The 144,179-nt window shown below is 37.5% G+C and overlaps 4 protein-coding genes, 1 non-coding gene and 1 pseudogene across 7 annotated transcripts; 2 read left to right on the plus strand and 4 right to left on the minus strand.

Moving 5' to 3' along the window:
- Positions 1-17,677: 17,677 nt before the first annotated feature.
- LOC132177347 (uncharacterized) lies at positions 17,678-49,412 on the minus strand. Its single transcript, XM_059589617.2, has 7 exons — positions 49,044-49,412; positions 48,288-48,334; positions 47,435-47,594; positions 47,120-47,282; positions 18,753-18,882; positions 18,035-18,211; positions 17,678-17,937 (listed from the first exon to the last, which is right to left on the minus strand). The coding sequence occupies exons 1-7, from the start codon at positions 49,255-49,257 to the stop codon at positions 17,779-17,781; spliced, it is 1,050 nt and encodes a 349-aa protein (XP_059445600.1). The 5' UTR covers positions 49,258-49,412; the 3' UTR covers positions 17,678-17,778.
- Positions 49,413-66,584: 17,172 nt separating this feature from the next.
- Positions 66,585-77,548, plus strand: LOC132178612 (large ribosomal subunit protein eL34-like). 2 transcript variants are annotated; one of them, XR_009439843.2, is made up of 5 exons: positions 66,857-67,059; positions 71,316-71,353; positions 71,567-71,638; positions 71,759-72,274; positions 72,705-72,975. XR_009439843.2 is itself a non-coding variant. In XM_088515413.1 (4 exons), exons 1-4 carry the CDS (start codon positions 66,711-66,713, stop codon positions 76,916-76,918), a joined length of 354 nt encoding a protein of 117 aa, XP_088371539.1. In that variant the 5' UTR covers positions 66,585-66,710; the 3' UTR covers positions 76,919-77,548. The 2 variants fall into 2 exon arrangements, 1 of the variants encoding a protein (XP_088371539.1); XM_088515413.1 differs by lacking the exons at positions 66,857-67,059; positions 71,316-71,353; positions 71,567-71,638 and adding exons at positions 66,585-66,850; positions 76,854-77,548 and having other exon boundaries at positions 72,189-72,274; positions 72,705-72,767.
- A 7,563-nt stretch (positions 77,549-85,111) lies between these two features.
- LOC132180158 (small nucleolar RNA R71) lies at positions 85,112-85,219 on the plus strand. The gene has a single exon (XR_009440051.1). It is a non-coding gene; the product is annotated as a small nucleolar RNA R71 (small nucleolar RNA).
- A 26,557-nt stretch (positions 85,220-111,776) lies between these two features.
- LOC132178610 (protein NRT1/ PTR FAMILY 8.3-like) lies at positions 111,777-115,633 on the minus strand (annotated as a pseudogene). The gene is made up of 5 exons (XR_015911873.1): positions 115,492-115,633; positions 114,478-114,583; positions 114,150-114,367; positions 113,086-113,642; positions 111,777-112,734 (listed from the first exon to the last, which is right to left on the minus strand). The product of XR_015911873.1 is annotated as a protein NRT1/ PTR FAMILY 8.3-like (transcript).
- Positions 115,634-118,324: 2,691 nt separating this feature from the next.
- Positions 118,325-121,683, minus strand: LOC132177595 (protein NRT1/ PTR FAMILY 8.3). Its single transcript, XM_059589976.2, has 5 exons — positions 121,299-121,683; positions 120,420-120,534; positions 120,139-120,356; positions 119,459-120,015; positions 118,325-119,391 (listed from the first exon to the last, which is right to left on the minus strand). The coding sequence occupies exons 1-5, from the start codon at positions 121,359-121,361 to the stop codon at positions 118,569-118,571; spliced, it is 1,776 nt and encodes a 591-aa protein (XP_059445959.2). The 5' UTR covers positions 121,362-121,683; the 3' UTR covers positions 118,325-118,568.
- A 246-nt stretch (positions 121,684-121,929) lies between these two features.
- On the minus strand, positions 121,930-129,162 carry LOC132178611 (protein NRT1/ PTR FAMILY 8.3). Its single transcript, XM_059591073.2, has 5 exons — positions 128,934-129,162; positions 125,998-126,103; positions 125,692-125,909; positions 124,048-124,604; positions 121,930-122,934 (listed from the first exon to the last, which is right to left on the minus strand). The coding sequence occupies exons 1-5, from the start codon at positions 128,982-128,984 to the stop codon at positions 122,112-122,114; spliced, it is 1,755 nt and encodes a 584-aa protein (XP_059447056.2). The 5' UTR covers positions 128,985-129,162; the 3' UTR covers positions 121,930-122,111.
- Between the last annotated feature and the right edge of the window lie 15,017 nt (positions 129,163-144,179).

Below are 144,179 nucleotides of genomic sequence, written 5' to 3' on the forward strand. Positions count from 1 at the left end.
ACAAAGGGTAGGGCTTCGATATCCACCACTAATTATGTTAAACTAGCATATCAATATGCCATTGCTTTGATCAAGTTATGCATATTTAATGTTTGCCAACCTAAGGGTTAAACTCTAACTCCTTAAGCTATTGATTTCCCTAAGCAACGAGTTAGGCATGGGTGTATACTCTAACTCTTTTCTTTCCTAAAAGATTTAGCATGGTATATACTAAGTTGTTCTTTAGAAAAGCATATGTTCTATGGAAATCGACAAACACACAGGGCCTAGGGCATGGGTGTATACTCCCGGTTCCCCATGTTGATTAACCCAAGAATTGCGTGTGGATTTTTTTGTTACTTAAGTTAAACCCAGGATTCGGCCATCCAAATTGATCTAACTAACAAGTCCATACCACATGCACATGTTGATCAGGCATACACATATGAGGAATTCATGCAAGTAGGTATTATTCAAGTTAAATAGCACAACATGATCATCACAAAGCGCCAATGTTGAAATATTAATTTAACATAACTAGGGCTTCAATCTAGCCCTACTAAATAAATTAGCTACACATAGAGTTGATGTCAAACATCTTCATAAAAGAAAAGAAAAGAAAAGAAAGAATAAACCCGAGACTTGAACTTGAGAGCTCCTATTCTTCTCCCTTCTCCAAGCCTACCTATTCTAAAGGCTTAGGAGTCTATTTATAGGCTTTAGAAGTCCTTGGAAAAGTAGTAAACCCTAGGGTTTTCGCAGGGTTTCAGTCCTATTACAATTTGGAGTTTGAAAAACCCTAATATGGAAATAGGGACATTGTAGCTGCCACTTGGAATGCCTCCTGCGCACGGGTGCGCTCGATCGCAGCCCGTGTGCGCTTGATCGCTTGTCTGCGATCGATCCTTCTTTTGTCTGCGCTCGATCGCTCCTGGCCTGGCTCGTGCAGCGTCTTCTCTGGTATTGTGCTCGATCGCAGGTACCCTGCGATTGATCGCAGTACCAGGGAGCTCCAATTTTCCCATATTCTCTTTTTGGGCCTAAATCACCCAGTTTTTACTTCACTTTCTTCCGAAAGCCTGTAAAAACATCAAAAACACAAAAAGGAATTAAAATGGCCTAGTTAATTACAACCAAAGGATTAAAACATGGAAGATAAGGGCTGAAAATATGAATATTTTAGCGCTTATCCCGAGAATAACTCGGCGAAATATAGCCAAGGTACTTTCCCGAGGTCAATGTTTGCGAAATATAGCCGTACCGGGTGCTTTCCAAACTCAGCCCAACATAGAATTTAAAGCCTCCATGTTGGATAATTCTAAGGTTGAACCCCTCGGCGAAATATAGCCAAGGTGCTTTCCTGAGAATAACTTGGTCAAATATAGCTACGGTACTTTCTCGAGGTTAACGTTCGAAAAATATAGCTGTAAAAGCGCTTTTCGAACTTTACCTATTAAGAACATAAAGCCTCTAAAATAGGATTGTTCGAAGGTTAAACTAACTCGAGAAATATAGCCAAGAACTTAAAGCCTATGAAAAAGGATTGTTCAAAGGCTCTTTCCCGAGTCCGAGCACTCTACCAAGCATTCTGACAAGCACTGTGCCATACATTCGTCTAAGCTATCATAAGATTTAAACTCTTAAGTTTTATTTTTAGGATTGCAAAAGGAAAAAGGGAACAAGCAAGACAATAATGTTGAGCAAAGGACCTTTTCCTCTTAAAGACTATTTAAAGATTTTTTTACGAGTCTTTTGTCTCGAAAGGTCTAACCTCACAAGCTTAAATGGCTTCCCGAGTTAACATCGTGTCCGATAATCAACGATTCCATATCCTAACAATCAAAATCGAGGGTTGCTCTTAATATCAAACTTAAGTTATTTCTAAAATTGCAAGTAAAGGAGAAGTGGAAATGAGCAAGGCAATTAGCCAAGCAAAAAATCTCTCTCATTGGTAACAAAACGAAATAAATAGACAGTTTACAAACAACTTTCATTGATATTTTGTATAAATTACATTTACAAGTCTTTTTCCTCAGGTGAATCAAAACCGTCAGCCTCGGGAGTGCCAGCACTACTCAACGAATCCTGTGACTTCGAAGCATCAATGCTATCCAAGTGTGCTTTGCCTTTAGGGTCGGTACAAGGATTATGCTCGTGTATTGTTCAACCTGGGGTATCTGGCATTAGATCCTGACTAAGGCTTTCTATTTCTTCAATGGCTGCAACAGAAGGAAGGATGTCTTCAGCATTAACAGTCTTGAGGTCAATCGAGCAAGAAGGGTGCAAGGCCCAGGCTCGAAAAGTTTCAAAGCCCACGACGATGCCTCAGGCCCAGCCAATGTCACCGGTCTAGGAAGGATACGACAGCTGCTTGAAATAATCCTAGGCCTTATCCTTAGCTTCGTGTAGTTGAGCTCTCATCGCATTGAGCTTTCCTTTGTTGAAGTCAAGCCTTGACTCGGCAACCTCTAGCTTCGTATTTGAAACTTCAACCTTGGACCTTTGAGCCGTGGCTTCCTGTTTAGCTTCTCAAAGTTCCTCAGACAGCTCGGCGTATCGGTCATCGTCTTAAGAGCGCTTCTCCTCCAATTGCCGTAGATCCTCCTTGACAATTGAATGGTCCACTTGAAATGAATGCAACTCAGTCATCACCTCCTCGATCTGAGATTGCCTTTGGAATTAGCCTTGGTAGCCTTAGCGACCGAGGTTTGTAAAAAGGGTTGCTGCTGATCCACTACGAGTAGTTCAGCATCCTGATCATTTAGAAAGTCTATGAGTCTCGCTGCTTCAGCCTCGGGCTTCGCCAGCTTCTTCATCAACTACTCAGTCTTTGTGGCTGAGGCTTGCATGGATTTTTTGAAGTCACAATAGAGGAGGATTGACTTCAGGATGCCCTCAAGAAGTAAATAAATATTCAAATCTAAGGAAATATGCACTGACACAGAGCTGATAGAAGATCATCCGGTCCGACATATATTGGGCCGAGTGGTTGCGATCACCAGCTATCTGCTTGTGAGAAATGAAATCCACAAGGGCACTGAAAGGATTTCCCAGCAGCTCACCCCCGAGGGTGGATAGAGCCAACCAACCTGTTCATAGTTGAGGGCTTCACCAAGTCATCACTTGTAGAAGCATTGTTGGTAGGATCTTCGACTTGTTGAGAGTCCTCTGACATCTTTGACCGTTGAGTCTTTGTCGAAACAGGAGAAGCGTCGAGCATCTTTGCTTGATAAAGAGCCTCTGCCAAAGCAGTTACACCCCCATGTTCCATGACATCGTTGTCATTGCCGGCAGCATGAGCAGATGAAGGCTGAGACTTTGCTGGTTCATCATTAGCTTGCTTACGATCACCCTCTATAATCACGACTTGTCTCTCAACGTTGGTAGGCTTCGCTTCCGACGAGCCTCCTTGTAGCTGTTCAATCTCATCCAGAATATGTTGGATGTTCGAGCCCAAAGCAGATGATGAGACTTCTATTGGGATAGCCGAGATTGGCGCATCGACAAGCGGTTGCGCCGCCAATGGCTTTATTGCTAGAGGCATCGAAGGCTTGTCTCCGAGAAGAGCCTCGGGATCCGCCGCTATGCGGATTGCTGGTTTTGAAGCAAAAGCCTTTCGGGAGGCACCCATTATGTTGGCATAAGCGTTTTCAACTCCCGAGATAGCCTCGAGTCTGTCCGACTTTCTTCTCTTCAATGATGGAATTTGAGGATTTTTGAGCTCATCTTCTATCCTCAGGAAGGCCCAATCCTTGACATATCCAGTCCTTGTCACCATCCTCGTGCCTTTATTCACAACAGGCCTCCTTAGAGCCTGGTGTTGTGCAAATTTTAATATACTCGCAAGTGTGAGGTCGATCCCACAGAGAATTGTATTTTTGAAAGAGCAATTTAAATCTAAACTAATTAAATCCTAACCTAGTTCCAAAAGGGTTTTGAATTTTGATTTTCGAAATTTAAACTACAAAACATAAACTAATTAAAATAAACTAAGAGATAAAGGTACTAAGGTTTGGGAATTCATACTCACCAAATCGTAACAACATACTTCATGTTCATCAATATTAATCCGAAGTTCTCACAAATTAAATCTTATTTATGTTTTAGTATGCTTCAAAAGATTAATCAAAACCATCTCATGTATCTATTCATTATATAAATCACAAAAGGAATCCAAATTTAATCGAAACACCAGATGTATCTGAAGAACAAATCACAAGGGATATCCAATTTTTAAGCAAATAAAATTAAGCAATCAATTATGTGAAGTTATCTTAAATCATCATGTGTATCCTTGAATCATAACAATATATCCAAGAATTATTCCACACATTGAAAAGAAGTAAAACAATTGAAATTAAGCTCAATAAAATCGGAATAATAAAAACTTACATAAAAGTAACGTTGTTCTTCATCTCTAGGATTGTGTATATCTTTTCTTGAATGGAAAGAGGTCTATTTATAGGCTTAGGGAAGTCCTAGAAGCCCTAGTAAACCTAGATAATTCGGAGGTCTGTATCCTAGTCAAAATAAAAGTCTGAAATCATAATAGGATTTGTCCAGATTTGTGTCCTTTTATTGCGGGGCAATTTTGGCATGGTAAACGTCTGAATTAGGAAAATCTTATTTCACAAAAAATTGTAGTATTTGGAGTTAGCTTTTTAATGGCTCTGAAATCATCTCAATCCGATAGTTGAGGAAACTGTTATGGTCAAAATGCTGAGACATATTCGGAATCTGAATTTGAATCCAATCAAATTTTGACTCCAATTAGGGAAATTTCGATTTAATCCTTTCCTCGATTGGGTTAAACTTAACCATATCGTCTAGGTCTTCTCAAAGTGTGCTTTCTTCCAAACTTTGCATCTTTTCCCTTTAAGGATGCAGTTTCTCTTCAACAACCTACAAAATACTAAAAACACAAAACTAAAACAAAACATTAGATAACGACGTAGCTCAAGGATTAACTAATGTAAATTAGGGGGCCAAAATATACCATATTTGGCACTCATCACCTGGGCGACCGATTTCCTAAAAGCCTCGGCAGCGAGGTGTGCCCTTCGACACCTTAGATTAGAAAGGCCTTCAGCTATCCTCTCTCGGGTGCCCTAGGTATCTTATTATGTTGGCTATCGTTACCTAGGGCCCGAAGAACATAGCTCTCTCGTTTTTTCGAGCATAGGCTAGGATTGTGTTTATCCGATCCACTTCTCCCTCAGACAATTGGGGAGCATACTTCAGAACATCTGCTGATGGAATGCTTGTTTCCTGAGGTATTCTCAGGCCTTCAACAACCTCCGAGGGAGCAAACTCCCAACCTCCTTATGCGAAGAAAAACAGATTCTTCCACTATCTGTTGTTGGAGTAAGTCTTCTCCAGCTGAATGAACCACAGCCTTTGCTAAGCCAGGAAGGTAAAGAGAGCGTCAGAGTTAGGGTTCTTGGTGAGTTTGTACATCCACAAGAACTCTCGGACAGTGAGGTGTTGTTCAAATATCTACCTAAATTAATTGGCAAATAATTGTACGTTTTACCCGCAAGTGCACAAGGTCAACATAGTAGTACATGATGCAAGTACAGGATATTTCCTACGAGGATTGCTAAATTTTGCTTAAAATAAATTCCTTAAGTAAAACAAAACAAAGATTGATTTTGATTTGATAATAATAAAAAGGTAGGGCTTTGAGATCCACTACTAATTATATTTAGATAATATAACAATATGCGAGTGCTTTGATCATGTTATGCATATCTAATGTTTGTCAACTTAAGGGCATGGGTGTATACTCCTTAAGCTATGGATTTCCCTAAGCAACAAGTTAGGCAAGGGTGTATACTCTAGCTCTTTTCTTTCTTAAAGGATTTAGCATGGGTGTATACTAAGTTGTTCTTTAAGAAAGCATGATTCTGTGGAAATCGACAAATACATGAGGCCTAGGGCATGGGTGTATACTCCCGGCTCCCCATGTTGATTAACCCAAGAACCCGGTGTGGATTTCTGTTTACTTTTATTAAACCCAAAACTCGGTCATCCAAATTGATTTAACTAACTAGTCCATACCACATGCATATGTTGATTAGGCAAACACATATGAGGAATTCATGAAAGCAGGAATTAATCAAGTTCAATATCACAACATGATCATCACAAAGGCGCCAATATTGAATATTAACTAAACATAACTAGGGCTTCAATCTAGCCCTACTAAGTAAATTAGTTACACATGAGTTTGATGTTAAACATCTTCATAAAATAAAAAGAAAGGAAAAGAATAAACTTGAAACTTGAACTTGAAGAGCTTCAATTCTTCCTGAAAATTGTGTCTATTCTAGAGGTTTAAAGGTCTATTTATAAGCCTTATGATACTTTAGAAACCCCAAAAAGCGTAGGGTTTGAGCCCTAGTTCGCACAAAGCTACAAAACCCTAAAAATCACACTTTCCATATTAAGGCCGGCGGCTGACTTGCTCATCACACACGGGTGCGCTCGATCAAATCTTGTGTGCGATCGATTCCAGGACTGTGATCGATCCTCTTGTACTGGGCGTTCGATCGCAGGTGCCTTGCGCTCGTTTTCTTTGCCTGTAGTGCGCTCGATCACAGCTCCCTTCCGATTGTTGGGCCAAATACTACATAAATTAATACATAATATTTAGTACGTTTGAACTCGCAAGTGTACAAGATCAAACAATAGTATAGTGTAGCGAGTACGAGGTCGATTCTACGGAGATTGTTGATTTTATTTCGAATTAATTAAAAATATCAACTTGTCACTGAATTGATATTGTGAAAAAGGAAATAAAAAGATAAATGAAAAAGGTAAAGGCAGGGCTTTGATATCGACCGCAAATCATACTTAAATAATATAACAATATGCCAATGGTTTGATCATGTTATGTCTATCTAATGTTTGTCAACCTAAGGGCATGGGTGTATACTCCTTAAGCTATAGATTTCCCTAAGCAACGAGTTATGCATGAGTGTATACTCTAACTCTTTTCTTTCCTAAAGGATTTAGCATGGGTGTATACGAAGTTGTTCTTTAGGAAAGCATATATTCTGTGGAAATCAACAAACATATGAGGCCTAGGGCATGGGTGTATACTCCCGGTTCCCCATGTTGATTAAGCCAAGAACTCGGTATGGATTACTTTTGTTACTTATGTTAAACCCAGGACTCGGTCATCCAAATTGATTTAACTAACTAGTCCATACAACATGCACATGTTAATTAGGCACACACATATGAGGAATTCATGAAAACAGGTATTAATCAATTTAGATAGCACAACAAGATCAACACAAAGGCGCCAATATTGAATATCAACTAAACATAACTAGGGCCTTCAATCTAGCCCTACTAAATAATTTAGTTACACATGAAGTTGATATGAAACATCTTCATAAAAGAAAAGAAAAGAAAAGAATAAACCCGAAACTTGAACTTGAAAAGCTCCAATTCTTCTCCTCCAAAGCACACTATTCTAAAGGCTTAAGGGTCTATTTATAAGCCTTTAGGAATACTCTAGAACCCCTAAAAATCATAGGGTTTTAGCCCTAGTTCGCACAAAGCTATAAAACCCTAAAGATGCTCTTTCTATAACAGGGCTGGCGGCTATCTTGGCCACCACGCACAGATGCGCTCGATCGCAGCTCGTGTGCGATCGATCGCAGGTCTGTGATTGATCCTCCTCGAGCATACGCTTGATCGTGGATGCCTTGCATGTTGCCATCCTCGCCTGTAGTGCGGTCGATTGCAGCTCCCCTGCGATCGATCGCTCTACCAGAGCCTTCCAAAATCCAAAATAGCTCATTTTCGGGTCTAAAACTTCTGAAATTTCTTCTTTTTCTTCCAATGACGTACAAAATCAAAGAAAACACAATAAAGAGCTAAAATGACCTAATTAATTAAAACTAAAGGATTAAAACATGTAAGTTAAGGGCTAAAAATATGAATATTTTAGCACTTAACACACACCCAAACTTACATATTGTTAGTCCCTTAGGAATAGAAAACTAAAAACAAAAAATGCAAAACAAATTACAAAAAGATAAATCCATCTTTCGTGGGATGTACGATTGCATTTAGCATATGTAACAAGCCTTTTACCTCTAGGAATTTCCTAGAGGACGAGTGAAGTCTCGTGAGGGTTTTCCATAAATGTTACCCACAAACATCATGCACAGTTCATGTTATCCCCAAAACTTAAGTATCACTTGAAGATCTTGATTTTCATTCATAAGCAAGCTTAAAAAGATGAACCCCATCTTCACAATGAACTGGAACCTCAAAGTGCAATTACGTATAAAGGACATGCTAAAACATCACAAGTTTGAAAATTGTGTACAGTGAATTAGCACAAAATTATGAAGCTTCCAAATCTTTCCAATATGTAATGTCTCCATATCTCAAAATTCACTAGAATCCCTACTAGAATGAACAACCATGGCATATATACATATATATATATAACCTGACCAATATATATATATATTGGTCAGGTTGTGCAATGTTTGGTTTCCTTAAGCTTTCTAATTGATCCATGTAGCGAGTGTTGAGTCAATGACTCCCAAACCAGATGGTTTTAGGGCATTAGGTGTAGAGACACCCCTAAAGACCTACTAACTAGAGTAAAAAAGGCTACAAAACCAAACTAACCTAGACATTAATCAAACCAAAAATTTTCACCTTCTGACGTGAACATTCAATGCTTTGAGGCAAGAGGTCCAGTTACTTAGTGAACAGCTTATCAATGATCATTTATTATTATTATTATTATTATTATTATATATATTTTCATCATATATATGCCAAAGTGTCCATCTAATAAGTCATCCAATTTCATCCAAGATACTGAAACACATATATCAGACCTCATGTCATACCTCACAATTTATGTGCTAATGTGCTTATGTGCTTAGATCAGACATGTGAATTTTCAGCTGTCCTAAACAAGTAACCAAACTAACAGATTCACTCATCAGATCATGTGTTCAAAATTTTAAGCTCATTGATGAAATCAAGCTACAATTCTTTTAGATCAACTTAAAATCTTAAGGCAAACATGAACAAGCATAGAATTTTTATTTTTTTATTTTTTTATTTTTTTTTTCAAATAGACAAACAAACACACAAAACAAATGACATGAAATTGGGACAAAGTGTGTGAACAACATGTGTGCCCATACCTCCAAACTTAAATGACACATTGTCCCTAATGTGTCTAAATAAAGGAAAGAGTGTACCCGGGAGGTGGCCGACATAGTCTTGGAATGCATGGCTCATGGAACACCCCCAAACTTGAAGTGAAGCATACTTGTCCCAGTAAAATAAGAAAACAGAAAAACAAGTAAAAAGGAACAAAACTAAAAACACTTAAACAAAACAAAATAAAAGGATAAATTATAGGGTGCCTTCCATGAGCATTAAGTTTTACGTCTTCAGCCAGACGGTGGTCCCATCTTAGTGCTGTCTAGAAGTAGATGCTCAAGATGGTGGTGGTAAACGGCTAAGTATGGACTGCATCAATTCTTCCAAGGCAGCTAATCGTTGATCCATCAGTGCTTTATCTTCCCGAGCCTCCCTTCTTTGATCAGCGAGCTCTCTCCGAAGTCCCGCCATCTCTTCATTAAGGGAGCGGTACTGTGCGGCGCAAAAAATGATCGGGGCCTCCTTCTCCTCTGCTGTTGCTGGCTCAGCTGCCGGTTCATCTTCGGCCATTGGCTCGGCCTCACTCTCTTCTTCTCTAGCTGCTGGTGCTGGGGGTGCCCGGGGCATATGGGAGCATCTCTTGTTCCATTGGCGAATGCCAACTATGGGAGTAGTAGTGACTGGCTCATCAGCTGTGGTGCCCTTTTTCCAAAGAATGTATGTGATTAAGTATGGGAAAGGCAACCCCCATGAGTGAGTGGACTCCGCTCCTCCAATATGCACTCGATTCCAAAATTTGTGAATTTGGTTCCAAATGATGTCGGGAATGGAGTACCAGGCATCTTTGTGGAAGACGTAGAGGGTTTGGAGAAATTGATCACGCCTCTGAGTCTTGTGTCCCAATGGGAAGGCATTGCGATGCAATATTGAGTCCACAAACGAAAGCCGTTGAGGTAGCTTGGATCGGCTGCCAGCATTATGATGGGCATTGGATATTGCCCTTGGCACATGTCCTCAATGATTTCCGCCACGTAGAAGCGGGGCAGTTGCTCGGCAAGCTGTGTGTTAAGTGCTAAAATATTCATATTTTAAGCACTTAACTTACATGTGTTAATCCTTTCGTTTGGTTAATTTATGCCATTTTACTTCCTTTTTGTATTTTCTTTGTTTTATTGGTTTTTGGAAGAAAAGAAAGCGTTTCCGGAAAGGATTAAATCGGAATTTCTCAAATTGGAGTCAAAATCGGATCGAATTCAAAATTGGATTAAGCATACCTATTGGTATTTTGACCATAACTTTCAACTCAAATATGTGATTGAGCTGATTAAAGTGGCATTAGAAAGCTAACTCAAAATTATACAAATCATTGTGAAATAACATTTTCTTAATTCGGAGCGTCGTATTGCGAAAATCACCCTGCGTGTGATGATCATGTTGTGATATTTAACTTGAATAATTCATGAATTTCTCATATGTATGTGACTGGCCATTATATGCATGTGGTACGGACTAGTTAGTTAATCAATTTGGATGACCGAGTCATGGGTTTAACATAAGTAACAAAAGTAATCTACACCGGGTTCTTGGGTTAGTCAACATGGAGAACCGGGAGTATACACCCATGCCTTATGCCTCATGTGTTTGTCGATTTCCATAGAATATATGCTTTCCTAAAGAACAACTTAGTATACACCCATGCTAAATCATTTATGAAAGAAAAGAGTTAGAGTACACACTCATGCCTAACTCGTTGCTTAGGAAATTCAATAGCTTAAGGAGTATACACCCATGCCTTTAGGTTGACAAACATTAGATATACATAATATGATCAAAACCACCTCCACATCAACAATATTAAGAAGAACCACCTCCTCCAAAAAGGCATTGTTAAGTGCCAAAATATTCATATTTTTAGCCATTAACTTACATGTTTTAATCCCTTAGTTTTAGTTAATTCATGCCATTTTACTTCATTTTTGTATTTTCTTTGTTTTATTGGTTTTTGGAAGAAAAGAAAGCGTTTCTGGAAAAATTCCAAGCTTAAAGGGCAAATTGGGAAGAGCTAGAAGATATGGTTAAGCTTAGCCAATCATGGTTAAGTTTAATCAAATAAAGGAAATGATTAATTCGGAATTTCTCAAATTGAAGTCAAATCGGATTGGAGGAAAAATTGGATTCTGCATACCTCTCGGTAGTTTGACCATAACTTTCAGCTCAAATCTCCGATTGAGGTGATTCAAGTGGTATTAGAAAGCTAACTTAAAATACTGCAAATTATTGTGAAATATCATTTTCCCAATTCGGAGCGGCGCAAGGCCAAAATCGCCCCGCAATACAGGACCACAATTTTGTGCGAATCCTATTCCGATTTCGACTTAGGTTTTTTTTATCCTAATTGGACTTGGACTTAAATCTCCAAAATTATCTGGATTACTAGGGCTTCTAGGACTCTCCTAAGCCCTATAAATAGACCTCTAAGCCTCAGAATTCAATAGACAATTTTGGAGACATCCTTGGAAGAGGCACAACTTGGGGAGAGGAATTGGAGGCTACTTCTAGGAGCGGTTTTCGATTCTTTCTTTACCTTTTCTTTTGTCTTTTATTTTAATAATGTGTAACTAACTCTTTAGGAGGGCTAGATTGAAGCCCTAATTATGCTTATTTAATATTGCAATATTGGCGCCGTTGTTATGATCATGTTGTGATATTTAAATTGATTAATTTCTGTTTTCATGAATTCCTCATATGTATGTGACTGGCCATTATATGCATGTGGTATGGACTAGTTAGTTTAACATAAGTAACAAAAGTAATCCACTCCGGATTCTTGGGTTAATCAACATGGGGAACCGGGAGTATACACCCATGCCCTAGGCCTCATGTGTTTGTCGATTTTCACAGAATATATGCTTTCCTAAAGAACAACTAAGTATACGCCCATGTTAAATCCTTTAGGAAAGAAAAGATTTAGAGTATATACCCATGCCTAACTCGTTGCTTAGGGAACTCTATAGCTTAAGGATTATACACCCATTCCCTTAGGTTGACAAACATTAGATAGATATAACATGATCAGAGCATTGACATATTGTTATATTATATCAGTATGATTAGTGGTGGATATCAAAGCCCTACCTTTAGATTTTCGTTTATCTTTATTATCTTTTTATTTCTTTTTCACAATATCAAGTCTGTGACAAGTTGATATTTTTAATTAATTCTAAATAAAATCACAATCTCTGTGAGTTCGACCTCGTACTTGCTGCACTATACTATTGTTTTGATCTTGAGCACTTGCGAGTTAAAACGTATTAAATATTATCTATTAATTTAGGTAGTATTTAAGCACAACAAGTTTTTGGCGCCGTTGCCGGGGATTGTTTGATTTTGTTTGGTATTTTTTCCTGTAGTTTATTTTTGTTTTAATTTTATGTTTTTTTTCGTAGCTACTGTTCTGCCTATGGAGGTGCGATTGATCGCCCAACCAGGGCAATCCAGCGCACCTCACAGTGCGATCGATTGCACATCCAGAGAACAGCACAGTATTGCGATAATTATAGATCTAATTTGTTTTCTTTTATTTCATGCAGGGTCAATTGAGTCTGCATCTTCGTAAGTTTTATTTTTAAGTTTGTTTTTATTTTTCCTTTTTAGCTTTAATTTTTTGGTATTTTATTTTTACTTTCACACATGTGGGGCGGCACTCCGACACCCTGTAGGCCATGTTCATGTTGCCACGACCCTTATCACAGTGTTAGAGAATGTCGTACATTGAGACAAATTTCTTACCAATACATGAACGCAGGATTCTCTAGACCGAGGAACGGCTGCTATTTTGATTCCTGTAACCCAACATGGAGCCAACCGTCCAATCTATCATGGCAAGCTCAAGCTCCCAGAATTCATGCTCGACAATCTCCTAGACCGCAACATCACTCATATCAGCAATTCTATGATCATGCATATTCCTCTCAATCAGCTCCACAACAAGCAGTCCAACCAGCTCAAAAGCCAGAGAAGGATGACTTGAAGGATCTTGTACGACAATTGGTGACTTCACAACAGCAATTTGTGATTGCGCAAGAACAAATCAATACAAGGCGTGATCAAGCCATTCAAAGACTGGAAGTACAAATGGAATAATTTTCCAAGGAGCTGAGTACATTCCACATCAATAGGCCTTACCAATACCAAGAAGAAGAATGTCAAAGGTCGTTGATGGAACACCCCAATGAACAATACGTGGAAGAAGAGTGCACCTATTATCATGAGCAAGCTGTCACATTGAGGAGTGAAGAGGTGACTGAAAATCAAATGGAAGAGGGGAAAGATGAGCAAACCGAAATTCCACAGGAGCCACATCAGGGAAAAGAAGAGAGTACTGAGATTTCTTCAACATCAGCTCTTATTCCTGAAACACTAAGAGGCCAGGAGAGAAGTTTGTTAGAGCTACCACTTGAGCAAATTGAGGACATCAAGATAGGGAAGCTCCCTGAGTTTTCTTCTTACTTTATTCCAGTTCATGATTCCCCACTGGATGAGCAACTGTTTGAGAAAACTCAGAGTGGTCCTCCCTGATCTATAGACACTAGGAAGCACCATGCAGCAAAAAAGATTCATTCCCTTTGGTGCAAGAGAAGAAAAGATTGATGCTTCAAGTTTAAAGCGCCACAGTCTGGCTGAAGACGTTAAACTTAGCGCTCATGGGAGGCACCCCATAGCATATCCTTTTTATTTTGTTGTTTGTTTAAGTTTATTTTGTTTTATTTATATTTTGTTCGTGTTTTGTTTTACTTTGGTGTTTTAGTGTTTCAAGTCTTTTGTCATTCTGTTACTGCGATCGATCACAACCTGCGTGCGATCGAGCGTAGGTCTCCACTTGTGGTTTCATTGCATTCTGTTATTGCGATCGAGCGCACCCTGAGTACGATCGAGCGCTGTAACCGACTTTTGGCTGTTGTACATTCTGTGAGTGGGATTGAACGCACCTTGTGTGCGCTTGAGCGCACATCACCCACACATGCACAGCCTTGCGCAAGTGCGATCGAGCGCACCATGCGTGCGATCGAGCGCACTTATGCCACATCCCATAGTTATCTTTTTATTTTGTTTTCTTTAGTGTGTTTTAAGTTAATATTTTTATTTATCTTTAGTTTTGTTCCTTTTTACTTTGTTGTGTGTTTTCTTATTTTGCAGGGACAAGTGTACTTCAATTCAAGTTTTCGGGTGTGCTATGAGCCATGCTTTCCAAGACTATGTCGTCCATCTCCCGGATACATTCTTTCCTTTACTTAGACACATTGGGGACAATGTGTCATCTAAGTTTGGGGGTATGGGCACACATGTTCACACACACTTTGTCCCAATTTCATGTTACTTGTTTTGTGTGTTTGTTTGTTTATTTGAAAGAAAAAATAAAAACTAAAAAAAAATAAAAAATAAAAACGTTTTTTTGCATGTTCATGTTTGCCCTAATTTTAAGTAAATCTAAAAGAATTGTGGCTTGAATTCATTAGTGAGCTTAGCATTTTGAACACATGATCTAATGAGAGAATCTGTTAGTTTGGTTACTTGTATAGGACAGTTGAAAAATCACATGTTTGATCTAAGCACTCAAGCACATTAGCACATAATTTGTGAGGTATGACAAGAGATTTGATATGTGTGTTTCTGCATCTTGGATGAAATTGGATGACTTATTAGATGACACTATGGCATATATTGTAATGAAAAAAGAAAAAAAAAAAAAGAGAAAGTATGAAATAAATGATCATTGATGGCTTTTCACTGAGTAACTGGACCTTTTGCCTCAAAGCATTGAGTGTTCACGTCAAAAGGTGAAAAATATTGATTTGATCAATATCATGGATAGTTGGTTTTGTAGCCTTTTTGACTCGAGTTAGTAGGTCCTTAGGGGTATCTCTACACCTAATGCCCTAAAACCACCTGGTTTGGGAGTCATTGACTTAACACTCGCTACAAGGGTCAATTAGAAAGCTTAAGGGAACCAACATTGCACAACCTGACCAACAAAAAAAAAAAGAGAGAGAGAGAGAGAGAGAGAAAAAGAAATATGCCATTGTGTCATTCTAATAGGAATTTTAGTGAATTCTGAGATAAGGAGGCATTGTATATTGGAAAAATTTAGAAGCCTCATAATTTTGTACTAATTCACTGTACACAAATTTCAAACTTGTAATGTTTTAGCATGTCCTTTGTAAGTAATTGCACTTTGAGATTCTAATTCATTGTGAAGATGGAGTTCATCTTTTTAAACTTGCTAATGAATGAAAATCATGATCTTGAACTGATACTTTAATTTTTGGAATAACATGAACTCTTGCATGATGTTAATGGATAACATTTCTGGAAAACCCTCACGAGACTTCACTCGTCCACTAGGGAATTCCTAGGGGTTTAAAAGGCTTGTTGCATACGCTAAATGCAATCGTACATCCTACGAAAGATGGATTTATCATTTAAGTTTTCAGTTTTCCATTTAATTTTTAGCTTTGTATTGCTAAGGGGCTAGTAATATGTAAGTTTGGGGGTGTGTTAAGTGCCAAAATATTCATATTTTTAGCCCTTAACTTACATGTTTTAATCCCTTGGTTTTAGTTAATTCATGCCATTTTACTTCCTTTTTGTATTTTCTTTGTTTTATAGGTTTTTGGAAGAAAAGAAAGTGTTTCTGGAAAAATTCCAAGCTTAAAGGTCAAGTTGGGAAGACCTAGAAGATATGGTTAAGCTTAGCCAATCATGGTTAAGTTTAATCAAATAAAGGAAAGGATTAATTCGGAATTTCTCAAATTGAAGTCAAATCGGATCGGAGGAAAAATTGGATTCTGCATTTCTCTCGGTATTTTGACCATAACTGTCAGCTCAGATATCCGATTAAAGTAATTCAAGTGGCATTGGAAAGATAACTCAAAATGATAAAAATCGTTGTGAAATAAAATTTTTCCAATTCTGAACAACGCAAGGCAAAAATTGCCCCGTAATACAAGACCGCAATTCTTCATAAAAGAGGAATTATTGAAGATCTCCCAACACCCACAAAAGAGGAACAACAAGAGGAGCTATCGGAAGAAGAAGAAAATGATCCCACTGTGAGCACCACAAAAAAAAAGTGCCGGCCAGCATCTCATCGGCGCCGGTGGACCCAGCCGCCCCTCTCCGGCCTCTTTTCTACCAAACTCAGCCTCAAAATCGGCTTCTAATGCCTCAAAACTCGTTTCTAATGCCTCCAAACTCGTTTTTTTGATTCAAAATTAAAATCTAGAGCGAAAACCTTTAGGAATTTTTTCATCTTAAAGCCGGAAAAAATACTCACGGCGCCGGAGCTAGACGGGTGGTTTTCAGCAAAGACCCACGGGGATCTCTCGCCGTCGACGTCGTGGGTCTCGACCCACGGCAGACCCTTGCCGGGGGTCGATGGGTCTAGCCGGGTGGTTTTCAGCACAAACCCACGTGGTGTCTTGCTTTCTGCCTCTTTACTTCAATTTTTCTTTGTTTTGAGTTCAAAATCCAATGCATTAAGTTGTAGCTTATTTGTGTGTATTTTTTGTGCTTTAGGTGATGTGTCTTTGTTCTTTTGGTTACTGCAAAAGACCTCTTTTGCAGATGGACCGCATAGGAGGTTTATCTGTTTGGTATTGTTTTCGAGGTCTAAAATGATAATTAAATGAAAAATAAAGTGGTAGGTAGTTTAACTGATTCTTTGGCTCTGGAAAAAGAAAAGGTAAAATAAAAGTATACCTTTTTTTTTTTTTCCTTTTTTTTTTTTCTTTTTTTTAAGTGTAAGATTGACATTCATAAACATTAGAAAATTTTGACAAAATACAGGTGGAATGATCTATTTGGTAAATTTTTCAACCACAGGAATCTACCTGATAAAATTAAAAACACGTGGGATGAACTGCTTATCCTGGGCATGAGGATAAACTACTTAGCCCGTCAGGGGTGAAAGCTCCTGGATTACCTGGTAACTGGTTCTGGCGAGTGAGGTCAGTTACCCGTAGGAGTTTGATTAACGGTGAGGATTGTTATACAGTATGCGTTTGCGACGTGCAATTACTCTGAGTAAAATTCTCCTATGTTATCAAAAAAAAAAAAAAAATTAAAAACTCGTGGGAGCCTTCCGATAAAGAGTGGAAGCTAAAGGTATGAATTTGATATTCTCCCATCAAATAAATGCAAGGACACTTTAAAAACTAGTTTGAAAAAAAATTCATTCAACTTACACTGATAAATTTTAAGTGTCTTGGATTCCTCAAAAATTAATGTTTGGATTCCTAAATTAGTAGAAAGGTAATAAATAACTGCTACGAATGTCAAAAAAAAAAAGAAATGTTCATTTCACCCTTGTTTTGGCAAAATGACATAATCAAACTAGTACAATCTTCAGGGCGATTAATTTTTTTTTTTCTTTTTTTTAAAAAAAAAAAAAAAAGAAGAAAAAGCAACAAAAATTAACTCTGAAAGACTCAAAATGCTTTTCTTTCTTTCTTTTTTTTTTTTCTTTTCATCTTCTCAACAAACAAACTGATTAAATAATATCAAACTTATTGATTCCATAATTTTGAGACTAGTTTTAATTTTGACCCTACGTAGTAAAAAAGAAAAGTATTCTAAGCCACACAATCCTTCCTAATGCCTTCCATCCCTGGCTTTGGTATCAGTAAGCAGAGCCCTGACACACAGGCGTGGCTTGGTATTAACAAGATTTTGCGGAAGAACCGAGACAGAAACCACTAACGATCCATTGGGTACTCCGGAAAGTGGCAGCAACTCAACAAGAACGGAAAACTGTGTATATTTAGTGATAAAGATGTTATAAGCCTAAATATCTCAGGATAAAGTGAAATGTTTGTGAACAAGTGAGAAATGATAATAGCTGGTTTACCTCCGGAGATTTGAGGTCTACAACTGAATCTGATGCAGCATTTTTTACTGCAGCAGCCACAACGGCAAAGCATTTGTTGCGGTCCAACAAGGCAAATGCATTAGAGCCATTTGGTTTATCTTTCAAAATCTTCATCTGTGTCTCCTCAATTCCTCTTCTGTTATAACCAACTGCAAACTACAAGGTTCAAATTTAAATTCATGTGAAGAAAGTATTGGCTGCTCATACTTTTATAAAAACCATGGCGTAATAGAACATCTAAACAAATTCCAGGAGCGGATTTCATCTGGCATTATGTATCTCAGCATTTCCAAACACATCTAGCAAAATGGCATCAGCCAGGTAAATATAACATGTTGTGATCACTGAATATCCTGGAAAAAGTGAATATAACCCAAAAAAACATAAATGAATCTAAAAGGTAAAACTGACCACAAACTGCAACTTGCTTTCTCGATACTACTTTATCCTATCTATAATAAAAAACCCTTTTACTTTCTTCCACCCCAGTACAACGTCTAGAAAGATGGAAATAGTCTGAAAGATGACCCAAAAAAGAGTCCAGACCTTAGAATAAGCTAATAATTGCGAAGGATGGCTACTGCCTACTAGTTTCTTTGAATTAAGCTGATAAATAGCCATGTTTCACATTGACTTCTCATGATAATTTGCTGTATAATGAATATGGCAATTGCACTGATAATAGGTTAAACTTTACCTTTGCAGGACGCACAGTTTCGCGCTGTTTATCATTCATGAACTGCAGAACAAGCTTTGACACAACTGTTTGCAGTTCCTTCTCATTCAAACTACAGGTTGCTTGTATAGGAAAAATGCGATGACACCAACTGCCCCAAAGAAATACATTTTTAGCATTATCAAAGGCAACAGGTAAGATCACGACCAACACAAAAATAAAAATCAGAAAATAAGAATTTAATCATATACTAGTTGATCGCTCTAGCAAAAATCTAATCTGGGGCATCAATATAATGAGTACCTAGAAGTACATGAAAATTAAAACGACATTCCTCGTCTTTCTATCAATAGAACTGGATTTTTCAGGCACATATTTGAGGTGAGGTGAGGTGATCCAAAAATGCATCAATGCATTTTTTAAATTAGATTATGAGCAGTTGAGTTATGGGTGCAATATGTACATAAAAGGACTATGTTGGGCATGCCTACTGCACTTTGGTGCTTCCCTGAGCTGAGGCATACACTTGGATGGAAACTACTTGCAATAATAATAAAATTCCATGGAGTTGGTTCGAGTGGGTAAGTCACTTAGCCTTGGTGCCTCATGAAAAATCAAGTGGGTAAGTCACTTAGCCTAAGGTTCGACCCCTCTTGAGTGCAAACAATTCTTTGGGGCCACGCTTACAAGCAAAAGCCCGAACTTTACTTGGCCCACGTGGACGGGGCACTTTCAACAGTGTCTTGGGAATCTAGCCACTCATGGTATCCTGGTTATCAAAATAAATAATAATAACTAAAGCAAAAGGTAGTTCTAAGTTCAGTAAAATAAGACCAATTGTGGTCAACATGAGTGAGATAATGCTTAATAAATGAAAAATGCCAAGTTGACCAGCGATTGAGTGAGAAGCCACTAGTGACAAATACTTCTAAGCAATTAGAAGATGAGTTTTTCACCATTTATCTTTGAATTTTACGGGCTATTTTGCAATTTTTTTTATTCTTTGAATTTTCGTAACTTCTAGGCCTATAATATTTCCGAATTCACTATGACACACACTTCAATGACTTAAATCCTCACTTCTGAGCATTCTTGCATCAATAGGGAATTAAAAAAAGGTTTCCTCTCCCTTGACACTTAACGCATTTCCTCATTAGAGTTTCTTTTGATAGGTAGTCAAAGAAGTTTTATAAAAAGTGTAAGTGCCCCCAAGAATACAGGAAGTATACGAAAGGACACAAAAAGTAGGAAAAACATAAATCAACAAGAGAAAGCACCCGGGAAAACCCAACAATACCAGAAACCCCAAACATCCATACACCAAAAAAAAAAAAAAAACTAAGTCCACAAAAGGAATCCAACAAACCCACCGATAACCCTCAAAACCTAGAACCCTTAGGGAATACACAACATTACACGATGTGAGCCTTGCCTTTCCCGCGTAGGGAGGAGGAAATAGCATCGCCATAGTTAATGGAACTCTTTAAGTTTAACAGTTCCCTCTTTGGTGCTCTAAGGAGGTAGGAGGATCGTATGGAGTGGGAGTGTGGAAATGTATTCAAATGGGGTGGGAGGGCTTCGCGCATCATGTGCGGTATGATATGGGAGATGGTTCTAAAGTATTATTTTGGCATGGTGTGTGGTGTGGGGGAATGGCCTCTGAAATTTGTATTTCCAGAATTGTTTAATATTGCCTGCAACAAGAATGCATGGGTGGAGTATCTGGAGACCCTGAATGATCTTCTTCAGTGGAATGTCATGTTTATTCGACTTGTGCATGATTGGGAACTTGATGTAGTCTCGAGCTTTTTTGAAGTGTGATATTCCCAAAAAATTAGATATGGAGGTGATGATAAAATTTGTTGGAGTCCGTCCAAAAGGAATACTTTTGAAGTGAAATCTTATTATCATACTCTCTCTACTCCGGCACCGGTGTTTGGTCCTTGGAAGATTATTTGGAAGGTGAAAGCTCCTCTGAGAGTGGCTTTTTTTGTGTGGACAATGGCTCTAAGGAAAATACTCACTTCGGATAATTTATAGAAGAGGAATATTATGGTGATGGAGTGATGCTACATGTGTAAACAATGTGGTGAATCAACCGACCATTTGCTCCTGCATTGTGAAGGTGGACATGAGTTATGGAATATGCTCTTCCATCTTTTTGGTGTTAATTGGGTTATGCCGTGAAAGGTGAGTGATTGCTTGGGGAGTTGGAGGGGACAGTTAGGTAATCGGCTTGTGTTGCACATATGGAGGCTGATCCCATTGTGTGTGATGTGGTGTCAAGGAATGCACACAGCTATGAGGATCATGAGAGTGGCGTGTTCGAGTTGAAAAAGTTGGCACTCAATACTCTATGTTCATGGAGCATGACTTGGTCTCACTCGCATGTGTCTACATTTTTTGATTTTTTAGAGCTTAGTAATTCTTTTTCTAGTCAATAGGGGTTACTTTATATACTTTTTGTGTACTTGAGTTGCGTCCCTCTACGCGTTTAATAATACATATTACTTATCAAAAAAAAAAAAGTTTAACAGTTCCCTCTTACCCTTAGACTTAGGGCAAGCTACTTCAACAACCCAATGATAATCCTGCTCAAAGGCCTCCAAAAGCGCCAAGGAAGTATTCTCGTCCTCTTCACTATCTGTCAACCAATCCAAAGACATGTCACACTTCCTCATTGGAGTTACAATGCCCCACCTTAACTTCTACCATGAAAAACTGAGTTTAAAATGCTATCAGATATAATGGTCAAATAAAACAGGTAACAAAAAAATTTATAAAATGGACAAAAACATTAGTGAAGAAATTCACTAGAGAACAAATTTTGAATTGCAAACCAAATCTAACTCAATAGGATGGATATATTTCTTTCTTTCTAAGCATGTTTAGGGCTAGCATCAATCTATGTACCAAAATTGTCAATTGACAATTTTAATGTCAGAAGGCAACCCAGACATGCTCTAAATATGACAATCGGTCACTCCCATTTTACACTACTTGTAAGAGCACATATATAGAACCCTCCATTTTAAAAAACCTATTAAATAAAAATTGTCAATATAACTTTACTCTTCTATGTAAAGCATGAATGTTCACCATGAGTGACCTAAAACCAGTATAAAATATTCTTAGTTAAATTGCAAGGATGTTCCACCCTTGTATTCATCAGAAGATGAGGATGAGACAATGAGGTATCTTTAGAAAACATATCAGATTGTTCATCTACCAAGGCTGTCTTATCATGGGTTGCTTAAATCTGTGTTGCCCTAAAAAATTGCTTAATGCTTTTTTTTTTTCCCTTGGACAAATTGCTTAATGCCTAACTTTGCATGAGCATTCTCCCATTTTGAGCCTTTGTTAGCCCCTTTACTTGGGTAACTTGGGTTACCTTAAACACTCGCAAAAGCCCACTCAAAATTATTGACACTTGTAAATGAGAAAGCAACTAAAAATGCCCACACGTTGCTCAATCTTTTTCACCACTCTCCTCTCTCACATCAACAAAACCCCTCTGGAAGCCCTTCTCAATCCCAAATAACACCAATCCACATGTTGACAACCCAATATACTGCGCACCACAGCCCTAGAAACAAACTCCAATTTAGTTTCTTGAAAACAAACAATATCCACCTTCCAAATCCTAAGAAGACTCCATATCCTCAGCCTTTTATCCCCTCTCATTCAGCCCTCTCACATTCTAGGACAGAATCTTAGGCTCCATTAATAACTAGTAGAACCCCTCCACTTGGCTTTACCTCGGCTCGAGTGGCCTCCCTTAAGGTCATAATTGATGGAACAAGCTAATCTCTTTAGTTCACAGCACCCTCTGTTAGCTAGCTTAGAAAGGGAACTAGGAGAACTGGCCGGACCATTTTGGTGTCAACTTGCTTCAATGGTAGCGAACAAAGCCATTAACCTATCCTCAAATCTCTTACAAAACAGCCCCACAATGTGACAAAAGCTTTTCACTTTCTAAACCACCCAATTTGAAGAAACAAATTCAGGCAACACCGGTCCTTCAATTACAGCATGGGAATGGATAGTCAAAGGCTCACTATCCCTAGCCTCTTCGCCTGGGTGAAAAACCAATTTCATAGAAAAATGATCCTCTTCACCACAACAGGAAAACATACTTGTTCCAGCGCGAAATCCTTCCAAGGAGGTTGCCCACACCAAATGAAGATCTGTCTTGCCAGTGCAAGGAGGAGCTCTCTCGATGCATCCACTTTCAGGGGCCATTCACCCACAGCCTTAGCCCCAGAAACCAAAAACGAGAACCTCGTATGATGTCATTGCCGGGAACAACCAACTAATAGAAATAATGTCAGGATGTGCCAATGAGGGTGGGGGAGCAACATCAATATCTTTGAGGTAAGGTCTTTTTTTCGCATGCTTTCTTCTTCGGGGATAGATGTGTTAGCTTCCTATTTCCCGTGGAGGAGTATACGGAAACTAAAAGTTTCATTGAGAGTCAGTTTCTGTGTGGACGGTGACTCTTGGAAAGATTTTGACTTTGGATAATTTATGTAAAAGAAGTATCATTGTGGTAGAATAGTGTTGTATGCATAAGCAGAGTGGCGAGTCTGTTAACCATCTTCTCCTTCATTGTGAACTGGCACGAGCTTTATGGAGTGTGTTATTTTCTCTTTTTGATGTCACATGGGTCATGTCTAGAGGGGTGGCAGATTTGTTAGCTTGTTGGCGCGGTCAGCGAGGTAACAGTTCAGCAAAGGAGGTGTGGCAAATCGCACTACTGTCTAATGTGGAGTATTTGGCAAGAGCGGAATGTAAAATGTTTTGAAGATCAAGAAAGGTCGATGGAAGAGCTCAAAAAGCCGTTAATTCAAACCTTGTTCCATTGGGCTGACGCTTTCAAAGTACCTCAGTTTTCCACCATGTCTCAATTTTTGTCTTTATGTTCCTCTCTTTGCCTTTAGTGACGCTTTTCTTTATATACATCTTATGTACTAGGGCTGTGCCCCTCTACGCTTATATATATATATATATAACACAATAGTGTAAGCTAACAAAATTTACAAACCATAAAACTAACAACTAGTTATACTATTCACCATTGGCCCCTTCTATGTGGTTTGTCCAATACCCCATCTCGGCAATTAACTAGAATTTTTTTTTTCTTTTTGTTATCCATGATGGGGTTGAACAAGAGGATATACATTTTGCTCTGGAGTTTCTTGGTTGAAGTCTCCACTAGGATACAACACAGTTTGTCCAACATTGCATATATCTTCCCATCTGCCAGCCAAGACTGATCCATGTTTCCTATAGATGAAATCCCTTGGTTTGGAATAATGATAATGGAAAAAAACATATTGAATGATTGACATGAAAGAAATTTCCAGTAAGAATATTGCAGGATCTGTATTTTCGATTATTGTACCAAAACTGACCTAGGACATATGTGCAAACCTGCCGACATATGCTTATATATTGGACCAAGGTTTACAAACTTGCGTTTTTAGGCTTTAAGAGAGTAGATAAGGAGTTTATGGCTTTATTTTGACTATTTTTCAATAAAGGATCTTGTCAGGAAAGGCTAAAACACTAACAAATAGATTCAAGATTTTAGGGCTGCTTTTTGATGAGTTATTTAGTGCCTATAAAAGCTAGGGACTACAATTTTATTTATTTATTTTTTTGATAAATAATGTATACTAACAAAATGCGCAGAAGGGTGCAACTCATGTACACAAGAAGTATACAAGAAAACCCTTACTAAGTAAAGAAAGAAGCACAACACTAAAAATTCAGAAAAAGTAGAAACAGGCAAAATATGCCATGTCACTCTCCATGAAAATAAAGTGTAACACCAACTTCTTCAACTCGAGCAAGCGATTCTCACAAGCATCAAAACTTCGTGCATTCTGCTCTTGCCAAAGACACTACATCACACACAATGGAATCATCCTCCATATGTGCAAAGCAAGACCATGACCCAATTGTCCCCCCAACTTCCCAAATAGTCACTCACCCTACACGGCATAACCCAATCAACACCAAAAAGCTGAAGAAATGCGCTCCATATCTCAGTTGCAACCTTACAATGTAGGAATAATTGGTCGATTGACTCTCCACAATGCTTACATATGCAACACCACCCCATCACCATAATATTCCTTTTCCGTAAATTGTCCAATCTTAAGATTTTTCCTAGAGCCGTCGTCCATACAAAGAAAGCCACTCTTGGAGGGGCCTTAACTCCAAGAGTGGACAGTACCCGGTAGAAAGACTTCACTTCAAATGTTTTCCTTTTTGATGGAACCCAACAAATTTTATCCTCACCTCCGTATCTAATGTTTTAGGAATACAACAATTCAAAAAATCGCGAGACCACATCCACTTCCCAATAATGCGCAGGGCAAATAAACAAAACATTTCAATGAATGATACCATTCGGAATATCTATATTCTCCTCCACCCACGCATCCTTTTTTTTACGTTAAGTATATAAGAGAACGCCTAATTAGGAGAAGAAAAAAGAACAACAAATTTAGAATATCTAATCACTAACGGAGCTAACCAAGCCGCTGTCCAAGTCAAAAGAGTAAAGAAGTAGGACATTAGCTCCTCCAAGGATCTCTTAGAGTCCTCAAAGCATCTTGCATTTCTTTCTCTCCATAAGCACCACATGAGGCAAAGAGGAACCCTCTTCCACACAATAGCACTCCGAGAACGACCACCAACAAGCGAACAAATCCGCCACACTACTAGGCATGACCTAAGACTGCCCAAAACAACTCAAGATAGTATGCCATAAAGTACCAGCTATCTCACAGTGAAGAAGTAGATGATCAACAATCTCCCAATCCGCCTTGTATAAGCAACATCTACTGATCACAATAAGATGCCTCTTTCTAAGATTGTCAAAGGTAAGAATCTTCCCTAATCAACAATCTCCCAATCCGCCTTGTATAAGCAACATCTACTGATCACAATAAGATGCCTCTTTCTAAGATTGTCAAAGGTAAGAATCTTCCCTAACATTGTCATCCACCCACGCATCCTTATCACAGACAATATTGTATAACTCTAGACATAGGATCTTCAATGGTAATTCCCCAAACCACACATCATGCTAAAATAACACTTCAAAGCCATTTCCTACCTCATAACGCACATGACACGCAAAACCATCCCACCCCCTCATAATACATTTCCACACTCCCACTCCATATGGTCCCCCTACCTCATGGAACACCAGTCACCCCTTTGACTATCATATTTAACTTCCACTTTCTCCACAAAGCATCACGTTCGGTAGCATACCTTCACAACCATTTACCCAACAAAGCACGATTAAACTGAGTCAAATTTCTCACCCATAACCCCCCCTGCATTCATTGGAGTGCATACCTTTGACCACTTCACCAGATGAAACTTAAACTCATCACCAATACCTCCCCACAATAAATCTCTTTGGAATTTTTCTCGTCAATTAGCCACTCCCACTGGAATAGGGAAGAGTGATAGAAATTATGTGGGTAAATTTTGGAGTTCTTTTAATCAATGTTAACCTGCCACCCTTTGATAAATACAATTTCTTCCAACCCGCTACTTAATTCTCCATTTTCTCAATAATGTTACTCCAGATATTGGAAGCCTTATAATGAGCACCCAATGGAAGACCCAAGTATGCAATCAGCAACGAAGCCACCCCACACCCAAGAACTCTAGACAGCCCTTCCACATCCCCTACTGGAACAATATCAAACTTTGACATATTTATTTTTAACCCCGATACCGCTTCATAACAAAGCAACAAGCATCTCAAATTGCAAAATTGTTCTACACTAGGTTCACAGAAAATTAACGTGTCATATGCAAATAACAAATGTGATACTATCATTTTCTCTTGATTTTGCGAACCCACTGAAAACCCAAACATAAGCCCTCTCTCCACCGTAGCAATCATCATCCTACTGAAAGCCTCCATCAATACCACATATAATAAAGGAGATAAAGGATCCCCTTGTCGCACTCCCCAATAGCTACTAAAGAACCCCGTAGGCGATCCATTCATAAGAATAGAGAAACAAACTATGGATATGCAATGATTTATCCAACCTCACCATCTTTCCCCAAAGCCACATCTCTCAAGCATATAAATAAGTAACTCCCAATTTGGGTTTGAGAAATCAAGAGGCAATGGTAGTATCACATTTGTTATTTGCAGATGATACAGTAATCTTCTGTGAGCCTAATGTAAAACAATTTTGTAATTTAAGATGTTTGTTGCTTTGTTTTGAAGTGGTTTCGGGGTTGAAGATAAATTTGTCAAAATCTGATGTTGTTCCAGTAGGAGAGGTAGATGATGTGGAAGGGCTGGTTAGAATTCTTGGTTGTGGGGTGACTTCATTGCCAATTAAGTATTTGGGTCTTCCTTTGGGTGCACATTATAAGGCGTCCAACATCTAGTGTAACATTATTGAGAAAATGGAGAATAAATTGGCGGGTTGGAAGAAGTTGTATCTATCAAAGGGAGGCAGGTTAACATTGATCAAAAGCACTCCCTCAAATTTACCCACCTATTTTCTCTCGCTTCCCTATTCCAGTGGAAGTGGCAAATCGAATAGAAAAAATTCAGAGAGATTTCCTATGGGGAGGAATTGGTGATGAATTTAAGTTTCATTTGGTGAATTGGTCGAAGGTTTATACGCCGATGAAGTTAGGGGGTTAGGGGTGCAAAATTTGATTCAATTTAATCGTGCATTGTTGGGTAAGTGGTTGTGGAGGTATGCGACAAAACAAGATGTTTTGTGGAGGAAATTAGTGAAAGTTAAATATGATAGTCAAATGGATGATTGGTGTTCTAAGGAGGTAGGGGGAACTTATGGAGTGGAGAGTGTGGAAATGCATTAGAAGGTCTGCATCATGTGCGGTATGATATAGCAGATGGTTCTAAAGTGTTATTTTGGCATGATGTGTGGTGTGGGGAACGTTCATTAAAGATTTTATTCCCCGAATTGTATAATATTGCATGTAACAAGGATGCATGGGTGGAGGAGAATATGGAGATCCTGAATGATTTTATTCGTTAGAATGTTCTGTTTATTCGCGCTTTGCACGATTGAGAAATTGATGTTGTCTCGCACTTTTTTGAATTGTTGCATTCCAAAAAAATTAGATATGAAGGTAAGGATAAAATTTGTTGGGTTCCTTCAAAAAGGAATATTTTTGAAGTGAAGTCTTACTATTAGATTCTCTCTTCTCCTGCACTGGCGTTTGGTCCTTGGAAGAGTATTTGGAAGGTGAAGGCTCCCCCGAGAGTGGCTTTTTTGTGTGGACAGCGGCTTTTGGAAAAATCCTAACTTTGGATAATCTACTGAAGAGGAATATTATGGTGATGGAGTGGTGTTACATGTGTAAACAATGTGGAGAGTAGTCCATTGACCATTTATTCCTGCATTGTGAGGTTGCAACTGAGCTATGGAACGTGTTTCTTCAACTCTTTGGTGTTGATTGGGTTCTGCTGCTAAAGGGGAGTGATTCCTTGGGGAGTTGGAGGGGACAGTTGGGCAATTGGCTTGCTTTGCACATATGGAGAATGATTACATTGTGTGTGATGTGGTGTCTATGGCGAGAACGGAATGCACAAAGCTTTGAGAATCATGAGAGCAGCGTGCTTGAGTTGAAGAAGTTGGCGTTAAATACTCTGTTTTGTTTTCATGGAAAGTAACTTGGTCTCATTTGATAGCCAAATTTGAGCTAGGGAACTGGGTCTTATTTGCAAGTTGGATTTGGAGAAGGCTTATGATCATGTTAACTGGGACTTTTTATTATACATGTTGGAGAGATGTGGGTTCGGGGAAAGGTGGAGAGGTTGGATTCATCATTGTGTCTCTACTGTCCGATTTTCCGTGCTCATTAATGGAACACCGGCAGATTTTTTTGGTAGTTCTCGGGGAGTGAGACAAGGGGATCATTTGTCCCCTCTTTTATTTGTGTTGGTAATGGAGGCATTTAGTAGGATGATGAAGGCAATGGCGAAGAGAGAGCTTATGGCTGGTTTCTCGGTGGGTTCGTGGCTTGATGAGGTAATGGAAATGTCACACTTACTATTTGTTGATGATACTATTATCTTTTGCGAGCCAAAGGTGGAACAACTTCGGAACTTGAGCTGTATGTTGTGTTTTGAAGCGGTTTCGGGGCTGAAAATAAATTTATCAAAGTCTGTGATTGCTCCTATAAGTGAGGTGGAAGATGTAGAAGGATTGGCAAGTATACTTGGGTGTGAAGTGGATTTGATGCCGTTTATATATTTGAGGCTGCCTTTGGGGGCTCATAATAAGGACCCCTCTATATGGAATAAGGTCATAGAGAAGATGGAGGTGAAGTTAGCAGGGTGGAAGCGTATGTATTTATCCAAGGGGGGGAGACGAACGTTGATCAAGAGTACGCTATCTAGCATACCCACATACTACTTGTCGCTGTTTCAAATTCCAGTGACTGTGGCGAAGCGGATCGAAAAAATACAAAGAGATTTTCTGTGGGGAGGTGATGGTGACGAGTTCAAGTTCCACTGGTAAATTGGTCCAAAATCTGCATGCCTATGGAGGCGGGGGGATTTGGGGTAAAGAATTTGATACAATTTAATTGAGCTTTATTGGGTAAATGGTTGTGGAGATTTGCACATGAAAGAGATTCGTCGTGGAGGAAATTAGTGGAGATTAAATATGAGGTGATGAGGGGCGATTGGTGTTCCAAGGAGGTAGGACGGTCGTATGGGGCGGGACTGTGGAAAAGTATCCGAAGGGGGTGGGATGAGTTTAAGCAACATGTGCGTTTCGAGGTAGGAAACGAGCTCGAGTTTTGTTTTGGCAGGATGTGTAGCGTGGGGAGGTATCACTGCAGAATTTGTTTCCCGCCTTGTTCAATATTGCATGTGGAAAGGAGGCATGGGTAGAGGAGGATATGGAGTTGGTAAATGGTGCTATTTATTGGAATGTAAGGTTTATTCGGCCTGTTCATGATTGGGAACTGGAGGAGGTCTTGAGATTTTTCGAAATGCTGTATTCCCAACAGGTAAGGCATGGTGGGGTAGATAAAATTAGTTGGATTCCCTTGAAGAGGAAAATCATTGAGGTGAAGTCTTTCTACAAGGTGAAGATCAATTCAACCCCGGTGGATGCCCGTGGAAGCTTATTTGGAAGAGTAAAGCTCCTCCGCGAGTGGCTTTTTTCGTATGGACGGCGGTTATGGAAAAAATTTTAACATTGGACAACCTACGAAAGAAGAACATCATTGTGACGGAATAGTGCTGTATGTGCAAGAAGAGTGGCGAATCTATTGATCACCTTTTAGTGCATTGTGAAGCTGTTGTAGAGGTATGGAATATGATTCTCCAGCTATTTGGTATAGCGTGGGTGATGCTAGGGAGTTTGAAGGAATGCTTGGAAAGTTGGAGAGGGCAAAGGGGAAAGCGGACGGTCATGCACCTTTGGAGGATTGCCCCTTTGTGTGTAATGAGGTCCTTATGGAGAGAAAGGAATGCGCGGAGCTTCGAGGATCGTGAAATGGAAACTATAGAATTGAAGAAAAGGGTGCTCCAAACACTTTTCTCATGGAGGGTTTTGGGGTATTCTTCGCAAGCTTCAACACTTACGGAATTTATAGATCTCTGTGCGTCCTTTTCAGTTTAAAGCTTGTGTAGTGGGCTCTTTTGTATACTTCCTGTATACATGGGTTGCGCCCCTTGCGCTTTTATTACATTGACTTTTACTTATCAAAAAAAACACTTGGTCTCATTCGTATGTGTATACATTTTCCGAATTCTTAGAGTTATGTACTTCCTTTTCTATTTAGTAGGGGTTCTTTTGTATACATCCTATGTACTTAGGTTGCGCCCCTCGCGCTTTCGATAATCTATATTACTTATAAAAAAAAATAATGATCATATGCCTTCTGCAAATCCAGTTTACAAATGATACCTGGATCCCCAGAACGAATCCTACTATCTAGACATTCATTTGCCATTAAAACATAATCTAGGATTTGTCGACCCTTTATGAAAGCATTCTGAGAATGTGATACAATCTTTCCCAACACTGTTTTCAACCGATTAGCCAGAACCTGCAAAATAATTTTGTACAACCCACCTACTAAACTGATAGGACGAAAGTCCTTAATCTCCATTGCCCCTGCTCTCTTTGGAATAAGCAAAACAAACGTAGCATTAAAACTCTTCTCAAATTTTCCACAAATATGAAACTCCTTAAACACCATCATAATGTCATCCTTTAACACCACCCAACACTTTTGGAAGAAAGCCATAGAAAATCCATCAGGTCGGGTACCTTGTCTCCCTTTAAATTCCTCACCACCGCCCACACTTCATATTTATATTCCTCAAACTCTCTTTCCATCCACAATCACTCCCCTTCATCAATAGAATTGAATGATTGCTCATCTATCTTTGGTCGCCATTGATGCTCTTCACAATACAATTTCTTATAGAACCCTTTAAATTCCTCACCACCGCCCACACTTCATATTTATATTCCTCAAACTCTCTTTCCATCCACAATCACTCCCCTTCATCAATAGAATTGAATGATTGCTCATCTATCTTTGGTCGCCATTGATGCTCTTCACAATACAATTTCTTATAGAAGTTCACAATGTGATCCTGTATAACTGCCGGCTCATCAGTCATGTTCCCATCCACCACTAAGGATACAATCAAATTATTACGCCTGGGTGAGTTTGCCAAATGATGGAAGAACTTTGTATTGTTGTCACCCTCTTTCAACCACAAAGCCCTTGATTTCTGCCTCCAACTCACTTCTTCAAGGTAAAAGGCTCCTATCCAAGTTTCTAGAGTACTCCCCTCTGCAATTAGATCCATCTCCCCAATACCCTCCTCCATCTCCTTCCACTTCCTAACATGCCCAAATACCTCCCCATTCCATTTTTTTCAGATCTACTTTTAGTGCCTTGAACTTTTGAGCTAACACATAACTCGACTTACACTCAGAGCATCTCCACCAATGCTTGTAAACTAGTTTTTTAGTTAAATTTAGCTATTTTCACTTTTTCTTGCTATAGCAGTGCTTGCAAAATAGAACTTTTCCCTGCTAGTGCTACAATAAACTTTCATATTTGAAAGCTCACTGTAGGCTATAGCACCTGTTAGTAATATAATATGATTTCCAACTCTTCCATTTTCTTATTCTGAAAGTTCTCTGGTTCATCTCCACGAAACACATTCTAGCACCCAAAATTTTTTTCTTACTTCTCTTTCTCTCCCACTTTCTCTTCTTCTCTCTTATCACCGAAAACACATTCTCAGCACCAAAATTTTTTTTTCCTCAAAACCTGTCTCTAAAACATAACGGGTTAACAAAGATGATGGGTTTTAGGAAATTTTGGTTCAAAGGGTTGATCAAGATGATGGGTTTTACGAAATTTTGGTTCAAAAGGTTGAAATCAGATTTCATGGGTTTTACTAGATTTGGGTTTTGAAGCTTTGCTGAATTTTGTTTAATTTTCTGTAGAAATTTGAGAATTTTTTTAGTTAAATTGGCTTGACTGTGAGTGTGTGTGTATATAGATATTGTGGTGAATTGAGGTTTCATGTTGATGTTTTAGGTTTGACGTTGGTTTAATCTGCTTCTGGGTTTGACATTGGTTTTGAATGCTTTTTGTCTAAGTGAATGAGTTAAAACTTCAATGAGTTTTTTTTTTTTTTTTTTTGATTTCATGTTTTTTTTTTTTATGTCTGAATGAATTAATGAGTTATCTTTCAAAGATAAATATATGAATGCTTCTTTTGTTTCATAGAATTCTTATCTTGCGGTGCCTATCTTTCTTATTTTTGAATGATCTTTCTTACGTTTGTTTTCCCTTTGACTGAGTGCTGCTGGCAAAAAAAAATAATAAAAAAAAAACTGAGAAAAAATATTTAAAAGAAAGTAAAGTGTAAAATAGAAGATCTGTTGGAGTGTGTAGTGAAAAAGCAGTAGCTAAAGTAGTGAGTTGTACTTTTTCACTAGCTAAACTAACAACCATTGCTGGAGAAGCTCTCATAGTTATAAGATCCCCACTTCTTAACCGGCTCCACAAAACCCTATGCATGCAACGACATATTTTCAAATCTAAAAGGCCTACTACCCCGCCTCTCCACTCCACAATCCAACAACAGCGAAAAGTGGTCAAATAGTAATCGAGGAAGCCGTCTTTAAGATACATCAGGAAAATATTCCTCCCACTCTATAGAGAGCAAAAATCTATCAATTCTGGACCATGTACGGCGATTAGACAAAGTGAAACTCCCCCCTACCATCGGAATATCCATAAGATCCTACTCAAAAATAAATTCAGAAAATTCTGCCATTGCTTGTGTATGCCTAGAGTCACCTACTCTTTCACATGGGTACCGAACTACATTAAAATCCCACCCCCCCCCCCCCCAAAACAAATAGACCACAGCATCTCCCACAAGGTTATTAAACTAGCCAGCTCATTCCATAGACCTCTTCTTTCCACATCATCATTTGGCCCGCAAACACCCGCCAAGGCCCATTCAAAACTTTCTGTAACACTTTTAAAGCACAAGCTACCACAAATCTCCCAACACACTCCTCCATCTTCTCAACCACTTGCATGTCTCACATTAACAATATACCTCCTTATGCCCACCCCCCCCCCCCCCCCCCCCCAAATGCAGCCAATCAACATGAAAACACCCCCACACACTATGAACCACCTCCCTACTGCTAACCTCCATTTTTGTCTCTTGCGAGCATACAATATCATCCTTTTTTTTCTCTTAACAACCCCCTAATCTTCATTCTTTTCTCGAGCTCATTCATACCTCGCACATTCCATGAAATTATTTTCGGTTTCATAAATAAATTATCTAGGGACAATATAGAAATAAAAGGGTTTAAATTGGGTAAGAGCAAGAGCATGATTTATTGTTCTAAGGACTTGAGAAATATGATTTCAAGGGTTTGTTCTTTTATAACTGTTTTTTTTTTTTTTTTTTTTTTTTTTTTGATAAGTAAAGATGCATTATCAAAGCGCAGAGGGGCGCAACCCTAGTACACAGGGAGTATACAAGAGAGCGACTAAGAGGGAGAAAAAGAAGAAGAAAACATAAAAAAGAAATCAGGGAAACTAATCACTAAGGGCGCTAGCCAACCAACAGTCCAAGTGAATAGGGTGTACAAAAAAAAGTGTGTAAGATCCTCAATATTCCTAGACGAGTCCTCAAAACACCTAGCATTTCTCTCAATCCAGATGCACCACCACATAAGACAAAGAGGAACCATCTTCCACACAACAGCACTGCGAGCTTTGCCACCCGCCCACCAAGAATCATACAACCCCCTAACACTGCCAGGCATCACCCAACACAAACCAAACCGAGAGAAAACAGCATTCCACAAGATACGCGCAACCCCACAATGAAGAAAGAGATGGTCAACTGACTCCCCATCCGATTCACACATGCAACAACGATTTATCACAACAATACCTCTCTTCCGAACATTATCCAAGGTTAAAGTCTTCCCAAGCACAGCCGTTCAAGCAAAAAAAGCCACTTTCGAAGGGGCCTTGGTGCGCCATAAACTCTTCCAAGGGAAAGGAGAGGGATCTTTAGAAGCAAGGATCCTGTAAAAAGATCTAACCTCAAAATTACCTTTGCGAGAAGAGATCCACCACATCCGATCATCCCCTACCCCACACATCAAGTGCAAATACAAGAGTGTAAAAAGAGGCCAAGATCTCCACTTCCCAATCATGAACCCTACGGATGAAGGAAACATTCCACTGCACAGAGCCATTTGTACACTCCCTATTATCCGCAATAGGCGCTTCCTTGTTGGTGGCAATATTGAAAAGACCAAGAAAAGCATCCTTGAGAGACATGTCACCACACTAGATATCCTCACAAAACCTGATATTGGACCCAAATCCAGGGACCAATCTAATGTGACAATGAAACGACCTCCACCCCCTACTAATATACTTCCTTAATCCCACCCCATGCGAACCCCTGGGAACCCTAGAACGCCAACCACCCCATACCACACCATACTTTGCCACCAAAATCTTTCTCCACCATGCCTCTTTCTCATGAGCAAATCTCCACAACCATTTCCCCAACAAAGCTTTATTCATCATGCGCATATTCCGGATCCCTAAACCTCCCTCAGAAATCGGAGAGCATACCTTATTCCAACTAACCAGATGAAACTTAAACTCATCATTGATCCCACCCCATAAGAAATCACGTTGAATCTTCTTCATACGCTTCGCCACGGAAGCCGGAACAGGTAAAAGAGACAAGAAATAAGTGGGAAGATTGGATAAGGTGCTCTTGATGAGAGTAATCCTCTCCCCCCTTAGACAAATACAAGCGTTTCCAAGGAGCCAACCTTCTAGCATGCTTCTCCAACAAGTCCTCCCAACTGGCCTTGACCTTAAACGGGGCCCCCAAAGGGAGACCCAAGTACTTCAAAGGCATAGAAGTAGAACCGCAGCCAAGAATACCAGCCAGAGTGCCAGTATTATTCATACTACCAACAAGGACCAACACAGATTTAGCCAGATTCACCTTTAACCCAGAAACGGCTTCAAAGCAAACAAGTAAAGCACCAATGTTTCTAACTTGATTAGGATCTGCCCCACAAAAAACCAAAGTGTCATCAGCAAATAGAAGGTGAGAGACAATAACCCGATTCGACTCTCTTCTTCCCACAGAAAAACCAGAAATGAGACCGCTGTGTATCGAGGCATTGATCATCCTACTAAACGCCTCCATGACTAGAACAAACAAGAAAGGAGAAAGAGGGTCTCCTTGCCTCACTCCCCTTGAACTACCAAAGAATCCGAAAGAAGATCCGTTGATCAAAACCGAAGCTCTTTTTTTTTTTTATAACTGTTAGAAGAATGTATTAGGGTTTAAGGGTATTTTAGTCTTTGTCATAATTATTTTAGCTTATAAAATAATATGTTTGAGGTTGGCTACGTAACACAATATATACAAGCCTCCTCTTCTTCTCTAATTTTTTCCATGCAACCCTATTGACATGGTATCAGAGCCTAGGGTTTATACCATTGCTTGATAGTGATATTTATCTCCGTTCATTTTTTTTTTTTTCCTTTTATCTTTCCTTTCTCTCTCGCCCCATTCCTCCTACTACTGATCGAAGGAGTTTTTGGGCTTTCATGCCCATGGAAGGAGATGGCACCGAGTTCACCGTCGTCAATGGAGTGATCTCGCCATCATCTCCATGGTAGGATCTGGATTCGTGATTGTTGGCAAACTTGGTTTAACCAGCGGAATTGCACTCGTGACTGCTGGGGTTTTAAGTACACGTCATCATCGTTGGTGGTTGGTTGGTGTAGTAGGTCAGTTTGGTCTGTGGCGACTGATATGCTTTGTGGTGGCCGGAGACGGGGTTTGTGATCCATGGCAAATCTATTCGTCAAAGTCGGAGCAGTCTGGGTGTCGCCGGCAACCTTCCAATGACTTTGTGGAGAAGACGATGGGTGTTTGGTTACTGGTGTACGCTGTTCTCTATTCGAGATAAGGATATCCCAACTTGAAATCGGGATAAGGCTATTTGTGGTTTGGGTTAGACCGGTTCTTCCCAGGTCAGTACAATTCACCACGTTTCAGTCCATTTTGCAGCCAGTTCAGGCCATTTTCCATCCGGTTCAGCCCTGTTCCGGTCATTCCACTTCCAGTTTAGGCCATTTTGCAGCCGGTTCAGGCCATTTTGGAGTCGGTTCAGCCCTATTCTGACCATTTCACTTCCTGTTCAGCCCAGTTCAGGCTCTTTTGCAACCGGTTCAGGTTAGTTTTTTGACTTTCAGTTCTGCCTTGGTTTGAGTTTTATAGGGCTGGTGTTGCTTCAATTTGAGGCTGTTTTATGATTTTTTGCCTGTCTACGTTGTATTTCGTTCTTTGGTGGGATCTTGTAGTTTGTTTTTGGTATTGATCAGCACTATCGCCACATTATGGCTCCTAACCAGATTTAATTACTTCTGCTTCAATGGGTCCTACTCCTATGACACGTGAAACTAAATGGAAAAAATTATAGTTATTGGTCACGATCTGTGGAAGTATACTTGAGAGGGAAAGGTCTATATTCTCATTTGCAATCAGGGAAACTCCCGGCAAATCCAGAAAATAGCTCCACGAGCCTTTCGGACCAGGCCGACAAACAAATTATATCTCTTATGTTGAATAGTATTGAGCCTCACATTGGATCCTCGTGTCTCTATCTTCCTACTACTAAAGCAATTTGGGATCATCTTGAGCATATGTATTATGGTACTGGGAAGCATCACTTGGATTTATGAGATGCGTAAACAATACTTTGCTTGAGCAAGGTACCCAAACTATCGATGAGTACTACAATCAGGTTATGGCCATTTGTCAGGCAAGAGACATGTATCAACTGCTCTCTACTGACTTGAAGAAAATGGAAAAGCAACGTCAAGATGTGGATGTGGTTTGGTTCCTTCTCAGCTTGAAACCTGAGTATGAGTCTGTTCGTGTGCAGATTTTGGGTGGTTCCGACCTCCCATTGCTCTCTGAGGTTTTCTCTCGGCTTAGCATGCAACTATTACTGATCATGATTCTCTGTTGAGCATAGAACGTCATGGTGATCATGCTGCTTTTATTGCTGTCCGTGGTAGTTATGGCAGTTCCCGTGGGGGACATGGCGGTCGTGGTGGTCGTGGTTTTCGTGGTGGACGCAATTATTGGGGTGGTGGTCACATTAGAGGTCGTGGGCCTTGCAAATGCACTCATTGTGGTCGTACTAATCATTCTGTGGATTTTTGTTGCGATTGACATGACACACCATCTGGGTTTGCCAATCAAGTTACTTCTCACAATGATTCTCCAGCCCCATCTAGACCACTTGTTAGCTAGAGCTCACATTTCGAGAATGATCTGATCTCCATTCCGAAAGATGAGTATGGTAAGTTCTTAGCCCATAAGCGGGTTTCTACCTCTTCCACTGCTACTCTTGCTCAGTCAAGTACTAAATCTCACTGTCTTTTATCCTCCACTAGCGACCCGTGGGTTTTCGATTCTGGCGCCAATGACCATATGACTGGTTCGTCTACTTCCCTCTCTAATTATCATCATGTTGCTACCCCTAAAAGTGTCATCCTAGCTAATGGTTCCCTCTCCAAAGTGGTCGGCTTAGGCACTACCCATCTGAGTCCTGATATTGAGTTGTTGTCTGTTCTACATGTTCCTGGTTTTCCTTTTAATTTGTTATCTATTAGTAAAATTACAAAAGCCCTTAATTGTTTCGTAAGTTTTTACCCTTCTTTGTGTATTTGTCAGGATCTCAAGATGAGAAGGATGATTGGTATGGGGCATGAAGTCGATGGATTATATTATCTGGATCTAGCACCTACACCTCCCTCTCGTGCTTTGCAGTAGTCAGCCTCCACTCTTCAGTGGCATTGTCGCCTTGGTCATCCTTCCCTCTCTACATTGAAGCATCAAGTCCCGAGTCTTCGTCATCAATTGTCTGTGTCTTGCGAAGCTTGTCAGCTTAGTGAGCCTCATCGTGCCTCATTTCCATCACGAGTTGTTCCTAGAGTTTCTAGTCCTTTTGAGTTGGTTCATTCTAATGTATGGGGTCCCATTACTACAGTGTCCAATAAATTCCCCTATTTTGTTACTTTTGTGGATATTTTTCCCGTATAACATGATTATTTTTAATGAAAAATCATTCCGAGTTATTTTCTATTTTCCAAATGTTTTGCATTATGATTAGGACTCAATTTGCTCAGAAAATTCATATCTTGCGTTCAGATAATGCTAAAGAATATACGTCTCATTCTTTTGCCTCTTATTTGTCTGATAAAGGCATTATCCATCAAACCTCATGTGCTCACTCCACAACAAAATGGTGTGGCTGAATGCAAAAATCGTCATTTATTGGATGTCGCACATTGTCTCTTGTCTCATATGCATGTTCCCAAACATTTATGGACTAAGGTTGTTCTCACTGCTTGTTATTTAGTGCCCTCCTTGGTCTTAGAAGGGGCCTCTCCTCATTCTCTTTTATATCCTTCTTCATCCCCGTTCTCCTTGCCACTGAAGGTTTTTGGGTGTGTTTGCTATATTCATAATTTGGGCCCTGGTTTTGATAAGCTTGACCCTCGTGCTACTAAATGTGTCTTTCTTGGGTATTCCACAACCCAGAAGGGCTACCGCTGCTATAGTCAGGCCCTTCGATGCTACTTCACGTGCGCTGATGTTACCTTTGATGAGTCTCACCCCTATTTTCCTGCTATTACTTCTTTGAGCGACTCTTCCCTTGCACCTGATGCCGCGTCTCTTCCACTGCCTATCCCCCTTCCCTTGCTTCCCCACTCACATGCTCCACTCCAGGTTTATCAGCATCAACCTCGACCATCTGCTCATGCTCCACCACCATCATCCTTATCGTCTACAGATCCGGTGCTCGCACCTCCATCCGACCACTTGCCTATTGCAATATGGAAAGGTAAACGTTGTTGCACTACCCAACATCCTATCAGTCAATTTGTATCCACTAGTTCTTTATCTCCTTCATTGTCTTGTTTTGTTTCCCATCTCTCTAGTATTTCCATTCCAAAGACAGTGCAGGCTGCATTATCTAACTCTAGTCGGAGACAAGCTATGGAATTGAAAATGAAGGTCTTGCATCATAATGGAACGTGGGAGCTGGTTCCCTTACCACCTAATAAGAAGACTGTAGGTTGCAAATGGGTCTACACAGTTAAATTTCATCCTGATGGGTCGGCTAAACGGTTGAAAGCTCGGCTGGTTGCTAAGGGTTATACACAGACATATGGTATTGATTACGATGACACTTTTTCTCCAGTACCTAAAATTTCTTCTGTTCGTGTTCTTATTTCCTTGGCTACTAATCTTGATTGGCCATTGTTTCAATTGGATGTCAAAAATGTCTTCTTACATGGCGACTTGTGTGAGGAAGTTTATATGGAGCAACCACCTGGGTTTCTGGCTTAGGGGGAGTCTCAGGGCTGTGTTTGCAAATTAAGAAAGGCATTGTATGGTCTCAAGCAATCACCGCAAGCTTGGTTTGGAAAGTTCTCTGAAGCGGTATTGAAGTTTGGTCTTCAGAGATGTCAGACGGATCATTCAATATTTCACTTGTGGTATATGTAGATGATATCGTTATTACTGGAGATGATTCACAAGGCATTGCCCGATTAAAGCAATTTCTACAAGAACAATTTCATAAAAAGGATTTGGGCAAACTTCGATATTTTCTAGGTATTGAAGTTGCTAGATCTCGAACAGGTATCAACTTATCTCAGAGAAAGTATGCACTTGATTTATTAGAAGAAATAGGTCTTTTGGGCTCTCGACCTGTTGATGTTCCAATGGATCCAAATAAGAAATTACTGAAGGATGAAGGTGAATTATTTGAAGATCCTGGCAGGTACCGTCGTCTAGTTGGGAAGTTGAACTATCTTACTATCACCAGGACGGATATTTCATATGCAGTTAGTGTTGTCAGTCAGTTCTTAGAGGCTCCTCAGGTTTCACATTGGGAAGCTGTTACTCGCATTATTCAGTATTTGAAGAGACAACCTGGTCTAAGGATATTGTATAGATCGAATGGACATCTTAAGGTCGAAGGTTTTACTCATGCAGATTGGGCAGGTTCTCCTTCAAATAGACGGTCTATTACAGGATATTGCACATTCTTTGGCGGTAATCTTGTAACTTGGACGAGTAAGAAATAGACAGTGGTGGCAAGATCTAGTGCTGAAGCAGAGTACAGGGCAATGGTTCATACAGCTACTGAATTGACATGGTTACAACACTTTCTTCAGGAGATTGGTTTCTCAGCTCCTACTCATATCTCGTTATCTTCTGATAACCAGGTTGCTATACATATTGCATCTAACCCAGTGTTTCATGAGAGGACTAAACATATTGAGGTCGATTGTCATTATGTCCAAGACAAAATACTCAATGGAGATATATCTACAACATTCGTGAAGTCTGGAGACCAGTTAGCTGATATGTTTACAAAATCTGTGTAGATTAGGATGGAGCGACGGTTTTCGGTGGGAGCTAAAACCTTCTTCTCGACGAAGGCTTCGAAGCTTCATTTGGAGGAAAGAAGGAAGGGTTTTGTAGGGCTTATTCTGGTGGGTCAGCGAAGTGCTTCCTGGTTGGCAGCTACAGTAGAAGAGGCATCTCAGTCTCAGGTGAAAGAAGATTTCATCAAAAAATTTAGCGAGGAAGGGAAGTCTTTGTCGGTGAGCGGGGGTAGTAACAAAGCTGGGACATTCCTGGAGGTGGTTGCCTATTTGGAGGACGAACGGAAAGGTATCCTCTAGATCCTAGAGGCCCGTTCTGGGCAGGGATGGCGGAGGTTCGTGGTTGAGCTGCGTTCGTTGCTGGCTGTGCAGGTGAGTTCTCCAGGGTGTTCGAATTCTATGAGTTCCTCTCCGGGGATAAAAGATGGACGGTCTTTCGCCGAAGCGTTGCGCTCTTCTTCCTGCGAGGTGGCGGACATTGTTGGGGCTCAGCTTCTTTCGTTGCAAGAGATTGACTTGTTCCCGGTGGCGAGCTGTTTCAAGATGGGGAACGCTGGAGTGGAAATGCGATTCGCGATGGATTGTTACGAAATGGAGAAAGCTCATCCCTTGATTGAGCAAAGCTTCTCGTCTCCGGTGGCGGAGGCAGCTAAGCGTAGAAGGAACAAGTCGATGAGGCGATTAGGGTTTTTTTGCGATAAGTTGGACCGGATCCTTCACGGGCTGGGTGAGAAGCCCAAAGGTAAGCGGATTAGGGTTGGTTTTTTGGGTTATGATGGGCATAATTCCGGGTCGGCTGTGGTTCAAATTCCCGTTTGCGGCCCCATTTTGGATCCCGATTCGCTGGAATTGTCGGAGCTTCTTGACGATGCCGATAAGTTCAGCGATGGGTTTTTGTTGCACTCGGATAAGCCTTCGCAGGAGTGTCCTAGGTTTGCTGAGAATGTTCAAATTGGGGATTTTGGACGGAAAACTTCCCCGGCAACTCCTGTGGCAATTTATGTTTCTCCGGCGAGGCTTTGGCGCAGTTTGAGGGATGACACTACTGCTCCTACGATGGTGGCTACTGTTTCTTCGGTGGCTTCTGTTTCGCCTGTGAATCAATTCTCTTTTCCTCCGGCGATTCCTGCGGTTGTTTCTACTTTTCCGGCGAGGCTTCAGTGCAGGATCAGGGATGAGGCTTCTGTTCCTCCGGTGGTGGCTACTGTTCCTCCGGTGATGGTATTGTTCCTCTGGTTTTCTCTTTTCCTCCTGCACCTGCCAAAGTTTTGATAGATAAACAGTCTACTTTTGGGTATACACGGAGAGCGAAGGATAAGGAAGCTAAACAGCTACATAAGAAAAAGATGCTGCTGGGGGTGAAGTGCGTGACGAAGTTTGCGATGAAATCTTGTGATGGGAATGAGGAAAGTCTTTTGATCGCCATCGATGAGGAGGGAGCTCAAAGTCTTAAGGTCATGGGAAAAAGGGAGCTCAAGAATTTGAAATGCTCCGATAACTTTGAGGCTAGGGGCGGTGGCTCTAGTAGGGTTAGGGATGTGGGGTGATTATGTGAGTCGTTGGGTTCTGTGGGTTAGCCTTTGTGTAGGGTGTTTCTTGTGTAGGGTGTTTTGATTTCGGGGGTTTTTGGGTGGATCATTTTGGGTTCCATGTGGGTGCTCTTTGGGAGCTTAGGGTTTTTATTGGGTGTTTAGACGCACTCTTTTTATACTCCCTATATAATCGTGTTGCGCCCTTTTGGGTTTTTGATATATACAAATTTACCTATCAAAAAAAAAAAAAGAGTTTATTTGTTCCAAGCTGGGTCTACATGATATATATGCTCCAGCTTGAGAGGGAGTGTTAGAAGAATGTATTAGGGTTTGAGGGTATTTTAGTCTTTGTCATTTCGGCTTATATAATAATATGTTTGAGGTTGGCTACGTAACACAATATATACGAGCCTCCTCTTCTTCTCTAACTTTTTCCATGCAAACCTATTAACAATAACAAAAGGCAAAGCAAATGCAACAAAAGAATAGAGATAAAGGGAAAACGAGGAGGGGGGCAGCATATCTAAAGACTTGACTCTGCCTTACTAAAAGAATAAAGACTTTTTTTTGATAAGTAATGTTTATATATCAAAAGCGCAGAGGGGCGCAACCCTAGTACACAGGGGGTATACAAGGGAAACGACTAGCCAGAAGAAGAGAAAAGAACAAGGAAATCAAGATAGCTAATAACTATAGGAGCGAGCCAAGCAGCTGTCCAAGTGTAAAGCGTATGGAAAAAGAAGGCCGTGAGTTCCTCCAATGATCTCACAGAATCCTCAAAGCATCTCTCGTTCCTTTCTAACCAAAGGCACCACATAATGCATAGAGTGACCATTTTCCAAACAACAACACTCCTAGAGCGACCTCGCTCCCACCAACAAGCAAACAAGCCCGCCACCTTGCTAGGCATGACCCAAGACAACCCAAAACGATTGAAGATGGCCTGCCATAAAGAACGAGCAATCTCACAGTGAAGGAAAAGATGATCAATAGTCTCCCCATCAATTTTGCACAAGCAACATCTATTGATCACGATAATATTCTTTTTTCTGAGATTATCAATTGTGAGGACCTTCCCTAACACCGCCGTCCAAGTAAAGAAAGCCACTCTCGAAGGTGCCTTGGTGCGCCATATGCTCTTCCAAGGAAAATGACTCGCTTCTTTGCTTACCAGGATATTGTAGAATGATCTAACATCGAACTTCCCTTTTCTCGAAGGGATCCACCAAATTTTGTCCACCCTCCCCTATTCCACTTGTGAGAATCTAACGTAGTATAGAACAAGGCAAACACTTCCAATTCCCAATCATGGATCGATCGAAGGAAGCTAACATGCCATTGACGAGTTCCACCCATAAACTCCAAATTATCGGCAATGGATGCATCTTTTGCATTAGCTATGTTATATAGGCCTGGATAAGCTTCCTTAAGAATCATTTCCCCGCACCAAACATCATCCCAAAATCTGATTTGAATCCGTCTCCTGGGTCGAATTTAATATATTTAGAAAACACTCGCCACCCTCTCCTAATATGCCTCCAAAGACCCACCCCATGAGGCCTGGGATTGTCAACAAAATGCCATCCACCCCATGCAGAACCAAACTTGGCATCCACCACAATTCTTCACCAAGCCTCTCTCTTGTGCGCGTAACGCCATAGCCACTTCCCTAATAAGGCTTGATTGAAAACTCTCAACTTCCTGATCCCTAAGCCACCTTTATAGATAGGAGAGCATACCTTGTCCCAACTAACCAAGTGATACTTGAATTCTTCATTTAAACCATCCCAAAGAAAATCACGTTGGAGCTTCTCTATTCGCTTGGCCACAGAATCAAGTAAAGGGGAAGAGGGATAATAAATAAGTAGGAAGATTAGAAAGTGTGCTCTTGATCAAAGTGACCCTTCCTCCCTTGGATAGATACAACATTTTCCAACTAGCCAACCTACACTCAACCTTTTCCAAAGTATCATCCCAAATGTTTTTGGCCTTGAAACAAGCGCCCAAAGGGAGTTCCAAATACTTCAAAGGTAGAGAAGCTAAACCACAGCCCAAAATCCCAGCCAATTCTCCCACATTTTCCACATCACCTACCGGGATCAAAGCTGATTTAGCCATATTCACCTTCAGACCAAAAACGGCTTCAAAGCAAATAAGTAGTGCTTTAATGGAGCGGATTTGATCAAGATTCGCCCCACAGAAAACCAGTGCATCGTCTACAAATAAAAGATGAGAAATGGTGATCCTCTCAGACAGATTATCTCCCACTGAGAAACCCGAGATAAAACCATTATCGATGGCAGCACCAATCATCCTACTAAACGCCTCCATAATAATGACAAACAAGAATGGAGACAAGGGATCCCCCTGCCTCACCCCTCGAGAACTTCTGAAAAAGCCGGACAGAGTGCCATTGATCAACACCGAGAAACGAGCAGTTGAAATACAATGCTCAATCCAAGAACACCATTTTTCGCCGAAGCCACATCTCCTAAGAAGATATAATAGAAATTCCTAGTTTATGTGATCATAAGCCTTCTCCATATCCAGTTTACAAAGCAGCCCCGTTTCCTCTGAATTGATCCAGCTATCCAAACATTCACTTGCAATAAGTACCGAATCCATAATTTGCCTACCCTTCACGAAAGCATTTTGAGGCTTTGATATCACCCTTGCCACAACCCTCTTCATCCTATTAGCAAGAAATTTGGCAACAATCTTGTAAGTTCCGCTTATGAGGCTAATAGGACGAAATTCCTTAAATTTGGTAGCCCCAGGCACCTTTGGAATAAGGGAAATGAAAGTAGCATTAAGACTTTTTTCAAACTTACCACGAGCATAAAAGTCTGAAAATACCGCCATGATATCTTCCTTTATCACCTCCCAACAATCTTGGAAAAAAGCCATGGAGAAACCATCCGGACCTGGGGCCTTATCTCTATCCATGCCTTTAACCGCCTCCAAAACCTCCCTTTCCTCGAAAGGAAATTCTAGTTGATTGGCCTCGTCCGCCTCCAACACATCAAACGCGAGATTGTCCACCCTAGGCCTCCAATTGCAACATTCAGAGAGCAAAGACTCGTAGAATTGCACCGCATGGTCCTTGATGATGTCTCGTAGAATAAAAGACTAACTTAATAAAATAAAAATAAAAATAAAAAATCTGATTCTACTAAAAAGCTCTAAAACAACTATAATTAAGAAAATACCTAAAAAATGCTAAAAACAAGTATGCATCAACTTAAATTAAAATCTGTTTTAGCCATACAAGATTACTTCAATTGGATATTGCATGTTGGAGGCCCATACATAAAATACCATGATTTTCCAAAGATACATCGTGTTCACTCAATTGTAAACTTATCATTGCCCCATAACCACATGCCTTTCTTTTTAGCAAAAGCAAGGCTGAAATGTTGCCTACGGTGACAATATCTGATGTAGATCGAACTGTTGGTTTGTCTCCGGTTGGATTTGGTTTTGGACCCTTTTTGGTCCTAGTAGTGAGGGATCAAGGAGGCAATTTTTGGTACAAGGAGGATGGAGATTTTCCTTACCCTTTGGGTGATTTTCCCCCTGCCATTCTCTTGCATTGGGCTCTAATGGGGGATTTGGGTGAGGGGATCAAAGACTCTGAAGTGGTTCCCCCTTCGAAGATAAAGGGTAGAAGGGAGCTTTTGAATTTAGAATGCTCCATCAACTATGATTCTAAAGGAGCATCCTCTAGACGTGGGAAAGGTAAGGCTTATGCTTTCTAGCGATGAGTGCTTTGTGTGGGCTTTGTGTGGGATTCGGGCTTCTGGTGTTTTGAGGGTTTTGGGTTTGATGGCTTTTCAAGTTGTGAGGGTTTGTGGGTATTTCTTGCTATTATGTTTGGGTTTTTCTTTTGATTGTTTCAGTTAGGAGCTTCCTATGTATATTGCTTGTGCACTTAGGGGCATCTTACGCTTTTTTTATAAAAAATTTCATTACTTATCTAAAAAAAAAAAAACTAGAAAAGCACAACCAACCAAATAAAGTTGATTATGCATTTCTGTAACATATGTAACATTTCCTACCAGGATACATGCCATTGTCATCCAATAGGAATAAATTCACTTTTTTTTTCCCAAATGTTTGATCATTAATTGAAAACTTTGAATAACGATCTCTGGCATCCGTGCATGCAGAAAATACAATTTTTATCCAGTTAGCTGTTATTCTCCTTCTAATTACAGGAGGAGGAAGAAAAGGAAATTTATTCGGGCTAACGTATTGGAGTACAATTGAACCTCTTGTCCCAGATTGATTGACTGTAAAGTGAATTTTGAGCAAGGGGAGTCACAAGTACGGTGTTTTGTGAGAGCTATTCTTATATAATGGGTCATTGATTAAGCTGTCCACAAACTTTGCTTAAATTCTTTGAATCAAATGTTTATGTAGTCTTCAATTATCTTTTTTTATTATTATTATTCTAACTTGCATGAGATCCCATCAGTTTTCTATCATCCGTTTTTCTTAATGTAACCATTTAAAAAAGATATAGGAAAAAGAAGTAACTCGTGATGTAGATGTGTACAAGTCTTCTTTTGTTGTAAATAAAGAATAATAAGAAAAATTCAAAAAATAAATAAGCAATGTATTTTCCAGAAACTTTTAGCAATTTCTCTGACAGATATCCATTTATAGGAAAGCTTTTTAGATTGTGCTACTAAACAGGAAAAGATAAAGATATATAACAAATACTAATAGCAACTATTAAATGTTTCCAACCCGAACACATGAGAATGGGGCAAATGAGCAACTTACAGTGGTGATTTTGAAATCCCAGATTCCAGAGACTCCATGATATTCGACACAATACCAACAGTGTCAGCTGGAGTGTCTCTAGGGAAGGTAAATAGAAGCAAACCACTCCTTGTCAGCTTAACCAGTGAAAGAACAGGATCTCTGTTAAGATTTGTATCCACTCCTGCAGGAGACAAACAAATACCTTTTGAATGTTTACCTGTCATCATAAAGTACAAGACACCTGTATCTTGATACATATACATCCCAACACTTACCAAGGAACTAAGTGAAACCACAAAAGAAATAATAAAGTCATATTAGTTAGAGACTTACTACTAGTTTTCCCAAGGTTATTGAAAGCCTTCTCGTTTTGAACACAATTGATACTTTCACTATCTAGGTCCTCCGTGCATATTTTCCTTCTCTTGGTAATGGTATTATCATCCGAGTTCTCCACAATTTCAGAGCTCCCACTATTAAAGGACGATACATACTGCCAAAAATTCAAAATAACCCAAAAGTCAGCATCAACATGAAAGAAAATAGACCAAATTGTGGCAAAATTCCATAACTCAAAAATTTAACTCATATGCCACTTCAAACGTACATGCAGGCTTGCGCGGACACACACGCACAAGTAAATGTGTGCACATGCAGACACACTAGTAAAATTAAAAAGGAAAAGATAAGAACACGGCTGCAATAGCAGCTCTTTTTTTTTCGTTTAATTTTTTAACTGAAAGGAGGGAGAAGGGGAGGTGGGGGAGGAGATGAAAGCAAGAATTGGCTATAGAGTAGGTGGCACCCCTCCCCAAACTCAGAAACTTCTCTCAATCCAATAATCAAAAAATAACCATGGTCCTCCCTAGTGATGAAACATCACTATGCCACAAGCAATTGTAGTAATGAAATCCATTAAACCTAGCTCTATTAAAAGACACATACTTTCAGCTAACAAATGTAAATACATGATCACAACAAAGACAATTTTTCTCATGGCAGACATTTTTTAAGAAATTTTTGTATCCAAACAAGAGAATTAGCAATAAAAATGGTAGATTTACATTATAATGGAAATGGTTGCTTTGCATGCAATATATAGTTGAATGCACCTGCATGCACACACCGGGAGAGAGAGAGAGATGAAATGATAAAAAGTAAAACAGGTAAAGTGTCAAAAGGAAACCTTTTCAAGGATTGACATTGCTTCTTTAGTGGCACTTTTCTCCCTCTCTGACAACAAAAGAAAAAAAAAAAAAAAATTGAACCCCATTTCCTACTCAGAAACACATGTATACACTTCAGAGAAGATTAAACTTTTCATATTTTATAAAGATCTGTTTCAATTAGATCCGCACTCTCAAATATTAAGAGCGGAACTATTGCAATCTCAATTTCAAATCATTCTTCAAAGTTTGCATCCCCATATCAGCATCCATACAAGAAAAAAATACACATAATTTCATGGCTTGCTAGTATCTCAAAAAAGCATAGCATACATTCACCTGCCTCATCAGCTATGTCATCCAAAGCAGGCAGCTATGTGAAGCATACACCAAGTCGTGGTGAGTTGATATATGAAAACAACAAGCAGGCAGCTATGTGAAGCATACACCAAGTCGTGGTGAGTTGATATATGAAAACAACAAAACAGGAAAAGAAACTTGTTTTCCATTACTTGTAGTTCAACACTCTAAAGCCTCTAGGCGTTCAAGGCTTTTTCCATACCATTGAAACCTTCAACACATTATAAATAACAAGGATTTATATCTTTTCCACTGCATATACCCTAACCATACGTATCTATTTCATGAAATTACACTAAATGCTAAAACAATGAAAGCTGGGATATGATCTGGATTGAGAATCTTAAATTTCAAGACGAGAGAGAGAGAGAGAGAGAGAGAGAGAGAGAGAGTAAAAAAGATGCAAAGAAAGTAACTGATGGTGCAGGTGATGAGGAAGCCGGAATGGGAGTGGCGGAGAAGCGAAGAGGGAGCGTTGTAGTCGAAGCGGGGGATGCTGATCACGCCTGCGTGCTGCTCCCACGGTGTCATGCTCTTCTTCTCATTCTTCTCACCATCGTCAATATCGGTCTCCGCTTCTTTCACAGCCCGCTCATCTCCTAAATCTTTTGCCGCTTCTTGCTCCGCCATTGGAGGCACTCACCGGACCTTGACCTAAACCCCTAACAAGCGAACCCCTTCGGCCTTCTTCTTCTTCTTTGCCTTTCCCCTCTAAATACCCTAAATGGACCCTCTCAAATATGCTTCCCAAGTGAAATGCTGAGGATCCATTTCCTTTGTTATGGCTCTCCACCCCAAATCAATGCTTCTTTTTATTTTATATATATATATATATATATATATAATTTTTTTTTTATTTTTGTGTCCGCACAAGAGGGGAGAAAAATTCGAACTAGTGATATCTACTTTATAAAACATGGTTCCTATAGAGAAAGACAAACTAAAATAAAGGCATTTCGGTCTTTCGCTTTTGTTTTTCTTGATTTTTTTCTATCCAGAACTAAATGCGAGACGATTAGTTTAGGGCAAGGAATATTACTAAATTTTTTACTAAGACTATTAAATTTTTTTTTTTTTTTGAATTGGTTCTCATTAAAAGCAAAGAAATCAAGCCTCATCAATACAAGCTCTTCCCCGTAAAACGGGAAGTCCTCCCTCCATTCGTGACCCTCCCCATACATAAACACGATTTTTGCTAAATGGTGTGCAGCTCCACTAGCTAATCTACTAACATATTGAACTACCCAGCCCTGGTGCTTCTCGATTTCATTTTTTGCATCATCCACAATTTGCCAATAGGTTGTCCAACAATTCCCTTCTTTGTTCAGTGCTTTGACTATTTCCAGCGCATCCCCCTCAAAAACAACATTTTGAAGTTCCATACGCCGAGCTAAGTTCACTGCTGTCCATGCACTTACAGCCTCTGCCGTAGTAGGATTATTGATGGAGTCCTTAGTAGCGCACAACATAGCCAGAACCTTTCCTGTATGGTCACGCACAATTACTCCAGCACCCATCTGATTGTGGTGTTCATATATTGAGGCGTCCCAATTGATCTTGACGTGTCCCATTGGTGGTGGCACCCAATTGACTGTGAGGTTGGAAGGATAAGCCACTTCCGTGTTGATGCTTCTCTGCGTAGCCTTATTAAACGCCGCAATCTGCTCATTGGCATGGCGAATCACAACCGATGGACCGACCAGATCACCCCCATGCACTAATGAATTCCTTCTAAACCAGAGTTGTCGCGCCACAGTGGCCACAAGCTGCAACTGGTCCTCGTTCAATCTATCCAGCAGTGTTTCCATAATATAGATGAAATCAATTTCATCACTCGTACATTTATGAATCCTGGGATCACACTCCATCCACACATCTTTGGCTGACAAACAACTCCATAGGATATGACCTGTGGTTTCGACTTCCCAACCACAAATCGGACATAAAGGATCAGGGGAAATATGCCGCTTGAACAACAGCTCCTTAGTGGGCAGGATATTGTTACAAGCTTGCCAAAGGAAAGTTTTAACCACTCGAGCACCTTTGATCTTCCATATTCTTTTCCATATTCCAGCTAGTTGCAGAGAATTTGAGCAGTTGCCCTCCTGACTAAGGCTGTTCTCCTTTCCCAAGTGGTATGCACTCCGTACAGTGTATTCCCCATGCTTTGTGGCCGCCCAGACAAGCTGATCTTTTCGACTTCGAGGACATACAGCTATACCACAAATCTGCCTTGCTTCCTCTTCGCCAAAAACATCACGTACCAATATCGTGTTCCACCAATTTGTTTCCTTGTCAAGCAGCTCGGACACTTTTGCTTCCATCGACAGAATTCTCACAAGGGATTGCATGAGATGTGACCCTGGATTTGGAATCCATTGGTCTTTCCAAATCCTATGGATGTACCATCCCTTACTCGCCATACCAGCCCTTCTTTGAGAAGAGGTTTTGCATTCTAAATGCTACGCCAAACATACGACAGCTTTTGGCCTAAATTGGAGTTCAAAAATGATCCATTCGGGTAATATTTTTCCCATAAAATTGTTGCCACCAATGTGTCCAATCTTTGTAGCAATCTCCATCATTGTTTCACAAGGAGAGCAAGATTAAACATTTCAAGGTCCCGATATCCCAATCCCCCTCTCTCCTTGGCCCTCCCCATTTTACTTTAACTCATCCAAGCAATTCGAGCATCGTTGCCCTTATGCCCCACCAGAACTTGGCCATCATGGAGCTAATCTCTTTACAAAGGGTTTTGGGCAGCTGAAACACACTCATTGTATAAGTTAGAATCGCTTGTACCACCGCCTTCAGAAGAACTTCCTTACTTGCTTGCGAAAGGAATTTTTCTTTCCAGCCATTCATTCGATCCCAAATTCTACCTTTTAACGACAAGAAAGAACTCACTTTTGCCCTCCCAATAAGTGCAGGTTGGCCTAGATATTTTTCATACCTTGTGGTAGAAGTAACCCCCGCTGCCGACAAGATGAGCTCCTTTGCTTCTCTCTTCGTGTTTTTGCTAAAGAAGATGGACATCTTCTCCCGGTAAAGTTTTTGTCCGGAAGCTTTCTCATAAATTTTCAATGCCTCTTGAATTTTGGCCCACTCCAGGATACTAGCTCTGCAAAACAACAAACTGTCATCCGCAAAGAACAAATGATTAATTTTTGTACCTCCCCTGGCAATAGGCAAGCCTGTTATTCTCCCTTCTTGTTCCACTCTTCGCAACAATATACTGAGCCCTTCCGCACATAAGATGAAAAAATAAGGAGACACTAAGACTATTAAAATTATTAATAAAGAAAAATACTATAATTACCAATGAAATCATCTTACTAAAAATTTTAGCACCCGTACTATTTCTTGTTTGGTTGCCTCTTAATATGATGCCTCATATGAATCTAGTATTAAATTGGATTAAATCTTGTTATATAAATTGACTATACTATTTGATTTAATTTCTTTATTTTTCATTTATAACCAAATAAAACATGTTCATTTCCCCCCCTTTTTTTTGTGAAATAAATTAATTCCTCACTTTAATATCCAGATTTTATGTTCATTTCTATTTTTTTGGTAATAAGCTTTTGTATAAAATTTTTACAAATGGTCTTAAAAGCCACATCACAATTGCGAGGACACCAAGAGAACACTAGAAGAATACTTACCATCTCCCTATAATCAAACCTAAAAAGTAGCATTAAGAAAATAGCCATAACAAAATTATCACATAGTCCAACTTTCCTTATATAAACATAACAATATTCTCCTCAAATTATCACCCAATTCACAATGTCCATATTTTATCAAAAAGTTGTCAATGTCCCCTAAATGACAAAAATACCCTAAATAAAATAAAATAAAAATTATAAAGAAAAACTAAACTTAAAGAAAAGTCTAGGGGTGGTAAGAACAACCAGGTTCATTCCAAAAAAAAAAAAAAAAAAAAACAACAACAACCAAGCAAACCACCATAGCTTCCACCACTAATTCAACCAACTGGAAAATCTAAAAAGTTTTTTCTTTTATGTTCGTAGGATTAACTAAAAACCATTCATCCAAACAAATAATTAAAAAGTCATCAAAAAAAGGATTGCCTACAAACTGTGGTTCCTACATAATTCCTTGCCGAGCAAGGCTCCAATCTAGTCCTCTTCAACCCAGGGATCGTAACCCTAAGCATATCCCTACTCGCGCGCGTGCGCACACACACAAACCATTACTATTCAACACTGAATATCATGAGTGCAACGTAAAATCCCCCACAGCCAATCACAATTTGGCACGCTAATTTGTTTTTTTTTTTTTTTTTGGTTAAATACTCTTTTACCTTTAAGGTTTAAACATTTTATCTTTTTTTCCTTAGGGTTTCATTTTTATCACATGAGGTACATGTGGTCTTCAAAAAGACGAAGATGGTACCTCTATTAAAATTACATCTAAAACTTAACAGAACGTCATGTCAGAACCAATCAAAAATCGCCATGTGCCATATAATTAATTTAAAAAAAAATTAAAAAGATTAAAAAATCATACTTTTCAAAAATAAAAAAATAAAAAATAAAAAATAAAAAGTGGGGGTGGCTAAGGCCAGTTGTGGAGTGGCTGGCCACCCCCTTTGGCCGGTTTGGGGGTGGCTCCCCACCCCCACAATCGGATGGAGGTGGCCGGGCCACCCCCAAGGAGCCCAAGGGGTGCTTTTGACCACCCTCAGTGGGTTTGGAGGTGGTTTCGGCCACCCCCTTTGGCCATGGGGGTGGCTCAGCCACCCCCATCTGGCCAATTTGGGGGTGGCGAGCCACTCCCAAACCGACCAAATGGAGCTGGCCAGCCATCGATGGCCATAGGGGTGGTTGTAATTTTTTTCTTTTTTTTTTGAAAAAATATAATTTTAAAAAAAAATTAATTGTCACGTGACGATTTTTGATTGGTGCTGACGTGACATTCCGTTAATTTTTGAATGAAATTTTAATGAATATACCATCCCAATCTTTATGAAAGTCACAGGTACCTCCTGTGATAAAAATGAAACCCTAAGGAAAAAAAAAAAAAAAAAAGTGTTTAAATCCTAGGGGGCAAAAGAGTATTTAACCCTCTTTTTTTGGTACCTCAAAGTTCTGCAAATATCATAATAGGTATTACTTCGAAGGACACTCCTCCAATATTCCTCACTGTCGCTCAGTACACCATCCAAGGGATGGTGGCTCAGCCAACCCCTTTAGCTAAAAGGGTGGCCAAGCTACCCCTATTTTTTTTTTTTAATTAATTTTTCTAATTTTTAGTTTTTGAATTTTATCATTTTCTAATTTATAAGGGTATTTTTATCTTATGAACCATTTTTTATAGTCATTTTGTCTTTTAGTGGACTTGGAGAGATATTAACAATCGTTTAGTTGTTTGGGGGGTCATTGGGAAAATTAATAGTTTGGAAAAACATTGATAATTGGGTGGTAGCTTGATGAGGTATATAAACTTTTCCAAAAAAGTAAAAAGAAAACTAGCAAGTAGCATCAAAAGAATTTAGCGCATTATTAATAAAAACAGATATGATGTGGGCATTCTTGTCATTTAAAAAAAAAAGCACAAGGCCAAGGGAATGCAAATTCTCACTTATAGAAAGGGAATTCACATTCCCAGCAAAAGGCATGGAGAGAGAATCCACATTCCTTTAAGTACTTGAATTCCCTCCGCTTAAGTGTGATCAACCATCTTTTAAGATTCACAAGAATCCAATACTTTGTGGTGTCAAAGAAATGTTTAGTAAGTAGAAGAATGAGGTTGGAAGTAGTCACTGTGAGCGAGAGTCCCATCATCAAATTACAAGTTATTGATTTATTTATCAATCAACTGGTTTTGAATGGGACCCCAAGAAAAAAAAAAAGAAAAAGGGAAGGCAGCAATAAAAGTTAAGAACACAAACACACACACACGACAAACCTTTGAATCAACCGTTGATCAAATTACAACATAACTTATCCCCACTTTTATTTATACATCTCCCACTTTTATGGGAGGATCTTATAGTATATAAAATATAAAGAAAAAAAGGCTGGAAAAAAGTTGTAAACAATCAAAACTCTATGCAACTACACTTTAAGACCCCCCCTAATAGCAAAACTTAACAGAGCATGGTTGACAGGCCAATCGAAGAGTGTGTGTAACAAGGATCTGACTTTTCATTGAGTCTTACGTGTGCTTGAGGAGGGTGAACAGAAAGTTGCTAGGAATGATTATGACTATGACGACATTTTAGCTTGAATTTGCCGATGCACGTGTACTAGAAACTCAACATAGGAGAGGCCACTTGAACCCTTGTCTTCTATCATATATAAGAAGAACAACATGCCTACAGAACAGATAAGTCGACATTTGGATGAAATCAACAGAAAACAGTTTTATATGTAGTTTCTTAAAGTTATAAATTCCCATCTCAAACATCTGTTAGAAATCAACAAAACAATTGAGGGACATCATTTCCCTCGTCTTCATTTTGTTCTTTCTTGCCCCTCTTCCCTATTCAACTGGGCAAATACACTTCACACCCTCTAGGAATAGAACCAACGTGACCTCAACCCTTCACGCCTTGTTATGGGGGGAGGAGATGCCATTTGGTCTCAAGGCAACTGGCAAGTGATTGCTTATTGACATCCTTTACCTCTTGGTGTCTTACACCCTAGCCTATGATGGAGAACAATACATATTCAATGAAGAGCAAGTGATTGATGGTGACATATGTATTTCAACTTCTAAAAAAATATTGCTCCTTCAATTGATCTTTTTAACAGTACTTATTATACACAGCTTCAAAAACCAAACATAGAAGTCATCATCACAAAAGCAAAAATGACAATATGATAATCCAGCTCTAGAGTTGTGATCGAATGCCAAAATCAAAATGTGAATTTATTTTTTCTTTCTGTAAATGTGATATTGGACACTACTTAATCCAAGGAAACAAGGAATATTACATTTTGATTTAAGTGAACTCTATAGTCAAGCTGAAGCTAGCATTAAGGATTTCTCTAACAAAGCGATCTAGTGAAGCTCTAACGAATTAAGGATTTCACTAACAAAGTGTCATGAGAAAGGAAAGGGGGGATAAATTCTTTAACGGCTATGATGAGTATGTAGATGATAACATCTGAAGTGTAAATAATGAGACTCACATTTCATGGACTAAACCCGCATTAATCTTCTTTTTAATCTCAAAGGAAATTAAAGTATCAACTTAATCTGCGTCTCCAAACTCCATAAGTTTGATTCCGGATGAAAGAAATTATAGGACACATAGGCTATGGTAGGTGAAAATTACTAAAGGGAAAAAAAAAAAAAAAAAAAAAAATTGAGATGTGTAGGAAAAATCCGATGGTTTTTTGTCCATTTTTCATATGAAGTTGTCTAGTAGCACAAATACTTAGATCCCTTGTTTGCTTTTAAGGTATTCTAATGTACTGACCTGATGGATCTCCTTTCTTGCACAATTTCAAGCTGCAAAAAATTGAAAAGATTATTACCATTTTCACTAAAGTGAGGCATTATAGATTGGAATAAGAAAAATATCCAATAATAATTTCAAGCATGCTACAACTTGTCCTAAGAACAAGAAAAACTAACAGCAGCATTGGTCATACCGGAGGTAGGAACATCTTTGGTGCCGTATCTCATTTACCAAATCATTTAACTTCTTTGATAATGGATTCTCATATTGCTGCAGCACAAACTGATCAACAAAAATTATTAGATACAGTATCTAGTTGCATGCCGGAAACACATCCCAGCAAAGGAATTTCTCCAGTACACACATTGCTTACAAGCCAGTCTCCATTTCTTTTTATATAAAAATCATGTAACCCAAATTCCCTACAAACCATGATAATTTTAATTGAACGAAAGGATAAACAATGATTTACAAGGCACCTTTTCTACATTAGATGCGGCTATAGACAATTTATTTATTTTTGATAAGTAATGAAACAGTTTCATAAAAAGTGTTAGACGCCCCCAAGTACATTGAAAGTATACAAAATGAGCCACTTAACTAAGAAGGGCAAAACGAACAAAGAAATCACTAAAACTATAGACGATAATTCATACCATAAATAAATTTTCTCCCATTTAGATGCTCTGGGTAATCTAACTTTCTCCTTTAGATTGGGGATTTATCTTTCAAAAGAAACTTCAAAGAAAAAATTGGAAAATTAAACAAATTCTTTCACTCTCCAAGACTTTGGCAGCTAGTTCGCTTAAAAGGCCTCTGTATAGGACATTAAACCCAAATATGTTGCCAAAATCAAGTCAGGTGCAAAATCCCTCAGGTCCAGATCTCAAATTGACATTCGTACCAATAGAATGGAATAATATCCAACAGACATAATCACCTTAAAAAAAAAAAAAAAGAATTATAATTCACTACAAGAAATTTGGTCATTAGCAACCAAATTATTAGCGGCGACCCAAAAGTTACCGCTAATGAGGGGTCATTAGCGGCAACTTTTAAAAGTCACCGCTAATGAGAGGCCATTAGCGGCGACAATAAAGTTGCTGCTAATAGCGGACGCTAAATACCAAAATAATTGATATTTAGCAGCAACACTAATAGCGGCGACCATTATTGCCGCTATTTACTACCCATCAGCGGCGACATTACAAAGTTGCCACTGTTAGGCACTCAATAGAGGCGACTCGCGTTGCCGCTATTTAAACACAATCAGTGGCAACAATCTATTGCCGCTATTATGAGCGCAACAACGACAACTTTAAAAAGTTGCTGCTATTGGGGGATCAATAGCGGCAACTTTGGCAGTTGCCGCTAATCATCCTGACAAAAAACAAATAAAAAAATAATAGGACTATTAGCGGCGACATAAAGTTGCCGCTATTAAGGGGTCAATAGCGGCAACTGATAATGGTCTTTACAAAAAAAGGAAAAAAAAAAAAAAGTCTATTAGCGGCAACATAAAGTTGCCGCTATTAAGTGCCTAATAGCAGCAACTTTCAAAGTGGCCACTATTAAGGGCCTAATAGCGGCAACTTTAAAAGTTGCCGCTAATAGTCCTAACGAAAAAACAAATTAAAAAATAAGACTTATTAGTCAATAGCGGCAACTTTAAAAAGTTGCCGCTATTGGGGGATCAATAGCGGCAACTTTACCAGTTGCCGCTAATGGTCTTTACAAAAAAGGGAAAAAAAAATAGGCCTATTAGCGGCAACATAAAGTTGCCGCTATTAAGTGCCTAATAGCGGCAACTTTCAAAGTGGCCGCTATTAAGGGCCTAATAGCGGCAACTTTCAAAGTGGCCGCTATTAAGGGCCTAATAAAGTTGCCGCTAATAGTTCTAACGAAAAAACAAATTAAAAAATAAGACTTATTAGTCAATAGCGGCAACTTTAAAAAGTTGCCGCTATTGGGGGATCAATAGCGGCAACTTTGGTAGTTGCCGCTAATCGTCCTGACAAAAAACAAATAAAAAAATACTAGGCCTATGAGCGGCGACATAAAGTTGCCGCTATTAAGTGCCTAATAGCGGCAACTCTCAAAGTTGCTGCTATTAAGGGCCTAATAGCGGCAACTTTTAATAGTCCTAACGAAAAAACAAATTAAAAAATAAGACTTATTAGTCAATAGCGACAACTTTAAAAAGTTGCCGCTATTGGGGGATCAATAATTGCCCTAATCGTTCTAACAAAAAACAAATAAAAAAATACTAGGCCTATTAGCGGCGACATAAAGTTGCCGCTATTAAGTGCCTAATAGTGGCAACTCTCAAAGTTGCCACTATTAAGGGCCTAATAGCGGCAACTTTAAAAGTTGCTGCTAATAGTCCTAACGAAAAAACAAAATAAAAAATAAGACTTATTAGTCAATAGTGGCAACTTTAAAGTTACGGCAACTTTATAAAGTTGCCACTATTGATCCCTCAATAGCGGCAACCTTAGTAGTTGCCGCTATTTACCACTGAAAAAAAAAAAAATTATAAATATTGGGGCGATGCTATTGACCCTACATATATAATAGAAAAGATTATTTACCAAAAATTCACCTCCAATAATATGTCATTATTTCTTTTATATTAATTATTGGCGAATTTTTTCTATTTTCTATTCTTATTTTTTATAAAAAATCAATATTTATTTTTTTCTTTTAAAGAGAACAAATTCTCCTATTAATTATTATTGAAGTTTTCTATTTCTTATTTTTATTTAAATGTTTGATCGAACAATCGACCGATCTTGGTGAATTAATTCGATTGATCGTGATAGGATCAAATGATCGATCGATCCAGGTGAATTAGTTCGATTGATCGTGATATGATCAAACATTGATCTTAATGAATTAGTTCGATTGATCGTGATAAGAACAAATGATTGATCAAACATCCGATTGATCCTAATGAATTAGTTCGATTGATCATGATAAGAACAAATGATTGATCGAACATCTGATTGATCCTAATGAATTAGTTCGATTGATCGTGATAGGATCAAATGTTCGATCAAACATTCGATCGATCTAAATGAATTAGTTCGATTGATCATGATATGTTTAAATGATCGATCAAACATCCGATCGATCTAAATGAATTAGTTCGATTGATCGTGATATGTTTAAATGATCGATCAAACATTCGATCGATCCTAATGAATTAGTTCGATTGATCGTGATAGGATCAAATATTCGATCAAACATCCGATCGATCTAATTGCTTTAGTTCGATTGATCGTGATTGTAACATCCCCAGCCCGTTAAGGTTGAGTTTGCCACTTTTCTCCTTTTACAACAAAAGTTCTTGCAAAGATCTATAAGGTCTATCAGAGTACTTGATTTTAAAGGATACGATAAATGTATAAAACATTATTCAAGAGATTTTATTACAAGCGAAATTAGAAAACATTAAACTTTAGTTGCGGAATATCATATTATTACAATAATTGATATGAAAAGACTTTGAAAGTTAATAATTATTCCCACCCCCATTCCGGCCTTCTATTCCAGCATCCTTTCTACCTGAAAACAAGAAATAAAACTGAATGAACCCAAAGGGGGCCCAGCAAGTAAAATCCACAACCATAAATAGTTTTGCTCCTTGTTCTCAGTTTTGATAATTGTTTTTACAAATAAATATACATCCAGCCATAATAGTAATACATGTATGTACGGTTGCATCTTCCGTAGCATGTACGTACTATTACATCTATTATTAGATCATCGTCATAAATCATTTTTATGAATCATCATCATAATGCATCGCTATAAATCTTCATTGTAAATCATCATAGTATATCATCGTTGAAAAATCATCATAGTATATCATCATTGAAAAATCATCATAGTATATCATCATTGAAAATCATCATAGTATATCATCGTTGAAATTATATTATCATTTTCTCATATTAGGGCTCATGTACACTATTACCCCTGTGTATGAGGGTTGCGGGTCCTTGCGACCATGGCACTGAACTGTGGCATCAGCCATGCCCGACCATTAATTAACTCTTTTCTTGGTGCACTCAACGGTCATGTTGATGGAATACCACTTTCTAGCATAGCCTCCGTCAGTGGTTTCGCCTCCATCCGAGTATCGGTACCGAACTCCTCTCATCTTTACTTATCTTGGGGCCAAAAATACTCTCCTCCATACATGTGCCCTCATTTCATAAACATTTATCTCATCTCTTGTACTTTTCTTTGTACTTCTTTTGATGCATCTTAGGGCAACATGTAGGAGGGTTTATCATCATTTTTCTTTCTTATAATCATCATCATTTCTCAACTTTCTTTTCTCAAATTGGAAACCTTTTCAAATATAAACTTGTTGTGCTTAGAAAGCGTTTAAATAAATATAAACTTTCTAGATAATTCTTGTAGAAATCCTTCATGCATGCAACATAACTTCATAATACGTAAATAAAATAATCATTTACAATTTACTAAAGAATGAATAAATAGCATGACATGAAGTAATTTTAGAAGGGGTAGTGAATTTACTTACCTCTAGACTGAAGCTAAAAAGTGGTCTGAATGATCTAGTTGCTCCAATTTGACTAACACTACTAGTATATCTTTCAAACTAATTTCTCAAATCCGTTCTCTCTCGTGTTCTTTCTTTCTTGCAACGCTTTGTCTCGCCCTTTCTCTCTCTGTTTCGTGTAAACACTTTCAGAAAGAAGAAAGACCAAGTAGAAAACGGAAGAAGGAAGAATATGTGGAAGAGAGGATATGAGTGGTGAAAATTGTGAAGGGGAAGAGCTCTATTTATAGGAAAAAAAAACAAATACTATTTCGCCTTTCATTTACAATTCTACCCTTTATTTACTATTTCACCTACCAAATACTATTACACCTACCATTTACTATTTTACCTACTATTTACTATTCTACCTACCCTATACTATTCTACCTACCAATCTCCAATTACCATTCATACAATATCATAAATATGAATATTAATATAATCATAGCATCAAATTAATATCTCTAAAATAAGACTTTCAAAATCTGAGGTGCTACAGTGATATATTTAAATAATCGATCAAACATCCGATCAATCCTAATGAATTAGTTCGATTAATTGTGATAGGATCAAATGTTCGATCAAACATCTGATCGATCCTAGTGAATTAGTTCGATTAATCATGATAGGATCAAATGTTCGGTCAAACATCTGATCAATCCTAATGAATTAGCTCGATTGATCTTGATAGAATCAAATGTTCGATCGATCTTACTGAATTAATTCGATTGATCGTGAAAGGATCAAATTATCGATCAAACATCCGATTGATCCTACTGAATTAATTCGATTGATCGTGAAAAGATCAAATGATCGATCAAACATCCAATCGATCCAGGTAAATTAGTTCGATTAATCGTGATAGGATCAAACGATCGATCAAACATCTGATCGATCCTAAGGAATTAGTTCGATTGATCGTGATAGGATCAAATGATCGGTCAAACATCTAATCAATCCTTGTGAATTAGTTCGATTGATCGTGATAGGATCAAATGATCGATTAAACATCCGATCGATCCTAATGAATTAGTTCGATTGATCGTGATAGGATTAAATGTTCGATCAAACATCCGATCGATCCTAGTGAGTTAGTTCGATTGATCGTGATATGATCAATTGATAGATCAAACTGGATACAATTGAAGGTTTGTAAGCTTTTTATATTATCTTAGTGCCTTAGTTATATTGATCTTATATTATCTTTGGATTTTGTATTATTTTATAATTAATTATAAGATAAATATCAACTTAATGATCTTTATCATAAAAATTTATTAAACAGAAACTTTTAGTTAATATTATAATAATAAAAACATATTACAAGAGAAAAATTAAAAAAACAAACATCCGATCGATCCTAATGAATTAGTTCGATTGATCATGATATGATCAATTGGATACAATTCTAGGTTCGATCGAACATTCAATTGAACTGTAAGCTTTTTATATTATCTTAGTGCCTTAGTTATATTGATCTTATATTATCTTTGGATTTTGTATTATTTTATAATTAATTATAAGATAAATATCAACTCAATTATTTTTATCATAAAAATTTATTAAACGAAAATTTTTAGTTAATAGTATAATAATAAAAACATATTACAAGAGAAAAAAAAAACAAAAATAAATAAATAAATAAATAAAAATTAAAAAATTGTAAGTATAATTTTTTTATAATAAAAAAAAACCCCAAATAGCGGCGACATATTGGATCGCCGCTATTTGAGATAATTAGCGTCGACTCTATTGATTGGGCCAAATAAAATTAGCGCCATCTCTGAAATTGGCGCTAATTTTTTGAAATTTTCATACCATTTTTTTTGTTTTGTTTTCTGACTCAAAGTCCCAAAATCACTAACTCAAAATAAAATCACTCTCTCACACGATCTCTCTCTCTCTCTCTCTCTCTCTCTCTCATTCACTCCTAGAAACAGCGAAATCAAACCCTAGAGAAACGGCCTAGTGGAAAGCGTGGAGTTCTTAGGTAAAGGAAATCGCGTAAGAACGCCATTTCTGGACTGGGGGGGTTTTTGGTTGCTTCATCTGGGTTTTTCCCAGAATCCGCCATTTGAGAGAGAGATAGTTAGGGGTTGGGTGTGGGCAGCTTCACTGGAAATAGAGAGGTTGGTTTTCTGTGATTTGGGGCACTTCCGAGAGGTATTTTGTGGTGAGCAAAATGAAGTTTATGAAATTGGGTTCGAGGCCTGATGCATTTCAAGCGGAAGGGAAAGCTGTCAGGTGAGAGAGTCTTTTCCTTTATTTGTTTTACTTTCATAATATTATAATCCATATATAAGTTTTTTTCTGTGCTTTTTTTGTTTGTTTTTTGTTCTCTTTTTTGTTCATATTTAAACGCTAATTGTAATATATTTAAGCACAACTTTTGTTCCTGAATTTAAGTTTTTTGTTTGTTTGTAGGATTTGTATAATTGATTGTGTCTCTTTGTTATGCTCTGGCAGGTTTTAGTGAAAGCATACACTCTGTTTAATTTTGAGATTTATATGTGACACTATTAAGTGGACATTTCTTATCTTGGTTACAAATTCTCAAATTATTTATGCCTTTCTAAATGGGCAAAAAAGGGCAATACTCTTTTGAAAATTATTTCAGCGAATAAAAGTTGTAGGCAAAAACAGAAAGAGGGGTATTTTTATTTATTTTTTTATTTTGTGTAGTGGAATATTATCATTTGAAGGAGAGAGGAAGGGAAGAAGGGGGGGTATCTAAGGCCATTCAGGAGGTGGTCCAGCCATTTAACTGTCCTCTTTTAAAGAATTCGTGGTCCTGATATGGTAAAGACATCTGGGGTACCCAAGTTCTTTAATCATCAATCTGCCATGTTCTTTCTCCATACAATGACATTAATTCCACGAAACCATTTATGGTTTCTACCTACAAAAAAGTAATAAATTCTGATCTCACATGCAGATTTGGAAATATTATAGAATGCGTCAAACGGGTCAAAGGAAAAGTTGACCAGTGGATGGATGGTTTGACTGTCACTAATCTAGCTCTGTAGCTACAAGAGCATGCCTAATTATGAAATATCATATTCTTGCATGTGCACTTTGTCTAGTTGCATAATGAGATATCGGGTGTAAAAAACAGAGCTGCGTTGGTGGTTAATTCCATTAATTATGTGAGCACATGTTATGAAGCAAGTTGCATGTTTCTTTGGCTCTATTGGTGTGTTAACTGTGGGCAATTTCTATTGTAACTGAGGGCAAGTTCTACATATAGAAACAGAGCTTTGCAGAGGGTGATGCAGTTATAGATAATTAGAACTTTGTAGTGTTCTTGTGCTGATAAAATGAGGTTTCAGACCCTTTGATTCCTATCATACGCAAATGCTGAGAGATACATATGTCGTCTGGTCCAGTGTGGTCTGTGTCTTTGTTTGTTTTTGTTTTTACATGTCTGTACAAGAGGAGAGAAAGTGGGAGGGGGATTCGAACTGGTGAACTATGCTTCATGAGGCGTGGCCCCTAGCCGATTAGGCTTAGGTTTGTGTCTTGGACGTTAATTTTGGTTAAGATTTTGGATTTTGGACACCGGAGAGTTTTTCTTGACATTCGTGTGTGAACTCAAGATAAACCTATTCATCTATTCAAGCATCGAGCATAATATGTTCTTATCTTTTCTTTTCTTTTTTTTTTCCCTGGGCGCAGTATGTCATATGGAACTTAGAAAATAGCTCTTATGTTACCTGCAGGGGCTTGTTATTTGGATTAGGGAGTTTTGGTACTCAACATCCATTTCACTTTCCTTTTAAGACAACTATCTTTGAACTAGGATAAGTTGGATTATCATACATGCAGCAACTGACATTCATTTCACTTTTAAGTTATGCTTTTTAAGAGTGAGAAGTGGTGGAAAATTGTGCTGCACTGTGACTGTAACTGTTAACTCTTTAGATCAAAGCTATCAAATTTTGGTGTGAGAGCTTAGTGAAGTTTTCTAATCAATGTTGCTCCCAGCCCTTCTGGTACTGGTGCCTTTTATTAGGCTTGTTTTTGGGATTGAAGGTAGGTTCTATGTTCTTAGGAAATAGAAAACATTTCTATGGAGAATGTGTTGCATTACTGTAATGAAGAGTTCGATATCAAGTTTGTAGTTTTTTTATTTTTTGATAAGTAATATCAAGTTTGTAGTTTTTGAGAATGGATGAAAAGAGCTTAGTAAATATTCATATGACTTGTTGGCACCAGTTATTGAGGTCCATTAAATGAGTATGAATTGTGGAAAAGACTTTAAATCTGTCTATGCTGTTCCATGCAAAAACTAGTTTGAGCTGCTGAGTGGCAAGGTTATTTATCTTGTTTACTGTTGCAACCCATAACTTTGATTATTGTTGGGTTTACTTGGGTGTTTCAAATGTCTGATCTATGGTTGGTTTATGAAATGATGATGAGTTGTCTTTCTGCACATAATTCACTTTCCATGAGATGGTCATATGCATATAGATTTTCTATTGTACGTTCAAATTTCTTGTTTAAGAAAATTTGCACTAGCTTATCAACCTTTTTCCTAGTCCTTGACCCATGTGGTGCTAGTTTGTGTCATTCTTAAAGTTTATCAAATTATGAATGCCAATTGGTAATTGAAATAAATGAGAAACAAAAAGGCCTATCCAACAAATTATGAACATATTATATGGTCAGTTGCTAGCAAAGATTAGTGCTCTAGAGGTAAGTTTATTGCCACTACAAACATATTAAAGCTCCTGTTCCTCCTCCAAATCTTAGCTTTACAAATGGGAGGTCAGGTATTTATTCTTTTACCGGATGTTTATGAAATTCTTGGTTCATAGGTCAAAGTACACTTTATTGGTATTCACCAGTGAAATTCATGTCCTATTCATAGATATGGGCTCTCAAAATCATGGAATTATTTTGATCATGAGTCTAGCTCATACACTGATATGATATTTACCAAACTAGATGATTATTCATGTCATATTATCTCCAAAATCTGAATTGTTCCTTTCACTGAATGATTTTTATTCTTACACAACTTTCTGGCCAAAAATTTTGATAGCTTGCTTTCTTGCATGTACTCTTCATAAAGTACTTAAATGCTTTGACGTTTGATCTGCAACTCTGTGTATAGGAAATGATATCTCCTTCGGTGTCTTCTAAACAAATCGCTTGATAAAGTTCAAGCAGCAATTACAAGTTGGAAAAGAATTGTTAATATAGTATTTCTCTTAATCCAAAAGCCATTATCTTGTTTCTTGATAGTTGTCTAATTACATGCATGCACGCTTGAGCTGGGTACAGCACATACTCGTAGACATTGGGAATTTATAGAGGCCAATGAATTATAATTCTCTCCTTTTTTCTTTTTGGATGCTAAAGATAAAAAGCTAGAAATTATCAGTCTTTTTCACAAGAGTGTTTTATGTGCTGGATCCATGCATGCAGCAGTACATGTCGATCTGGTCCATTTATTGCTCAGAAACTTGAAATTTCCCCCTAAAGTTTCTGTCTTGCTCAGAAACTTGTTGGTTTTGTAAGCAATGCATGGTATGTAGATCTGCTAGGAGTTATTGTTTGAACTTCTGGAATTATGCTTATGTTTCTTGTTACATCCCTATTAGTTCTTCAATGTATATAAGATCGTAGACACTTGAGTTTACAAAAACTTGGTTCACTATTTACTCCATTGTAGCATGATAGCATCATCTGCTTGTCTAAGTACAAAACATGGAGAAGTACTACTTGCACATAATTGATTCACTATTACTCATGCTTTGCAATTTATGCAGGTTATTTAATTTTTAAATTCCATTATTTACAGAGGGAAATGCACAATTTTATGCTCCCTCTCTCTTTTCTTGTTCAAAAAAGCATATAACTCATCTTTTTACTGTACAAACATATCAATTTATCTTAAATCACATATGTTGCTAAATGGAATAATTCAAGTTCTGTAGAATATGTTGATACTATACTTTGAGTTTTGATTTATAGCAAGTTTTGATTGATATTGTTATAATGCAATTATGGAGATAGTGTGGGATTTATATCTTGTCCACCTGGATTATTACTACACTTTCTACTATGCTACAAAGCTTGCTGCTGTGTTTGCAGATTCCTCATTTGAGAGCAGCTGAGTATAAGAGGTCTAGGTTATCGAGGAACCGAACGACTGCTAACCGGGCTTATGGTGGAGTTCTTTCTGGTGGTGCTGTAAGGAAAAGGTTTGTTTTTCATAGGCACAAGGATTTACAGTTTATCCATCTCTCTTTCTCTTGTGTGTGCTTGGGTGAATGAGCATCTGTCCTAACTGTTTTGTAAAATTGTTCGAGCTTTTTTGGTGGAAGAGTTCTACGATTCTGTGAAGAGAAAACACATAGAACTTGGGCTTTTGCAAAGAACGAAGACTCTATTGACAATCCTTGAAGCTCAAGTAAGGCTGTTAACTTGATGAATGCTTTAATTGTTATTAGCTGTGAAGTTCTGCAGTATGTTATATTCTGCGCTTGATTAGCAACTTCACTGATAAAAAGATTTCTTTTACACCTAAATTATTGGCATTGCTTGGATGTACCTCTCCCCTACTCACGCATGTTACCCATGTCTTTCATATGATTAGACATATGATTGATCATAAAGTAAAAGCTTTTATATATGCAAAATGAGGATAAAGTTGCAGATATGTCATTAGAGTAGATATGTCAAAATGAGGATAAGGTAGCTATGTAAATAGTAGCCTCCTACCACTCCTTTTATGCACCACCTTTAAACTTTACTTGTAGCTATATTTACTACATATGAGACACATGATATAAATGTGGTAGAGATCCCCATATGATTCAAGTGATCCCCATATAAACATGTTGAGAGATTAATCAGATGATACTTTGAGGATTAAACCAAAATTAAGTTACAAACTAAAATAATTAATCAGGTGTCCCTATTGTACAACAACCTCTTGGGAATAAAAAAACGATTGAAGAACTTAAAGAGAAGGAAAGTCAATTAATAGGATCTCACTATTGTAAACCTAGCTAGCTCCTAAAGATGGAAAAAATGATTGAAAAGATTAAAGAGATCCAAAATATTGACATGAGAGTGTTTGACTAAGGGTGGAACTAGAATTTTTTGCATGAAAAAAAAAATATTCAAAAGGAATTGTTTGTGAAGTAAAAAATTAGTTTGGGCCACTTCATAGAAAACATTATATTTTTTTTAAAGGACTTCATAAGAAATTTGTCATAGTACTAGTATGAGTATTAATAAGTAAGACTTATTATTACTTTGCATATATATCTTGAATCTTGTACTTAAAAGCTTTTGTGAGTGACTTATAAATCTGAAAATTTGATAATTGTGACAGAAAATTAAAACTTCTCTAAACACGCCTGTGATTAAATGTAGGTAAGGAGTAACTTGTGATAGTGAATAGAGATGAATAAGAGTTGGATGCAAGAACCTACTCGATGTTCCGATCGATATCTAAAAGGTGTTGAAGAATTCCTTAGAATGGCGCGTCAATGTGTGGATGTAAATGGTATTATGAGGTGTCCATGTCGTGATTGTGCAAATCGATATTTTCGTCATATTGAGTTGGTGGAGAGTCACTTGTATGAACATGGAATTGATCGCACATACACTCTATGGATATTTCATGATGAAGAAGATCCGTGTGGTATAAACGTGACTGCCAACTTACACACTGATACAAATGTGAGGATAAAGGAGGTTGATGAGATTAAAGAATTGTTAGGCAATGTTCAAATGGGGACATTTTTTGAAGCCAACATAGGTGAACCCTCTACTACTCCAGGTTTGACAACTAATAGTCACAAATATAGAACCCCTTTTGGTCGATTATGGGAAGATGGCATGGGTGGACTTTATCCAGGCTGTAATAAATTTACAAAAGTAGCTTTCATTTTGAAGATGCTTCATATAAAGACAATTTGCAACATGAGTAACAAGGCATTCGATATGATAATTAAATTGATAAAGGAGGCCCTTCCTGATGGAGACACATTGCCACGCTCGTACCAAGAAGTAAAGCGATTTTGCCGAGACTTGAGTTTTGGTTATGAGTCGATACATGCATGCAAGAATGATTGTGTGCTTTTCTGGAAGGAACATGCTGATAAAGTAAAATGCCCAACATGCAACACTTCAAGATGGAGTTGTGTTAAGGGTAGTGGCAAGAAAATTTCTCAAAAGGTCTTGCGGTATTTCCCAATAAAACCGAGGTTGCAATGATTGTTTATGTCAAAAGATATGGCCAAACATATGAGGTGGCACAAAGATGAACGAAAAGATGACGGCAACACTCTAAGACACCCAGCCGATGGTCTTGCGTGGAAAGAGTTTGATAAAGAACATGAATGGTTTGCTCGTGATTCCCGCAACGTGCGACTTGGTTTGGCAAGTGATGGTTTCAACCCATTTGGTAATATGAGTACCACATATAGCATATGGCCAGTAGTAGTAATGCCGTACAATTTACCCCTATGGATGTGTATGAATGACTCAAATAACAATGGGTAAGTTAAATTCAATTTAATACTAGAATAGTTCATAACTTATGGTTTCAGGTTAGGAATATGTTCATTCATTTTCATTTGTTATCATTTTGTTACTAAAATAACAAAGCATTCAAGACGATACTTGATCATAGAGAGTTGATCAGCAAGTGATGTAATCATAGAAGCAGTCCTAAAGGATTTTCATGAACGAAGAGCTCTCAAGGTACTTTTAGACCCACTTCCCATTTACTGTAATCATTTTTTTCTATTTCTCCTATGCTTGGATCCTGGGGAAGAGTAACGATTTGTTGTTCTCCTATGCTTAGTTTAAGGTAATATTTTGTTTTTGTTTTTGTACAAGGTTTTTCGATTTTCACTGCAATCATACAGGGGGAGAGATTTGATGCTATTGCTTCAACTCAGTTATTATTTATTTTTTATTTTTGGATGAATAAGCAACTTCATTAACAAAACAAACCAAGAACACATCAACAACTAATACAAGCCTGAGAACAGACTGAAAACAGCCTACATAGAGGCCAAAAAACACCAAAACAGCGGAAAAAAACTCTAGCTTACAGCCCAAAACAATTAGACCAAACCCTTACAGAGGGCTAAACAAAAGCCTAAGCAAGCTTTCATTTTATGGCTTGCCATGAAGGATAGGTTGGTTACAGGAGTAAGGTTGCTGAGTTGGGGTTATAGAGGAGATATTCAATGCTGTTTTTGTAGGAATCAAATGGAGAGCCGAAACCATTTATTTTTTGAATGCAGCTTTTGTTATAGAATTTGGAAGTTTTGTATGACTAGATGCAAAGTGGCTAACCCCCCTATTATATGGGAGGATATTCTTTAGTTGGGATGTAGTTCTTGGAGGTGTAACACTCTTAAAGGCTTGCTTTGTAGGCTGGCTTTGGGTTCTGCAGTTTATAACATTTGGTGCACTAGAAATGAAATTAGGCATGCAGGCCATTCACACACTGAGGAGCAGATTTTGAAGAAAGTATTGTGGGAAGTTCGTTCTAGAATTGTTGGGAAAGGAAAGTTCCCAAGGACTAAGGAGAATATGGTACTCTGCTCCTTATGGAACTTGTCTGAAAGTCTGTTTTGTTGATGATATGTTGCAGGTTTTTTGTGGTTTGTTCATGGTTTTGAGGATATTCTGTTTCCTCTGTAAAGGGTGTTGCTGCAGATTTTATATGTGGCTTGTTCGAGGATAGGGGTTTCTTTTTTTCCTCAACTCAGTTGTTAATTCTTTTGTTTTTCTAATTTCCTTTTTTCTCTGTGTTTTCTTTTTCTTTATTATGTCTCTTTAACGGGCTAGAGAAGGAGCTTTCTCTGCTTTCCAAATGCAATGTTGCATAATTTCTAGGATTTGGGAGGAAGAAGTCATTTATAGCTCGCATTAGGTGCAATTAATAAGAGTTTGTGTTGTTTTGTGAATTTTGAAATGATCTCTGAGTTGATCACAGAGTATGAATTTCTATGTTGCTACCAAGGATTGGTGATAATTGTCAACATGCTTGCTAAAGTGGGATAGGAGCACAAGCTTTGAATAAGATAAACATATTCAATAAAGCATTCTAGTGTGAGATAAAAGAGGATTATGATTTATTAGATATTCTTAAAAAATCGCAAAGAAAGAAGGATTGAATTTGTTCTTGTGGAATTTGTCAAATATATGTTGAGGAGATTCTTGCTTTTGTTGATATTGACATTTGGCACTGTTTTTTCCATCCTTTTCTTCTCTTGGGCCTCAACACAGTTTGGTAGACATCATAGCAAGTGAAAGAATGTGGTTCTAAACGTTCAACTACTTTAAGTAAGAGTCCCACTTTTATTCTATTCTTGACAGAGAGGAGATGAAGAATTAGGGTAGAGTAAAAAGTAACTTGAAAGTACCCGTGCAAGTGCTTCTTGTTATGAAGTGAACGCCTGCTCCATGGTCATTACAAATTAGTGTAATTTCTTTCCTATTATGTTCACGTGGAAGCTTAGAAAGAGGAATATATATATATATATATAGTACTCTAGCCTAATGATGTATTTTCTGTAGGTTATCATTTGTGTTTTTGGTTTCAATTTCAATTTGAGATAACTAATAATTTAATGGTGGGTAAAGTTTAGTCTTGCTGACATCAAATATTTTTTTTTTGGGATTTAATTATTGCAGTTGCAGGTACTTCTTCCCGTCCTCGCACTTTCAGAAAGGTCTCTCTCTCTCTCTGTCTCTCTCTCTCTCTCACACACACACACTCACTCACTCACACACATTTTGTAGCAATGCAAATTATTGATTAATTGAAAGTGCCATTGATTCTGCAACAAGAGTCTGTTATGGAATAGGTTGCCTTTCTTGTTTCTTATTATTGAGTTGTTTTATGTTCTTATGCATCACTTTTTCCATAAATTTGATGTAATTAGCAAGAAGCTGAATATGAAGAGGAAGTATCTGAGGAAGAAGGATCTGAAGAAGAATCTGAAGGAAATAATGAAGTTAGTAATAATGACCAGCTTTTACTTTGATGGCTTTATTGTGCTTATGTTTTGGATTGTTTTATGGGTGTTGCTCATCAACATGATTCCATTGTCTTTTTCTCAACTAATGTTTAGCAGAAGCTGAAAGGCACTCAAGGTATTATCCAGATTGGAAATCCTAATTTGGTAAAACCAAAGTCCTTGAAAGCCAGAGATATCGATGTAAGCTCCACCAAATTTTCTCATGCATTCTTCATTTATTAACTTATGCCAAAAAAAGAAGTAATGTTTTTTCTTCCCATGTAGTTGGGGAAACAACTGAACTTTCAAGGCGTGAAAGGTTTGTTAATGGTCACTTTTGTTCTTCAAGAGGACAATTTATGTTCTATTTCGAAGTGGGAGTCCATATTTTTTTATTTTTTATTTTTAAATATATCTTTGTGGTTTTCTTTGATTCTTTTTCAGTCCTATGACACAAATCTTCATTGAAGTACATACTTCTTTATACTTTTAACAGATTTGCATGTAAAGCAATTGTATTTATTATCAACTTTTGTGTATCATGCAGAGAGGAGATAGAGAAACAGAAAACTCATGAGCGATATATGAAATTGCAAGAACAGGGGAAAACAGAACAAGCTAAGAAAGATTTAGGTAATAAATCATGATAAATTACTCCTTTTCACTTTTAATTGTTGGTTCTAAGTGGTGGTGTGTGTAATGTAGGTTATGGATATTATTTTTAAAGATACAGATAAAACTTGGCTTGTAAAATTATTTTTTTCATCAAATTACAAACTGATAAGATTGTATTGTAGTTACAAATACTTTTATTGCCTCCTCCTTTCATGCTTCTATGTTGCTTAAAATTGACTGAATCTTGATGGCTGATTGACTAAGATTAAATAGAAAGTTGCACTCTTCTACTCCATGAGGAGGTATATAACTGTTTGAACATGACCCTTTTTAAGTAATGTATTTTTCTTATATTCTTGCTTTTGAATAATGTTATTCTGGAGGTTTTTCTTTCCTGGTTCAAGCGTGTAGTGTTTGCATATGAATTCTCTCTCTCTCTCTCTTCCAGGCATCACAGAAGCATTACTGCACTTACAAGCACATACGGGAAAGAGAATATTGATGAAGAATGGTGCACTTCTGACCTATATGGCTTTTTTGTTATTTTGTTTTTATAAATAAGATTCCTTTCTTTTTTCATAACTGAAAATGGTTTTGGAAATTTTCAGTAAGTTGTTTTTGAGTAATCGAGAAGTAGGATGTCCAGAATTTAAGTGAGTTATATCTGTTGTCCTATATGCTCTGCAAATCTTGGTTATCTTTGTTTACACTATGATGTATTGCACGTGCCATATCAATATATATATATATATATATATATATATATATATGTTTTTTTTTTTTTTTTTTTTTTTTTTTTTTTTTTTTTTCAATAGCGTTTCTATTTTTTAATTCATTAGTGGCAACCTATAAGTTGCCGCTAATTACAGACAAATAGCGGCAACTTTAAGTTGCCGCTAATGATAGAGGAATAGCGGCAACTCCAAGTTGCCGCTATTGACTTTTTTCAATTTTTTTTTTTTTTTAATTTTCTTATATCATTAGCGGCAACTCTATGTCGCTGCTAATGACAGACAAATAGCGGCAACTATAAGTCGCCGGTAATACTGGAGAAATAGCGGCAACTATGGGTTGCCGCTAATGATAGAAGAATAGCGGCAACTCCAAGTTGCCGCTATTGACTTTTAAATTTTTTTTTTTTTTTTAATTTTCTTATATCATTAGCGGCGACTTTATGTTGCCGCTAATGACAGACAAATAGCGGCAACTTAAGGGTCATCGCTAATGACATACAAGTAGCGGCAACTTAAGGGTCGCCGCTAATGATACATAATAGCGGTAACCGTAGAACCATTTTGAACCATTTTTCCTGGCAAAAAAAAATGTATTAGCGGCGACTTAAAGTTGCCGCTAATGAGTTGTCATTAGCGGCAACTTTGAAAGTCGCTGGTATTTAGCTTTACCGTCCACTTACTACCAACCACCAAATAGCGGCCGCGTGTTGCCGGTATTTGTAAATAGCGGCAACTTGGGGTTGCCGCTAATGACCATAATTTTTGTAGTGATTACCTGTGTCGGAATTTCGTTAAATGAGGAAATGCCAAATAGCTGCTGCAAGATATTTGAATCCACTGAGCTTCCAATGTATATTAAACAATCATCACCATTCTTAAGAAGATAAATTCTCCCATCATTCGTGTGTTCGCTAGAAAGAGGAATCGCAGCAAGAACAAGAGATTCATCACCCTCCTGTCAGCTTGCAAAAGGTTACCACTGGTATTAAATCAATTTAGGAACATCACCCAATATAATTAATAAGCACAGTTCGAACCTTGAATTAAGGTCATGGATAGCCACCATCCTGGGCTACACAAATGGAATTGCCAATGGAGTAGAAATGGAGGACACATAATTGATTCAAAAAGATTGTTCATCTATTGTTCCATCAGTTCGCAATCCCTTACTCTTAATTAATGCTGAAAAGGAACAAAAGAATGAAAGTTTTGAACTCGTTCACTAAACTTCCTAAGAAGCTGAACCATACCCTTCCCATGATTCAAAATATTAACCAATGGAAGACACTTGTTTCAAGACAGTGGCATCATTAATAACAGAAAATACAACAAATCTCTAGAGAAAATGAAGATTAATTTTAAATTTGTATAGAGTAAAATCTATCTTAAACATTTAAAATCAAGAAAAAATAAAAATAAAAAGAAGCTCACTTATTTTTATGCTAGGAAAGAGGGTGAAAATTCTTTTGTGAAGGAGAGGGCCGGGGGGGTTGGGGGGTAACAAAGTGAGACCTCATTGACACCCATTTTACTTGTAAAAAATATGGCACTCAACTTCAGATAGGCTAATTGTTTGTTCATGTAAGACGTGTCACCTTAACATGTGACACCCACAGGGTTTAGTATATGACCACTTGATAGGGGGAAAGGAATGTGAATTTATCACGACGAGAGGCCTGTACGAGCTCCTGTTAAAGGCTCTAAGTTGAATCATCTGGCTGCAGATGCAGGTGCAAGCACAGATCAGAGTGGCAATATCCACGCCATATTGCGTGATTTATTCGGCATGCATGATGTCAGGGAAGACAACGTTGAGCCTTAAGTCGTGGTGTAGGGTGATGAAGAACATATTGTGCATGATGAAGCTGACGGAGGTGACACACAAAAGTACGAGGACTTGCTTAAAAGGGCAGACAAGCCACGTCACGAGAAGACCAGACATAGAAAACTTAGTGCCATTGTACATCTGTACAACTTGAAGTATGTGGGTGAACTTAGTAACACGATATTCTCATCTTTCCTCGAGTTCATCAATTAGTTGCAACTTGCAGATGGTGGTGGTCTACCAGTTAATACATATGAGGCCAAAAGATTTCTAAGGGACATGGGACTCGGGTATGAGAAGATTTTGGCATGTTGTAATGACTGTATATTGTTCTAGAAGGGCAACAAGGACTTAGATTCGTGTGTTAAATGTGGAGAATCTAAGTGGAAGGACGGAATTCATTTAGACAAGAATGGCCAACCCATATCGCCGAGTAAGAGACGTCCGGTGGAGGTGTTGTGGTGGTTCGCAATCATACCACGACTACAGAGGTTGTTTATGTCGCAGCATACCACGCCCTATATGAGGTGACATGCAGACGGCTGCACACAAGACGGCATATTGAGGCATCCAGTCGACGGTGAAGCATAGAAATCATTTGATAATTTACATCCAAAATTTTCATCAGACAGTAGGAACGTAAGGCTTGGCATAACCTCAGATGGGTTTAATCCTTTTGGAAACATGAGCACATCCCGTGGCACTTGGCTTGTGATGCTTGTACCGTACAACTTGCCTCCTTAGACGTGCATGAAACAAACGTCTTTCATATTATCCCTGATTATTCCAGGCCCAAGTTCGGCTGAAATGGATATAGATGTCTACCTTCAACCTTTAATTGAGGAATTACAAGAATTATGGAATATAGGGGTACGCACATTTGATGTCTCCACGAAGAAGAATTTTACGCTGCGAGCGTAGTTGATGCGGACAATTAATGACTTTCCCGCATACGCAGATTTGTCTGGATGGCCTACGAGGGGTGGAAAGGCATGTCCTTGCTGTATGCATTCAACAAGGTCTATATGGTTGAAACACGGGGAAAAAAGTTTACTTTATGGGGCATAGGTGATACTTGCCCATAGATCATTTGTGGAGGCGGAACAAAAGAACATGGAAAAAATGTAGCTTACCCCCCTGAAGTTTCAGGAGTTTTTCAATTTTAACCCCAAAGTTCAAAAATTGGCAATGTACCTCCCTGAAGTTTAAAAAATGTTCAATTTAAACCCTCCGTTAAATTTTTTCGTCTAAATGGATGCAACTCACTCCACGTGCTTCTCACATGACTTATTAACCCATTATCTTATAATTTTGCCCTCAATCTAACCTAATGGGTTTACGTGATTACCCTCCCCCTTTTGAACCCCACCCACACGTTGCTCCTCATCTTTTTAACTCCAACAAACCCACATAAGAACAAACCTGAAGCACAACAACGTGAAGAGATTCCAGAACTCTCATACTCCTAGCCTAGCAATAGCAACGAACTCGTGGAGATTTCTTCGCCATTTCTTATGAGGTATGCCCTAATTTCAGAATATGAGATCATGTACTGTTTTAGGGTTTTGTGTCAAATGATGTGTTTTGTTTAAAATTGGGGGTTTTGTAGGAATATTGTTTAGGGGAATATTATATGCCTCTTGTTTATTCTTCTTTATTATGGTTTAGCTTCCAATAAACATTACTTTTTTCATGCTACAACGATTAATAGATGAATTAACTATGTAGTGAACGGTTGTAAGCACTTGTAGCTTGGTTGGCTGTCGTTATTTTCTGTGGTCTGAGGTAGTAGTTAATAAAATGCTACGTAATTAATTAAAGAAGGAGAGGAGCAGACAAAGCTCAACAGTATAAGCCCGAAGCTTAGCCTGAAATAAGCTTCCTCCACTCATCTTCTTCTTTAATTATTTTGCCAAAAAAGAATAGCGTAGGTTTCAGAATACCTTGGTCACAAGCATGCATTATTACCCCTTTGAAATGTGAAAAACAATAAAACAAATGTGCAAGCGAACTAATTATGTATTACTATATCATGTAGAATGGATACCTCAAATGAAGGTGCAAGCTTTTTTGGTTAAGCTCATAGCAGTTCTTCATCTATGATGTGGCGCATTTGCTTCTGCGAGCGGCCGACTATTGTCAAAACTACTAACACTGAGAAAAACTTTGGAAGGAGGTTTGTGAGTTGCGAAAACTGGAAGGCAAGTACTTGATATTTTATGTAATATATATGAACTGTCATTGTTTGCTGCTTTTGTTTAGTTTATTCAATTAATTTATGTTGGTAATTGTTAGTTGTAGTGTGTTTGATAGATTAACCAAGATTGTGGTTTCTTTGAATGGCTTGATCCTAGAATGTGCTCCTTTGGTAAGAAGGTAGTACATCGTTTGCATCGAAGGCATGAATATTTGGAGGCTCAAGCGAAATGATATGAAATATTGGTTGAAGTTGAAGTTGGGAAGTTGAGAGCAGAAAATGAGAAAAAAAAACTGTTCAGCTGAAGGTAGAAATTGAGAGTGAAGCTTGGCATATGAAGGAACAATTGCTGAATAAGATATCCCAGTATTGTAAACAAATCGAGATTGTGGACATAAAGATGAATGCAATTAAGAAGAATTAGCATACAATCATTGTGTGTTCATGGATCGTAATGATGTGTGCATTATTCATGTTCTTCTTTGGATAGATTCCCAATGGTCACCATGTTTGCAAATTAGGTCGTGTGATGTTGTCCTGAGGTTGGTCGTTATGGTGGAGCTAGTGGATCGTGCTGTAGTTTTTTGTTGTGGTTTTGTGATATGTTAATATATTAACCAATGTGTAGTATGATAGAACTATGTAGTCGTATGTGGGGTTATTTTGTTAAAGACATTAGTCCCTATGTTGGATCATGAATTTGCCAACTCTATTAGTCCTATGTGGGATTTGTTTAGTTTAACGGCTTTAGTTCTATGTGAGATTTGTTTAGTTGAAAGGCATTAGTCCCATATGAGATTTGTTTAGTTTAAGGGTTTAGGCCCTAAACCCTAAACTGGAGTTAAACCCTAGTTTAACTCCATTAGTCCCAAGTGTGATTTATTTTGCATTATTGTGTTGAAGACCTTATTGTGTTCAAGACCTTCCAACGAGTATGTAGTGGATAAAAAGAATATACCAAAAATACTAATGCTGTACATTACATTGAAAGATCCTCATACCAAAACAACATACCAAAAATACTAAAGCTGTACATTACATTGAAATATCCTCATACCAAAACAACATACCAAAAAATATCAAAGCTGTACATTACATTGAAAGATCCTCATACCAAAACAACGTACCAAAAATACCAAAGCTGTATATTACATTGAATGTATTGAAATATCCTCATACCAAAACAACATACCAAAAATACCAAAGCTATACATTACATTGAAAGATCCTCATACCAAAACAACATACCAAAAATATCAAAGCTGTATATTACATTGAATGTATTGAAATATCCTCATACCAAAACAACAAACCAAAAATACCAAAGTTGTACATTACATTGAAATATCCTCATACCAAAACAAATACCAAAAATATCAAAGCTGTTGCTAACAAACATCGAAAGTTCGGCATCAATTACAAACGACAAAAACATAGCAAATCACATTTACATGTCATTGTACTAAACTTAGCAACTAACATACCAAAACAACAAATTTACATGTCATTGTAGATAACACCTAACATAGCAAAACTAAATTGTGATAATTTACAAGTATAAAACATTTCTGGCTATGGCTTCCAATCTGGATTTTTTCTTTTCCTCTTGGCTTCCATAATTTTTATTCCCTTTTTGACTGTTGTAACAATGTGTTTGCCTTTCACTTGGTTTGATGATGAAGAAGCATTTACACCACCTCTGCCTGCCATAGATGGTGTTCCACCACCGCTAGCTGCACTACGCCTTGCTGCCCCACCCCTGGCTGCACCACCCCTTGCTGCACTACCCTTGACTGCCCCACCCTTTGTTGCCCCACCCTTGGCTGCACCACCCCTAGTTCTAGTTGATACAGTTGAACCACCTCTTGTTAATAGACCTTTTCTTGTAGATCTTGAACTTCGGCCACCCCTAGTCAATGGCCCTCTTCTTACAGCAGTTTTAGTTTCACAATCATCTTCAGTTAGGTCAATGTGTATTGGGCCAGTTTTTTTTTTTTTTGGGAACACTTTGACAAATACCAGCTATCCGATCCGAACGGTGAGTCCTTGTTGCAGGCCCTCCTATGGACAACTTAGGAAGTACTAGATCATTTGTTAAGGCTCTAAGTGACGCACCCCATGCTGGAGGTAGTACAATGCCTACACCAAATCCATGTTCATGAATAACAGATTTAGGTGGAGGTGATACTCTTCCTTCATCAGCAGATATAGTGGGAGGTGATACTCTTCCTTCGACAGCACCCCCAGTGGGTGGTAATTCTCTGCGTACATCAGCGAATCCAGGGGGAGGTGTGTGCTCTCACTCGTCAACAAGCTGTGGGATGTCAATTTCCTTTCTCTTGGAATGTGCACCAACACTTGTAGATGCTTTCCTATTGGATATGCCCTTCTTCTTTATATGTTAAAAAAAAAAAAAAAAAGTTATATAAAAGATAATTAGGAGGGTAAAAAAAAACCCTAATAGAAAACAGGTATGAGGTTAGATTTAATTACCATAAAAACAGTAGATGATTGAGGACCTAATAGTCCACCACCACATAATGCCCTAATTAAAGACATATCCTGCTAAAAAACAAAATTAGTTGAGAATGATGGCAAATAGCATTTAAGTTTTAGCACAATTGTTCTACAATAACATGTTAAACAATGGACTACAATAATACCAGATCATTGAAGTACCTTCTCCATAACTTTTTGTTTGTTTTTGCTAACTTCAGGTGTATTGGAACCATCCATTTGTGACTGCACATGTTATTACAAATATCTACCTAAATTAATAGGCAAATAATTGTATGTTTTACCCGCAAGTGCACGAGGTCAACATAGTAGTATAAGGTGTAAGTACAGAGTCATTCGCACGAGGATTGCTAATTTTGCTTAAAATTAATTCCAAAAGTAAAACAAAACAAAATTGAATTTTTTGATTTGATGATAATAAAAAGGTAGAGCTTTGATATCCACCACTAATTATATTTAGATAATATGTCAATGTGCCAATGTTTTAATCATGTTATTTATATCTAATGTTTGTCAACCTAAGGGCATGGGTGTATACTCTAACTCTTTTCTTTCTTAAAGGATTTAGCATGGGTATATACTAAGTTGTTCTTTAAGAAAGCATATATTCTGTAGAAATCGACAAACACATGAAGCCTAGGGCATGGGTGTATACTCCCAGTTTCCCATGTTGATTAACCCAAGAATCTGGTGTGGATTTCTTTTATTACTCTTATTAAAACCAGGACTCGGTCATCCAAATTGGGTTAACTAACTAGTCCATACCACATGCATATGTTGATCAGGCACACACATATGAGGAATTTATGAAAGTAGGCATTAATCAAGTTAAATATCACAACATGATCATCACAAGGGCGCCAATATTGAATATTAACTAAACATAACTAGGACTTCAATCTAGCCCTACTAAATAATTAGTTACACATTATAAAAGAAAAAGGAAAAGGTAAAGAAAGAACCGAAAAGTAGCCTCCAATTCCTCTCCCAAAGTTGTGTCTTTTTTAGCTTGATTATTCTCAAGGTTTAGAGGTCTATTTATAGGGCTTTAGAAGTCCTTGTTACACTAGTAAACCTAGGAAATTCGTAGGGTTTTACTCCTATTACAAGTGGGAATTGGAAAACCCTAATATGGAAATACTAGCAATCTTGCATCACTCTTGATGTGTCACCTGCGCACGGGTGCGATCGATCGCAACCCGTGTGCGCTCGATCGCACATGGCCGCTTCATGCTTTGTCTTCTCTGGTATTGTGCTCGATTGCACTGTCAGGGGCTCCAACTTTTCCCAATTTCTCTCATTGAGCCCAAATCTTCCATATTTACTTCATTTTCTTCCAAAAGCCTACAAAAACAAGGAAAACACAAAAAGGAACTAAAATGGCATGAATTAACTAAAACTAAAGGATTAAAACATGTAAGTTATGGGCTAAAAATATGAATATTTTAGCACTTAACACCCCCCCAAACTTACATATTGCTAGTCCCTTAGCAATACAAAACTAAAAACTAAATGGAAAAACAGAAAACAAAAAGATAAATCCATCTTTCGTGGGATGTACGATTGCATTTAGCGTATGCAACAAGCCTTTTAAACCTCTAGGAATTCCCTAGAGGACGAGTGAAGTTTCGTGAGGGTTTTCCAGGAATGTTACCCACAAACATCATGCATAGTTCATGTTATTCCAAAAATTAAGGTATCACTTTAAGATCATGATTTTCATTCATTAGCAAGCTTAAAAAAATGAACTCCATCTTCACAATGAATTGGAATCTCAAAGTTTAATTACTTACAAAGGACATGCTAAAATATCACAAGTTTGAAAATAGTGTAAAGCGAACTAGCACAAAACTATAAGGCTTCCAAGTATTTCCAATGTGCAATGTCTCCATATCTCAAAATTCACTCAAATCCCTATTAGAACGAACAACAATGGCATATTTCTTTTCTTCTTTTTTCTCTTTTTTTTTTTTAGTCAGGTTGTGCAATGTTTGGTTCCCTTAAGCTTTCTAATTGACCCCTAAGGACCTATTAACTCGAGTCAGAAAGGTTACAAAATCAAACTAAACATACCATCAATCAAATCAAAATTTTTCACTTTTTGACTTGAACACTCGATGCTTTCAGGCAAGAGGTCCAGTTACTCAGTGAGAAGCTTATCAATGATTATATATATATATATTCATCACAGATGTCTATGCCAAAGTATCCATCTAATAAGTCATCTAGTTTCACCCAAGACGTGAAAACACACATATCAGACTTTCATGTCATACCCCACAAATTATGTGCTAATGTGCTTGTGTAAGATTAGATCAAACATGTGAATTCTTAACGGTCCTAAGCAAGTAACCAAACTGAAAAACTCAATTATCAGATCATGTGTTCAAAATTTTAAGCTCACCAATGAAATCAAATCACAATTCTTAAGATCAACCAAAATTTTAAGGCAAACATGAACATGCATATAAATTTTTTTTTTTCTTTTCACAAACAACAAAAATAAACTAAAACTGGGACAATTTTTTTTTTCTTTTCACAAAAAATAAAAATAAAATTAAATTGGGACAAAGAGTGTGTAAAGTGTCTCCCATACCCCCAAATTCAAACTACACATTGTCTCCAATGTGTCTATAACATGAAAAGAATTTACCTAGGATATGGATGAAATTGTCTGGAATAGCATGGCTTATAGCACACCCCCAAACTTGAACTGAAGCACACTTGTCCCTACAAAACAAAATACTAAAATAACAACGGAAAACTTAAAATAAAAACAAATAAACAAGGAAATAAAAATGATACGTTATAAGGTGCCTGATAAGTGCCAAATATTGCATATTTGGACCCCTTTATTTACATTAGTTAATCCTTTAGCTGTGTCGTTATTTAATATTTTGTGTTAGTTTTGTGTTTTTAGTATTTTGTAGGTCATTGAAGAAAAACTACAGCTTTAAAGGAAAAAATGCGAAGTTTGGAAGAAAGCATACTTTGAGAAGACCTAGATGATGTGGTTAAGTCTAACCAAATCCAAGAAAGGGTTAAATCAGATTAAAGTTCAGATTGGATAAGATTTCGGATCGGATTCAAATTCAGATTCTGCATACGTCTTAGTATTTTGACCATAACTCTCCGTTCAAATATCGGATTGAAGTGATTCAAACGGCATTGGAAAGCTAGCTCAAAATACTACAATTTGTTGTGAAATAGGATTTTCGTAATTCGTACAGTTACTATGTCAAACTCGCCCCGCAATTAAAGGACACAAATCTGGACGAATCCTATTCCGATTTCAGACTTCTATTTTGACTGGGAGACAGACTTTCGAATTATCTAGGTTTACTTGGCTTCTAGGACTTCCCTAAGCCTATAAATAGACTTCTTTGCATTCAAAAAAAGATACACAATCCCAGAGAGCAAAATTCTTTTGTTTAGTTTTTTTTTAGGTTTAGGTTTAGGTTTAGATTTTATTTTTATGTGGAGCTAAATTCCCAACTAAGGTTGGGGATGAAGCCTCACCGATGAAGAATATCAATACTTTTATGTAAGTTTTTATTATTCTGATTTTATTGGTTTTTATATTTCAATTGTTTTTCTTCTAATCAATTGTATGGAGTGATTCTTGGATATCTCTTGTGATTCAATGATACATTTGATGATTTGAGATAATTTCATATGATTGATTGCTTGGCTTTTAACTCATAAAAATTGGATATCCCTTGTGATTTGTTCTACGGATACATCTGGTGTTTCAATTTAATTTGGATTCCTTTTGTGATTTGGTCAATGAATGGATACATGGGATGGTTTTGATTAATTCTTTGAAGTATAGTAAAACATATCTATGATTTAATTTGTGAGAACTTCGGATTAATATTGATGAACATAAAGTATGTTGTTATGATTTGGTGAGTGTGAATTCCCAAACCTTAGTACCTTTATCCTTAGATTTACTTATTTTATTTAGTTTATGTTTATCCTTTAATTTTCAAAACTCAAAAATCAAAAACCCTTTTGGAACTAGATTAGGATTTAATTAGTTTAGATATAAATTGCTCTTTCAAAAAATACAATTCTCTGTGGGATCGACCTCGCACTTGCAATCCATTAAACTACAATCGATTCGTGCACTTGCGAGTTAAATAAATTTGCACAACAGTGCCTCCCATAAGCGCTAAGTTTAACGTCTTCAGCCAGACTGTTGTTCCCTTTTAAACTTGAAACACCAATCTTTTCTTCTCTTGCACCAAAGAGAATGAATTTTTCCTATTTCAGGGTGATTCCAACTGTCTATAGATCGGGTAGACCATTCTGAGTCTTCTCAAACAGTTTCTCATCCGGAAGGGAATCATGAACTGGAATAAAATAAGAAGAAAACTCAGGGAGCTTTTCTATCTTGATGTCCTCAATTTGCTCATCACATAACCCCAGCAAACTTCTGTCTTGGACTCTTGGTAATTCGAGAATAGGAGCTGATGTTGATGAAGTCTTAGTGCTCTCTTCCTTTTCCCAATGTGGTTCCTCTAAAACCTCAGTTTGCTCCTCCTTCCTCTCTTCTACCTTGTTGTTCTCAAGAGTGGAATCCAATAAGGCCTCAGCTTGCTCATGTATCATGTCAAGGTCCAGATTAAATTCAAATTGAGCAAAGTATTCTACCAACGGATCCTCTAGACTTGGCTCACTACATATCTTAGCTTGCTTGAGGAATTTGTCAAGATCCAGGTCACATCCAATTTGATCAAAATGCTCTCCCACCAGATCCTCAAGACTTGGCTCATTAGAAGTTTTAGTGTACTCAAGTAGCTTGTCCAGGTCTAGGTGTCCTCCAAATTCATCAAAGCGCTCTCCCAAAGGGTTCCAAAGACTTAGCTCACAAAAAATTTCCTCAACAATTTCTTCATTCCAAGGTGTGGTGATTGGTTGCTCATGATAATAAGTGCACTTGTCCTTCATGTATTTTCCATGAGGAGTGGTCACTGATTGACTTTGACACTCTTCTTCATGGTATTGTTGAGGCCAATTGACGGGAGGTGGCTCCTCTTCATGAGCTTCTATCTTGGTAGCGTATTCCAAAGGAGTATGATTGGCCATGGAACTGCAGAGATGGCTCCTCTTCTTGGTGTTGTGAAGGCCAATAGATGGGAGATGGCTCCTCTTTATGATAATGTTAGGACAACTTGATGAAAGATGACTCCTGATCTGCAATTGAAAACATGGGACAAGTCTTAGTGGTGTGGTCAATATGGGAACATATGGCACATACCTTGACTTGTGTAACTTGTTGAACAGGAGCATTGCTATGATTAGTCATAGCTTTCATGAACATGTCCAGCTTTTTCTCCATGGCAGCCATTTGAGCCTGAATTCCTCCATTGGTGCTCTCTTCATATATGTCTTTTCCTTTGAGTCCTTGTTTCCCTTTAGATGAGAATTGTTGAGAGTTCTCATGTAAGGTCTCAAAGAGTTCTATGGCTTCCTCACCGCTTTTCTCCATCAACATGTAACCACAAGCTAAATCGACAAGACTTTTGTTAGGATCATTTAAACCCTCATGGAATGCCAATACCTGATCGTCTTGAGATATATTGTGATGAGGGCATCTGAGAAGTAGCTCATTAAAGTGTTCCCATGCCTCAAAGAAAAGGTCTCCATCTCTTCGCTGGAAAGTCATAATTTCCCTTCTCAATTGCCTTGTCTTTTGGGCTGGGAAAAATTTCTTTAAGAACTTTGTGGCCATCTCATCCCAAGTATGAATAGAACCTGCGGCCAAAGAATTGTACCATCTCTTAGAATTATCTTTTAAAGAAAAAGGGAAGAGGACTAACCTGATTTCTTCTGGAGTTAAACCCTGAACATTCTAAGTCCTGCAGAGATCACATAATTCTTGAATATGCCAATATGGGTTCTCTATAGGTGTGCCTTTATAGTGTGGACTCATATTGAGCAACAGGGATAAATCGAAACTGCTCTGCACAATGGGCTGAAAATTAATGCATGATGGCTGGTTGAGGATCTGGGGACTGAATGAACTTTTCATAGGTCTTCGCACCGGAGGTATATTGCTTCTCAACATGATTAAAACAAAAAGAAAATTAAATAACAAAACAAAAATAAAAGAAATAAATCAAAACTGTAATTAGTGCAGTAACTGTGCCGCTCTTTGGATGTGCGATCGATCGCACCGTGATGTGCGCTCGATCTCACTGATGCACTCGATTGCCCTAGTTGGGCGCTCGAGCGCACCTCCAGAGGCAAAACAGGAACTACAGAAAAACAGAAAAACAGAAAAATTTAAAACAAAAATAAATTAAAGAAAAAAAAACAAAATCGGAAATTGAAAATTAAAATAATACAACTAAAGGAAATTAATTCTAAACAAAATTTGCCACAATCCCCGACAATGGTGCCAAAAACTTGTTGTTACAAATATCTACCTAAATTAATAGGCAAATAATTTTATGTTTTACTGCAAGTGGACGAGGTCAACATAGTAGAATAGGTTTAAAACAAAAATAAATTAAAGAAAAAAAAAACAAAATCGGAAATTGAAAATTAAAATAATACAACTAAAGGAAATTAATTCTAAACAAAATTTGCCACAATCCCCGGCAATGGTGCCAAAAACTTGTTGTTACAAATATCTACCTAAATTCATAGGCAAATAATTGTATATTTTACCTGCAAGTGCACGAGGTCAACATAGTAGTATAGGGTGCAAGTACGGGGTCATTCCCACGAGGATTGCTAATTTTGCTTAAAATTAATTCCAAAAGTAAAACAAAACAAAGATTGAATTTTTTTGATTTGATGGTAATAAAAAGGTAGAGCTTTGATATCCACCACTAATTATATTTAGATAATATGTCAATATGCCAATGTTTTGATCATGTTATGTATATTTAATGTTTGTCAATCTAAGGGCATGGGTGTATACTCTTTAAGCTATAGATTTTCCTAAGCAACGAGTTAGGCATGAGTGTGTACTTTAGCTCTTTTCTTTTTTAAAGGATTTAGCATGAGTGTATACTAAGTTGTTCTTTAAGAAAGCATATATTTTGTGGAAATCGACAAACACATGAGGCATAGGGCATGGGTGTATACTCCCCGTTCCCCATGTTGATTAACCCAAGAACCCGGTGTGGATTACTTTTGTTACTTATGTTGATCAGGCACACACATATGAGGAATTCATGAAAGCAGACATTAGTCAAGTTAAATATCACAACATGATCATCACAATTGCACCAATATTGAATATTAACTAAACATAACTAGGGCTTCAATCTAGCCTTACTAAATAAATTAGTTACACATAATAAAAGAAAAAGGAAAAGGTAAAGAAAGAACCGAAAGGTAGCCTCCAATTCCTCTCCCAAAGTTGTGTCTTTTTCAGCTTAATTATTCTCTAGGTTTAGAGGTCTATTTATAGGGCTTTAGAAGTCCTTGTTACATTAGTAAACCTAGGAAATTCGTAGGGTTTTACTCATATAACAAGTGGGAGTTGGAAAACCCTAATATGGAAATACTAGCAGTCTAGCCGCACTCTTGATGTGTCACCTGCGCATGGGTGCGATCGATCGCAACCCGTGTGCGCTCGATCACACATGGCTTGTCTTCTCTGGTATTGCCCTCGATCGCAAGGAACCTACGACCGATCGCACTGTTAAGGGATCCAACTTTTTCCATTTTCTCTCTTTGAGCCCAAATTTTTCAGATTTACTTCATTTTTCTTCCAAAAGCCTACAAAAACAAGGAAAACACAAAAAGGAACTAAAATGGCATGAATTAACTAAAACTAAAGGATTAAAACATGTAAGTTAAGAGATAAAAATATGAATATTTTAGCACTTTACAACACACATAAGAACAAAAATATATTTAGTATCACAATATTACCATGTATAAAAGTAAATAGGAAGTCCTTTAACTACCTTCTCCACAACTTTTTGTTTGCCTTTGCCTTTGGTCACTTTAAGTGTTTTGGAACCAATACTTTGTGACTGCACACACAACATCAAAAACTAGTTGAGTATCATGTATAACCGCGAACTATAAGTATTATAAAACATATCATTATTAAACATGATATATATGTATAAGAAACTTACAATTGGTGTTCCCGACTTCTTGCTGTTAGATGCTTCACTTCTATTTGTTGGACATGACCTTTTATTGTGTCCAAGGCCATTACACTTCCCACATTTCATCTGTGCTCCATATTTCCTCATCCGATATGGATTTCTCGGGTCTCTGCTCTCATCGGGAGCCATTCTCCTTAGCTTCTTTGGCCTACCCAGGGCAATTCTTTCTCTTGGAGGCTCCAATTTATCATGACTTGTTTTGATCCACTGTTCCTCACTAGGCATTGGGTATATGACAGGAGCATATGCCTTCTTGTACACCTTTATAGTAAAGCACTCATCAATATAATCTTCAAGTTCCCCACAATCATAAAGTAAAGCAGCCACTGCATGGGGACATGGGATTCCAGTAATTTCCCACAGCCTACAACCACACTTCCTTCTACCAAGGTCTACCACATACTATTTATTATCCGGACAAATAACTTCAAACATCAAATCACTAGCATGCTGTGCAATGCAATCCACTGCTTCTAACGCAATTTCTTCCTACTTTGCAACAATTTTGGGGGTTAACTTCCCAGTCAACTTCTCTATCCCTTCCCTCTTAGCTTGATATTTCCTCATCAGCTTCTTCTTTATCATCTCCAACATGGTCAAGATGGACTTCTCACGAGCCTTCAGAATGTATGAGTTGAAACACTCACAGATGTTGCTGACTAGAAGGTCGCACTTTGAGTAGTCACTAAACCATACCCTAGACCATGTACTAGGGTCAATCTTACTCAAATATTCATATTTGTCTTCATTCATCTTCTTCAACTCTTCCATATGATCATTGAATTCATATTATGTGTATGAAGACGTTGTAGACCACAATTGTTCCTTCAGTGCCAACCCTCGATGCCCCTCAATGTCTCTAAAGTTGGCATTTAAATGCCTAACACATATCCTGTGATCAACCATTGGCATAACAACCTCAAAACCTGATATTAGACCCTGCAAAATAAAATAATTTTATGTTACCAAAACATTAGTCAAACAAATTGCATGAATATTTAAAATGTGAAAAAAAAAAATGTTACCTTCTGTCGATATGAAATGAATGTAGGCCTAGCATGCTTGGCATGGGTACCAAAATTAGACTCAAGGGTTTCAAGGAACCAAATCCAGCTATCTTTTACCTCGTCTTCAACAACTGCACAGGCAATTGGGTACATGTTGTTGTTTCTATCCCTTCCAACTGCAGAAAAGAGTTGGCCCTTGAGTGGTCCTTTTAGGAAGCACCCGTCTACCCCAATGATCAGCCTGCAACCCTCTAAAAAACCTTTCTTCATGGCTGCCAAAGAAACATACAGTCTTCCAAATTTTGGAGGCAAATTTGGGTTTAGTCTGTCAACTTTCATCACAACGCAGCTTCCACTGTTAGTATACCTCAAGGTTTCACAATAGTTCCACAACCTCCCATATTGGTCCTCAAGATTCCCATACAATTTTTGTTTGGCCTTCCTCCTAGATCTGTACATCATACTTGGGTTGACATCAACACCCCATTTCTCCTTCACTTCATGTTGGATTACATCCAACGGCATGTTGAGCTGAACCCTAAACTTCTCAATTAGCTTATGTGCTATCCAAGAGGAGTTGATTATGGTGTTTCGGTATTTTCGACCACAGATGTGTTTAGACTGTACTGATCTTACCTGAAATGATTCTTCATCAGGCATCTTTCTTGCATACACCCTGTAATTACATTTGGCATCCCTGCATACCGCTACGCACCTCATTGTTTCATTTTTCTTAAATTTGACATCCTTTCCCCTCTTCACATTGTACACCCTCACAACTTCCCTAAACGTTTTAATATTTGAGAATTTCATCTCAAGTTTAATGGTTGGATCCCCTAGATCCATAGCATGAAAGTCTAATGTGTGTATAGATTGTGTTTCACAATCTTCATCACTGATGACTGGTGACTCAAGTATATCACTCCTACCCATTTCGGAGTTGTCATCATCATCATCATCGTCGCTGTCACAAGATGTCTTGAAATTACGGCTACTGTTATCCCCTTCACCTTGGTTAACACCAGCATCTCCCTCATCATTACCATGATGATCACTTCTATCATCATCACCCTCTCCCTCATCATTATCATCTTCATTACATCTATCATCATCACCCTCTTCAACACCTCTTTCATCCCCATCCTGTTCCTCTTCTTGACACTCAGCTACATTGGTCCTATTTGGTTTTGTATTTGATGGTCTAGCCCCACTATTAATGTCATCAGGATCTACATCAAAAAGATCTTCATCATCACTAATCCTATCATGCCACCAAGGGTCATTACGGTCAACCCTCCCTCCATCCTCATCTTCATCCTCTTCCTCACAATCTTCTTCATCAACTACACCCTCCCCGAAAGAAACAACAAATAAGTGAACTACGCTATGACCAGTGTGAGATGCAACCATAAATAGTACATTATGGTCAGATGTAATCAAATGCAAACCATTGACTAGAGTTTTAGCAGATTCTTGAAAAAAATATTAAATCCCCTGAGTTGTACCCATAGTGTTGACATATGGCTTCCAATTCAAAGTATGACAATTCATCAGGGTCAACACTCTCTATATGGTCTGCCACATCACCCCCCACATACTCACATCCAAGTGTCCCGTTGAATCTACCACCATGGTGGACCTCAAACACTAATCTTGAATTGGCCATCCTACAAAGTGAAATAAAGATTTTTAGTGAATAATTTTATTCAATTGGCCATCCTAAACTAATAATTTTATTGAATGAAATTAATTTTTTCGAATTGTTGGAGATTCTCATTTTGCATAAGAGGCCCCCCTTTGGCATTATTTGCATTTCGGACAGTTTCATAGAGAAGAAGGCTGTGAACCCTAAACTTACTTCAAGCAATTTACCATCTATTTTAGACAAATCCATAATCTCAGTTTAAACCTTAATTTCATTTGAAAAAAAAAAAAAAAAACCCTAAGATTGTCCGAATGACCCACCTAGTGGGTGCATGCTAGCAACAAACGTGAATAATGGACTATTTAATAAATAAACAATTGACAATAACCCCAAAACCAATATTAAAAAAAAAAAAAAAAAAAGAAGTGGGTATGCGGTTGAGTGAAAATAACTGAAGATTAATTTGGTTTTGGCGGTCAATGTTTTTGATTGGTTTGCAACAAAAAAGGGAAGAAGAAATTGGTCAACCTTAATTTTCGATCCTTAATCTCTTGAAAATTAAACTAGTCTATGGCCCTCATTTTATCTGGTACGTATACTAGAAACACAACACATTCATCTCGTATGTAGTACTAGAAAACACAACACATGATATCATGATTCATGGACCAAAACAAATATATTTAGGCAAACAAAATGTTAATTCCAAGTGGGAACTGTAACTTTCCAAGTCCATATCACTGCCTAACTGGCGCATTTAGCCAAACACCAATACGCTTTTAACTTTATATTCCAACTAAAATCCAAGATGTGGTTGCTTACATTTGTCTCTCTTCCAACTTCCAAGCATGCATATATATATATATATATATATATATGTGTGTGTGTGTGTGTGTGTGTGTGTGTGTGTGTGTGTGTGTGCATCTCTTGAAAGGAAAGTTCGATTCACAAAAAAGAATTGACATGGCCTATTGGGTTTTTCAGAAATAGGGCTTTAAAATCATCAAATAGGAAGAAGAAAAACAAGGAGATATATATACCCAAAACTAACGTGCCAAAGAATTATAAATTCCATGGAAAATTGGTGGAAGACGGAAATTCATATGAAGACAGAGGTAATGCTCGAATGGCATTATAGATACTTTTATTATAATCTAATGTCATAATTATAATGCTAAAATTATGTTACAGTAAACTCCAAGATGGAAAGCGCATTATCGTAAATCTATTTCAGTAGCTAAATAAAACAAACTTTACTGTAGGCAATTGTAATGTACATGACAAGTTATCGAAAATTCAATATCCAAAGAATAGAACTTAAAAACTATTGCTTCAATTCATTACAATGACCCTAAACCATCAACCCAAAATATTCAATAAACAATTGACAATAACCCCAAAACTAATATTCCCCCCAAACCCCCAATTTTACAAAAAAGCCTAAACCCTAAAGTAGATGGTTGAAAATTAATTGTAAAATTAGGGCATACCAACAAGAACCCTAAACCCAAAATATTCAATAAACAATTGACAATAACCCCAAAACCAATATTCCCCCAAAACCCCAAATTTTACAAAAAACCCTAAACCCTAAAGTAGATGGTCGAAAATTAATTGTAAAATTGGGGCATACCGACAAGAACCCTAAACCCAAAATATTCAATAAACAATTGACAATAACCCCAAAACCAATATTCCCCCCAAAACCCCCAATTTTACAAAAAATCCTAAATTAGATGGTTGAAAATTAATTGTAAAATTGGGGCATACCTAGATAGAAAGCAAAATTTATGGGAACAAGTAGTTTGCTGTCCCCTTTCTCCACGCAATAGGACCACAAACAAGTTCATCGAAACTATCGGCTTGCTATTGTCGTGATGTATCGTGTGGGTGGGGTAGAAAGAAAAGGAGACCACGAACAACACAATTGTGGGTACTCACGATTTGCTGCTTGAATAAATGAAGGGACCACGTTTTGGAACTTTCTTCTTCTTCTCGTGCTTTAGTTGTGTAGTGTGTGGGTGTTGGAGTGAAAAGGATGGTGAGTAGTGCATGCGTGCATGCGTGTGTGGGTGGGGTTCAAAAGGGGAGGGTAATCACATAATAAAGCCATTAGGTTAGATTGAGGGCAAAATTGGAAGATAATGGGTTAATAAGTCACGTGAGAAGCACGTGGGGCGAGTTCCATCCATTTAGATGGAAAAATTTAACGGAGGGTTTAAATTGAACATTTTTGAAACTTCAGGAGGATACATTGCCAATTTTTGAACTTTGAAGTCAAAATTGAAAAACTCCTGAAACTTCAGAGGGGTAAACTACATTTTCCCCAAAGAACATTTGACAGTAAGCACGAACTAGAATGTACCCCCGATGTGTCAGGTGGAGATGAAATCCTGACAGAGTTAGAATGGATGGTATTTGTGGATGAGTGCCCCGGTAAGTCAAAGACCGCTGCTAAAGCACATACAGATGGTAAGAAACAAAAAAAACAAAAAAAAAAATTCTTTAGGTTGCTGTACTGGAAATATAATTTATTGCGGCACAACCTTGATGTCATGCACATAGAGAAAAATGTGATAGACAACTTACTTGGCACAATACTGGACATTAAAGGGAAAATGAAGGACAACCTTGAAGCCTGTCAAGACTTGCGAGAAATGGGATTGAGACCTACACTTCATCCGTTCACGGGCGAGGATGGGAAAACCTATATGCCCCTAGCTTGCCACACAATGTCCAATGAGGATAAAACTAGTTTCCTAAAAGTGCTTCGAAATGTAAGGGTGCCAGACAGATATGCCTCGAACATTTTTCGATGTGTACGACTTAAGGAATTGACGATATCGGGTTGGAAGAGTCATGACAGTCACATACTGATACAACAGCTTCTCCCGATTGCATTGCGTGGATCACTACCAAGTAACGTGGTTAGACCTGTGGTTGAGATGTCTGCATTCTTCAGGGGCATATGTTCAACGACATTGACATAAGAGGATATGAACCGACTTGAGGCTGACGTCTGTATTACTCTGTGCAAGATGGAACATGTACTCCCCCCCCCCCCCCCCCCAATTTTTTCACTAACATGGTTCACGTTGTCGTACATCTTGCCCGTGAATGCCGACTCGGTGGATCGGTACAGTATAGGTGGATGTTTTTGGAAGAGAGGTAAAATTTCACGTACATCATTATTTTTTGCCCTATATTTATTTAAAAACAAATACTAAATGCAATGATTGACTGATTTTGATATGTAGGAGCCTTGGGGGGTTCAAATCTAATGTGCATAATAAAGCGGCTTCTAAGGGCTGCATTGCGGAGGGCTACATAGCAAATGAGTTGGTGATATTCTGCTCGATATATTTAGATAACGTACCGACATTTCACAATTGGCCTCAAAGAAACCCGGATGGATGTAAAAGGGTGGGAACACGAGTCAACCTCGACCGACTCACATTGACACAGATTCACCGTTATATTATGTTTAACTCAGACGAGTTCCTTTAATTGTGAACGTGAGTCGTGTTAATAGTATGTGCATGTACATTCATCTTACACCCTTAGTTGTTAATTATAATTAATGGATTTAATATCAAATTGTAGGATGCACAGGGATACAATTAGGCAAGCATCCAATAGGGGGCAAACGATGGATGATCAATTGGAAATCCAACATTTTGAGCAATTTTGCTATTGGTATTGTGACTAGATAAGACTAATTTCATGTATGCCTACTAAATTCCAAAATATTTCCTTCTCATTCTTATTCCCTAACCACACTAACTACACTTCATCATTGTATATGACTCGCAGGTCGATTGTTCGGACGATCGACACAGGAAGGAAATGAGTGACAAACTAATAATGCATTGTAGAAGGCTGAGGATCCCAGCAGTTCAATATAACAAATATGTGGTAAAAGGTAAGTTATTTCACACTATTGCACATGGTGTGGGAAAGAGGTCTCAGAACAGTGGCATATGCGTGCCAACTGTTGATGGCAAAATATGCTACAAGAAGCTAACCCAAATACTTGAGGTGGAGTATTACGAGAGGACGAAGTATGTTATGTTCAAGTGTGATTGGGTGGACAATACAAGGGACAGCTGATAAGCGTTGAATGTTGCACATTCAAGCCCCTTAATTTGCATATGTTAATTTCTTAGCATTGTTATTTGTTTGATTTTGTTTTGTTTTCGTGTTTTCAGGTGTTTAATAAAGATACAAGAAAATCATTGATTTTGGGCTCAAAATGCATTTCAAGTAGTGTAGCATCACTGTAGTAGTACTATAGCGAATTCACTATAGTAGTTACTGTAGCATGTTACTGTAGCTACAATGCTCTAGAGCTCAGCTACAGTGCGCTCGAGCGCACATGGGCGGCAAAGACAAAAATGAGTCCAAAATTGAGAAGGAAAGTTTTTCTAGGTCTCCCAATCCGACTGGGAGACTGAATTACAATTTTTCTGGGATTCTTAGGGCTTCTAGGGTTCTCCTATTCCTTATAAATAGGCCTCTAAGCATTGAGAAAAAGACAGACCGCTTCCTAGAGCTAGAAATCAAAAAATTGTCTTGGAGATTAGAAGATCATGAGCGGCTAAACCTCTTCGTGGGGTGTTGATGTAACCCTATTCAAGTACAATGGTTTGACTGTATTTAATTTCTAGATTTTCAATTTATGCATGTTGATTGTATAACTATGAGAATTGCTACCTTTTGATTCTATTCTTAATTATTAAATGCAATTGTTCTTAAATTCCACAATCAATATTTGTGAAATTCTTCTCTTGTCTTAGAAAGTATTTTACTTTTATTGATCTCAAATCATTATTGTTTTCTGTGATTATGAGGATGATGGTTATACAATGGGTTTAATTGATATATGATCAATAGGATTTGATAGGCCATGCCTAGGGCAGATGGATTGTACTACATCCTAGTTTAGTGTAATTTAGGTAGACAGTCTGTGCCAACCGAAGATGGGTTACACTTATTCATTGATTGTATGTATCCTGTTAAAGAATTTGATAATTTATACCTAGGGAAGATGGGTCGTACCACGTCTTAGTGGTTAGGTGGACGATCTGTGCCAACCGAAGATAGATTATGCTTATTCTTTAATAAGGTAGTTTCTTGTTTATTTATAACATGCATAGAATAAATTTATGGGATTAATTATGATTAACCATTGTTGTGCGGATAGAGGTGAAGTCAATACCCTACACTCTCTCTTATTTTAAATCTCTTTTATTTTCATGCACTTTAAGTTTTTTTAAAAATCAAATCAATTCTCTTTTTAATTAAGTTAATTTTAATCTTTCGAATTTTGATAATAAAACCCCTGCAGTCCTTGAGGTTCGACACTCTCAATATAGCCCTATCCTACGGGATTCGTCCTATTGCGAGTATGGCCAAATGCTTGTCAACTTCAAAAACCTTGTCCATAGGGGAGAACTGATTAGTGATGAGCTATATGTGCTAATTTTTCAAGTGGAACAAGTTTTTTACATCGAAGATGAAAGGAACCCAGATTGGGCTTGCGCTGTAAAGACTAAATCTAGAAATGTGTATGACATTGGTCAGGGTCAAGGGCCTCATGATGATCATGCCACCTACCACGAGAGTGAGCCACTCCTATTAAACAGTAATCACCATTACGATCGGCATGATCACTTCAAATACGTCCGACTCGACTTAGCACCAATTGAAGCGTATTTGATTCCATAAAATTTAAATATTGTACATTGATTGGTTTGTTGTTATTTATTTGTACATTGATTGTCAATTGTTCAATATATAATTGAGTGCATATTTCTTCCACCATACAAATAACTAATTGGGTGCGTGATGTATTTCGCAGGTTGATATGAATACTCAAGAGAAGACAAGAGCACGGAGGGCACAATCTTTAGAGAGGCAGATTACGGGTGAACATGGGTCGAGATCGTACGACCTTACTAACAATGAGATGCAAGAAGTTGCTATGCTGATGAGGCAGCAACCAGGGTATCGATTGGTACTTCCAGAGCATGTGGAAGGTTGGACCCCTGCGAGAAACGATTATATCTTCAACATTGAAGATATTCTCGGCTCTTCAAGTGACGTAGACCCGTCTTTCTATGACCCATCTCGTTCGACAGACCTTACCCAACTAGGGTATCGATATGAGCCTACACCTTGCGACTAGGGCGAATCCTCGCGTATGCCATCCCCGCCGATGTCATTGACCCAACTGGGTATATTGCTGCACGGCTATTTCGATCGGCCACCACACAGAAGTGCACATGTGGATGATAGTGAGGCACAGGCCGAGGATGACCTAGATGATGGGACAGGTGACGCGCACGGTTTGCAGTCCGATGACCCTGCTTGACGAGTATTGGGTGTTGACCAGGTTCAGACAATAGGTATGTATGTATGCTAGTATATACGTATATATTTATGCATATTCTACATGTAGGAAGTACTTAAATTCAAATAATATCGACAGTCATTTGTATGTTAAACATCAATGCAGATGTTGACGATAAATTTAAAGTATTGACCGTAACTGACTCGCACAAGTTGTTGGACATCCCCGACGGGAAAAAGATCGTACTAGAGTATAATGGCGTGTGGTAGCCCGTAGGATGAAGCGGAAGAAAATTTAGATGGATGACGAGCAAGATTGTCAAAAGTGGGGCTTTTGTCAAGATATCCGATGACTGGAAGAAGGTACCAGAAAATACGAAGGAGAATTTATAGGGCTCATTGATGGTATGTGTAGATTAGATGTTCTTAATTTATGTTATGTAGCATTTGTATTTCATTTTGTAAAATGATTATCTGATGTTGAAAATATAATTTAGGGTCCATAATTTCTCAATTTTTAACTAATGCAAAAGCACTTCTACATCTTGCCTGGGTCAGATATGGCTGCAATAAAAATGGATGTGTTCAAAGACATGGGCAAGAGGCTAAAGCTTTGGAGACACAAGTTAAAAGATAAACTCAATATTCAGCACGATGATACTCCTACGACAGTGAGAGCGAGGATGGGGCAAACCCTTGGAAAGTACAACCCAGTCGAAGTGGAAATATTGTTGGAGAAATGGCATGATCCTGATAATTAAGTAGGTCACGAGTTTAATTTTATTTGTGTAGTTTCAATAATTGTAATTGTTTGATGGCTCACATATTAATAACGTATATATGTTGTGTACGTAGGACTATGCTCAGCATATGAGAGACATACGAGCATTGAATAAAACATTGTAAAGGGTTTGATAGATTAGGAGGTATTTTTTAGGTATCCTCTGTATATGGAGGATTGGAGAAGATGATAATCGCTGAAAATACGTTGAAATAGATACTAAAAAAAGGGAGCTCTTCGAGAGGCTCAATCTCCTAGGTTACGATTCATCAGATAATTCCAAAGCATAAATCTCTTACCCAATGGCTTCCCCTAATATAGGCTCAATTATGTTAGAATATTCTTACAGAATTGCAGCTTTCTCGCCATACAGCTGGCCTCCCAAAACGCAACATAAACAAGCAAAACGCAACAATACAAGGAAATGCTAAATGCAAGAAAAAGATACATGTTGTTCACAATTACCTACCTAAATTAATAGGCAAATAATTGAATGTTTTACCCGCAAGTGCACGAGGTCAACATAGTAGTATAGGGTGCAAATACGGGGTCATTCCCACGAGGATTGCCGAATCTTGTCTTAAAATCAATTCTCAAAGTAAAATAAAGCAAGAGATTGGATTTAAATTGATAATGATGAAAAGGTAGGGCTTTGATATCCACCACTAATTATATTAAGCTAATATATCAGTATGCCAATGTTTTGATCATGTTATGTCTATCAACAGTTTGTCAACCTAAGGGCATGGGTGTATATTCCTTAAGCTATAGATTTTCCTAAGCAACGAGTTAGGCATGGGTGTATACTCTAACTCTTTTCTTTCCTAAAGGATTTAGCATGGTGTATACTAAGTTGTTCTCTAGGAAAGCATACATTATGTGGAAATCGGCAAACACATGAGGCCTAGGGCATGGGTGTATACTCCCGATTCCCCATGTTTATTAACCCAAAAACCCGGAGTGGATTACTTTTGTTACTTATGTTAAACCCAGGACTCGGTCATCCAAATTGATTCAACTAACTAGTCCATACCACATGCACATGTTGATCAGGCACATACATATAAGGAATTCATGAAACTAGGTATTAATCAAGTTAGATATCATAACAAGATCATCACAAAGGCGCCAATATTGAATATTAACAAAACATAACTAGGGCTTCAATCTAGCCCTACTAATTAAATTAGTTACACAGAAAGTTGATGTTAAACATCTTCATAAAATAAAAGAAAAGAAAGGAAAAGAATAAACCCGAAACTTGAACTTGAAGAGCTCCAATTCTTCTCCTTACAAGCATACCTATTCTAGAGGCTTAAGGATCTATTTATAGGTTTTAGAAGTCCTTGACAAACTAGTAAACCTAGGAATTTCGTGGGGTTTCAAAATCTACTACAATTGGGAGTTGGAAAACCCTAATATGGAAATATTAGCATTCTAGCCGCCATTTGATATGTCCTTTGCGCACGGGTGCGATCGATCCCAACCCGTGTGCGCTCGATCGCAGGTCTGCGATCGAGCCTCTTCTATTATGCGCTCGAGCGCTCGTGGCCTGCTTCATGCTTTGTCTTCTCTGGTACTGCGCTCGATCGCAGGGAACCTATGATCGATTTCAGTGTCAGGGGCTCCCATTTTTTCCATCTTCTCTCTTTGAGCCCAAATCTTCCAGATTTACTTCATTTTCTTCCAAAAGCCTGCAAAAGTATTTAAAACACAAAAAGGAATTAAAATGGCCTAATTAACTAAAACCAAATGATTAAAACATGTAAGTTAAGGGCTGAAAATATGAATATTTTAGCACTTAACACACCCCCAAACTTGCATATTGCTAGTCCCTTAGCAATACAAAACTAACAGCAAAAGTGAAAAGCAGAGAACAAAAAGATAAATCCATCTTTCGTGGGATGTACGATTGCATTTAGCATATGCAACACGCCTTTTAATCCTCTTGGAATTCCCTAGAGGACGAGTGAAGTCTCGTGAGGATTTTCCAGAAATGTTACCCACAAACATTATGCACAGTTCATGTTATCCCAGAAATTAAAGTATCACTTCAAGATTATGATTTTCATTCATAAGCAAGCTTAAAAAGATGAACTCCATCTTCACAATGAATTGTAACCTCAAAGTGTAATTACTTACAAAGGACATACTAAATCATCACAAGTTTGAAATTTGTGTACAGTGAATTAGTACAAAATTATGAAGCTTCCAAATCTTTCCAACTGTAATGTCTCCATCTCTCAAAATTCATTGAAATTCCTATTAGAATAAACAACCATGGCATATTTCTTTTTCTCTTTTTTTTTTTTTGGGTCCCGTTGTGCAATGCTTGGTTCCTTTAAGCTTTCTAATTGACCCTTGTAGCAAGTGTTAAGTCAATGACTCCCAAACTAGATGGTTTTAGGGCATTAGGTGTAGAGACACCCCTAAGGACCTACTAACTCGAGTCAAAAAGGCTACAGAACCAAACTAACCATGACATTGATCAAATAAACATTTTTCACCTTTTGACGTGAACACTCAATGCTTTGAGGCAAGAGGTCCAGTTACTCAGTGAAAAGCCATCAATGATCATTTATTTCACTTCTTTTTTTTTTTCAACATACATGCCACAGTGTCATCTAATAAGTCATCAAATTTCATCCAAGATGCAGAAACACACATATCAGACCTCATGTCATACTTCACAAATTATGTGCTAATGTTCTTGTGTGATCAGATCAAACATGTAATTTTTCAACTGTCCTCAACAAGTAACCAAACTAACAGATTCGCTCATCAGATCATGTGTTCAAAATTTTAAGCTCATTGATGAATTCAAGCCACAATTCTTTCAGATTAACTTAAAATTTTAGGGAAAACATGAACATGCATAATTTTTTTTTTTTTTTTTTTTTTTTCAAATAAACAAACAACACACAAAACAAATAATATGAAATCGGGACAAAGTGTGTGTAAACAACATGTGTGCCCATACCCCCAAACTTAAATGACACATTGTCTCCAATGTGTCTAAGTAAAGGAAAGAGTGTACCTGGGAGATGGTCGACATGATCTTGGAAAGCAGGGCTCATAGCACACCCCCGAACTTGAAGTGAAGCACACTTGTCCCTACAAAATACGAAAACACACAAACAAGTAAAAAGAAACAAAACTAAAGATAAAAATAAATAAATAAAAAAAAAAAAAAACTTAAAACACATTTAAACAAAACAAAAGAAAAGGATAAACTATGGGGTGCCTCCCATGAGCACTAAGTTTTACATCTTCAGACGGTGGTCCCTGCTCAGTGCTGTCCAGAAGTAGATGCTCCAGATGGTGATGGTAAACGGTTAAGTATGGACCGCATCAATTCTTCAAAGGCAGCTAATCGTTGATCCATTAGTGCTTTATCTTCCCGAGCTTCCCTTATTTGATCAGCCAATTCTCTTCGAAGACCCGCCATCTCTTCACTAAGGGAACAATACTGTGCTGCTCAAAAAATGATCGGGGCCTCCTCCTCCTCTGCTGTTGCTGCTGGCTCAGCTGCCGGTTCATCTTCGGCCATTGGCTCGGCCTCACTCTCTTCTTCACCAGCTGCAGATGCTGGGGGTACCCGGGGCATATGGGAGCAGCTCTTGTTCCATTGAAGAATGCCAAATATTGGGGTAATAGTGACTGGCTAGTCAGCTGCGGTGCCCTTGATGCCCTTTTTCCAAAGAATATACGTGATTAGGTATGGGAAGGCAACCTCCATGAGTAAGTGGACTCCGCTCCTCCAATGTGCACTCCACTCTAGAATTTATGAATTTGGTTTCAAATAATGTCGGGAATGGAGTACCAGGCATCCTTGTGGAAGGTGTAGAGGGTCTGGAGAAATTGATCATGCCTCTGAGTTTTGTGTCCCAATGGGAAAGCATTGCGGTGCAGGATTGAGTCCACAAACCAAAGCCTTTGAGGTAACTTGGATCGGCTGCAGGCATTAGGGTGGGCATCGGCATATTTCCTTTGGCACATGTCCTCAATGATCTCCGCCACATAGTATCGGGGCAGTTGCTCAGCAAGATGTGCGGTTTTTGGAGGATGCTCATCATTGCATTGAAGAGCAGCGGCAATGTCGTCCCGTGTCACATCAACAACTTGGCCTTGCACCTTGGAAGAGAGAGCAGCCGGCCTGTCGCAATCATAAGATAAGCGGGCATAGAACTCGACCACCAGCTTTCAGTAGGCAGTGGAGGTGACCGGTTTGAACAGCTCTTGAGGCCCCTTCGCTTGAACTCGGTGACCGGCTATTAAGTCACCTCAAGATTTTGGAAGTCTTCGCGAACGGCGAAGGTGGTCTCAAATAGTAGCTCATGCTCTTCAAAAGTGGGTGGGGAAGAAATAGCCTGGGCCTTAGACCCCCGGGAGGATGAAGCACGGGTTCTTGGCATTTTGTGCTTGATTGGGGACTTTTGTCAAACACCTTGTGTGCGCTAGAGATGGTCAACTTTGCAATACAAGGCAACACCGCTCAAAACCCCCTGCAAAAGAAGAAATCCCAACCACAAAAGGCAATGTGGGTGGATGAACACCCACAATTGCAAAAAGAAGGAAAAAAAAAAAATTGAGATTGAGGGTTAATTGGAGTTGGGTTGTTGATGGGAAGGTGTGCGTGAGATGTGATGAGGATGGTTGAAGTGGTGGAAAATGGTGGAGGTGTGGTAGTAGTGGAGGTGGCCGGAGTTGGGTGCTTGGAGAACTTGTATGGCGCCGTGAGAGTGTGGGGGAGAATAGGGGAAAAGTGACCTAAAATAGGTCACGTGCCTTTCTGTCCGAGTGCGCTCGATCGCACACATGGTGCGCTCGATCTCATTCTGCCAGGGGTGTGCGTGTGTGGGTGATGTGCGCTCGATCACACCCAAGGTGCGTTCGATTGCACTAACAGAAAGTTTAAGGCCATCATTCGGTTACTACGCTCGATTGCATACTTGTTACGATCGATCGTAGTAACAGAATGTCAAAAATAATTTTTTTTTTTTTTGAATGCATAATGTACAATAATGAAAAAGAAACACACAGGAGAAGTGAGATACATATAAAGTAAAGAAATTGATATGAAGAAAAACAAGAGGAAAAAAGTGTACCGCCTTCAGTGGTCTCGATACCACTGTTTTGAGTAGATGCCCTTGAGCTCCTGGATTGCTCAACCGCTTCTACTGGTGACTGTAATGTCTCTAGTGTGGAGAGCTGCACTTGAGCTCTACAGAATGTGGCTCAAGTGCCCTTGGTGGTGCAGGAATAGGACCTTCTTGATAGGTTGACAATTTCAATTCTACATAGGACACCTTCTTGATATGCTTTCTATGGTAGTGGTCATTGGTCTTTTCTTGTGGAGCTTATTGTCGTCCCATTCATCCAGCTGCAGCTTTCTTTTGGTACTTGGGTATGGTGGACTGGCTTGAAGAGGTAGCTTTGCTCCACTGATATCCTTAGCAACATATACACAAACTGGCCCAGTCTCCTGACTTGTGGACTCATGAGTGAGGGTGGCCTCCAATGGATCTTTCTGTGGATTCTGCAAAACTGGCTCACTAACACTTTGGATTATACAAGCATCAAAACATTCTAAATCATCATGAGGTAACTTCATTGCATCAAATATTTTAAATTCTATTGTCTCACCATTCACCTTCATACTTACTGTACCCTTTTTCACACCTATTGTAGTATCAGCAGTTCTCATAAAGGGTCTTCCTAAGATGATAGGCAAGGGTGATGGCATAGGTGATTCTTCCACATCTAACACAATGAAGTCGGCAGGTAAAATAAATGTACCTACCTTTACCAACATATCCTCAAGTATACCTCTTGGTCTTTTGATGCTTCTGTCTGCCAATTGCAAGGTAACAGAGGTTGGTTGAAGCTCTCCCAAACCCAACTTTTCATATACCATGTAAGGCAGCAAATTGACCCCTACTCCCAGATCCAGCAATGCATGCTCAAAAAGGTGGTCTCCTATCCTGCAAGGAATGGTAAAACTCCCAGATCTGTTAGCTTAGGTGGTAATTTTCTCAATAAAACTGCACTTACCTCTTCTGTTAGGGCCACAATCTCATGCTCCTGAAATCTCCTTTTGTTAGTGCAACAATCCTTTAAAAATTTGGCATAAGAAGGAATTTGTTTAATTGCATCTAACAAGGGAATATTGATTTCTACTTTCCTCAAAGTCTCAAAAATATTCATGAGTTGCTTTTCTTTCTTTGGTTTGACTAACCTTTGAGGAAAGGGAGGTGCATTTACCTTATCCATTTTGTTTACCTTAGAAGTTGATGGTTCATCTTGAGTTGCTTGAGGTGGCTCTTCAGTTCCAATGACTTTGCCATTCCTGAAAACTGTGACTGCTTTGAGCTGCTGGTGACTCCCTGGGTTAGGTATTGTTTGAGCTAGAAATTCTCCCTGCTTCCTCTCACTCAGCTCCTTTGCTATCTGCCCCATTTGCACTTCCAATCTTTGAATGGCTTGATCAGTCTTTATATTGAATTGTTTCTGATCAGCTGAGAATTTCTATTGTGAGGTCACCAGGTTGTGTATCATATTCTCTAGTTGATTCAATTTTGACTCTTGAGTTGGTTGGCTTGCTTGTTGGGGCCCCTTCAGCTGTCCTTGATTGTTACTCCAAGAGAAATTGGGATGGTTGCGCCATCCTGGATTATAAGTGTTGGAGTATGAATTGTTCCTGTGGGGGTAATTGTTTTGTTCCACATAATTCACCTCTTCTTGCTCTGCAAATGGAGATAAAGGACACGTCTCAGTGGTGTGATCTAAATGGGAACAAATAGCACATACCTGGATTGGTGTGTCCTGTTGCAGAGGTGAAATTTTCTGAGCAGTCATGGCCTTGACAATCATGTCCAACTTCTTTTCCACAGCAGCCATATGATTTGGAGATCCCCCATTAATGTTTACTTCATACATGCCCTTGCTCTTGACTCCTCTCCTTCCTCTAGAGCAGAATTGTTGGGAATGCTCACTTAATGTTTCAAATAGCTCCATTGCTTCCTCATTACTCTTCTCCATAAGTGCTGCTCCACAAGCTGAATCAACCATCCCTTTGTTAGTATCATCTAAACCTTCATAGAAAATGTGTACCTGATCATCTTGAGGGATGTTGAGCTGTGGACACTTTAGGAGCAATGAATTGAAGTGATCCCATGCCTCAAAGAACAGATCCCCATCTCGTTGTTGGAACATTTAAAGTTCCCTTTTAAGTTGTCTTGTCTTTTGAGCTGGGAAAAACTTTTTCAGAAACTTGGTGGCTAATTCTTCCCAAGTATGGATAGAATCTACAGGCAAAGAATTATACAACAATTTAGAATTATCTTTCAAAGAGAAAGGAAAGAGGACTAACTTGAGTCTTTTTGGAGTTAGGCCTTGGACATGCTGCAACTTGCATAAATCAAAGAATTCTTGAAGATGCAAGTTGGGATCCTCAGTAGCTGTGCCTCTGAAGTGATTCAATGCATTAAGGATTTGAGGAGAAATATAATAGCTACCTTCCACCTCCGGTTGATATGCTATGCATGAGGGTTGATGGAGGTTTGCTAGAATGAATGCCTGCTTCATCGGTCTCCGCACCGGTGGTGGATTTGCCTCTAATGGTCTTGGCCCAATTGGATTCTCTTGCAAATCTTCCATCTCAATTTCTTCCTCTTCTTCTTTGTCTCTAGGTCATTGTTGAATTGTCTACTCAATTTCAGGATCGAGTGGAATGATGGTTGAGTCTTGAGATTGACGACCTTGCAACAATTGAATTGCTTCTTCAGTTAGGCAGCTTCAGTGCTGCTGGTCCAGATGCTCCCTGGAACTGCGCTTGATCGCAGGTTGGTGCGCTCGATCGCACTTTTCTGACGTTCGATCGCAATCACAGAATGCTAGTCCGCAACCTGAAATAGAAAACATAAAGAAATTAAGAATCAACAAAAAATGTTTTTGACAAAAACAAAATTGAAAATTAAAAATTAAAATAACACAACTAAATGAAAATAATTTTAAACAAAATTCACCGCAATCCCCGGCAACAACGCCAAAAACTTGTTGTTCACAATTACCTACCGAAATTAATAGGCAAATAACTGGATGTTTTACCCGCAAGTGCACGAGGTCAACATAGTAGTATAGTGTGCAAATACAGGGTCATTCCCACGAGGATTGCTGAATCTTGTCTAAAAATCAATTCCCAAAGTATAATAAAGCAAGAGATTGGATTTAAATTGATAATGATAAAAAGGTAGGGCTTTGATATCCACCACTAATTATATTAAGCTAATATATCAATATGCCAATGTTTTGATCATGTTATGTCTATCTAATGTTTGTCAACCTAAGGGCATGGGTGTATACTCCTTAAGCTATAGATTTCCTTAAGCAATGAGTTAGGCATGGGTGTATACTCTAACTCTTTTCTTCCCTAAAGGATTTAGCATGGTGTATACTAAATTGTTCTCTAGGAAAGCATACATTTTGTGGAAATCGACAAACACATGAGGCCTAGGGCATGGGTGTATACTCCCGGTTCCCCATGTTGATTAACCCAAGAACCCGGAGTAGATTACTTTTGTTACTTATGTTAAACCCAGGACTCGGTCATCCAAATTGATTTAACTAACTAGTCCATACCACATGCACATGTTGATCATGCACATACATATGAGGAATTCATGAAACTAGGTATTAATCAAGTTAGATATCATAACAAGATCATCACAAAGGTGCCAATATTGAATATTAACAAAACATAACTAGGGCTTCAATCTAGCCCTACTAATTAAATTAGTTACATATAAAGTTGATGTTAAACATCTTCATAAAATAAAAGAAAAGAAAGGAAAAGAATAAACCCGAAACTTGAACTTGAAGAGCTCCAATTCTTCTCCTTACAAGCATACCTATTCTAGAGGCTTAAGGGTGTATTTATAGGCTTTAAAAGTTCTTGACAAACTAGTAAACCTAGGAATTTCGTAGGGTTTCAAAACCTATTACAATTGGAGTTGGAAAACCCTAATATGGAAATATTAGCATTCTGGCCACCACTTGATATGTCCTCTGCGCACGGGTGCGATCGATTGCAACCCGTGTGCGCTCGATTGCAGGTATGCAATCGAGCCTCTTCTGTCATGCGCTCGAGCATTCATGGCCTGCTTCATGCTTTGTCATCTTTTGTACTACACTCAATCACATGGAACCTATGATCGATCGCAGTGTCAGGGGCTCCCACTTTTCCCATCTTCTCTCTTTGAGCCCAAATCTTCCAGATTTACTTAATTTTCTTCCAAAAGCCTACAAAAGTATGGAAAACACAAAAAGGAATTAAAATGGCCTAATTAACTAAAACCAAATGATTAAAACATGTAAGTTAATGGTTGAAAATATGAATATTTTAGCACTTAACAGTACAAAATGCAAGACAAAAAGTGAAAAGCAGTTCTTCTAGATTATTCCGCTATGGCCTTCAGATATAGTCATGTGCTACCCACACAGTGAATGAATAATCAGCCCCTGCCATAGATAAGCCCGTAACATGGTCTTCCCTTCAAAGCGCCTTGCCCACAAGGTGCAGATATTGAAGCTGCAGCTCTCAAAGAATCTCTTAGGTATCATCTTCTGCAGGAGCACCTTTCCACCTAACCAAGACTTCAGTTACTGCTCTACCTCTCTTCTTGGACAATCATTTGTTTGCCAAGGTTTCAGGTTCAGGTTTAATCTCTCCCATGTGATCTACCGGAGGCAACATTGGTAAAGGAGAAATTTGTTGACCCAACTTGGGCTTCAAACATGAAACATGGAATACAGGGTGGATTCGGGCTTCAAAAGGAAGATACAGCTTGTAAGTAACCGATCCGATGCGCTTAAGGATTTGGAATGGTCCAAAAAATCTCGAAGAGAGTTTTAGGTTCTTGCGCATAGCTATGGTCTTCTATCGGTATGGTTGTAGGCGGAGATAAACCCAATCACCCTCGTTGAATTCTCTCTCTGTACGATGCTTATCGGCCTGTATCTTCATACGGTTTTGAGCTTGTTGGAGATGTTCTTTAAGAAGGGTGATTACTTTGGTGCGGTCCCTTAATTGCGAATCCACAGCAAGGTTAGTAGATGTTCCTGGAACATAGGACAGCAATGAAGGTGAATGGTGATTAATGTTGTACCACCATTCTGCCATAGGTAACCAATTGCTCCATTCCTTAGGCTTAGCCCCAGCATAGCATCGAAGATAAGTCTCAAGGCATTTGTTTAAAGCCTCGGTTTGTCCATCTGATTGGGGATGGTAGGCCGAGCTAAGAGCAAGGGAGATACCTTGGAGTTTAAACAGCTTCCTCCAGAATGAGTTGGTAAACACAGGGTCACGGTCTGTGACAATTGTCTCAGGCATTCCATGTAACTTTAGGACATTAACCAAGAAATTTTGGGCCACTTTTGCTGCTATACATGGGTGGGACAAGGGCAGGAAATGGCCATACTTATTGAATCTATCCACCACCACTAAGATGACCGTCAAACCTTGAGAAGAAGGTAGGCCTTTGATAAAATCCATGGAGAAGTCCGACCAAGCCCGAGTTGGTATAGGTAAGGGCTATAACAACCCAGCTGGATGGGTAGTTTCATGCTTGTTTTCTTCACATACAGAACACTCCTTCACAAGCCTCTTGATATCCTTGCGCATCCTCGTCCAATAAATGTCTGCTTTGGCTCGGTGTATGGTCTTGTGATAGCCAGAATGGCCTGCTGTAGGATTGGAGTGAATATATTCCAAGAGCTGTTTCTGGAAAGCTGAGTTCTGGACCACCCAGATTCTGCCCTTTTTTAAGATCAACCCTTGCTGAAAAACAAAGCCTTTAGGTACATTCAGCCCTTGCTAAAGTTTTAGCAATAATTCCTTAGAATCCGGATTGTGTAAATATGAAGCTTTCAAGTCCTCTATCCAATCTGGTGTAGGAAAGGAAATCAAGGAAATACTCAAGGTATCGGATTCAGGAAAGTCTTTGAACTTCTGCGATAGAGCATCCGCCACTCTGTTTTCCTTCCTTTTCTTATACTCGATTACAAAATCATAGCCAAGTAATTTTGAAATCCAGCATTGTTGCGAAACTGTTCCAGCCCTTTGCTCCAGCAAAAACTTAAGTGCTTGTTGATCGATTTTCACCTTGAAGGACTAGCCAAGCAAATAAGGCCTCCATTTTTGCACCACAATCACCAAGGATAGTAATTCTTTCTCATATGTAGACAAGACGTTCGAGCGCACCCCACTTGAGCTCAAGCGCACTCGAGCACAAGGTAGCAAGGCGAGCGCACCTACGCTCGATCCACTCTGCGCCTGCGCTCAAGCGTACCAGCAGCACACCCAGCGCTCATCTGCGCTCGATCTCACCTCACCTGCGCTCAAGCGCAACTCCGCATACTGCACCAAAACGGGCCAACACCTTAAATTTTGCCAAACTTATGTCTGGTCCATTTTGTGAGTTTTTGTTTTTAATTTTTGGTATTCTTGTTTATTTTATGTTCTAAAAAAAAATTGGTTACTGTTTTATGTGGGGCATGCTAAATAGTGAGGGTGAAGTATAAATTTTCCATTTGGTAATTTTTATGCTTCTCATAGTGGTAGGATGCCAAATCCTACCAACTACCCTCAGAATTTTCACCTACATAGACCATGTTCATACTGCTCCAACCCTTATCATAGTTTAAGTAATTGTCCATCTTGGGGACAATTTTTCAATTTTTCACATGAGCAAATGAACACCAACTTCTCCAATCCGGGGTCTAAATCAAATTTCAATTTCTACACCCCAGACTGGAGCAACTATTCTGATTTCTCGTGGCAAGCTCATGCTACGGGAAATTATGCACCCCAATCCTATGAACTGCACCATCCTGAAAATCTGCAGTTCAATAGCCATTCTTCCATGCCTTCACCTTGCAATTACCTTAAGAATCATTAGTGCAACATTTTCCAACTGCTCATGTCAATGACTTAGAGGAGAGAGTGAACCATGGCAGCTAGGCGTGCCCATACCCAGCCTTCTCACACTCACACACCTCATAAGTCATGTTCATATTGTTATCATCCTTCTCACCAGATAGATGATTGCCCATTCATTAACCATTACATGACTGATGAGGATGATGCTAACAAGTCTTCACATAAGCATGTTCAAACCACCGCCATACTTGGGAGTGAGGAAGTTGTCAAGGAGACAGTTAATGAGCTAAGTCGTGAAGATCCTTTGGAAGCATGCCTTGCTCAATTTGGAGATGATTTAGATTTGGATAAGTTACTCCAGCAAGCAGATGGAATATTGGACCCTACTCCTAAGGTGCGAATTGAGAATGGGAAAACCACTGAGATATCAATCCATATCCCATCTTCATTAGCAGCGGAGCCTCTCACTGTTGATATGCACGAGGAGGAAGAAGATGAGCAAATTGAGCTCCCAAGTTTGTCCAATGACAAGGAAGTGAGTACTGAAGCTCATTCCTTCGTCACAATCCCTTTTAAGACATTTCATGAACCTCAAGCGTCATTTATTCAATGTCTCAAAGAGCCATCTTATGCCAAGACTCTCAATGATCTATGCAAACAAGCAAGCAAACCTAAGAACCATCGTCCCAAGAAGATCCTTATAAGCAACAAGGTTGGCTACTTAAGATGGCGGAACATCCTTCTAGAGGGATATCAAATTCTGAAAAAGAAAACGTGGAAGGGATTGGTTGGACACCCAAATGATCGGGGAAAGTGTGGTATTCTTTTTTTTTTTTTTTTTTTTTTTCCGCACTTTAGTTTTGAGTTCTTTTTCTTTTGTCATTTTATTTCGTGTCATTTTATTTTTTGTATCTAACAGAAATTAATCTTTTGATGTTTGCTCCTGTGAGAAAATATTGCTGTTAGATTTTGACAGGTGTTTTGGTGTTCAAGTTTGGGGGACGCCCTGGCCTCTGCAAACTCTGGAGCCTTTTTGACTTGAGTAATTAAGCCCTTAAGGATGTTTTCACATCTAGTGCCCTAGAACCATCTAGTTTGGGAGTCACTGGCCAAATACTCATTACATAGGTCAATTAAAAAGCTTAAAGGAGCTAAGCATTGCACAGCTTACACAAAAAAAAAAAAAAAAATGCATATCTTTCCTTGGTTATTTCATTTGATAGGAATTCCAACGAATTTTGAGGTATTTATCTTGAGAGTAAATTGAAGCCTCATGACTGTATGCTAATTTCACTTTGCACCTATCTAAGCCTGTCTATTTATATGTTCTTTGATTGTGGATTCCATGATTGTGATGATTGTGTTTGTCTTGTTAAAATGTGCTCATGAATGAGAACCATGGTTTGTGTGAAACTTTATTGTTTTCAATGACATAGCACTGACAATGTTTGTGGTATCATTCCTGTTAAACCTTCACGAGACTTCACTCGTCCACTAGGGATGCCTAGGGGTTTAAAAGGCTTGTTGCATATGCAAAATGCAATCGTCTCTTCCACGACAAAGGATTTATGTTTTTTGCTTTCATTTTGTTTTTTGTTTTATTTTGCTAAGGGACTAGCAAAATATAAGTTTGGGAGTATTTGATGTGTGCCAAATATTACACATTTGGACTCTTTAATTTACATTTGTAAATCCTTTAGCTGTGTTATAATCTGATGTTTTGTGTTAGTTCTTTGTTTTTAGTATTTTGTAGGTTGCTAAGGGAAAATTGCGCCTTTAAATAAAAAAAAATGCAACTCATTTCATTAATTTTGGGGCTTAAAACACTTCAGGTAGCATTGGCAGCAAATTTGGATCGAGCGATGATTCGCACCCGATGAGTCTCACTAAAAAGGCCATATCTAGAGTTCTAGAGTCAGATTGAAGCGATTTTGTTGTCATTGGAAAGCTAACTCAAAGATTTACAAAGTCATGGTTCACAAGAGTTGGCTAATTCCAAAGGTAGTGTGCTCGAGCACACATATAGTGAGATCGAGTGCACTCATGCCCATCGAAAGTTGAAAGTACATGCTCGAGTGCAATTGAGCGCACCTAGAGTGCGATCGAGCGTACTCGGCCGACCTGGCAACGCTGAAACTCTAATCTTTCTAATTTTATATTAATGTTTTGATTAAGCAAAATTCAAGTTTTCCTCTTTCAATTATGAAAAGTAAATTTTATAATACTTATGAAAAGTACGATTATAATATTTTTAAATTTTGTAATTAAATTGTAATGAAGAATCCTGCGCAATGTGCGAGTTATAAGCTAGTTTCCATAAAACAAATGACTTCCACACCAAGTAAGAAAAAACCATTAGCGGTTTTCTCTTCTCAAAACAATAATATATATTAACCAACCACCAATCCAAACAGAAAACTCTCGTAGAACACATTTTTTTTAAAAAGAAAAAACCCTCCAAAGCATTTCAAATCAACAGGCCAGTGTTGCTTTGATGGAGGGAAGAAAACTTAAGAAAAAGAAGTCTTCTTCTGTTTGTAGTTGATGGCACAGACAATATAGACCAAGAGGTTTAAGAAGCTGAGGCCAGCTAATAGCCAGAAAAAATAATCAATATGGCCCTCATTCAGGTTATTTGGTATCCATCCAACCCTCCCACCCTTTGTGGTGTAAGAAGTTACAACAGTAAGAATCAAAGAGCTCAGATAATTCCCCAGTGAATTTGTCAGAAGTGACAATGCACTGCATAGACTCCGCATGGCATCTGGGGCGTGCTCATAGAAGAACTCATGCTGCCCAATGAATGTGAACACCTCTGCAGCACCCAACAAGAAGTATTGGGGTACTTGCCAAAAGATGCTAAATGGTAGAGTAGTCTTTTTGTGAATCAAACCAAGCTCTCTTGCAAGACGTAATCTCTTAATCTCTACAATGGCAGCAGCTGTCATGCTTAGGATGGAAATGAAGAGCCCAATTCCCATCCGCTGCAGCTCAGAGATGCCCTTCTGCTTTCCTGTAAACTTCCTTGCTATTGGGACAAGTACTCTGTCGTAGATGGGGATCCAAATAATGATACTGATGATGGCAAAGATTGATAAAGAGGCTGGAGGAATGTTGAAATGTGAGCCCATGGCTTTGTCCATCGTCTTCCCTTGTTCAACAAACAATGTAGACATTTGGGCATAAACAGCAGAAAACACTATTCCTGTTGACCAGATTGGAAACATGCGGGTCAGGATTTTCAATTCCTCCACCTGTGTCACAGTGCAAAGCCTCCATGGACTGGATGAGGTCGGGTCGTTCACCTCAGAAGCTGATACCACAGCTGCTTTATCAAGTAACCTACAGCAAATAAAGTCGTCAGTGATTCTTTTTTCTTTTTGTGGAAGAAAGTTTGTCCAGCAGTAATCAGAGAATGCAGCAACCCTTCATGCATTACAATTTACAATGCAAGTTGTTTGTTGGAATCTTGATAAAGAGCTTTACTATCTACCTTAGGAGATCATAAACTATGAAAAAAAGTTCTAGTGTTTAATAGAGACAATAGCCGAATGACACCTCATAATGTTTTTGTGTGATATGTCTAATTGAACGAGCTTCTTGTAATAACCAAACAAACCAATAAAGGCACTGCAGAAATGGTTGGCTTTAAAGAAAATAACTAAAATTCAGGGTAATGTAGAAGAAACTTACTTCAGTCCATCACTGTGCTCCAGTTTACGACTTCCTTTAATTGCAGAGCTTTCGTTTTGCGTTTCATACAGGAGACTAGCATCCTTGGGGACCTTCAGATTCCACTTATGGAAGGATGCAACCAAAACCTGGCAAATTCTTTTTAGAGGGCTTCCCCCTGGCTTTTGAAATCTATAGAAGGGAGTTCCTGAAAAGAAACTTGCAATAGCAATGGCCATACATGCTGCAGGAATGCCAAAACCTATACCCCAACCAGCATTGTCTTGAACCCACACCAGAAAACTACTTGCCACAAGAGAGCCTAAGTTGTTAGAAAAGTAAAACCAGTTGAAGAAGGGTCCCTTCTTTGCCTTTTCCTTGGGGTCGGTATCATCAAATTGATCAGGTCCAAAGGGCCAAATACAGGGTTTGACTCCTCCAGTCCCTAGTGCAATAAGATAGAGTCCAATGAAGAATACTGCATACTGAGGTGGAGAAGCTGAAGGGCATATAGAACCCACACAATCCACAGGCTTGAATGCAGAAACTGATGCTGAAATTGTCAAAGTACACATCCCCTATGCAAGACAAAAATCATCCAGCATTTCAACAATATACATATATAATCAATCAATGCAGATGGCTGGTACAAAATATGGTAGGCAAAAACTCACCATAGAAATGGTGAATTTAATTAGTATCCCCTCAACAAATGATGCCCAATTCATCAAATACTTAATTGAAATCTCGATACCATGTTAAATAACTATTTATCCCAAAACTTTACTTAAGCTAACAAAAATGGGAGAATTTAATCATTTAACAAATATTTTACCACAACCTAACTATTTGGGAGGGATAAGGTAGAGACAGTGGACTTTCCTTAAACCCTAATAGTATGAAGTTTTGATCTTAAAGGCATCATCAAAATATGAAAACCATCTGCTCCTAAACAATAATATAGGGTTCTGGAATCTTTATACTCTTGTCCCTTATAAGTAACCTAACTAAAAAGGAAGATAGATATTTTAAGGGAAGCCTGCCTCTTCCAAAAAATAGGAAATGATAGTTCATCTTATACTTACTAATAAGTAAATTGTGGAGAACACACCAATAGTCCAATATCTCCCTAAGAAAGTATCGGCAATAACACCACCAAGGAGGGGTGTAAAATAGCAAGTGCCTTGCCAATTGTTAACATTTCTTGCAGCAGAAACATTTGCTTCGTGTAGTCTGTTGGTAAGGTAATTAACAAGATTACTAGCAATCCCAAAGAATGCCAAACGTTCACAGCATCCAAAACCTGCACTTAATATTACAAACTGTCAAAAAAAAAAAAAAAAACAAAAAAACAAACTAAATAACTTATGATATGCATGAGAGCACTCAGCACTGTAAAAAGCAATTGGTCACCTAGAACAAAGGGGCATGCTTTCCACAGTCCAGTATTCCTTTTTAGAACAGGCTTTCCTTTAAAGTCAACTGAGCCATCTCCTGTGTAGAGTCCATTGCCTTCATTCTGTGAATATAATACAGTAAAACATCATATTAGGTAAGCTAACAGAAGATACTATTCCCATTATCAATTCATAAGTAAAAAAAGGAAATTGAAAACACAATTTTAACAAAGAAAACCCTTGATGAGACAAAGTAACTTGAATACAATTCTTAAGAAGGATGTGGGCCAAAAAAGTTAGAAGTTGGAAAATAACTTGTATAGCGAAGTGGGAAAATGAAAGAAACAGTTTAAGAGAACCACAAGGACGCCAATCATTCATAACAGTAGTGGCTGAAGTGGCCAAGTTCAATAATATTCTTACTTAAAGGTAACAAGACTTAAACAAGATTCTTGATTGGAGCAGTTAAAACTAAATTTGTTTCATAGAAATGACTCTGCATTTAAGTTAAGAAAAAATAACTTTTCTCACCCAATAGAAAAATAGGATGCCTTAATCCGAGCAGAATCTTGAGTTCAAATAATTAACAAGTAAATAAATTTGCTCTTACATGCATGTTCCAAAGACACGAAAATGAGAATTACACAGAACTTTGTTTATAACTAACTAGAAAAAGAAAATGACAAATATAAAGACAAAGGTACACCAACACTCTGTCAACTTCAAATAATTAATAAACTCCCATTGACCTTGAAAAGTTAAGCCAGTACAGTAGAGAGAAGATGGAAAATTTCCTCTGCCTAATACCCTAAGAATAGAACCTCTAAAACCCTGTGTTTGCATTCAGACTTTAACAATAAAATCCTAATATTTGGTATATATGAATACATAGTTCTTGAGGCTCATGAAAAATATTGTATATATGCTAACAAGTCTTTTTCTTCCTTTTCTGCAAACTTAAGGTATCATCAAAACATCCAATTCTACCTATGAGAGAGAGGAAGCACTAGTTGAGATAGTAACTCTTAACCTGTAGATGACCATTTTCCGAGAGCGATCTCCCTTCCTCCATAGAAGACATCCTTAATTGTTTCTCCTCCACTCCTTGTACTTAGAACTCAAAGAAAAAGAAGTAGACTTACCCAAGAACTTAAAAAAGGTATATATATATATATATATATATATATATATATAAGCATTGTAAGAGGCAGAAATACTTGATGATCATGAATGACTTAAGCATGCACCCAGAAACGTATGTATGTAGACAGGTATTATTCAATTCAATGAGAAGAATATTGGTAGGTTTGGCCTAACGTGCAGGAGTTACATATGAAGAGACCTCGGATCATTTCTTCCTCCTCAGGCTGCAAGCAACCCTTGTTCACGTTTGATATTCAACTTACAACATACCTTATTTCAAAAGTTATTTTCAGAATCTGGAAACAAATAAGGGAGATGGTATCTCAAAATAAGGTAGGGTACAGGAACAAGAAAGCTTGGAAGCCATGGGCAGTGGGAAAGGCTAAAAACAAAAGGAGGAAGAGGTTGGATACAACACTAAAATGCATTCTCAAAATATATATATATATATATATATATATATATATATATATATATATATATATATATATATATAATTTCAGGCGATTGACCGCGTTATTAATTTCTTCATATTTATTTATTGAATCATCTCATTTTTTATGAAACAAACGAAATGAGTATCAACTTCTTCAAGTTGATGCCCACAAAATTCAAGCAAAATTAATGTACACAATTACGAAAGGCAAAATAAAAAAAATAAAAAAATTATATTCACAAAAGAACCAAGTCCTATTTTTTTTTTTCCCTTTTCTTTTCTTTCAAATTCTGAGCAAATGTTGTTCTAATTGTTAATAATCAGACTTTTTTCGGGTTGGAAGAGACTGTCGTTGGAGCTGGGATTTTTTAGGAAGGCCATTATTGAGTAAATGCCAAAAATGTCCATAACTTCTTTCTTCAGATCTTTTGGAGTTACCAAGGCTCGACATAAATGCCATAAATGTCCGTAACCGTTTTTTTTTTTTTTTTTTCAGATCTTTGGAAAGTCCAAAGCTGGACGTAAGGATCTGTTCGAGGGTATCATTGAGAAAGTACTTCTTTTCTTTTTTTTCTTCTTGAAGGATCTTTGGGTGGCCCATGGCTATCGCTAACAGTGTTGATAAATAACAGATTATTTATCTTTAGTGGGAGTATGCATAAAACATACCTCATCAATTCATAAACAAACCAGAGAATATATATATATATATATATATATATCAAATAGAAATACACGATTGCTTAGAGAAAAAAAAAATAGAAATACACAATTGAAAAGAAAATAACCCACGAATTCTTGGGGAACAAAAAGATAACTTGTACATGAATCAAACTGATGTCATGTATGATGTGTATATATATGGAACATATATTGGCTTTGAAAATATTAGGCTTACAAACAAATTTTACAAAAAAGAAAAAAAACTTTTACAAACTGATGTGGCACAACATGATTAGTATATATATATACTAGTTGTAATTTTTTTTTGTTTTTTGACATGTCCACACAAGGAGGGGAGAAGGAGATTCGAACTAGTGACCTTCGCTTCATAAGGTGTGGTCTCCAACCGATTGAGCTATCCCTTAGAGACATATATTATTTGTAATTAGATGATGTTGCTTGACTTTGTAAGCATGTTTTATACTATCCTTTATAAAAATTTAATGGAAAATATTAGGCTTACAAATAAATTTTAAAGAAAATAAACAAATAAACAAGTAAATATCACTCTATTTCTCTCATGTGCGTGGTTCACGTGGTCATTTAGGTGTGGATCTGACCAGAATGAGAAAATCCCAAATTCTAACTGTCGTCACAATAATTGATTCTAATTCTAATAAACACTAGATGAGAGAGACATAAATAATAAACTTATATTTTTAATCTCAGAGAGTATAGAAAAATTCTCTATTCACATGAATCCTGCTGCCACAGTATGTGACTTGTCCAACGTAATATTTTATTATGTGTTAATATATTGTTGGACAATCATTATGTCTATAGGCAAATGCTTTTTTGCATTCTCTCACTCATCTCCCCACCATCTCATCTCTCTTGTATTTATTTATTTATTTGAAAAAATAAAGATGTTGAAAGAAGAAAAATGGTGATCGAGGAGATGGGTGAGAGAATGCATTGTAACATATCTCATGTCTATATGTTGTTTCCTAGGAAGCATTCCCATTTATTTGGTCTCTTTGTTGGATATTTCATTAGACAATAGAAAGGACTCCCTGTAGTTTTTTTTTTTTTGACAAAAAAATGGTAGGCTTTATTTATATTTTCCTAAAAAAAAACAGTTGTTTCTATTATGATCATGGTAGGGGGCGACAGTCTCCCTTGATGATAATAGTAGGATTAGGAGAAATAATTCAATTAGGAATAATTATATTTTGAGTAAGGTCAATTATATCTTGATAGGTTTTGCTAGCAGGATTAATGTTATCTCATTCCACATTCTTAATCTATTTATAGACTAAGTTGAGATCAATAAATTATGCTGGAAAATTATAATCAATAAGTTCTTTATTGTGAGGCTCAGGTTCTCAGTGATGAACCTACACCAAATAATTTTGCTAAACATTTTCAAACAAACATGTAACAAAATAATTATTAAGGGCCAAACCATTTATTCAAAAGCTCTAAGACTGTTGGATGCTGATTTAATTCAATTCTTAACTCTTAGGATCGTTAAAAATTCACTTGGTTTTTACCGGTGCAAGGTTCTTGAATCAGTCGGTTTTGGTAAAGAAAGCAAGAGTTACATTAGTAGGTACAGAAGTATGACAATTACATGTAATCATTTTCAACTTAGACATAACACAATCATTTTCCTTCGATGTGGAAGGAAATTTAACAATGAAACCATTTATGTTTGTAATCATTTGGACCAACAATTTACAAATTCACATGCCCCCACACATGCTGTTCAACTGCACATGTAGAACCAATTGCATATGTAGAACAGATAAACCACAAGAACCAGTAACTCGAACAACAAATAGGGATTACAAAAGGCCTGAACCTTAGGAAGCCTTCTTCTGTTTGTACTTTCTGGCAAAAAAGATATACACCAACATATTTAAGACGCTGAGACCAGCCAAAAGCCAGAAAAAATAGTCAAGATGGCCCTCATTCAAGTTATCTGGTATCCATCCAACACTCCCACCTTCTGTTGTGATGTAAGTCACAATAGTCAAAATCAAAGAGCTCAAGTAATTTCCCAAAGAATTCGTTAGAAGTGACAATGCACTGCATAAACTACGCATGGCATCTGGTGCTTGTTCATAGAAGAACTCATGCTGTCCAATGAACGTAAATACCTCTGCAGCACCCAACATGAAGTACTGGGGAATTTGCCACAATATGCTAAGTGGTACAGCAACATCTTCATCAACTAAACCAAGCTCTTTTGCAAGCTCCAATCTCTCAATCTCTACGATGGCAGCAGCCGACATGCAAAGGACTGACAGAAAGAGGCCAATTCCCATCCTTTGCAACTCTGAGAAGCCCCTCTCATTGCCTGTAAATTTCCTTGCAATTGGGACAATCACCCTATCATAGATAGGTACCCAAATAACAACACTTATGATGTCGATACTTGAGAGAGAGGCTGCAGGAACGGTGAACGAGCCTATTGTTCTGTCCATCATCTTCCCTTGCTCCACAAATAATGAAGACATTTGCGCATAAACAGCAGAAAAAATAATTCCAGAGGCCCAGATTGGAAACATTCGGACCAAAATCTTCAATTCCTCCACCTGTGTCACAGTGCAAAGCCGCCACGGATTGGATAAGTCTCCACTTTTGATATCAGCATCTGAGACTACAGCAGCTTTATCAAGGCACCTGTAAAAAAAATGATTAAATAAAACCAACATTGTTTAAACTCAAGGACAATGAAGGAGAAGATTACTTCTGCTCCTCACTGTGGTCCAGTTTACGACTTCCTTTAATGGTGGATCTTCTGTCTTGGGTTTCATAGAGGAGACTAGTATCAGCTGGAACCTCTACATTTCGCTTATGAAATGATGCAACCAGGACCTGGCAAATTCTTGTAAGAGGGCTTCCCCCTGGTCTCTGTAATCTATAGAAGGGGGTGCCTAAAAAGAAAATCGCAATTCCAATGCCCATAACCAATGTAGGAATGCCATATCCAAGACCCCACCCAACATCTTCTTGAACCAAAACCACTAAACTAGTTGATATAAAAGCACCAATGTTGTTGAAAAAGTAAAACCAGTTGAAAAAGGATCCCTTCTTTCCCTTTTCCCTAGGATCAGTATCATCAAACTGATCCGCCCCAAAGGGCCAAATGCATGGTTTGATCCCACCAGTCCCTAGTGCAACCAAATAGAGTCCAATGAAGAATACTGCATACTGAGCTGCTGTAGCTGAAGGGCATACCGAATCCACACATTCTGCAGGCTGTAATGCAGGAATTGATGCACAAAGAGTCAACGTACACATCCCCTGTGCAACATATATAAAATAAACCAAGATTTCAAAGTTACATATTAATTGAAAGAGAAAAGAAAAAAAAAAAAAAAAAGTGTAAACAGAAGCAACCATGGAGATTAATTAATTTTTGCTTACAATAAGATAAACTGCGAAGAAAACTATCATTGTCCAATATCTTCCCCAGTAAGCATCAGCTAAGACACCCCCAATGAGGGGTATAAAATAGCAAGTGCCTTGCCAAGTGGTAACATTTCTTGCAGCGGAGACATTTCCTTCATGTAGTTTGCCGGTAAGGTAATTAACAAGATTAGAGGAAACCCCATAGAAGGCCAAACGTTCGCAACCTCCACTACCTGTTACAGCCGTCCTTTAGATATCAAATGATAGAAAATAAAAATAATACAATAATTAGGTACCTAGAATGAAGGGGCACGCTTTCCACTTTCCAGTACTATTCTTCAGAACAGGCCTCCCTTTGATGTCAACTGAGCCATCTCCAGCGACACTCTCAGTCTCCAGAGATAAATCTCTCTTTAATGTAATGTAGAAGGTCAAGTCATGTTATGAAAACCAAAAGGAAAAGAAGATGAATTAACAAAAGAGCCAAAGACATCTTTAGATCTAGGGTGAGTCCAGAGAAGGACACGACACGTTCATCAAGAAGAGTTTATTTAAGCTTCTAATTTCCTCATCATGAATAACGAATGTACATGCATGAGTGTGTAGAACAATGAGACAGCACAATAATGCATATATATTTATTTACATTAGGCCAAATCACATCAGTTAAAATCATCAAATTTCACAAAAGTTGTCATAAATGAGAGCATTTTTTGGGCACGTTCAGGGGAACAGTGAGCGGGAACCATAAGAAAAAAAAAAAAAAGTGGGAAAGGAAAGGTGAAAAGCAAAATATGTCCAAGCTGACTCACCCTCTAACTACCAGTTTTATAATAAGAAATAAACCGACTAGGATTTGACAGGCACGAGATCGATGGGGAGAAAGCAAGCCAGAAAACGAATGGATTTTCCTTTGTGTTCTTGGTGAACAATTGAGAGCATGAGAATGGAGCAATGGAAAAAACAGTCATCACAAACACAGGCTTGCGCTTTAAGAAGAAGGATCATTAATTATAGGGCTAAAGCATAATCATTTTTCAACTAGAGAAACAAAATAGGGGGACAAAGGACATCACCACATGCCGTTGACTTTAAACACAGCTGAGAAAAGAAAAGTAGAATTCTGATACACACAAACAAACAGATAAGAGAGAGAGAGAGAGAGAGATTTGAACCTGTACTACTTCTTGAGCATCACCATCTTCTATCAGTGGTCTCTCTTCGTCCGTAGAAGCCATCTCTCTCTCTCTCTTTGAGAACCCAAAGCCACACAAGATGAACCCAAGACACGAAATCTACGTGACACGCATTTAAGAGCGCAGGGGTTATTGCAGAATGGTTGGTCCAAGCTTAGAAGAATGGTAGCTTAGGCCCTAAATTCTTTTTTGTACCGTAGAGATGAACGAACGTTAAGACCATTTTTGGTCCCCCTCAGCAACTGTGATTTTGAAAGGGCAGTTGACGCGGAGTTTGAGAATCAAGGCAAGTTTTCTAGCTAGCGAGAATCAAGGAACGGTAGGACCCAGATGGAAGAAGGGCACATCCGCCCGCCGGCCGGACATACTCGAATGAAATGCTAAAACCTTCTGCCTATTTATAATCGAGTAACACTACATATCATACTCTCATTTCATTCAATCTTCATCATCTTCTGATCACCTATCATTAAAAAAACCCTTTACACAAAAAAAAATTCAAAAGCTTCTGTACACTGCCACATCACCACAACAAAGTAAAAGTAAGATGGAGATGTAGTATTTAGTATACTCTTTCTAATTACCACCATTAATTTAATTATTCACAATATAAATAAATAGCTTAGAATTAAGCTGATCATTAAATTCTTAGTGGAAATATTTTGAACACAAATAAATACAAGCTGGAACCTGAATCGAAATTCTGAGTGCGGAGAGAGTAAATTAAGTACATTATATACAGACCAATTGTTTGTTAATAATTTGGAGAAATGACGTCTTCTTGGAGAATCCCTAGGAAGCCTTCTTTTGTTTGTACCTTTTGGCACAGACAACATAGAACAAGAGATTTATGAAGCTGAGGCCGGCTAAAAGCCAGAAAAAATAATCAAGATGACCCTCGTTCAGGTTATCTGGGATCCATCCGGTGCTCCCCCCCTGTGTTGTGAGGTAAGTTACTATTGTCAGAATAAAAGAGCTCAGGTAGTTTCCCAATGCAGTTGTCAAAAGCGACAAGGCGCTGCACAAACTCCTCATGGCATCTGGGGATTGGTCATAGAAGAACTCAAGCTGCCCTATAAATGTAAATACCTCTGCAGCTCCCAGCAAGAAATACTGGGGTATTTGCCATAATATACTGATTGGTACAGCTACATCTTCATCCACCAAACCTAGCTCTCTCGCAAGCCGCAGCCGATTTATCTCTACCAAAGCAGCTGCTGACATGCATAGCACAGAAATAAAAAGCCCGATCCCCATCCGCTGCAACTCCGAGAAGCCCCTCTCTTTGCCAGTAAATTTCCTTGCAATTGGGACAATTATCCTATCATATATAGGAACCCAGAAAATAACACTGATCACATCAAAGGATGACAGGGAGGCTGGAGGAATGGTGAAAGAACCAATACTTGTGTCCATCATCATCCCTTGTTCAACAAACAATGTAGACATTTGGGCATAAACAGCAGAAAACACTATTCCAGTGGCCCAGATTGGGAACATGCGGATCAAAATCTTAAATTCTTCCACCTGTGTTACAGTGCAAAGCCTCCATGGATTGGAGAAGTCTCCACTTTTGATATCGGCGTCTGACAGTACAGCAGCTTTATCAAGGCACCTGCAGTGAAAACAGAAGTGTACTGAAAATTTTCTTTTTCTGGACAAAATTTGTTTTGCAGTTGACAAATTCAGGAAAGCATGCAACAATTTTGACGCAAGTACATCAGTGAAATGACCTCATGTTGTCGCTACAAGAGATTAATATTTTCATCTAGAGAAGCATGAATCTAGAAGATGTCAAAATTTTAAGACAGATCAGGGCATAAACTTTCTTCCAATTACATTTATTTGCAAATGAGACTTAACTATACATTCCAAATCATTGCAGATTTTCTTAACCATGCATACGCAATCTTGTCTTTCCTCAGAAACGGTATGGGACATAACCAACAGGACATCAGTCGAGTTCTACAAAGAAAATGCAACAAGAATCTAGGAGAACAAAGAAATAAGAAACAGACAAACAATACACCCAGTGACATCCCCCATATGAAATCCAATAATACCTCCCAAGCAGAAAAAAAACATATAAAAAAAGTCTTTCACTTAATAATATGCATGCAATACATGAAAAAAGGTTTTCCAGTAGTTTACTCTCTGATAAAATGAAATAAAACCTAGAAAAGAAAACTTTGATAAGATTCCTAGCACATAACCACAACAATAAGGGTAAAAAGTAACAGAATATAAAAAAACTAACAAGAAGAACAGCTCTTATGAAGAAGAAACAAAAAATTGTTTTCACATCACATGCTTACTCAACCATGAGAGCGTATTTAGCTTCCATGAAACAAATTTTCTTTCATCATGCTCCCTAATGCACCTAAAATAATCCCACAAGTTTTCGTTGAGCTGAAAAGAGTAACCCATCCAAAGATAAATGACTAGACAAACCCCACCCACCCCTTTACCACTTGAGCAAAGACCCAGGGGCCTTCATTCCTATTCATTATTCTGAATTCAGTGATACCAATATGACAATACTAAAATTCGGTGCAAGTGTTTAAAAAAAGGGGTGTCTCATTTCATGGGTATCCAAAACACGCACGTTTTATGTATACATGTTAGCAAACTAGTTCAGCAATGATAAAAGAATACCAATAAGGGCTTGGAAACAATTTCAGAACTGAAGAAAGTGTTCAAATTTAGGATAAAGTAAAAGAGAGATTACTTTAATTCATCAGTATGCTCCAGTTTCCGACTTCCTTCAATGGCAGAGATTTTGTCTTGTGTTTCATACAAGAGATTACTCTCTGTAGGGACCACCATATTCCTCTTACGGAATGATGCAACCAAAACCTGCCACATTCGTGTAACAGGGCTTCCCCCTGGTTTCTGAAATCTATAGAGGGGAGTGCCTGAAAAGAAACTTGCAATAGCAATGCCCATAAAAATTGCAGGAATGCCAAATCCTAGACCCCACCCAGCATTGTCTTGAATCCAAACCAAGAAACTGCTTGATATAAGAGCACCAATATTGACAGAAAAATAAAACCAGTTGAAGAAGGATCCCTTCTTTACCCTTTCCCTTGAATCAGTATCATCGAACTGATCTGCACCAAATGACGAAACACAGGGTTTGATCCCACCAGTTCCCAAAGCAATCAGATAGAGCCCAAGAAAGAAGACTCCATACTGAACTGGAGTAGCTGACCGGCATTCAGAACCCACACATTCAGCAGGCTTAAAGGCAGGAACAGATGCTGAAAGTGTCAATATACACATTCCCTGTGCAAAAATTGATGACTTTATGTGTTACAACATTTCAAGTACATAAAAAAATTATAAGTGGATAAACAATGAGAGCACATCTAGAGAAGGAAAAACAATTGTACGCTGGATGGCATCCTTCATTAAAACCTCATTACTAAGCATTCCATGCATCAAAAAGGAGAATGGTGGATGCCTTCTGGTGGCATCATAGTATCAAGGTTCAAAAGTTAATCACATTGTAATGGAGTAATGCCTTTCTGATTAGAGGTATGCTCTTGAGTGAAAAGAAGCACCATGTAGGGAAGAAAGTCAGCTCAGAATGCACCAAACTGGTAATTTAAATTTTTTCAGATAATCAGTGCTCAAATTCTTCTCTTTCATGTCCTTCACTTTGCTTCAATTACTACAATTAATTACATAAGACATTTTTCATCATACCGCGTTTAGTAACATACTTCATAATGCCTACTTATTCTGATTCAACCCTAACACTCATTGATCCTTTATTCAAGTAAGATAGTGCCAGGACTATACTTACAAATTCATCAAAACTCAGGACATATGCGCTAGAATAAGTTCACAATTGTATTTAAAGTTACTGCTTGATCGCTCCTTGAGTAAAGCATTACCTATGACATAGGACACGATTTACACAGCAGAATGCAAAGGTGATATATCAGTAACTCCTCAATTCTTATTTTACCCAAACTATATTATTTTTTTCTAATCTCTATGAATTGGAGTGTTATAACATTCTCAAACAACCAAACTATGCTCTTCAAAACTAGAAAATGAGAACTGCACTTCCAATACTGATGAGAATTAAGCAAGTATTATATCTTCTTTTTTCTATTTTCTTTTTTCTTTTGTTTTTTTTAATGGAGTATTATATCTTGATTACTTATCAAAATAATAATAATAATAATAACTAAGCAAGTATGCAAGACCTGAGAACATCATGTATAATGAATGATGAAAAGACCGGATGAAAAAGAAATGAAAACCAAAGGCTTGCACTGGTTTGAGGAACATGAATATGTGAGGTCATGTGGCCCAGCAATGAAATACTTAAAAGAGTGAAACAAAGGTTAAATATACTAACAATGAAGTAAATTGTGGAGAAAGAAGCAATTGTCCAATATCTTCCCCAGTATGAATCTGCTACGACAGCTCCAATGAGGGGTGTAAGATAACAAGTCCCTTGCCAAGTGGTAACGTTTCTTGCAGCAGAGGCATTTCCTTCATGTAGTTTGGTGGTAAGATAAGTAACAAGATTAGTAGCAATCCCATAGTAGGCAAGACGTTCACAACCTTCAGTACCTGTATCAAATGTAAAATACAAATGTCAGAAACAAAATGAATTAGATTAAACATGACCACTAGAATAATGTTAATGACAATAAGTCACCTAGAATGAAGGGGCAGGCTCTCCAATTTCCAGTATTCTGCTTCAGAACAGGCTTTCCATGAAAGTCAACTGAGCCATCCCCTGTGTATTGGCTGCTGCTTTCATTCTGAAGATAGAATTAAAAAGGTCAGTCACAGAATAATAGAAGCTCTGAATCCTTTACACAAGACAAATAAAAATTCTTTGTGAAAGAAAGCCTCAATAAGACAAGGGCATATTTTAATGAAAATGAAGGATTGAGAATTATCAGATCATTCAATCAAGGGTAACCTCCTAGAACTTATCAATTTGGTACTCACGATTTGGTCAAAGGGCATCCCTTTCTTCTATTTTCAAGAAAGATTAGTTTTGGTCAGTTTACTAGTAAGTTCAATTCAAATAGTAATTAATCTTGGAGGCTCCTAGAGTCACACATTAGGATGCTATCATTCCTATTGTTCATTATCTGAAGCAAGTTCTCAGTCTCGGTATATTGTATAGGCAAAATGGACACTTTAGGGTGGAAGGTTTAAATGATGCAGATTGCACAGTTTCACCTTCAAAAATATGATAATATCTTACATTTCACTAACTTCTCTAATTTTGTGCATTTTTGTTCTTCTTTTAATCATTAATGGAAGTTATCTCTTGTATACATCATGTGTACTAGGGTTGTACTCCTTTGCGCTTTTTAATGACATGAATTATTTGGAAGAAAAAAAAAAATTGATCACGTGGAAGAGTAAGAAACAATCAGTGGTAAAGCGATCTAAAGCAGAAGCCAAGTATAGAGCAATGGCTCATACTGCAAGTGAGCTAATATGGTTACAACATTTTCTTCAAAAATTTAGTTTTTCGGCTCCTACCCATTATTTTGTGATAATTAGGTTGCACTAAATATTACTCCTGATTCGATATTTCATGAAATGACTAAATATATGGAGGTTGATTGTCATTTCATTTAAAATAAGATTCTGAACAGTGAAGTCTGGAAACCAACTTGCTAATATGTATACAAAATCCTTAATCAAACATTCTGAAGGGGCCCCTTAACTATTAAGGGATTAATAGAACGAATCACACCTTCACCACTAAACTATACCCCACTGCCATGTGATTACGCCGGTCGTGACCAAGCAACCACCGGTTTTGCGTGGTGGGCCGGGAATGCCCGGCTTATCAATATATCCGGTAAATTATTAGGAGCTCGTGTAGCCCATGCCAGATTAATCGTATTTTGGGCCAGAGCAATGAATTGTTTGATCGTTCAATGGATCAAGCAAGGTGTTGATCATTCAATGTATTCGATTAGTTTATTTGTTTCAAGTTGGACTTATATGATATATATGCTCCAACTTGAGGGAAAGCATTAGAAAGAGTATTGTTGTAATAAAGGGAAAAAGGGTATTTATGTCATCTATTTTGGCCGATTGGGTGATTTTCCATGTGAGAGATTTTCCATGGAGCTTCTTAGGGTGATTTTCGGTGAAACAATATATCTGATTTTCGGTGATACAAACTCTTCCCTTGTTGAGCGATTGCTGTTTATGGCCAATTGGGTGATTTTCAATGATACAATATATTCTTTCATATATAACCTCATCTCTAGGTCTCTCTCTCTCTCTCTCTCCCCTCCAAAGTTTATAGCTTTTGTTTGGTGATAATGGAGGATGAGAGAATTGAAGTGGGCCTTTGGTTGGTGATAATGGAAGATGATCACGATGATCATGATGAGGCCTATGAAGCTGATTGCCGAGACGAAGCAAGTGTCTGATAGATATCTGTTGTAATTGGGGTATTGAGAATAGGGTTTCAGTGTAGCTTTGTGCTTGTTCTCTGTTTCTGCAGTATTCTATTATGCTTTCTTTTGGTTTGTAAAAGTAGATTGGGGTATTGATAGGTGGGGGAGATACTTATATAGTTGTTTGTGTTACTTTGGAAGAACCAAAGTGTGTTTGTATTTGAGACTGTTGAGTTATGTTGCTGGTAGATGGTGTTCATTTGGTGTGGTTTTAGGTGGAGATGGGTTTGTAACTACAATGAATAAAAAAATTTAAAAACGATTATTTTATTATAGATAAATGTGATAGGGATAAGATTTAGAGTGAAATAGGTTGAGTTGGAATTCATTAGGATTAGATTATTTAAATTAGGATTAGTTTATTTGAAATTAAGGTTGTATTATTTGAAATTAGTTTTAGGATTAATGAGTTCTTATCTATTTAGGTGCCATCTTATTGTATTTCTATTTAAAAACTATTTGGTTGTTAATGAGAAATCAGAGAAAATATTAGTGAATTTGTGATATTCACCTGCCCTAAGTGGAGATTTGTCGTCTCTCCTACCTGAAATGAACTATCTTTATTTCCCTCAAATCTCATCCCCAGTCTCAACCCATCCTCGGGTACCCATCAAAACGGTTGGACACAGGCTTTAAAAACTTGTTAGCTAAACTAGAAAAAATAGGTTGTGATTAGCCATTTTGCATAAACATATACATAAGCCAATAAGTCATTGGGAATGCTCTAATCGTGTTCAAGAACTTGGGAGGTTTGGGCTTCCCCAAAAAGTCAGTTTAATAGACTCTTCAAGACGCTTTCGTTCAATTTACAATCACTACCATTTTCATTTCTTCAACCTTTTTTCTGTGAAACATTTGTTCAAATACCCAGCGTGCAACATTAGGCTGCAGCAAGAACGACTGGGTCAACCAGACCTATTCCAAAGACATCGAACCGGATCACTTGAGAGGTCCAAAATTCACTTTGGAAAAAAAGCGATCTCCAAAACATATTTATCCTTCTATAATGTGAGGAGTACCATAACTCCTCCTTGTTCATACAAAAGACCCAGAATTGCAAGTGAATAGTCAACAAAAGATACATATTCAGCATCCAAGATACACAATCTGTCAGATATGGAAAGAGCTATCAGAGACACAGAGATAGAAACAAAACCTCTAAAAGACCATCTTCCAAGAGCGATCTTCCGTCCTCCTGCGAACCCATCTCTCTCTCCAAAAGATAAAGGGAAGAACCTCAAGGAACGAAAATACTTACAAATACGGCATGGGCCGATGAAACTCTTTTGTCTGTGTAGGGTGACGTAAAAAGGACGCGACTCGCGAGGATTTCTTGAAAAGCTTACCCGGTCAAGCAGAATGGAAGGTTGCGCCAATAGTTGGAATTTGTGCTCGTATTTTTTCGGAAATTGACTTATATCTCCAGCAATATTAGCTACTGAAACAAGGAGTGAAAAACGGTTAGAGCTAGTGATTAGTGGCTAAAATCACTAATTGCAACCGTTTTGGTGGTTACTAAATTTTACTAACTGTTTACGCTAACCTCTAACAGTTAGCGCGGTTAACCGCATCCGAATAATCTCTTTTTTTGGGCCTTTTATTGGACTTTTTTTTGGCTAATTTTGAACCGGTTTTGTGCTCACTGTAAATGTTTTTTGCTCACTTTAAACAATTTATTTTTTTCTTTTCATGGTCATTTTAGCATTAAAAATTGCTATATACCAACATCTTTGTTGGTCACTGTTAGAAGAGTTTTCAACACGGGGAACCGGGACATTTCGATGCCAAAGTCAAAAAGTTTTTAAGAGAAATATTGTGCTTCGGTGCACAATAATTTAATACGCTCAATAATATGTGTGAGGATATTTCAGGATCTTTTAGAACCTTGTGTAGGGGCCTATTTATAGGCTTGGACTGTAGAAGTAACCTTAAACTAGCTCTTCTTATTTGAGTTGTACTCGGAGTCCATAGTTGAGATAGAACTCAACAGCTATCATGTAAAGATAAACTTTCAACAAATATCATGTAAAGATAATCTTGAGTAGTCATCTTGTAGAGATAAATAGGACGTTTTTATTCCAATATTATCCTGATTGGAATATAAGACTATTAATTAATTAAATAGCCTTTGCTATTTAATTAATATCTTCATGAACCTATCCTTGGCCATTGGGCCCAGAATTTGGTGGGCTTGTAGTGTGAATTTATTCCCAACAGTCACCTTCTACGAATCTACATAACATATAATACAAATAAAATTACAACAATTCTTGTAAATCATCACTTCACTTATAAGCTTATACATAACATGCAAATAAATATATATAATAAAACTATATATATATATATATATAAAGCGGTTAGCGGTTATTAAGTTTTTGAAAATCCAATAACCACTAATCGCTAACTGTCTAGAGGTTAGCGGTTAGTGCGGTTAGCGGTTAGCGGTTCTAGATTTTCACCCCTAACTTAAATTACAGAAAACACACATTTGTTTATGGGAAAGATATAAAGAAGCCCACAAAACTACCAATTGTTTGCAATATAGCCCAATAATGCTCAAAATGTACTAAAGTAGCTCCCAAACTACCAAAATGTATCACCAAGGCGACTTCTTTTTTTTTTTTTTTTTTTTTTTTTTTTTATAATATCCCTATTCTTTTAACAAATAAAATAATAAAATAATTGTAAAAAAAAATAAAAAAATAAAAAACCAAAAAATTAGTGAAAAATACACCCCCCCAAAAAAAAAAAACCAATGGGGAATAAATAGAAAAAAAAAAAAAAAAAAAAAGAAGAAGTTTTTTGGAATAAATAAATAATTAATCACTATAGTTGGCCTAAATTACAAATTGCCAACTATAGTTGGTCTAAATTATTTATTTATTCAATTTTTTTTTTTTTTTTTTTTGTGTATTTATTCACCCATTGGTTTTTTTGTATTTTTTTTAAAATTTTTTTTTTTTTACAAATATTTTATTTGTTAAAAGAATATGGGCATTATAGGAATATAAAAAATAAGTGGCATTTTTTATACATTTTGGTAGTTTGGGGGGCTACTATAGTACATTTTGAACATCGGGAGGCTATATTGCAAACAACTGGTAGTTTATGAGGCTTTTTTATATTTTTCCATTTTTCTATTTTTATCTATTATCTAAAACTTTTTTTTCTATTTTTTTTTAGAGAAATGTTAGAATATAATAAAAACTCCATATTTTTGATAGAGGAAAAAAAACAAAATAAAAAGAAGATGATGTGGCATCTTGCCACACTTTTATGGGCAAAATATGGAGTTTTTATTAAATTCTAGCATATCTCTTTTTAAAAATTTTTTTAATTTCTTTTTTTTTTTTGTTGAGGGATAGAGAGAGAGAAAATTGAGAAGGAAAAGAACAAATTATATATATATATATATATATATATATATATATATATATATATATTCGTGTGCAACTTGAAAGTTAAGTAGTTAACTATGGCAAAAAAAATTTCTTTTAAACATTTGAGTAAAATGGATAATTGGGTGGGATTGGTTATAAACCATTTTATTATAATTGTAGTCTATTTTTTATTGGTAGGTTAGTTTGGTAATTAGGCAGAAAAAATGGAAGGTTGGACACAAAAGGAGGAGAGAAAGTGGGCGGAAGAAAATGGAAGGATAAAAAACAATTAAAAAAATATTAAAAAAATAATATTTAAAGAAAGTAAAGAGTGAAATAGATAATCTGTTTGTTAGAGTTTGTATTGAAAACTTAATAGCTAAAATAAATAAAATAAAATAAAAAAATTGTGTATTTTGAGTTGCTAAAATAACTATATTTTGAAGATGTTGTTTGTATTTATATGATGGGTTAGAGATACTCAATTAAAACTTATTTAACCACCAAGGGTAGGGTTCAATGGCCCAAGAAAGTTTTCAAGTGGTTAGGGCATGTACTAGGGTGATGGTTCGAATTTCCATAATGGAGAATCCCCACATATGCTTGATTAATATTAGCCACCTTAAAATTTTCAATGATGTCGTGGTGGAGTGAGACTTGGGTCAGGTTATAGCTTAGTCGAACTTGAGGGAGCGCCAGCGGTTCCCACCATGTAGGCCCCTCTTGTGCAACTCCCAGCGGGTAGGTGCTACTATGGTCACACCTATGTATGATAGCCACAATTGATTTCTCCGGCCTACCTTTTTATCAGAAAAAAAATTAAAATTAAAACTTATTTAAATTATTTTTTCCATTAATGAATAAAAATCAATTTTTATTGTGATTCCACAAATAAGTCATTATTTAGAATAAATTACCAAACGCATTTAATGTGTCTAATTGAATTGTATGTGGTATGTGGGCCACACTTTAATAATTAAGATACTTCTAACACTCTCCCACATAGCTCTTAGGTGACATGCCCCGTTTTGGGGAATAAGGGGAATGTCAACTTAGGCATTTCAATGCTAAAGAGAAAATTAGCATTCATACATACATTTTTAGGAGACAATCAACGCGTAGCATAAATACAAAGTTTCTTATAGGGCTCAAAAAACATTGTACAATGTTATGTCAAAAGTAAATTTGGGTCCATAAGGACAAAATAATGAGCTACTTTGTAGTACTATAGCCTCCTATACAATCTTGTTGCTCTAAAATTTGAGTAATTTGATGCCAATAAATGTTGTAAAAAGCTAAAGGCAACATCCATTGCAGTGATGAAGATAAGGTCAATAGACATGACAATGATTTTCCTCACTACAATTAATTTTTTTAATAGTAAAAAGTGTAGGTCATTGTTTTGTTCATGGCAAGACAAACTCAATTAAGGAGGGAGGCATATTACTCAGACCCATATTAGAAAAATAAAGTTATATTGTTACTATTCTAAAAAAGAAAAGACAGGGTACTAACTCTTTTATTAATAGAGACTTACTAAACTGATGTGTAACTTATTTATTGGAGAAAAACAAAGCAATTAATTGAGATAAACGTAACGAGTACCAATGAATGAGCTATACATCAATTTAATAAGCTTCTATTAGTAAAAGAGTTAGTACCCATAGTATTTCTCATTCTAAAAACCTAACACCAATGACACCAAAAAAAACTTGTAGGACTACTACACCTCTTTATCATTACAAGCCACACCTTATGCACAAATATGAGAAGAAACTATTAAATTGCTGCCTTATTACTTGCATGCTACTTAAAAAAAAAAAAAAAAAAAAAAAAAAAAAATAGATCTTTCTATTAATTATGCCATATAAGATTGTCAAGAATTGAAATCTAGTGAAAGGTTCTTCAACTTGCTGAATTTTATTAGTTTGGTACGAAATGACAAATCAAGTTGTATGATTCATGCCCACACGTAATTCAAAACACAATTGACACAATGTAAGAGTATGCAATAACAAAGCAACTAGCAACATGCAAAGGCCTAAACCCATTCCAGCAACTTCATTCTAAAACAGAAAACAAGAGCTTATCTCCTAAAAATGGAAAAGAGATTCACAATACAAAGGAAATTTTGGTTTTTCTTCTTCAAGTCAACCAACCAAAACTCATTATCACACAACTAACATAGTAAAATAAAATAGAAAAACAGAAGAGACAGAAAATAAACACAATAGATTTTGCGTGGTTCACTCTGTGACTTATATATTTCCACAGCATAAAACCCAAAAATCTTTATTTTTCTTTTATTGATTTGACGATGTTACAATGCGAAAGACTCTTATTTATATAAGAATTGAGGTAATAAATATGGTAATTAAAGCAATCACCAAATCCGATTACAATCAAATCTCTGAAATCAATACAATCAAATCTCATAATACAGGATAATCATATATATACTTTAACATCTCTCTTCAAACTCAATGTGAAAGATTAGGTTGAAAAGAAGGTTATTTATTTTTTTTTTTTTGGTATTGGAGATGATAACGGTTGGCAGCGGAGGCCAGAAACTCGTTGGAGTTGGTGGCATCTAGCGTTGGTAACTAGAGTTGGGCATTTAACAACAATAGATCGAGAATCTTCAAAACAAGGCCAACAATTAGCCAAAATGAGAGCCAACAAATAGCTAAAATGAGGCCAACTACGAGTTTGGATCTTCAAACCATACCACAAAGCTAAAAATTGGGCCTACAAAGGGCCAAAAATATGGGTCAACTATGGGCCTATATAGGCTTGGGTCTTCAAAGGCCACTAGGAGTAGGCAGATTAACTGATTACCAATTTACCGACCGTCTACCGACTGCGACCGAACCAACATTAACCATCAATCGACAGAAGTTGGTCAATAATCGGTTAAGATTTTTATACTGATTTTTGGTTCGGTTCCGTAATCGGTAAAACATTTTTTTTATCGGTTTCCAAACCAAACCGATAAGGAACCAATAGTGGGGGTATAAAACGATGTCGTTTCATTTTTAATTTTTAATTTTCCTAATATACAATTTATTGAAATCAAAACTATGCAGTTTTGGGATGCTATATATACATCTCTTTCTTTCTTTCCCCTAACCTGAAATCAAATCCTTTACCGCCCCCCTCTGCCCTCTCGACTTTCGCACGCCCCTCTCGTCACTCTCAGCTCGGTCGTCTCTCTTTGGCTCTGTCGTCGTCGTGTTCCTCTTCTGTCTTGAGTTTGTGACGGCATGGTTTGACTCCAATTGTCGATGGTGCAGCATCGAAGCCTCGTGTTTGTGGGTTGCACGGTTTTGCAACGTCAGAGCATCGTGGGTTGTGTAGTGGTGGTTTGATGGTAACCGATTATCCAAACCATTATTAACTGATTACCGTTTTAACTGAAAATTTTGGAATAATTTATTATCGAAATGTTATGGGTTAATTAACCGAATTAACCAATAATTTCAATTAATTATCGAAAATAGGGTTATCGGTACCGTTATAATTGATACACACTCTTAAATACAACAAATGCTAAATGAGTGGGTCAAAAAAGGACCAAAAGATAGGTATGGGTCAACAATAATATCAATAATAAGCTGAATAATTGTGCCAACAAAAAGTCAAAGTACGCACAGCACAACTTTGGCATTTTTGTGTTTTGGGGTAATTACATTTTCCCCCATCAACTATAACGCATTATCAATTTCCCCCGTGAATTACCAACCTTACTGCCCGACCCTACCACACTACCATTTCCTTCCAAAAAACCTCATTCCGTCAGTCAACCACGTTAAAAAACTTGAAATGACTCAAATACCCTAACTTTATATACAAAAATTACATATAATACCCTTAAAATTAAACAAATATATATATATATTAATGTATGAGTACTAGTTTCAAACAATATAAATATATTAAAATTAAGAAACACTTATAATTTAATTTATAAAAAAAAATAAAAAACAGATAAAAAAGACTTAAATTAAAAAAATATATATAAATGAAAAATTAGTCAATGTGGTTGTCCTAAATTAAAAATCCATCTGTGTAATATAAAATAATAATAATAATAAGGGATAATTAACCTTTCCCCTGATGACCTACCACTCAATGACCATATTACCCCATTAACTACCAACTTTACATTACGACCCCATCAAACTACCCTTTCATTACTAAAACCCCCCCTTGTCAGTCAATGTCATTAACTCAGACAGTCAAAGCATCACGTGCGCGTCACATACATTCTTTTGGATTTCTCTCCCTATTTTGCCCTTGCTTTTTACTATCAAAAGATTATTACACCCCTTCAACAATAAAATTATGTGTGTGCCCTTATCTGAATTTTGAAGTTTCATTAATGACCTTATCGTACGTATTAAAATACTGAAATACCCTGACAAAATGAAATAAAGTCATTCGAGTCCCTCAATAAAACAAATTGTTTCATGATTTCAAGTGCATTAACCTAAACATCTTCTAAAAGTTAAAACCCAACCCTAGAACGGCGCTGCACCATTCATCTTCTAGAACTGAAATCAAACCCTAGAATGGTGTTGCAGTGTACAAGAATTCTAACAGACAGTGAGACCAAACCCTAGAACGACGCTGCACTTTTATAAGTATCGCTTACTTTGAACTTATTATTTTCATGAAAAAAAAAAAAGATTTTGTTTCTTGTCAGAGTGAAAGCAACACCATGTCGGATTAGCCACCTTTTGATACGCCTTTTGTGCGATAAAGTACTATGTTGATATATTTGTGATTTTTTATTTGTTTATTCAATTAATTTTGATCTGAAGTGGTCCCGTGATAGCCACCATTTGTCTTCATTTTCAAGCTTATTGGTGGTCCACATGTTTGGGCTTTTACTTATTTATTGTATTTTGATTCTTTATCTATTTCTTTGTTTATAGTGGTCCTGAATGAGAGTGCACTTTTTTGTTATTTTGTCTGTATGATAAGTACATGATAATGCGTTTTTTTTTTTTTTTGGTCTTACGATAAGTCCATGATAGTGCTTTTTTTTTTACCTGTACCAACTTTGTCCCTGATTGTGGATTGTTTTGGTTTGTTTGTTTGTTTTTTTTTTTTTTTTGGTGTGTCCATGTGAATATTTATATCATACTGTTTCATTCCATTAATTAATTTTAATTTTTTTTTTTCATAATGATTGTAAATTTGTCCAGTAGGGCCCAACAACATATTTACACAATGAGAAGTGCCAATGTCATTTTTAGGGTTCAATATGGGGGTAGGTTTGATAGGAAGTATAAGTGCACCTATGTTGGCAGAAAAACAGGGTTATTTGATGAGCCCTGTGATCTAGGCCGTCTATCATTTATTGAATTAGCAAACATAGCTAACAAATTTGGATACCAACAAGGTGATATGATTTACTATCTTCAACCTGATAAATCTTTGGATGATGGGTTGGTGCTTATAATATCTAATGTGTTGTCAAAAGGATTGAATACTTGCAACAATGTGAACTTGCAATTCCCATTGTCGTTTTGTACATTGTGTCATATCATACTGATGACGAACAAGAAGGTGCAAATAAGACACTTAGTGTGGATGAACATAGGGATGATGAGGCCAGAAGCATGAGAATTATAAATGACTCATTTTGGAAGTCATTGATGGGTGATGATGATGATGCAGGGGATGATGGTGGTAAACAAGGGGCTGGTACATCCACCCATGGTGATGAAATGGATGGTGATGAAGGGGATATGATGAAGAGGTTGGTGATGTGGAGGTTGATGATGAGGATGACGAGGAAAGTGAATTTGATGCTCAGGCCACAACTCATGTGGGTGGCTCAAAACACATGCACCCTGCACTGGTGACCAAATGTTAGATGGTGAGGAAGAGGATACATCATCCTCTAGGTTGAGGAGAAGTGATATCTTGGTAAGTCCCCCTAATAGTGATGATGATAATGAGGTGGTGAGTAAGCCTAGGTGTGTGCCAATTTTTTTATGAATTTCATGATGTTGACATGGATGAGTGCAAATTGCATATTGGTATGTCATTTACTTCGGTGAAGCAGTTCAGAGAAGTTGTGAGAACATACAACCTCTTGAAAGGGAAAGATGTAGAATTCACTAAAATGATGGGGATAAGGTGATTGGAATTTGTAGGAGTAAGAGTGATGGTTGTCCTTGGAGAGTTTATGGTTCATTGGTACCAGGTGAGATGACATTCATGCTTAAGTCATTGAACCCTACTCACCGGTGTACAAGAAAATACAAGTCTTCAATTGTAACATCTAGGTGGATTGCAGAGAGGATGGTCTACAAGTTTAGGGCACAACCAAACTATCTATTGAAAACACTCCGTCAAGATGTTAAAAGGAAATGGAATGTGGATGTTACTAACAGACAGTTATACAAGGCTAGGGTGAAGGCTAAGACACATATAAAAGGCAAGCTAAGAGAACAATACCATTGGCTTTGGGCTTATTGTGCAATAGTGAGACAAACAAATAAAGGGAGTTTTTTGTTTATTAAGGTTGAGATGCCAAGTTTAGAGGTACCACCAATTTTTCAAAGACTATATATGTCTTTGGCAGCATGCAGGGATGGTTTTAAGATGGCTTGTAGGCCTGTTATAGGAGTTGATGGCTATTTTTTAAAAGGACGGGTAACTTTTGACTACTATTGTTGGAAGAGATCCAAATGACAACATTTATCCCATTGCAATGGCTGTTGTTGAGGTTGAAACCAGGGCCAGGTCAATGTATTTTGGGGCCTTAGGCAAAACTTTGAAATTGGGCCTAAATTTTTATTTTTTATTTTTAAGTAACATATATATATATATATTCTTCTTGCTTTTTGAGATGCAAAATTTCTGATTAAGTTTTTATATTCAAGATTTTCTAATATCTTTTTTTTTTCAATTAATAATATGGCTAATCCATTTAATCTCTCTTATGACATTGTTGATCATAGGTAGGATTTTATCAATTTTTATTTTGAAAAACTTCTTTCTGTAGAAGCAACTGTAACAAGTATTGTCAATAAAATTCTATAAGCGATACATGCATTTGGAAAAGAATCAAGTCTTTTTATATAATTTAATATGTCAATTGGAGCACTTTCTTTTATTTGTAAAATTTCTTTTAAAACTTTTAGTTCTAAAAATAAATCTAAACCATCAAGATCATGTTTTAGTAAACATTCTAGATTAAGACATTTATTTTGCAAACTATCATCATCTAGTGATTTTAATTTCTTAAAATTAAATAAAAAGCCAAAAATATTTTCGTATATTTGAAATTGTTCAAACCTACTTTGAATTGAAGAAATAGCTTGATCTACTATATATAAGAAGTAATCAATTCTAAAATATTCTTCAGCAGTTTGTGTTGTCTCGTCATTAGCATTCTCATCAAACTGTTTCTTTCTACGAATTACACGTTTTTCACGAAAAACATGTTCTATTTCCATTATGGTTGCAATCTCTTTAGATGAAATCATAGCCGATACAAATCCAGTTTCTCTATAAGTTTTAAACTAGGAAATAAGACCTTCTAATTGATCTATAGCAACATCAATATGCATGTCTTTTGATTGTAAATTTTTACTAACAATATTAACAGCAAATAAAATATCATACCAAATAGTCATACTCAATAAGAATTCAAAACTTTCAATCTCATAGGTTGCTAAACAATTAGCTTCACTTTTTGTTTTAGGATCTTCACTTGTTTTTGCTAATTGTAGCAGAGGCTCTCTTATTTGTGGAGTTTGAAATTTTATTGCTTTTATACTTTCAATCCGACTTTCCTAACATGTTTGTGATAATGGCTTAAGAGTTAAACGTGGCACATTATCTAGTAATATTTTCCATCGTTTTGTAGATGACGAAAACAAAGTACATATACGTTGTACAATTCCAAAAAAAGATATAGTTTTAGGACATGAATTAGCAATATCACACAGTACAAGATTAAGACTATGACAACCACAAAGTGTGTAAAATGCTTTAGGATTTATATCTAGTAGTCTTTTTTGCACCCTTCGTTCTTTTCCCTTCATATTAGATCCATTATCATAGCCTTGTCCTCGTATATCACTAATGTTAAGTTCAAGTTTTTTGATTAACCCAATCATTTCAATTAAAAGACCTTCTCCAGTAGTATCATCTATTGTTATAAATTCTACAAAATGTTCTTCTACTTTTATTGGATTTTCAGAAATATTAACACATCTTAGAATGAGAGACATTTGTTCTTGATGACTTGCATCTGGGGTACAATCAAGTATAATTGAAAAATATTTTGCTTCTCTAACTTTTTCAATAATACTCCATTTTACTTCTGTTGCTAACAAATGTATCAATTCATTTTGTATATTATGTCCAAGATAATGATTATGAATTTCCCCATCTTTAATATGACAAATATGCTCTTACATTACGAGGTCAAATTTTGCAATCAGTTCAATTAGACTTAAAAAATTTCCATTATTTTCTTGGTAAATCTTTTCATTTTGTCCTCTAAATGCCAAATTATTCTTACCAAGATTCTTTACTACATCAATAATTCTCAATAATACTCTTTTCCAATGATCTTTCTCTTTGTTAATTTGTTCTTGGACATTTTTATCAATTGTTTTATTTTTTAACAATCTCATTTCTAAATCAATCCTGTCATTCATGTTAGTAATATGTTCATTGGTTGTTTCATGACTTTTTAGTTTTGCACCAAGATTTTTTCAGTCATTAGTTCCTTCATTAGCTAGTTGCATTCTATTAGGTTTTGAATTAAACAACTTGCAACAAAAACAAAATACTCTATCTACATCTTTTGAATAGACTAGCCATTTTCTATTATGTTGCTCCCCATTTGATAATTTTCGTATATAATATGTATTAGAAAAATGCCTAGAGCTCTCATCTTTAGGAAAATCTATAGTATTGTATCTTATTGGACCATTTTCTACTAACAAATCCCTTAATTTTGCATCAATATTTTTCCATTGGCCAGGGTCATAAATATTTGTAGCAATAGAATTAGATATATCAATAACATTTCATTATCTTCTAATTCTTTTTGATGAGTTTCTTGTTTATTTATGAGTTTTTCACCTAAATTATCCTTAATATTTTGTTTATTGCTAATAAAAAATTTATTTAGAGCTCCTCTTTGAGATTCAATCAATTTATCTACTTTTTTTTTTGTTTTTTTTGTTTTTTTTTTTGAAGTTTTTCATATCTAGATGCATATTTTCTAGTAGACATGTTTAATTAAAAATACTAACAAATTAAACAAACACGATTTATCAAAACAAAAATTATGACTATAATAAAATAAATGACAAAAATAAAACAATAAAACCTGATTTGGCAAAGGAATTATGAAGCAGTTCTTGGAGATAGGACAGGAGACTCGGTCACTCGGAGTCGGAGATGAAGAGAAAATGATGAGATAGGCAGAGAAGAAAAACTCAGAAAAGAGCAAACAAAGAGGAGAGGTAAAGTGGCATATAGAGAGACTCTGATATTTAAGATACTCATGGTAGGCTTACTAGGCTGATAGCAGTTTATATTTTGTGCTCTTGGCTTTTCCTAGAGGGCTAAATAATAAATAGAAAATAAATGGTAATATTTTATTTCTAACAAATATATTTTCTCACCAAAAACAAAAAATTTTCAGAAAGAGGCTAAGAGGATGACTGCATGATGTAGGCGTGTACTGTAGCATCAGGCGTGTAGAGCTCTAGGGAATTGGCATGTAGGGATGTAAGGCTTTAATGCTTTGACCCTTTTTTAATTTATTTTTTGAATTATTTTTAAAATTTATAGTGGGCTTATTAATTGGGGCCTTATTAAATTGAGGCCTCAAATTTTGATGAAAATTTTTTTTGGGCCCTATTAAAAAAAAAATTTGGGCCTTCAATTTTGTTTTTTTTCAAATTTTTTTTTTAACTCAAATTTTTTTTTTTGGGCCTTATTAAATTGGGGGCCCTAGGCGAGGGCCTAACTCGCCTAGGGCCTAAGCCGGTCCTGGTTGAAACTAAGGACAGTTGGTCCTTGTTTTTGGAGACTCTAGTGGTTGACATTGGTCCACATGGCTTGCATGGCTGAACATTCATATCTGACAAACAAAAGGTAAATTAATTTTTGCATAATAATGTTTTTAATTTGATTTGAAAAACATCTCTACATTAACATTATATTGTTTTATTACATTAACATATTTCCTTGTCTTATTTTGTATGAAGGGGTTGATTCCAAGCTTTGAGGCAGTCATACCAAATTCTGACCACCACATATGTATAAGACATTTGTATGCCAACTTTAGAAGTGAGGGACACAAAGGTTTACTATTGAAGGACAAGTTATGGAGGGTAGCTGTTGCGTATACATTGCATGAATTCCAAAGGGAAATGGAGGAGTTGAAAAAGATGAGTGAACTTGCTCATGTTTACTTGGTGAAGGTTGACCCACACGGATGGGCTAGGACCTTTTTTGACACTGCCCCAAAGTGTGACTTGCTCATGAACAACATATTTGGCTGCGCTTGAAACCCAAATTATCCTTTGGGGCCGGGTTGGAAATTGGTGGCAACCGGGCTAGGATGAAGCCCATGCTGAAGAAGGCTTCATCGGATCTGGGCTCTTTGGGTATCGGTTCGGGTTTGGATACCGGTTTGAGTACAGTTTCTGGTCCCAATTTTGATTTTTTTCTTCCTCCGGTTTAGAATCTAACGGTGTTTAATCTCCACGACACATCCTGGTTGCCAGAGTCTTTGATGGTGACTTCTCGGAAGGATTCGTTGGTCCTTGTGGCAAAGAAGAGTGCTCTTGAAGGGGATTTGTCTCCATTGCCTCAAGTGAGTTATGTTTTAGCTTTTCTCCCATCCTTTTGGTTGGGTACGGGGTTGTCTCGCTAGAGGTGATAATGGTATTGGCAATTTCGCCGGCGATCATGCCTCCTGTCAATACTCAATTGGATGGGTTTGTTTCAGGTTCTTGTTCGCAAGGGTCTGAACATGCTGTTCTTGGGTCCAATAGAGCGACTGGGCTGTCTTTGGGTGTTTGTACCTCTGACACTATAACTGTTGAAAATGGTCTGACCAAATTCCAAAAGTGGTTGATTGAGTGGTCGAGGGAAGGTGTAAAGGACGATGATCTGCATATGGCGATCTTAAAGGACATGGAAAAGAATTATTGTCGGGCAAATAAGGTAGCACGCGCTAAGGCTAAAGGGGTGACAGCCCGGGAAGACGATGTTTGGGATGGGGAGCTGTCCCTCAATCCCCTTGGTCGGGTGTTGAATGGCAATGAAGAGGAGGATCGAAATTTGGCGTTGCTAGATGAGGTGAAAGAGAATTTTCAACGGTAAATAAAAGACGAGCAACCTAGGACTATGGGATTGCTAGTGCATCATCTCGGAGAAGGAAGGGCAAGACTATTGTGTCGTAGCGCTTTGTGTGGATTTTGAGGGTTGTTGGGTGGTGTTGTGGGGATTTTTATGGGTTAGCTTGGCTTCTCTGGGTGTTTGTTTTTTAGGGATTTTGGGTGGGTTTGTTGGGTTTCTTATGTGGGTGAGATTTGAATTCTTTTAGTATACTTCCTATGTATTTAGAGTGCCTCATGCTCTTTTTTCTTTAATAAAACTCCTTGTTACTTATCAAAAAAATAAATGTGGGCATTTTTGCCCTTTAGAAGAAAAAAAAAACTTTCCTAAGGTCAAGTTAATGTGGATTCCCACCTCTTTGGAAGGGAAACAACATTCCCTGCAAAAGACAATTAGGGGGAATCTAGAGGCCCATCCCCATGAGCATCTGGATTCCCTTTAGTAAAATCCATCCAAACGCCACATAAAAATCTGTTGTACAACTGATCTCTCTATTTGGCACATGTACAAGATACCTAGTAGTTGAGGCAAAACAGATCTTGTAGGGTCCAGTACTTAAACCAGAAAAACAATTATGTTAATGATGTAATAGTCCTAATTTGATGAATATAGCTGCCCACTATTTTTCTAATCTCTTGGAGGCATGAACAAATAAAACAGTAAGACTAAAAAATGCTAAAGACATCTAGAAATGATGTAATACTTGATAGTAATCAGATGGAAGATTACAGATCTTTTCCTTTGAAAAGTTTATGGAAACACAAAGCTCAGCATTAACATTTTTCACATGGACATAAATGACAGAGAAGATTCTTACAACAGATGATCTGAGAAAGCATGGAATTATTGTTGTGGATTGTTGTTGCATGTGCAAATTGAATGGAGAGACATCATCTTTATTTCATCACTGTGTCATTATCAGGGAAATGTGTACTTTTGTGTTTTCTTTGTTTGGGATTTATATGGGTTGTGCTGAGAATGGTGGCTGAGCTATTGAGATGTGTTTGAAGGGACACATAGGTACACATTGTACTGGCGAAATTTGGAGGCAATTCCTTCGTGTATAATGTTGTGTATTCAGAGAAAAAGGGATGCACACATTTTTTAGAGGTGTGAGTTCCAATTTAAGCTTTTGTTTTGAAGATCTCTGTATGATTGGATGACGCCTTCTAGCTTACTCTCTTTTTGAACTTACAAGATTTTTTTTATAGATATTTTGCATTTTAGATGTTAATTTTTGCTTTTAAGTGTTTCTTTTGAATACATCCAGTGTACTAGTTTGCACCCCTTATTGCTCTTATTAATGAAATTTATTACTTACCAAACTATTTCATAAGTCCTACCAAATTAGGGGAGAGAGCCATCCTTTCCTGATGTAATTTAAATGGCTAATGCAAACAAGACAATCAAGGACATGAACAGGGAAGGAGAAAAATAAAAAAAGATATTAATACCTTCTCCCCTGTAGAGATGTTTGTTCTTCCTAAAGCCTCTCTAGCAGAAAGGGCCCCAATGCCAATTGATGGCAAGACTAAACAAAAACTTACAATAATCAAAATAGATAACAGATGAATTCTAGCAATAAAAGATTAATTCTTGTAATACATCATTTATAGGTTGCAAGGGAA

This window comes from Corylus avellana, chromosome 4 (assembly GCF_965113065.1).
Source record: "Corylus avellana chromosome 4, dhCorAvel1.hap1.2, whole genome shotgun sequence".
NCBI lineage: Eukaryota > Viridiplantae > Streptophyta > Magnoliopsida > Fagales > Betulaceae > Corylus > Corylus avellana.

Coding starts and splice junctions, on each gene's coding strand:
- LOC132177347 (XM_059589617.2), bottom strand. CDS start 49,257: ATGGCGGAGCAAGAAGCGGCAAAAGATTTAGGAGATGAGCGGGCTGTG. Junction 47,283..47,434: donor TAACCTTGGGAAAACTAGTA/GTAAGTCTCTAA, acceptor TGTCTCCTGCAG/GAGTGGATACAAATCTTAAC. Junction 17,938..18,034: donor TAGACCTCAAATCTCCGGAG/GTAAACCAGCTA, acceptor AAATATACACAG/TTTTCCGTTCTTGTTGAGTT.
- LOC132178612 (XM_088515413.1), top strand. CDS start 66,711: ATGCTACAAAGCTTGCTGCTGTGTTTGCAGATTCCTCATTTGAGAGCA. Junction 66,851..72,188: donor GGTGGTGCTGTAAGGAAAAG/GTTTGTTTTTCA, acceptor TGTATCATGCAG/AGAGGAGATAGAGAAACAGA. Junction 72,275..72,704: donor ACAAGCTAAGAAAGATTTAG/GTAATAAATCAT, acceptor TCTCTCTTCCAG/GCATCACAGAAGCATTACTG.
- LOC132177595 (XM_059589976.2), bottom strand. CDS start 121,361: ATGGCTTCTACGGACGAAGAGAGACCACTGATAGAAGATGGTGATGCT. Junction 120,535..121,298: donor ATGCTCAAGAAGTAGTACAG/GTTCAAATCTCT, acceptor ATTACATTAAAG/AGAGATTTATCTCTGGAGAC. Junction 119,392..119,458: donor GACCACAGTGAGGAGCAGAA/GTAATCTTCTCC, acceptor TTTTTTTTACAG/GTGCCTTGATAAAGCTGCTG.
- LOC132178611 (XM_059591073.2), bottom strand. CDS start 128,984: ATGGGTTCGCAGGAGGACGGAAGATCGCTCTTGGAAGATGGTCTTTTA. Junction 126,104..128,933: donor TGGAAGATGGTCTTTTAGAG/GTTTTGTTTCTA, acceptor TTCTATCTTCAG/AATGAAAGCAGCAGCCAATA. Junction 122,935..124,047: donor GAGCATACTGATGAATTAAA/GTAATCTCTCTT, acceptor TTTTCACTGCAG/GTGCCTTGATAAAGCTGCTG.